General features: G+C 42.6%; 1 protein-coding gene across 1 annotated transcript; it reads right to left on the bottom strand.

Annotated features, from left to right (window-relative positions):
- Positions 1-20,813: 20,813 nt before the first annotated feature.
- On the bottom strand, positions 20,814-124,643 carry LOC122936110 (vomeronasal type-2 receptor 1-like). Its single transcript, XM_044292128.1, has 6 exons — positions 124,441-124,643; positions 43,510-43,801; positions 41,280-42,143; positions 36,967-37,197; positions 34,179-34,302; positions 20,814-21,811 (listed from the first exon to the last, which is right to left on the bottom strand). Exons 2-6 carry the CDS (start codon positions 43,765-43,767, stop codon positions 20,814-20,816), a joined length of 2,475 nt encoding a protein of 824 aa, XP_044148063.1. The 5' UTR covers positions 43,768-43,801; positions 124,441-124,643.
- Between the last annotated feature and the right edge of the window lie 10,560 nt (positions 124,644-135,203).

Raw genomic sequence — 135,203 nt, 5'->3', positions numbered from 1 at the left:
TCTGCTGTTGCAAAAAACCTCCCTCTGAGTCACTTCGAAGAGACTGGCCTGAAAGTGCTAAAAATGACCCCTCTTCCTCATCCTCCTCCTCCTCCTCCTGGGCCACCTCCTGTTCCATCATCGCCCTAAGTGTTTTCTCAAGGAGACATAGAAGTGGTATTGTAACGCTGATAACGGTGTCATCGCCACTGGCCATGTTGGTGGAGTACTCGAAACAGCGCAACAGGGCACACAGGTCTCGCATGGAGGCCCAGTCATTGGTGGTGAAGTGGTGCTGTTCTGTAGTGCGACTGACCCGTGCGTGCTGCAGCTGAAACTCCACTATGGCCTGCTGCTGCTCGCACAGTCTGTCCAGCATGTGCAAGGTGGAGTTCCACCTGGTGGGCACGTCGCATATGAGGCGGTGAGCGGGAAGGCCGAAGTTACGCTGTAGCGCAGACAGGCGAGCAGCGGCAGGATGTGAACGCCGGAAGCGCGAACAGACGGCCCGCACTTTATGCAGCAGCTCTGACATGTCGGGGTAGTTGTGAATGAACTTCTGCACCACCAAATTCAGCACATGCGCCAAGCAAGGGATGTGCGTCAAATTGGCTAGTCCCAGAGCTGCAACGAGATTTCGCCCATTATCACACACCACCAGGCCGGGCTTGAGGCTCACCGGCAGCAACCACTCGTCGGTCTGTTGTTCAATACCCCGCCACAACTCCTGTGCGGTGTGGGGCCTGTCCCCCAAACATATGAGTTTCAGAATGGCCTGCTGACGTTTACCCCGGGCTGTGCTGAAGTTGGTGGTGAAGGTGTGTGGCTGACTGGATGAGCAGGTGGAAGAAGAGGAGGAGGAAGCCGAGAAGGAGGAGGTGGCAACAGGAGGCAAAGAATGTTGCCCTGCGATCCTTGGCGGCGGCAGGACGTGCGCCAAACAGCTCTCCGCCTGGGGCCCAGCTGCCACTACATTTACCCAGTGTGCAGTTAGGGAGATATAGCGTCCCTGGCCGTGCTTACTGGTCCACGTATCTGTGGTTAGGTGGACCTTGCTACAGATGGCGTTGCGCAGTGCACACTTGATTTTATCGGATACTTGGTTGTGCAGGGAAGGCACGGCTCTCTTGGAGAAGTAGTGCCGGCTGGGAACAACATACTGTGGGACAGCAAGCGACATGAGCTGTTTGAAGCTGTCTGTGTCCACCAGCCTAAATGACAGCATTTCATAGGCCAGTAGTTTAGAAATGCTGGCATTCAGGGCCAGGGATCGAGGGTGGCTAGGTGGGAATTTACGCTTTCTATCAAATGTTTGTGAGATGGAGAGCTGAACGCTGGCGTGTGACATGGTTGAGACGCTTGGTGACGGAGGTGGTGGTGGTGGTGTTGGTGGTACATCCCCTGTTTGCTGGGCGGCAGGTGCCAACGTTCCTCCAGAGGCGGAGGAAGAGGCCGAGGCGGCAGCAGCAGAATAGGCCGAGGCGGCAGCAGCAGAAGAGGTAGCAGGGGGAGCCTGAGTGACTTCCTTGGTTTTAAGGTGTTTACTCCACTGCAGTTCATGCTTTGCATGCAGGTGCCTGGTCATGCAGGTTGTGCTCAGGTTCAGAACGTTAATGCCTCGCTTCAGGCTCTGATGGCACAGCGTGCAAACCACTCGGGTCTTGTCGTCAGCACATTGTTTGAAGAAGTGCCATGCCAGGGAACTCCTTGAAGCTGCCTTTGGGGTGCTCGGTCCCAGATGGCGGCGGTCAGTAGCAGGCGGAGTCTCTTGGCGGCGGGTGTTCTGCTTTTGCCCACTGCTCCCTCTTTTGCTACGCTGTTGGCTCGGTCTCACCACTGCCTCTTCCTCCGAACTGTGAAAGTCAGTGGCACGACCTTCATTCCATGTGGGGTCTAGGACCTCATCGTCCCCTGCATCGTCTTCCACCCAGTCTTGATCCCTGACCTCCTGTTCAGTCTGCACACTGCAGAAAGACGCAGCAGTTGGCACCTGTGTTTCGTCATCATCAGAGACATGCTGAGGTGGTATTCCCATGTCCTCATCATCAGGAAACATAAGTGGTTGTGCGTCAGTGCATTCTATGTCTTTCACCGCTGGGGAAGGGCTAGGTGGATGCCCTTGGGAAACCCTGCCAGCGGAGTCTTCAAACAGCATAAGAGACTGCTGCATAACTTGAGGCTGAGACAGTTTCCCTGGTATGCATGGGGGTGATGTGACAGACTGATGGGGTTGGTTTTCAGGCGCCATCTGTGCGCTTTCTGCAGAAGACTGGGTGGGAGATAATGTGAACGTGCTGGATCCACTGTCGGCCACCCAATTGACTAATGCCTGTACCTGCTCAGGCCTTACCATCCTTAGAACGGCATTGGGCCCCACCATATATCGCTGTAAATTCTGGCGGCTACTGGGACCTGAGGTAGTTGGTACACTAGGACGTGTGGATGTGGCAGAACGGCCACGTCCTCTCCCAGCACCAGAGGGTCCACTAACACCACCACGACCATGTCCACGTCCGCGTCCCTTACTAGATGTTTTTCTCATTGTTATGGTTCACCACAACAACAAATATATTATTTGGCCCAATGTATTGTATTCAAATTCAGCGGGATATAAATTTGAGGCCTAGTATTTAGGCGCTGGGTGACCGGTATGGATTTAGTGACAGAATTAGACTTGGAAATGCACAGAAGCGTGTGTGTGAAGTTATTCTGAATGACCCAATGTGCACCTTGAATATTATATACCCTTTTTGGGATAGATTTCAAATAGCTCTGATATAGCAGGAACCACTAAATTATGAAATTGCTAAATTGGGAATTGTACTTCAACCCAGAACAAAAAATGTGCTTTGACGGACACTAAATATCTTGCCCAGCAACAACAGTACAGCGGTAACGAGAGATTTAGCGGGATATAAATTTGAGGCCTAGTATTTAGGCGCTGGGTCACCGGTATGGATTTAGTGACAGAATTAGACTTGGAAATGCACAGAAGCGTGTGTGTGAAGTTATTCTGAATGACCCTATGTGCACCTTCAATATTATATACCCTTTTAGGGATAGATTTCAAATAGCTCTGATATAGCAGAAACCACTAAATTATGAAATTGCTAAATTGGGAATTGTACTTCAACCCAGAACAAAAAATGTGCTTTGACGGACACTAAATATCTTGCCCAGCAACAACAGTACAGCGGTAACGAGAGATTTAGCGGGATATAAATTTGAGGCCTAGTATTTAGGCGCTGGGTCACCGGTATGGATTTAGTGACAGAATTAGACTTGGAAATGCACAGAAGCGTGTGTGTGAAGTTATTCTGAATGACCCTATGTGCACCTTCAATATTATATACCCTTTTAGGGATAGATTTCAAATAGCTCTGATATAGCAGAAACCACTAAATTATGAAATTGCTAAATTGGGAATTGTACTTCAACCCAGAACAAAAAATGTGCTTTGACGGACACTAAATATCTTGCCCAGCAACAACAGTACAGCGGTGGGTAACGAGAGATTTAGAGGGATTTAAATTTGAGGCCTAGTATTTAGGCGCTGGGTCACCGGTATGGATTTAGTGACAGAATTAGACTTGGAAATGCACAGAAGCGTGTGTGTGAAGTTATTCTGAATGACCCAATGTGCACCTTCAATATTATATACCCTTTTAGGGATAGATTTCAAATAGCTCTGATATAGCAGAAACCACTAAATTATGAAATTGCTAAATTGGGAATTGTACTTCAACCCAGAACAAAAAATGTGCTTTGACGGACACTAAATATCTTGCCCAGCAACAACAGTACAGCGGTGGGTAACGAGAGATTTAGAGGGATTTAAATTTGAGGCCTAGTATTTAGGCGCTGGGTCACCGGTATGGATTTAGTGACAGAATTAGACTTGGAAATGCACAGAAGCGTGTGTGTGAAGTTATTCTGAATGACCCAATGTGCACCTTCAATATTATATACCCTTTTAGGGATAGATTTCAAATAGCTCTGATATAGCAGAAACCACTAAATTATGAAATTGCTAAATTGGGAATTGTACTTCAACCCAGAACAAAAAATGTGCTTTGACGGACACTAAATATCTTGCCCAGCAACAACAGTACAGCGGTAACGAGAGATTTAGAGGGATTTAAATTTGAGGCCTAGTATTTAGGCGCTGGGTGACAGGTATGGGTTTAGTGACAGAATTAGACTTGGAAATACACAGTAGCGGGTGTGTGTGAAGTTATTCTGAATGACCCTATGTGCACCTTCAATATTATATACCCTTTTAGGGATAGATTTCAAATAGCTCTGATATAGCAGAAACCACTAAATTATGAAATTGCTAAATTGGGAATTGTACTTCAACCCAGAACAAAAAATGTGCTTTGACGGACACTAAATATCTTGCCCAGCAACAACAGTACAGCGGTGGGTAACGAGAGATTTAGAGGGATTTAAATTTGAGGCCTAGTATTTAGGCGCTGGGTCACCGGTATGGATTTAGTGACAGAATTAGACTTGGAAATGCACAGAAGCGTGTGTGTGAAGTTATTCTGAATGACCCAATGTGCACCTTCAATATTATATACCCTTTTAGGGATAGATTTCAAATAGCTCTGATATAGCAGAAACCACTAAATTATGAAATTGCTAAATTGGGAATTGTACTTCAACCCAGAACAAAAAATGTGCTTTGACGGACACTAAATATCTTGCCCAGCAACAACAGTACAGCGGTAACGAGAGATTTAGAGGGATTTAAATTTGAGGCCTAGTATTTAGGCGCTGGGTGACAGGTATGGGTTTAGTGACAGAATTAGACTTGGAAATACACAGTAGCGGGTGTGTGTGAAGTTATTCTGAATGACCCAATGTGCACCTTCAATATTATATACCCTTTTTGGGATAGATTTCAAATAGCTCTGATATAGCAGGAACCACTAAATTATGAAATTGCTAAATTGGGAATTGTACTTCAACCCAGAACAAAAAATGTGCTTTGACGGACACTAAATATCTTGCCCAGCAACAACAGTACAGCGGTAACGAGAGATTTAGCGGGATATAAATTTGAGGCCTAGTATTTAGGCGCTGGGTCACCGGTATGGATTTAGTGACAGAATTAGACTTGGAAATGCACAGAAGCGTGTGTGTGAAGTTATTCTGAATGACCCTATGTGCACCTTCAATATTATATACCCTTTTAGGGATAGATTTCAAATAGCTCTGATATAGCAGAAACCACTAAATTATGAAATTGCTAAATTGGGAATTGTACTTCAACCCAGAACAAAAAATGTGCTTTGACGGACACTAAATATCTTGCCCAGCAACAACAGTACAGCGGTAACGAGAGATTTAGAGGGATTTAAATTTGAGGCCTAGTATTTAGGCGCTGGGTGACAGGTATGGGTTTAGTGACAGAATTAGACTTGGAAATACACAGTAGCGGGTGTGTGTGAAGTTATTCTGAATGACCCAATGTGCACCTTCAATATTATATACCCTTTTAGGGATAGATTCCAAATAGCTCTGATATAGCAGGAACCACTAAATTATGAAATTGCTAAATTGGGAATTGTACTTCAACCCAGAACAAAAAATGTGCTTTGACGGACACTAAATATCTTGCCCAGCAACAACAGTACAGCGGTAACGAGAGATTTAGAGGGATTTAAATTTGAGGCCTAGTATTTAGGCGCTGGGTGACAGGTATGGGTTTAGTGACAGAATTAGACTTGGAAATACACAGTAGCGGGTGTGTGTGAAGTTATTCTGAATGACCCAATGTGCACCTTCAATATTATATACCCTTTTAGGGATAGATTCCAAATAGCTCTGATATAGCAGGAACCACTAAATTATGAAATTGCTAAATTGGGAATTGTACTTCAACCCAGAACAAAAAATGTGCTTTGACGGACACTAAATATCTTGCCCAGCAACAACAGTACAGCGGTAACGAGAGATTTAGAGGGATTTAAATTTGAGGCCTAGTATTTAGGCGCTGGGTGACAGGTATGGGTTTAGTGACAGAATTAGACTTGGAAATACACAGTAGCGGGTGTGTGTGAAGTTATTCTGAATGACCCAATGTGCACCTTCAATATTATATACCCTTTTTGGTATAGATTTCAAATAGCTCTGATATAGCAGGAACCACTAAATTATGAAATTGCTAAATTGGGAATTGTATTTCAACCCAGAACAAGAAATGTGCTTGAACGGACACTAAATAACTCGCCCAGCTACAGCACTAGGGACAGATTTAGCTGGATATAAATTTGAGGCCTAGTATTTAGGCGCTGGGTGACCGGTATGGATTTAGTGACAGAATTAGACTGGGATATGGCCAAAAAATAAACAGACTATTGCTGGTTAAATGCACTTGGTGTGACAGCTTCACCCTGATGTAGGCTTTAGCCAAAAAACAACCACACCATTGAGGGTTAAATGCACTTGGTGACAGGCGCAGCTTGCCCCTGATTTTGTATATGGCCAAAAAATGAACAGACTATTGCTGGTTAAATGCACTTGGTGTGACAGCTTCACCCTGATGTAGGCTTTAGCCAAAAAACAACCACACCATTGAGGGTTAAATGCACTTGGTGACAGGCGCAGCTTGCCCCTGATTTTGTATATGGCCAAAAAATGAACAGACTATTGCTGGTTAAATGCACTTGGTGTCACAGCTTCACCCTGATGTAGGCTTTAGCCAAAAAACAACCACACCATTGAGGGTTAAATGCACTTGGTGACAGGCGCAGCTTGCCCCTGATTTTGTATATGGCCAAAAAATGAACAGACTATTGCTGGTTAAATGCACTTGGTGTGACAGCTTCACCCTGATGTAGGCTTTAGCCAAAAAACAACCACACCATTGAGGGTTAAATGCACTTGGTCGCAGCTTGTGCTGGCGCACCACAAGACACAAAATGGCCGCCGATCACCCCAGAAAAATGAGACTGACAAACGGTCTGTGCAGCCTAAAAACAGTGAGCAATTGAGGATCAGCAGCTCAATGATCCACAGCTGCAGATCGATCAGTTAATCAAGTCCTTTGGAGGAGTTAATCTGCCTAATCTCGCCCTACTGTCGCAGCCGCAACCTCTCCCTACGCTAATCAGAGCAGAGTGACGGGCGGCGCTATGTGACTCCAGCTTAAATAGAGGCTGGGTCACATGGTGCTCTGGCCAATCACAGCCATGCCAATAGTAGGCATGGCTGTGATGGCCTCTTGGGGCAAGTAGTATGACGCTTGTTGATTTCAAAAAGCGCCAAGAAAAAAAGCGCCAAGAAAGCGTCACAAAAGCGCCAAGAAAGCGACGAACACCGAACCCGAACCCGGACTTTTACGAAAATGTCCGGGTTCGGGTCCGTGTCACGGACACCCCAAAATTCGGTACGAACCCGAACTATACAGTTCGAGTTCGCTCATCCCTAATTAGGAGGTGTCAGCATTAGGAGAGTCATTGGTAGTAAAGGTCCCCTAGGCATTTTTGTGGAGAACTGCAATGCTAGAATCAGGCAATGCAGATTCATTGGGGGAGATTTTTCAATACCAGCATATCATATAAATGGTGCACCAGTCAATCCCTCAATGCGGCATAGGGGGGAAATAATGCTACGCATAAAAGTGTTGGAACATTTTGACAACTACATTTTCACATTCTGAAGTTCCTCTTTTTCCAACTCTTTTGCATGTGGGCGGAAAAATGTTGGAAGGACTTCATTAATATAACATTCAGACTATACACTATCTTTTTCAAATTTCTTCTAATGTAAATAAATTAATACATCTACTATATTACTATAGAAATTTAAATTTTACCATTATTAATTTTAATATTATTGTTCTGATTATTAGCATTAAGGGTGAGTGAATCGAAGTTAACTAAGTGGCATTCGATCCGAATTTCAGGAAAAATTAGATTCGTACTGAAGTCGAATTTCCTAAAATGGCTGCTGCACATGATAGAATGAGGAACTAAGAACTCTGGGAACCAGGGATCCCCCACAATGCCATGCATGCAGCCAATCAGCAGCCAGCCCCTATGTCACAGCCCTATATATAGCCTCAGCCATCTTGGATTCAGCCATTTTCCAGTGTGCTTAGTGCAAGTAGAGATGTCAGCAGGCGCTAGGGGCAGTGGTAGGAAAGACTTTATTGTGCTGAAAGATTATTCAAGGTGTAGGAAAAGGATAGGGAGGAATCTATAAAGGAGAAGAGGGTGCAATAGGAGAGTGTCGCTCCGATTCTATTACACCTTGCTGCACTAACTGGGGATCCAAATTGCTCTTATGCTACTGATTTTAGGTCGTTTGCACTATATGTCAGTAATTCCAGTAATCCTTGCTTGTTATGTGTGAAAGTGATGTGTGATACAACCAGTTTTGGGGTGTATTTAGGTGAAAAATAACTCTTTCCATTCACCCTTGTTTCTGTACGGAAAGTGTGGTTTGATACAGCCAGTTTTGGGGTGTATTAATTGCAAATATAAGTACATCCATTTGCCTGTCATCTCAATGTTATAGGGACTCACAGTATTGTTTCACTACCACAGCAGACTCTCTATGCATGTTACTGCAAGGCACAGTGTTCTACACCACTATACAGGCTCTCTGCAGCCAGGAAATAACAGTTTTTTTAATGCGATTTGTAACAAATAAATTTGATTCGAATTAAATCTTTTTTGGGAAATTCAGCGAACTGTCTGAATCAAATTTTTTAGATAAATTGTTTATCTCTAATTAGTATTATTGTTAAAGTTATTATTATTTTTATTAATCTGCTTCTTTACTATGATTATTAGTCTACTATTATTCTATTATTACTATTATTGTTATTATATTTTTTTATTATTGTGCTTATTATTGGTTTTATTTTTCTTGTTATTATTCTGCTTCTTTGGTGTTCTTATTTGTAGTAGTTGTAATGGTAGTAGTTGCTGTTCTTCTTTAAATTATTATTCTCCTTTTTTTTTCTTTTTATTCATTTCTTCCTTATGCTATTATTGTTATTCTTTTTATTATTATATTTTGTATTACTATTGTTTTTATCACTATTATTGTTCTTATTGTTTTACATTATTATTATTCTGCTTCTTTGTTATTAGTATTCTACATTTTCTTATTATTGTATTTGTTATTTATATTAGTATTATTAGTACTAGTAGTATTCTTCTTCTTGCCATTCTTAATATTATTATCATGTTGCTTTATTCTTATATTCGATATTTTTATTATTATTGTGTATAGAGCACTATTATTATTTTGATTTTGCTTCTATTGTTTATTATTATTATTAATATTATAATTTTTTTTAGAACTCGTTACACCATGACAAACTGAATATGGTGACACATAATGAGCCCAGTTATTGGTTTTGCACAGAGCCTAGGAGCTTCAAACCATGCTTCTGCTCTGCCGTGGTTCCAGGAAGTGTAGTAAACATTTTGATTCCCCTCTGTGACATGTTCAGTGATGCATTTGCAATAACTGTAATAAACAAGACAAGAAGCAAGAGAGGTGATTGAAATGTGCCCAGGTTGTTTGCACTTTCTCTCCTGGGTCCAGAATTATTCAGTATTTTAATTTGACCAAATAGAAGGCAGATCTCCTGGGAAAACACTTGTGCTCTGATCTATTACACAATCTCTACAGGGTCAATTATTCAGGCAAATTGCTGCATGATGTAACATGGATTACATGGCATGCAGAGGAAACTGACTGGCCTCCATTCTGTCTTAGGCTACTTTCACACTAGTGTTAATATTTTCCAGTATTGAGATCCGTCATAGGGTCTCAATACTGGAAAAAAACACTTCCGTTTTGTCCCCATTCATTGTCAATAGGGACAAAACGTAACTGAACAGAATGGAATGCTCCAAAATGCATTCTGTTCCATTCTCATACCAGAGAGCAAACCACAGCATTCCGTCCTGGGATGCGGAGCAATATGGATCCGTCATGACCCACATTGCAAGTCAATTGGGAAGGATCCGTTTTCTCTAACACAATCTGACACAATAGAAAACAGATCCGTCCCCCATTGACTTTCAATGGAGCTCATGACGGATCCGTCTTGGCTATGTTAAATATAATACAACCGGATCCATTCATAACGGATGCAGATGGTTGTAATATCAGTAACAGAAGCGTTTTCGCTGAACCCTGCCGAATCCATAAAAAACGCTAGTGTGAAAGTAGCCTTAACTAGTCTAATAGCGCCTCAGTTTTAGGAAGGAGTCCAGAAAACAATTCCAGCCACATTGCATCCCACTGACTGCCGCATCTGTGAATTTGGCACATTCCCTTTATACAAATACGATGACTTACACTTCCCCTGGAAATAAGGGTAATTAATAAAAGCATGTATTCTTACACCTGGAGAGATCTACGTGGGCTTGGTTGATCCAGTTTATAACAGCCCCATTTCCTATCAGAATTTCTTGGCAGATTTAGCCATATGCTATACACAGTCAAGTCACATTATTATAACCTCTTCCTACTCAGCGCATAGCTCATGAAGGCAGTCATGTTACGTTAGCTAATCTTGGTGGGTATATAAGGTGTGCAATAGGCTGTCTACACACACATCCCTCATCCCTGTCATGGGTAAAAGGACCATATTATCAAACTTGCAAAAATGGATGATCAAGAGTGGACAAATGGCACCATTGAATAAGTGACATGGAAACTGCGGTCACCACGTGTCATTGATGTGAGAGGTGAATGTCAGCTACAAAGGTGAACAAGGGTGGATTAGCATGGAGCAGCTCACTGCCAAAATAAACCAGGGGGGCTACCAGACGTGTGTCTAAAACAGTTTAGCAAACCCTACTGCGTATGGGGCTCTTGCAAATGCATTCTTTCCTGTTTATAGATTTTAGATTGACTTCCTCAAGTATGCTTTTTAGTTATGAGCGAAGTTCTTAAAAATTAGATTTGGCTGCTTTGCCGAATTTTGCAAAAAATTTGCTTTGTGACTAATTACTTTGTCATGAAGTGCATTTCTTTGTAAGTGGTGGGTGCAATGACCGGGAACGGCGATTGCGCCACCCCTGTCATTTAACCCCTCAGATGCCACGTTCATTGTTGATCACGGCATCTGAGAAGAATATTAAGGCCTTTCAGGGGTTGATCATCAAAAAAAAAATTTGAATTACCTTATCCATTTGAGCGTGAAGAGCCCACCATCTTGCTTGAAGATCCAGCATGAAATTATACGTCACCACCACAAGATTTTGCATGGGATCTTCAAGCAAGATGGCCGCAGTGGCCTCTTCACGCTCAAATGGATGAGGGGAGTATGTTTTTATTTATCTTTACCGGCATTTCAGGGAAAATTGGTTCATTACCACAAAGCACGAGGAAATTTGGCTTCGTGGCTAATCGAATTTCCCTTGAAATTGGGATAGAAGTCCACTTCAGATACTTTAATTCGCTCAACACTAATGCTTATGTTAAGCAAATATACTTTTATTTTCATTCTGTGGTGTTACATTGGACACATCACCCAGCATGTTATTTTAGAAGACTGATATTATTCTGTCTCTAGGGGTCAAGTCACTCTGATGGTTGTTCTCACAGGTGCATACTGAGTATGCCTGCACATTGCTTGCGGTATAAACACTGAATCATACCATATTACAGCAGATACGGTAAGTACTATAGGGAGACATTGATGAAATCTATCTGGACACCATACATAAACATATTTTCAAATGCTCACCTTCATTACAAATTTTACCTATTTCTAAAATGTTGTATTGTACAACAAATAATAAGGTAATCTTATTGGTGACTATATTTGTGAGTTATCCACTGAGCTATCCACTGCCTTCTGGTCCTCAGATTTGTCACATGACAGACACTATGGGGAAGATTTATCAAGACCAGGATATGCTGCGCCAGTCTATGATAACCCCTGTGCTAAATTCTTTGCAATTCTGTGCATCCTCTGGCATGCTGTGCATCTAAATTGTAGATTTTATATCAGGATACAAGCCTTCTCATTATGCGTAACTTTCTTTATACTGAACTGCAGCAGCTAAAGACAAAACATTTGTAATCACCAGTGATGGCCAGTTCGCCGTGTTCGCCTGCGAACACATGCGGGCTGCCATCTTAAATCACAAGTCCGGCGATGCACAGATAAGCCCTTACCTGTGCCTCTGCCGCCAGCCGGTCTGAAACAAATGCGGTCACCGGGAGCAGGCAGTTCCTCATATGGCTCCCAATTTACCGTCAGATTTCTTTTTCTCAGCTGACGATTCTGCCGTTACATTAGCAAAAAGGCTTCAAAAAATCTCAAAAGTCTACACTGAAAAGGCAGTTTTCTCATGACGACCGCAATCCTCCCAAACAGAAAAAATCTGTTGAAAAAGGGACAGATCAAGACCTCTTTAACGGCCCACGACAATCGTGTAGCAAATTTACTGGTGCGCATACATCGCACCCCCTACCCTCCGCCCGTGAGGACGATACTAATACTAAACGGGCTCGGACCACCACAAAAGGGTTGAAGACAGATTATTTTGTCAAATATTCAGACACATCCTCTGATGAAAATCCTAATAAATCAGATAATGACTATTCTGATCTAGATAGGGCCTCTGATTTTAATGAGGACCGTCCCCAGGATTCTACCAGTATTGAATCCTTACTTTTCAATGTTTTTTTAGATTACTCCATTTTTCAACCCCTCTCTGATAAAGCATCACGGCTCCGGAGAGTGGGTCCCTAATATCCAGGTCCAAAAATTAATTTCTACATGGTTGAACAAAAGCTTGGATCATTCATCCCGGAACAAGCTATAGGCCGAGTTCCCTCACCCCTCATTACCTGAGTTTTCTACAGCAACCCCTGATATAGAACCGTTATTAATTAAATATCTTTTAAAATCAGGTAAAAATCCCAAGAAGGGAATATACCTCTAATTTAGAGTGGCTCAAGACAAACTTTTAGATGTATTGGGACCAGTTACAAAAATTCTAGACCTCACAGAAGAGGCTTCTATCTCGGGCAATCCGATAGATCTACCCACCCTAAAAGGACGGGCACAATGTACCATGTGTTTACTAGGGAACATTAACGTAGCCCTAAATGCTGAACGTCACAGATTTATTCTGATGCGACTGGATTGCACCTGGCGACCTCCGAACCCACGCTCCCTACTGAGGGTCTTTTGTTCAGAGAACCATTTTTGAAGGAAATCAACAAGTCTGTGGGACTGTTTTCCTCCCTTGATTGGGGACAAAACAATCTGAAAAGTCTTCCAAAGGAAGGTTTCAGTCGGGATGGGAAAGGTAATAGGGTCCGCTTTCCCAGCCAGGCTTATCAAAGATCACAACATCGAGGCTCCTTTCAGTCAGACAGACAGTCCTTTACTGCAACAGTTGTCCAACCTACCCCGTTTTTTTCCCTAGCGGGGAAGACCGTGCCGTGCCAGAGGACAACCAGGATTCTCCAGACCAAGAGCTTCTTCTGGTAAGTCAAATTCCTCCTTATTTTTCCCAAATATCATTAGGAGGCAGATTACTACATTTTTTTTTTCAAAATTGGACTGCAATTTCTTCAAATTGTTGGATTCTAAAGACTGTTTTAGGTTTCCACATAGACTTTGTGTCACCTCCAATCCAGTGGAGCCTTCCCCATCCCACTCATTTTTGCTCAGAAGATCAATCACTAATAGATCTAGAAATCAGGTAACTATGTTCCAAGAAAGCTATAATCCAAGTTCCTCTACACTCATCCAGCTTTCTCAGCAACCTCTTTCTTGTAAAAAAAAACTGCTTTCCATGTCCCTATCCAATCTATCCCTATTGGGAAACACCCTCTAGTTTGTAAGCTACTTAAGGGTATCTGTTTTCAAAGACCTCCCCTTCTCAAATACCAGTCTACTTGGGATGTCAACTCTCTACTAGAATTACTTTCATCTTTGGATGACAACAATCGTCTGTCCTTAAAACATTTATCCTTTAAACTTACCGTTTTATTATGCCTAATATCCATCAAAAGGGTGTCAGATATCAGAGCCTTGGACATATCTCATAGATCATACTCACCTCAAGGTGTCCATTTTACAATCTTCAGACAAACAAAAAGTAATCTACACTTGGTCTTTTACCCTACTTTTCCTCAGAATGAAAAATTATGTGTGGTGCGTTGCCTTCGATCATACGAAACTAAGACTAAATCCCTTCATTCTCCATCTTCTTCCCAACTTCTTATATCTTACTGCAAACCACATTTGCCTGTTTCTTCCCCCCACTCTAGCTAGATGGGTGAGACAAACAATGACCCTAGCTGGCATCGACGTTTCCTCATTTGGAGCCCATTCAACTCGAGGAGCGGTTTCTACCAAACTCATATAATCTGATTATCTGGTGTTTTTTTTAACCGACCTTCTCAAAGCGGACATTCTATTTCAGACCTGACCCTCACATATCCATGTCTCTAGTATAGATGTTAAAAAATGTATAATGAGTTTATTATCTTATGTTTATGATGTTGAGCTTTAAACTCACATAATGAGATGCCTCGTGTCCTGATATAAAATTTGAGATTTTCCTAGCTGCTTGTGCAGAAAAATATCAATGTTTATAAGGACACGAGGCGATCATGTTAACCCATCCCTATATTTTCTGTTCTTATCTTTTAGCCTTCCAGTAACAAATAGATACCCCCACATCGGCTGTTCTTCCCTCAGATACCTCGATGAATGACTCCCCACCTTCTGGATTTATTCTATCTTCAACCCTATCAGCTTTACCTCTATCTACAAGAACTGTTTCCTGTTGTTACCCTACTTGTTCACTACAAGTTTCTGATGTTATCTCTGCTGTTCCTGATTTCAGCGATTATTCATAGAGACTTCTCCATTGGATGTTATATATCTGTTTGCTAATGAAAGTGGGCGGAGTTTGCACCTGTGGACCTGATATTACCTGTACTCTGCCCTCATTGGTTATTGCATATACAGCATTCTAGGTTGTACCTAGTCAAGTTTTTTCGTGATTACTATTGTTTTGTCTTTAGCTGCTGCAGTTCAGTATAAAGAAAGTTACACATAATGCTCGCCTCGTGTCCTTATTAGCATCCATATTTTCCTGCACAAGCAGCCAGGAAAATCTGAAATTTCTGTCTTCATTTACATTGGGAAACTGGCGTAAATTAAGTTAAATGTGGTGGGCACGCTGGTCCAGCCCCCTCCCCACCCTCATTATGTTCCCTTTTGGAAAGTGGCAAGGGAGGCATACAAAACCGCCAACACAAGGTTTGCAATGTTTTAACACCACAAAAATTGTGTAGGGAGATAAGTCTCCACTTTCCAACTGAAGCAGCGTATGTGTGGTCCAGAAGTCAGTTTCTGAATTTAGAGCCTTGTGGGAATAAATAAAGAAAACCCCACTTTCTGTCCATGCCCCCCAAAACTAAAATCTCTGCTGAATCCGTCCTAGTCTACAGAGGAAATCTAAAAACAAAGCTGCAAAGCAGCTGAAAAAGGCCATGTCAGTGTATGTCAATTCCAATAGTTCGTGTGAAAACTGGAATATTTGATTTGGATAGTCACATAAAAAACATCAAACATTTAAAATGTGTGGTTCTCTAGGATGACCAAAAAACAGAAGCTTACACTTTTTCCAAAATTCTGTACTTTATTTGACTTTTGGATCAAAATTAATCACAACCACACTCTGTATTTTACATTTATTTTACGAATCTCACAAAGGCCATATTCTCTCTTAGCCCCTTTCCATGTCATAAAATGTATTTCTAGAAAGATGTGCAGCAAAGGAAATCATCACATACAACTGAATGGTTTTCCAGAAGTAAAGTAAAATTTGTATGCCAATAACCATACTTTCTGGTAGGTAGTAAAATTTAATCTCTCTGAGAGGAAATTAAGAAATCAAACATTCATTTATTATTACATTTATTTGTCAGAAGGAAAATAAATTTTACATGCATGTTTAATGCCACTAATATATTTTATGATATACAGGTGCTGCTTCTCAATAAATTAGAATATCGAAAAGTTTATAGATTTTGGTAATTCAATTCAAAAAGTGAAACTCATATATTATATCGATCCATTACACACACAGAGTGATTTCAGGTGTTTATATCTTAATGTGGATGATTATGGCTTACAGCTAATGAAAACCCAAAAGTCAGTAACTCATAAAATTAGAAATCTATATTGTAGTCTTACGGACGGTATCATATTCAAATAAGCTACTTAACACAAAACACCTGCAAAGGTTTCCTAAGCATTCAAATGGTCCCTCAGTCTGGTTCAGTAGGGTACATAATCATAGGGGAAACTGCTGACTTGACCGTTGCCCAGAAGACAGTCACTGCCACCCTCCACAAGAAGGGTAAGCCTCAAAAGGTTATTGCTAAAGAAGCTGGCTGTTCACAGAGTGCTGTATCCAGGCATATTAATGTAAAGCTCAGTGGAAGGAAAAAGTGTGCTAAAAAAAAGGTATACACGCAATAGTGATTACCACAGCCTTGAAAGTTAAGAAAAAGCTCTCAAGAATTTTGGGGAGATTTTTTAAGGAGTGGACTGCGGTTGGAGTTAGTGCTTCAAGAGCCACCACAGACAGGCATATCCAGGACATTCCCTGTGTCAAGCCACTCATGACCCAGAGACAACATCAGAAGTGTCATATCTGGGTCAAGGGGAAATAGGATCGGACTGTTGCTCAGTGCTCCAAAGTCCTATTTTGAGATGAAAGTAAATTTTGCAGTTCATTTGAAAATCAAGGTCCTAGAGACTGAAGGAAGAGTGGAGAGGCACACAGTCGAAGTTGCTTGAGGTCCAGTGTGAAGTTTCCATAGTCAGTGATGGTTTGGGGAGCCATTTTATCTGCTGATGTTGGTCAACTGTATTATATCAAGTCCAAAGTCAGCGCAGCCGTCAACCAGGAAATTTTAGAGCACTTCCTGCTTCCCTCTGCTGATAAGCTTTATGGAGATGCTGATTTCATTTTTCAACAGGACATGGTACCTGCCCAAACTGCCAAAAGTACCCATACCTGGTTTAATAACCAGGTATCACTGTAGTTGATTGGCCAGCAAACTCACCTGACCTAAACTTGTCAAGAGGAAGATAAGAGATAGTAGTCCCAACAATGCAGACGAGCTGAAGGACACTATCAACTTGGGCTTTGATAAAACCTCAGCAGTGCCACAGGCTGATCGCCTCCATGCAGTAATTCAAAGAAGCCCCTACCAAGTATTAAGTGCATATACTGTACATACTTTTCAGTAGGCCAACATTTCTGTATTAAATCATTTTTTAATTGGTCTTATATAATATTTTAATTTTCTGAGATGCTGAATTTTGAGCTTTCATTAGCTTTAAGCCATAATCATCTACATTGAAAGAAATAAACGGTTGAAATAGATCACTCTGTGTGTAATGAATCTATATAATATATGAGTTTCACTTTTTGAATTACTGAAATAAATTAAATTAAAGGGGTTGTCTGAACCCGGACATATACCCATGTTCACCCCTAGGCCCCTCTGACATGAGCATCAGAGCATTTTATGCTCCGATGCTCTCCCTTTGCACTGCACTGGAATGCGCAGGGCAAGGGCTGGTTGTTTATATTTTTTACACTGCTAGGCAGAATTTTTCTTTTTTCTGGACAACTTATCCAAAATCAAGGACAGACAAAAAAATTTACGGACAAATTGGAAAACCGTAATGCCCTAAAGATGAACCCGGACATTGCCTTCAATTTTTTCGATTATATTTTAATTTATGTATACTATAGGGATTTTATGAAGGTACAAAATCTTTTAGGCAATCCAGTAAAAGAACCATAATGCCCAGATTGGATAATCTGTTTTTGTTAAAAGCATTTCCTGAATATAAGCAGATCACAGGGTGTTCTGCTATTATTACACCCAGCAATCAGTTGTAATCGGTGGAGGAACCTGACAGCAAGTGGTAAACTGTTACGCACCACAACTGGGTAAAATAAGCATTATACAGTTTTCATTGAAAGCAGCGATTTGTCAATAAACAAGTTTGGGCCTCCACAGTGAGAAATATTACTTATAACTAATCTTCCCTTTAGGTAATAGCGTCTGTCATCTATTTTACTCATGTAAAACTGCTCAAATCACACTGTAGGTCGCAAACATAGTTCACAAATGGTACCTTTTATTGCCTTGTCTGCTGCTCTGATGGTCCAAAAATGAACTTTGAGGCCATATTCACATGAGCTTGCAAGTGTAAGCAGTGTACCAGGGATGGCTCCCCAGGATACAGCGAAGTCACAAACGAGGAAAGAAACTCCAACACCAGCTTTTGCCAAAACAGAATTTTACTAACACGTGGTAATAAATAAACACAACCACAAATGCTGGGAACATAAATACATTTACATACACCCAGCCCAAAGGCTGAGACCCCTGTGTTGCACAGCACGGCACCCTCTGATGGATGGCAGCAAAAATTTGGAGGTAATTTACCTACTGGTGGGCACAACTAAAACTGCCTCGCCGTACCTATTATTACCCTAAAGCAAACACAAACAATTGTTTGGGTGCTTAGTACAGGCTAGCCTGCGGTGCAACGCAACAGTTTACAATCTTACCGTGGTCTATAGTATTCCCCCTCCCATGACTAGTTCGGTAGCACGTGCCTGAATATTGCTCCTGAGCAAAACGCTGAACTGGATTGAGTTCGTGGGGGGTGTTTATCAGCTCTCAAATGTGCAATGCCCCTTTAAGTAATGGAGTCCTTGTAGTGCCAGTAGCAACACATTAGGCCTGACACAAAGCCGAGACCCTAACTAACTAACTACAGGCCTGGTCTCAGTCTCTAGGCGGCAACACTGCATTGAGGTGCGTGCACGATGTTACCGACCCGGGTCTGCTTTGCATCCTCTGGTGACTCTGAACAGCACAAATGTCTCTCCAAGAAGCATGTACCGCAGTGTATATAGCTTTGTTCCTCTGCTCTCATCAGTGTTCCTGGCAGCGATCTGCCTTCCTCTGGACAGGATCTGGGTTTTGGACAATGAACAAATTCACTCAGCTGCAGCTGTGGTCACTGAGGGGTCATCTCACTCCTGGATCCATCAAATTCTCTGTTCACACACAGCTCCTCAGTTTCAGCTAGCTTCTAAGATGGATGCTGCTTCTTCTAGCAAGTTCTCAAAACTCCACCTCTTTGGAATATACAAATATCTGCAGTCTATTAGCTGTGTTTAAGAAACAGCGGCATCTTGTGGCCAAAAAGCAGAATATCAGTCCTGATCATTTAACTTAATCCACACACAAACAGTGTTCAAACAATGAAAGCTGTTTCTCAATCTCACACAAGTGCCCAGTGAAGTTGTCTATTGCTGCAAGTGTCTGGGCCCCCAGGCGCTACTCAGAAATACTTGTCTGGCTACAAGCCAGCATAGTATCCTCTTAACTTCACTGTCCTCTGCGCCTGAAATAACTATGCCTGCCTTAAATGCCGTACTGGCCCATGCACAATCCCTTCATTGATGCTGCTGCCCACAGTTGGTATTGTGCAGCACATGTCCGGGCACATCAGTGATGTGCGCAGGAACAGGATTTCAGTAGCAGAGGACAATGATTCCAGAGCAGCAGACAAGGCAATAAAGGGTACCATTTGTGAACTGTGTATGCAACCTACTGTATGATTTTAACACTTTTACATGAGTAAAATAAATGACAGACTCTGTTTAATAATAGTTGTTGAACACCAGACAACCCCATCAAATTATATATTGTTAGTCAAGTCATCCATCACAGCACTGCAATATGGTTGCTACAAGAATTTGTCATGGTTGATTCACTGAAACTGCTTAAGAAGGGACTGGATGCCTTTCATGATTATAAAATATTTAAGGTTACTGGTATAAAGTAACAATGAATAGGTCTGTGTTTAATTTGAAGGAAGGATATATAATGCATCATACTTCATACTGTGTCAACTGTGCTCATTCTGACATTAGAAATAAAAAAAATAAGTGTCTCAAAAACATGGCTGCAACTGAGAAAATTCCTAATTTATGTTATATTCTAGCTACCTTTCTGCACAAGCCAATTTATAGTCTGTGCTCAACTATACAACCACCTTACAGATACTAAAATGATGCAGACAGTTCATATTTTGTTATATGAATGATCTCAGAAATTTGTTAAACAAACTCCACATCAGACATACTGTATGTGCTCGACATTTTTATATTTACTTTGTTTTTGTTCTTTAAAATATATATGCTTACGCTTTATCTTTAAGAAACGAAAAAAAGAAAGTAGGTACATTTCTGAAAACTTAACTTTCCCATAAGAGTTAGGTCAGGTTCACATACAGCATTTGCAGCTGGGTTGCCACTCACTTTTTTCTTCTTTATTAGATCCAAATGAGAGAAAAAAATATAAATATTTTATTTGTCCCGTCTTTTGAATCCAATTATAGTTTTTGCCAAGATTTTTATTTATTTTGGTTTCATTGTTAAAGAGATATTTATGTATCCTCAAAACCAAGACAATGTTTTGTTATCTTTTCCTGCATTTGTAAGGTCCATTCAATGAATAGCTTCGTAATTAATTTTATAAGATACCCATTGAGCATCTCATAGGCATGCATAGAGAAACTGACATCAGGCCCACAGTGAAGAGGCTGCTTGATTTAGAGAGTCAAACTATGCTCACATGGTATAACTGAGGAAACCAAATGGAGGCTGATTATTAAGGAAGGAAGCGATCAGCAACTATTTACCGGATAGACATTACAACCAACAGAAAAGAAAAGATGAACGTTGTTCCTGGGGTGCTTCTTTAAAATACAATTAATCATCGAGCACTACAGTGGATACTGTGGTATTATTTATCTCACTAGTAATAGAGGCTGACGTTGCTGGAGCACTTTTGTCATTAGTGGCAGCTTTGCCACCAACAATTTCTTCAGTGTTTCTCTCTGGTTTTATTAGAATTATATATCCTTTAGGGACATAAATGCAACCAAGTAAACCAAAACTTGATGCTAAAATAGCAAAAATTTCAACAGCTACTTTGAATTTTCCTCTTGTGCTCAAATAAGCTGGAACAAAGGATATCCAAACAATGAAGAAGACCAACATGCCAAATGTGATAAATTTTGCCTCATTAAAATTGTCTGGGAGCTTTCGAGCTACAAAAGCAGTTATAAAGCAAAGAATAGCAAGGAAGACATCAAACCCAAACATGGAGCATAAGAATTCAATGGAACCTTCATTACACTCAAGAATTATCTTGATATTTTGGGACTCCATGTTTTTGTAAACCCATGGAGGTATCAGAATTAGGTAAGCTGTACATATCCCAACTTCGATTGTTAAGCCAGTAATGGCAACAATTATTTGATATAAAGGCTTAAAGTTTATCTGACTAGTCTTTTCAGCCATTTTTGATTTGGCAGCTCTCTTTGCTAACATCAAAACAATAGTTTTGCCAAGTATGCAGGAAAGACACAAAGAAAACCCTAAGGCTACAGTAGTTTGACGGGCCATACATGACCACTCCTCAGGTTTTCCCACAAAAAGTATTGAAGTCATAAAAGTACAAACCAGTGAGACTTGAATAAGAAAGCTCAAGCTGCGGTTATTTGCCTTTACCAAGGCAGTTTCTCTATACATGATGTAGATAATGGTGAAGGCAATAACCAGAGAAGCACCAAACACAGCAAGAAATATCAATGTTATTCCCAAAGCTTCATCGGTAGCAAGGAATTCCACTTCTTTCAGTACACACTCATTCCTGTATGCATTAGACCAGAAATCCGCTGGACATGATATGCATTCTCTTGCATCTGAAAAACAGTAAAAGCAATGAGTTAACCTCTTCAGGATGTAAATTTCTCCTCTTTTAAGACAGATACCTCATAAAATAGTTACTAATTAATAGTGTTGCGTGAGGATGCTCGGCCGAACACCAGTTCATCGAAGTCAGTGTATTTAAATCTAATTTAGCCTCTATTTCTATGCAGAAGATCTCTGTACAGTGAAATCTAATTTAGCCTGTATTACAGAAAAGTTTCTGCTGGGATTCAAACTCACAGCCTTCCGCATTAGAGGCAAGGCACTTAACCACTCAGCTATAATAGCTGCATAGCTAGTTATTTTAATAAAAAAATAATATGAGACTTCTACTGTACTGAGACCTATACAGTAGAAGTCTCCTATTTTTTTTTTTTTTTTTTGCGCCATGCTATGCAGCTATATAAGTGTAGTGGTTAAAGTTCTGGGCTGAGATGCAGAAGCTGTGAGTTAAAATACCATTGCAAACTTTTTAAGAAATAGAGGTTAAATTAGATATATATTTTTTATATTTATTCAGTAATTGTAAAAAATGTATGGCACAAAATAAATGTATATATATATATATATATATATATATATATATATATAATCATACTTCTGATATATATGAATGCATAATATGTTAGAGGCTACTACTAATGTTTTAGCCATAATATATTTATATATATTGTAATATATTATATATTTATATTATGACTAAAAACACTTTGGTGCTCGATCAACACTACTAATTAACATTTACCATATGTCTAATTAATGCTGACATCATTTTGTACATTGTATTTTATAGGAGGTTAGAAGGCTTCAAATTTTAGAAGCAATTTTTCAAATTTTCAAGAAAGTTTCCAAAACCAGCTTTTTAAAGGGCCAATTGAGTTGTGAACTGACATTGAAGGGCTTACATAATAGAAACCACCCATAAATGACCCGATTTTTATAAATTTTGTTAAAATTTTAGGTGTACCCCAAAAAATAAAACAAAATGAAGGTAAAATTAAAAAATATATATTTTTGCAGATTTTCAATTTTTGCAGATTTTTTTTATTATAATCCATTTTTCCTGTGACATAGCAAGGGTTAACACAAAACAAACCTCAATATTTTTTACCCTGATACTGAAGTTTACAGAAACGCCACATATGTGCTCATATACTGCTTTATGGGTTTAGAAGTAAAGAAGCACTATATGGATTTTGCATAGCAGATTTAGCTCGAAAGGTTTTTGGGTGCCACGTTGCTTTGAAAAAAAAACTGAAATACCCCTACATTGTAAACCTCCAAAAAAGCAACCCTATTTTTGAAACAACACCCCTCCCAAGGAATTTTTCAAGGGTTATAGTGAGCACTTCAGGCATTTCATAATATTTAGAAAAAATTGGCAGCAAAATTGATGAAAAAGGCCCAAATCTTTCATTTTTACAAGGGGTAAAAGGAGAAAATGCACCATAAAATTTGTTACTCATTTTTTCCTGAATACGGCAACACCCCATATGTGTTAGTAAGGTGCTGCATGGGCACACAGCAGGGTTCAGAAGGTAAGGGGGGCTATATGTTTTTTTAAGGGCAGGTCTTGCTGGAATGGATTTGGGACTATGTTACATTTGAAGAGATCCTGAGATACCCCTACAGTCTAAACTCCACAAAAAGTAACTCCATTTTGGGGATTAAATTTTTCTAGTGATATAGACAGCACTTTGACCTAACAGGTGTTTCATATAATTTAGAAAAGTTGGCTATAAAAATGAAAAATTATTTTTTTTTACAATAAAATGTCACTTGAGACTCAATTTTTTTATTTTCACAAGGGGTACCAGGAGAAAATCACCACACAACTTGTTACTCATTTTCTCCTGAATACTGTAACACCCCATATGTAGTCATAAACTGCTGTATGGGCACAGAAAGGAAGGAGTTTTGTATGTTTTTAGAAGATTTGGAACGGTTTTTAGGTTCCATGTCACATTTGAGGGGTTCCTGGGGTACCTCTACAGTGGAAACCTCCAATAAGACCCCATTTTGGAAACTGCACTCCTCAAGCAATTTTTTAAGGAGTGTAGTGAGCATTCTAATTGGAGTGGCTGTGATTGCCGGAGCACCATGTGACCATGCATGCATAAATGCTGGATTACATGGGGCGCCGCAATTCTGTTCTGACTAGTGTAGGGACAAGACGCTGCTGCAGGCAGAGAGAGTGTTAGGCCTTTATTATATTTTAAAAGTGTGCAGGTGACCGACGGTGACGTCAGGGGCGTAGCTATAGGGGGTGCAGAGGTAGCAGTCGCTACCAGGCCCAGGAGCCTGAGGGGGCCCAAAGACCCTTGTGCCACATAAGACACCGGTATTATAGAAAGTGCATGCTGGTCATGTAACACCTCTGGCTGGAGGGAGGGGGTTAGGTTAAGAATTTGGCATGTTTACCTCAGGCAGCAGGAAGGCTATGTGCTCCCCTGTCCCTTGCCAACAAGCACTGAGAGACGGGGGGCCCAAGCTGAACTCCTGCACCAGGACCCATGAGCTTTTAGCTACGTCCCTGGGTGACGTGTTGGCATTTTTTTAGTTGCAATCCTACTCATTTGCACCAGGGTCAAGGAAATATAATAGTAAATCAGTCTGTTAATTGTGTGAGTGCGACATACCTATTTTTTTTGGGAAAAAACCTTTACTTGCCACTGTTACAGGGAAATATAATAATAAAACAACCTGTTAAATGGGTCAGTGAGACCTACCTATTTTTTGGGGGGTGAAAAAGCCTTTACTTGCCACTGTCACAGAGATATATAATAGTTATTCAGCCGGTTATTTGGGTCAGTGTGACCTACCTATTTATGGTGTTTAAAACACTGTACTTGTCACCGTCACAGGGATACATAATAGTTATTAACCAGTTAATTGGGTCAGTGAGACCTACCTTTTTTTGGGGGGGTGAAAAAGCCTTTACTTGCCACTGTCACAGAGATATATAATAGTTATTCAGCCGGTTATTTGGGTCAGTGTGACCTACCTATTTATGGTGTTTAAAACACTGTACTTGTCACCGTCACAGGGATACATAATAGTTATTAACCAGTTAATTGGGTCAGTGAGACCTACCTATTTTTTGGATTGAAAAAACACTGTACTTGCCACAGTCACAGGGATATATAATAGTTATTCAGCCGGCTAATTGGTTTGTGAGACCTACCTATTTTATTGTTGGAAAAACACTTTTTCCCCCCAGTGTGCCCCTGCGTCCTATGGGGCAAATACTAATGAAGCGCTTCCATTATGGAAGTGCTTCATTAGTACCGAATGACTGGGAAGGCTCTGTACACACCACTTCCTGGTCCTCGGCTATCGGCTGTGCAGGGCTGCGCACAGCATGAGGGCGCTCTGTGACCTCACACTGTGCACCGCGAAACACAGCCGACAGCAGGATGAAGAGGATCGCAATGGTGAGGAGTGGTGGCGTCCAGGAGCAGGAGAGGTAAGTGAGTTTATTTTATTTTATTTGCGCTGGGGGCTGATGGCTGACATATGGGGGGTGATAGATGGTTGAAGGTTGGGGGGTTGATCTGAGGCATTGGGGGTCTGATCTGAGGTCTGATTGACATTGGGGGTCTGATTGGGGCTGCAAGCTGTGGTCTGATTAACATTGGCGGTCTGATTGCTGGTCTGACCTAAGGTGTAATGGAAAATATTTTTTTCTTATTGTTCTCATCTAAAATCTAGGTGCGTCTTATGGGCCGGTGCGTCTAATAGGGCGAAAAATACGGTATAATAATTATTCAGCTAATTAATTGGGTCTGTGTGGCCTACTATTTTTGGTGCTTAAAGCACTGTACTTCCTGGTTAAGGTGATATCTAATCAGAACCCAAAAAATGAAATAGTCAGCATTCACTCAGCCAAGGTTTTAATTACTGAAAAGCAGGAGAAAATAAAGGGAGCTTTTTTAAAAACACTTTTTGGAAATATATAAAACTAGTAATAATATTTCGGATGAAATGATGGATACCTATTTGGACTCCATCACTTTCCCGGTTCTTACTGAAATACAGATCGAATCCCTTGAAGTAGAATTTTCACTCCAGGAGTTAGAGGCCGCAATAAAGGCATGATCGTGAAACTCCTCCCCTGGATCAGATGGCTTTCCATACGAGTTTTATCACAAGTACCGTGAGGTAATTTTTCTGCGTCTTCTGATGCTAATTGCTGAGTCATTGGAGGATGGTAGCCTACCCGAGTCAATGACAGAAGCGGTAATTATATTAACACTGAAAAAGGGGAAAGATCCCTTAGATATGGGGTCATATAGACTAATATCGCTTCTGAATACAGATGTTAAGCTCCTATCAAGGATATTGGCCACAAGGCTCTCCAGAGTTATTTTATTATACATCCCGATTAGAATTGGTTTATGCCTAATAAAGGTACTCATCATAACCTTCATTGACTCTTTGCGAACATACAGTCCTCCAGGGGGAGTTCCCGCTCCATCCTGTCATTGGATGCCTTTAAGGTGTTCGATAGGGTGGAGTGGAAATTCCTATGGAAGGTGTTGGGAAGGGTGGGATTCGGTACGAGGTTTATAAGTATGGTTAGGCTTTTGTATAAGTCCCCTATTGTGAGACTGAATCTTAATGGCAGTCTGACCTAGAGTTTTATGTTGACTAGAGGTCCACTTTCTCCATTATTGTTTGACATCTATATTGAGCCTTTGGCACTTAGTGTTAGGCAAGATACAAGGATTGAGGGGTTTGGAGTATTGGGACGAGAGGATCGGATTTTTTTATATGCGGATGATATGTTATTTTTTATATACTTTTATATATTTTATATATACATACTAATACAACCCTCCCAAGAATTATTTGTACAGTAAAATTTTTGGGGGAAGTCTCTGGCTTAGATATTAACTGGTCAAAAACTACCCTTATGTTATTGGATAGTCTTGAGTTTCTAAGCAAGGGGTCTTTGATGATGTTAAAAGTTGTTGATTCTTTTGAATATCTGGGCATGATGATATCACCTAGGATCGAGGATTTAACCCAGCTTATCTTGATTCCATTGATAAGTAAATTGAGATAAAAAGTTACGATATGGCTTTGACTACTCCTATCTAGAGCTGACAAAATATTTTTGGTTAAGATGGTAATTTTACCCCAACTTCTCTATATTCTCAGGAATTCCCCAATTTGGATCGAGGATACGTTTTTCAAACTCCTTGAGAGGATGATTAACGATTTACTTTGGGGGGAAAAAGCGAGTGAAGTTAAAATTGGACTATGTCTATAAGCCGTTGGAGCAGGGAGGGTTAAATCTTCCCTACTTCAAGGGCTATTTTATAGCTGGGCACTTATGGTTATACTGTGAATGGGAGCAAAGTGGTCTCTTTAAGACTTTGGTAAAGCAATCTCCATATGATAACATGTTTACTCTGTTGGAATCTGGGCGATTAATCAATGTTGAACAAGAGTACAGAGTTACTGGAAAGCGGGAAAGCTATTTTCTAGATCTTGGACCACTATTAGAAGATGGTTGGGATAAAGGAATCTCTTCTGTGCATTCCTTTTTGGCACAATTTTTTTACAGGATTTCGATAAATTAGCTAGGGATGGGTTTTGGCAAAAAAGTTATATTTTGCATGTTTCACAGGTGGTGAAGAGTGGAGAGATACTCCCTTTCTCCTGTTTAGCACAAATGGGGAATTTAGGTAATTTAAGCTGGATCAGGTATTTTCAGATACGTTCAGCACTTTCTAGTGTAAAAAAAAATTCACTGTTGGAGATAGACACTTCTTCACCTTTGAAGTATGTGATAGGGAGTCTAGGTCAGAAGGGCAAGATTTCCCAATTATATAAATTGTTAGTTAAGGCACTATTTAATAAGGATGTCAAGGCTTAGGGAATTGATCGCCCAATGGTTACGTTAGAGGAATGGGTAAATATATTTGGTTATTTAAAGGGGTTGTCGGGGTTCAGAACCCGGACATACCCATAATTTGACCCAGGCAGAACCCTTGATGTTAGCATCGGAACATCTCATGCTCCCATGCGCTCCTTTGCCCTGCGCTTGATCACGGAGGGCAAGGGCTCTTTTGTTTACAATAACACACTGCCGGATGTGGTCGCTGATGGTGCTGCGCCTTCGACAGGGGATTGGCCAGCACGTAACACAGAGAGAAGAGGCAGTGGTGTGACCCACAGACACAGATTGTGAATCCAGACTTTCGGCCCACCTATTACGGTGCTTTGATGCCATGTGGTGGATCATGCTGGTGGTGGTGAGTTTCCTAGTGTTCACGCCCCTTCTCATTTTTGTATGGCATAGGTTGCAAATTACAATTCTTTTTTCGTCTGCACTTTCCTCAAAAAGCGCCAGACAGGGGAACACCTACCCCTTGGCAAGGGAGATTTCTGCAAGGGTGTGGTCTAGGGAACAGTTGCGGGGCTGTTTGGTGTTGCCTGCCTTCTCCCTTTTGCCACCCCACTGCCTCTTACAGCCTGTTGCAGTGCTGCGGATCCCTCCCCCTCTGTACTGTTGTCTTTGCTCAACTTGCCACCTTCCCAGGTTGGGTCAGTGACTTCATCGTCCACCACCTCCTCTTCCACTTCCTCACTCTGCTCATCCTCCTGACTTGTTGACCTAACAACAACCTAAGTTATTGACAACTGTGTCTCATCCTCATCATCAACCTCTTGAGACACTAATTGCCGTTGACTTATTGGCAACTGTGTCTCATCATCATCATCCACCTCGTGAAACACTAATTGCCGTTCCCCAACGTCATCTTCTTGTGATTATGGATGCTGAAGCGTTTGGGAATCAGGGCACAAGATTTCCTGCGGGCTTCTCGAGAGGCCCAAATGAAGGAATGGCGCTGAAAGGATCTCTTTGGAATATTCGATTGTGGGTTCACTTGTTTGGCAAGACTCTCCATGGTGGGAGGAAGGAGGATCCGGGTGAGGATTGTATTGACCAGACTCTTGGCTACTGAGACTGGACTTGGTGGAAAACAGGGTGGTGCTTAACCGACTGGAAGCATTATCTGCTGCAAGCCAACTGACCACCTGGTATCACTAGTCTGATTTGGAGGGCGTTTTCCTGCACACCGCCCTGCAAACTGGGACATGAAGCTAGGTATCGTGGATGATTATTTTTCTTGTGCTCTGGCAGTAGGCACAGTTTCAAGTTTTTCAACTTAAAAAATATATAAATTTCCCTCTGTACACTATCTTTCCCTTCTTCAGCACAGCTCTCCCTGACTAACACTGAGCCAAACATGTGTGTTCCGGCTAGCCAATCACTGTAATGCAAGTAACCAACATGGCTACGGCATTACAGTGAAGGGCAGGCAGTACCTACCTGCACATTTATTGGCTGCGTAGCAGGCAACAAACATGCGGGGAGGAGACTCGAGCATAGCGTTCGAGCACATGCGGTATTCAGCCAAACACCGCCATGTGCCGAGCTTCGAGATGCTCGAGCCGAACTGGTGTTCGGCCAAGCATGCTCGATCAATACTACTCCCTATCCATTTCCTGCACTTATAAATCATTTTTTCAGTTTCTTTGTTCGCAATGAGGTTTTTCCTATTGCTGTCCCTAGCGCCTTCTCACATCTGTCTCTGCACTCAGAACGCTGGAAAATGGCAGAATCTAAAATGGCTGCCGTATTTATAGGGCTGTGACATCACTTGGCTTCCTGGCTGCTGATTGGCTGCATGCATGCATGTCAATCTGGGTGATACTGCCTTCCCAGAGTTCCTTGCCCCATGTCCTCAGTCCTCACACGTGTAGCTGCCATTTTTAGGAAAAATTGCGATTCGTTACTATGAAGCGTGAGGAAATTCTCATTTGTTGCAAGAACACTGTACTTACTACAAATTGGTGTGGTATTAAAAAGCAGGAAGTGCTCAACCCCATATGCAGTGGTGCATCTATACTGGGGGGGCAGATCCTGCACTTGTGGTCCGTTGCTAATGGCAATCCCCAGCAAAAATGCATACAATGGAGGATGCCTGCAGCAGACCACAAGTACCACAATGGACATCCTACACAGGATAGCAATTGTGTGGATGTGATAAGCAATCAAAATAACATAACAAAAACAAAGACAGGTGCACTATGCGGCTGCTTATGTGCACCATCGCCCATCCTCACAAAGGTCTGACGGGAGGGGTGTACCCTCTGCATTCACGCTCCACTGCCATGACTGCTGGAAGTGATTGGGTTAAGGAGCAGCAGTAGCTCCGTCAGCAGGTCTAGAGTCTCTAATGAGCACATTTCTTCACCCTCCAACTAAAGAAACCAGCCAGCAGCAGGGCATGGAGCAGAATCTGAACAGCAGGTGTTTGCATACTTGGACTGCACCCTGTCACCCCAGGTTCAAGACCCCTTAGACTACTGGTCAGTCAAACTAGAATTGTGGTTGTAACTGGCTGATTTTCCCTGGGAAAGCTTTCCTGCCTGGCCAGTAGTGTGACATCAGAGCGGTTTTTAGTGCAGCGGGAGACATAGTTACCACAAACTTGCCTTTCAACACAAAATGTAGAGGGATTAACCTTTATAAAGATGAATCAGGCATGGATCAGCCAGGATTTCCACACACTGGTGCCTGATGTATCATACTAGATGATTCTGACAGTAATGTTTTGACTGCAGTGTGCTGCCACAGCAGAACATTGTGAAATATGGCCTGTTACTTCTGGCCATGTGCTTCAGCCACTATTCTGATGCTGCCACCCGCCTGATGCTACACACCTGTTGCCTCTGCAGCCATCTTCTACTACTACCACCATTTTGTGCTGCTACTCTGCTACTGCCATTGCTATTGCCATCCCCTTCCCCACTCTGTGACTGAGCCACTATGTTGATTCCTCATTCTGTTGCCACCCTCACCACTTTGTGACTGAGCCACTATGTTGACTCCTCATGTTGTTGCCACTCTGTTCTGGGGCTACTAGTGTCCCTCTTTGGCCTTGTTGACATCACTGTTTATTTTATCCTTCTTATGTGTCAGAAGAACCGAAAAATGGAAAACACTGTGGATCTTGTCTTTGGAGCATCTGTAAAGCTCCGATCACATGGTATTTTAGGTCCAAATCACAGAAGACATGCAAATATTTCCATCACATTTCATCTCTGTTTTGGACCCATTCCTGTTTTTGCCTTACCAATACTGATCAATTACTGACCAAATACTGACCTTGTGAAGATGCTCAATAGACAGGATCCATTTTTTGGGGGGGTTGTTCTTCTGATGGAGCAGAAGAAGGGAAAAACAGTGACGTCAACACAAACTTATTGCTGACAGGTGATGGCCAGTTCGCATTGTTTGCCCGTGAACACATGCGGGCTGCCATCTTTTCTCACAAGTCTGGCGAGGCACAGGTAAGCCCTTATCTGTGCCTGTGCAGAGAGCCGGTCTGAAACAGATGCGGTCACCGGTAGCAGGCAGTTCCGAGAACAGCCCAATGAAGGCCCCTGGCGGCTGTTCTCGTAATTGCCTGCTCTTGGTGACCGCATTTGTTTCAGACCGGCTCGCGGCACAGGCACGGGTAAGGGCTTACCTGTGCCTCGCTGAACTTGTGAGTTACGATAGCAGCCACTCACTCCAGGTGTCTTAGTCAGCTGACCCCAGTGACGCAGATACGCCTTGAGTTACGTGGGACTCCATCTTCTGCACCACGTGGGACGCAACCAGAGACGCCGAGCAAGCTGCAAGACACGTGCACACCAACATTCCCCAGGACCGGACCACCGTCAGCATACAACGCCGATAGTCACCTCTCGGGACACACCACAAATGGGGTAAGACTGTTCCAGCTTCCACACACAGCTGACTTAATTTATCTGGACATAGCAAGGGACTTTATTACTATCTGACATAATCTGATTTTATTATCAATATTTTTATTGGATATCCGGATACGTACGTCAGTGCCAATTGTGTATACAGAACCACACACTGTGCACTTTGACGTATATTCTAGAGACATACTAGACAAACTGATCACCTGTACTAGTATCTATTACTATATACCAGAATATTGCATTTTATTCTATAGGAGATACATTGCGTATTGAGGTATACGTTATCAGAATACCTTGACGCCATCCATCTGGAACCACTCGCATATACCTGTTGTGGTATACATATCTATATTTTTATTTCTAAATAAATAATTTATTATTATATGCAACTTATCCATTCATATGTGTGCCTAGACATTTGAGTGCCCTCCAACTTACTTATCCATTGTATAAAACCTGCCTGTCATACTGACGCACAGTAACTTTTTCACTACCAGAAAGGACTAGCCATGCATGTTGCTGCAATGCACAGTGATGTACACCAAGATACGCTCTCCCTCCAGGCCAGGATATTGTTGATTTAACACTCTTCATGACAAATGAATTTGGAACGAAGCAAATTTCTTGGGGAAATTCAGCAAAGCATCCAAATCAAATTTTAAAAAAAATTGTTCATCTTTAGTCTAAGCAATATTGTGTTTAGACAAAATTATCTGAAGATTTCCACAAAACTGATGTAATAACTGATGCCTAGATTGTGGACTGTGTTCCTGGCGATAACCCTGTTCATATGCAGTTTTAACACATATGGAGGTCTTTGAGTGGGATTGCCCTTTCAGAATCCCATTCTTTAAGGCTACTTTCACACTAGCGTTCGGGGCTCCGCTTGTGAGTTCCGTTTGAAGGCTCTCACAAGCGGCCCCGAACGCATCTGTACTGCCCTAATGCATTCTGAGTGGATGCGGATCCGCTCAGAATGCATCAGTCTGGCAGAGTTTGGCCTCCGCTCCGCTCAGCAGGCGGACACCTGAATGCTGCTTGCAGCGTTCGGGTGTCCGCCTGGCCGTGCGGAGGCAAACGGATCCGTCCAGACTTACAATGTAAGTCAATGGGGAGGGATCCGTTTGAAGTTTACACAATATGGCTCAATTTTCAAACGGATCCGTCCCCCATTGACTTTCAATGAAAAGTCTGGACGGATCCGTCTGAGCTACTTTCACACTTAGATTTTTTTCTAAAATATAATGCAGACGGATCCGTTCTGAACGGATCCCATCGTCTGCATTATATGAGCGGATCCGTCTGTGCAGACCCCAGACGGATCCGCTCTGAACGCAAGTGTGAAAGTAGCCTAAGTCATATCAAAGAACTAATATTTACAGTAAGATTCCACTTTGGTGGACTCAAGCATCTACAGTGTATATATGACCACCATAAGCCTTTTTAAAGGACCCCATCTATGAAAAAAAAAAAATTATAATCAGCTTATCAGTTCCACTATATACTATGCATACTGGTCATGTTCTTTGAGAGGACCACCTCTCTAAAACACGATTTTTATGCAATTATTTTGGGTACTGATCTCAAAGAGGCTTCACTGTACTACAATGTCAAGCTGGCAGCAGTTTTCCCCAGAGTTATGAGTAGTGATGAGCGGCAGGGGCAATATTCGAATTCACGATATTTAGCAAATATTTGGGCGAATATTCATCATAAATTCACGAATTCAAGAATTCGCCATTATTTTCTTGATTGCGAAAATCGGCAAAGTAATATGTGCATATTACGCGTGCAATACAGGCGTGGGTCACTTTTGCTACATTTTTCAAGCTGCTAGAAGTTTCCTGAGACTGGAGGAAATGGTTGGCACGGCAGAACATTACAATAGCTTTATATGCAGATAGAGTGCTCCAATATATTTGTGATTGCAAAATCAACACTAATGATTTGAATATTTTGGCGCAATACATGCAACTTCACATTTTATCAGGTCTGACTACTTATTACTGATTGGTGCACTAAGTATTGTTGTGACATCACAGCACTATGTCTGTAGCATTTATGTATGGACAGCAGAACCTATCGCACTACCTAACACCCTGCACTGGAACCAGCTACACTATATCAGGATATAACCTACACTGACTATCTCCCACTAACTATCTGTAATATATATATATATATATATATATGTGTATAAGCTAACTAACTATCTAATGTAATGACACTGCTCTCTCTCTCTCAGAACTGCAAAAAACTACAGAAAATGGCTGCTGGGGAGGTTCTTATATAGTAAGGGGTAGGCAACTTTCCTATTGGTTGCTAGGGATGTTGCTAAGACATTGCAGCCTTCTCATTGGCCCACAAGCAAGAAGCAGGGAGGGATCATGGGTTAAGATGAAAAAAAATCTAGAATATTTGTGAATATGAATATATAGCACTATATTCTAAATCTTCACAAATTCTCAAAGTGCCGATATTCAAATATTCGCGCCCAACACTAGTTATGAGAAAACCCTTCTATTTTTAACAGTAATACACATAACATTTAAAAAATTATTTTACCAGTTTCATTGGTAATTTCTCCATCTGCACATGAAATACAGTCGAAGCAGCACACTGGTTCTCCTTGCCTAATGCCTTTTCTTGTACCTGGAATACAGCTGTTACTGCAAACCGATACTGGAGACTAGAGTAAAGATGAAAAACATATAATTAAAATAAATAATAAATGTTATTAATATTAGAAATTATGCCATTTTATATTTCAGCTGTATTATGTTTAATTGGTATTAGATTATGTAACAGTTTACTGTTATGTAGATATATCAAAACTTCAGATGTAAATAGATATTACGGTAACCCCTTAAGTCCCAGAGGATTTTTTACATTTCATTCCCTGCCTTTGTAGAGCCGTAATGTTTCTATTTTTCTATTTATGTAGCCATATAAGGGCTTGTTTGTTGTGGGACAAGTTGTAATTTCTAATGTCACCATTTAATATTGCATACGATGTAGTGGGAGCTGGAAAAAATTCCAAATAGAGTGGAATTTGAAAAAAAAATGCAATTTCATAACAATTTTACAGGTTTTGTTTTTATGGCGTTATCTATACAGTAAAACTGACCTGTTATCTTCATTCTCTGGGTCAGTATATTTACCACACTAAAATAGTTTTTCTTATGTTTTAAAGGCTATTTACACCTTCGGGGGAATTTTTTTAGGATTGCATTTTACTTATTTTGGGCTAAAATCATTTTTTTCAATTGGTCTTTATTAAAATGTGAATCCCTTGTCTCTGTACAGGGCTGATATTCTTTAGAAGCCGGATCTTTTCACCTTCTTCCGTCAGGCAGCTCAGCTGATCCCTTATCCATGATCTCTGACCTCCTAAACAATCATTATAGCTCAATTCTTATCTTACTGATAAGAATGTGTCTTAAATAAGTGTTTTTAACCTTTTAGTAATTTTGAGATATGGGTTAGCACAAAGTGAAAGTATGATTCACACAGCTCCTCTGTATAGGTAATCCGTAGCTGATCTGTTGGGGTCCAACACCTGGGACCCCCGCCAATCAGCTGTTTTAGAAGGTAGTGGCGCTCCTGTGAGCGCTGTAGCCAGAGGTGTAGCTAAAGGCTCATGGGCCCTGGTGCAAGATTTCAGCTTGGGCCCCCATTCCCTCAGTGCTTTGTGACAAGGGAGGCAAGCATTGAAAAATTGAAATGGCACCCCCCAACCCCCCTCATGCCAAATTCTTGACCTAACCCTTCCCTGCAGCCAGAGTTGTAACTTGACCAGCATGCACTTTCCATAATACCAGTGTCTTATTATGTGGCACAAGGGTCTTAGGACCCCCTCAGGCTCCTGGGCCCGGTAGCGACTGCTACCTCTGCACCCCCTATAGCTACGCCCCTGGCTGTAGCCTTCTCCCAGCTTTTCTTAGGCCGAGTGATGACACTTTTAGATGTCACGTGGCCTAGGAGCAGCTCAAGTGAGTGGGGCTGAGTGTGACACCAAGCACAGCCACTATACAATGGATGGCACTGTCTTTGTAAGCAGCACACACAGGAGGATAGGTCATCAGTTAAAAAATACTGGAAAACCCTCTTAACCTTAGATCCTCTGTCACCTGGTTCCAGCATACCCTAATAGTCACATAGCCAGGTAGGGTGCGTGCCATCACGTCACTGCATGTCTGCATGCACACTGGGGGTGTGGCAGAAGCAGTGCTCAGAAGGCATAACCCAGCCTCCGAGTGCTCTAGTTGCTCATTTAAATATTTATAAAAGTTGCTTTTACAGCTAAAACGGACCTCAGAGAAGGGAATGAAAGGTATGTTTTTGTATCAGTGTTAAGAGCCCTACCTAACTATATGACTATTAGGGTATGCTGTAACCAGGTGACAGAGCCTCGTTAATGGAAAGGCTGAATATTTTTAATAAAGACCAAATAAAAAAAATATCATATTTAGCCCAAAATGACTAAATGCAATCATAAAAAATAAGTATATGCAATCATAAAAAAATGACCCCCAAGGTGTACATAGCCTTTAAAACTGAAGAAAAGATTCTTTTTTTTTCTTTTCATCATATTCTGAACCTCATAACTTTTTTACAGATATGTCCAGGGAGCTGTTCGAGGGCTCGTTTTTTGTCAGATGATTTGTAGTTTCTATCAATACTATTTTGTGTCTATGACAATTCCTAATATTTATTTTTTATTATTGATTTTTTATTTTTATTTTAAATATGGGGAAAGGGGAGTGATTCGAATTTAAAGTATAACAAGCAATGATTAGATTGCCTTTTTATATTTACTAATGGATTTTGATCTATTAAAGAAAAAACAATTCAGTCTATTCCAATGCAGTGCTGTCACCTGCAGGCCTGTATTGGGATATTTCTGTGATAGGCATCGTAGTCTCCAGCAGGCTTCAGCCTGTTATTACAAGGTTCCCCGATCTCAAAGAGGGGATGCTGTTACTGGCTCCTGCATTTTCACCACTCAGATGCCGTGGTCACAACTGACTGTGGCACCTGAGGGGACAAATGTTTGTGATCAGCGTTATCACTGATCGCAGACATTAGCTCAGATACTTGGCGGTTATGGCATATTTAAATTGACTACTTCTGCCATACATGTATGGCACTGGTAGTAAAGCGGTTATTATCTTTTTCCATAAGTCCTCTGGGAACTTTTAATGCTGCTTCCTAGAAGTCTGTTACTTGTTGTTTATAGCCCATATGTGTTGTATCTGAAATTAGCACTTTATTCCATGAACTATACCATGACTTCCTCCTCATCGGTTTAGTAATAAGTAGTATATTGTATTAGTAGTATAGTAGTACGTACCAGTCTGTTTGGGGTGTTCCAGAATATTGAGCTGTTGTCTATTTTAAGTTCAACACTTGCTCCTGCTCCAGTTACTTTATAATGTCCCATTTGTACAAAAGATAGTGTCTGATTGTCATGCCACTGCCAATTTAAAATGTCATAATATCCGTCTACATCACCTGAATCATCAAACTTGATGTATTCTTTAGTGTCAAGTGTGAATTTCGTATTCTTCAAATAGTACATAAGCTGTCGAAAAATATAAAGAAATCATACTAATATAGCACAAGAACAACCCGTCTCCTAAATGTAAATCTACATATGTTTCTAGGTTTGAAAATGCAAAGACTGATTAAAGAAGCATTTATGACAAATCAACCGAATATGACTCAACTGAGTATTCCTATATCAGACATCTTATCATATCCCCAAAAGCTACAATATGCAGTTGATACATCAACAGTGGAATGCATAAAACCACATGTGTAGGGCCAGGAGACATTGTCAAGTCTAGATTAATAACATGCTTCTTCTTAAAGGATGCCTGTCAGGTTTTCATTAAAAAAAATCAACTTTAGCATATGTTACTTCTGCAGCAGTATTATGCATAAAGCAATCTTTAGTTTCTTCACTTACCACTGTTTTCCTTGAGTTTTTCCCTTAGTTTCGGCTGTTTAAACATTTACAATATAAGGACGTTCTCAAGATGGCTCCTCTGAAAGTTCTCTGAGGGCAGAACCAGGGGCTTAACTACCATAGCGGCAGACCATGCGATTGCTATGGGGCCCAGGGCAAGAGGGGGCCCAGTTTTAGGCCTCATTCAAACATACGTGGATTTGCACGGACCACGGTCTGTGAAAACCCGGCCTGTTGTCCTGCTGAGTGCAGGAGTGCACGGCGTCATTGGTTGCTATGACTCTGTGCGCTTCGTGCCGCCGCTGTACAGTAGCAACCAATAAGCCTGTGCGCTCCTGCACTCAGCAGGACGGGTTTTCACGGACCGTGGTCCGTGAAAATCCACATATGTGTGAATGAGGCCTTAGTTGGTATCATCCCTTCTTCTACTGGAAGTGAAAACTTGGTCAGGACTCTACCCTGTAAAGGAACAACTTTTAGCAAATGAGGCAGTGGAAAAATGGCTCAATGGTCATTGAAACAGGTTTAGGCAGAAACCCTTCTGTCCTGTGTGGGGGCCTGGTTTGATCCTTGCTATAGGGCCCTTACTTCTCTTTGTGCCCCAATGCCAAAACTGCTTTCCCTTACTTCACATACACACTTGCTGTAGCCAGCAGCTCCTTGCCAGCCAATCAGATTGGATTACTGAGAGACACGCCCCCTCACTCTGAAGCCTAATGCAGGCATGCACATGCAATGTGGCGGACCGCCCCTCTGTCTTCCTAGCTGGAGGTAGATGAGCCATAGCAACAGTCTTTCAAGGGAGCAGTGGAAAGGAAGACATTTATGAAGGCTGTTATTATAAGGTAATTACAGATCTTTTGACAATCATTGACAGACTAACTCAGGTATACATGCCTAGCGCTAATAAACTAGCAAATAAAATAAAAATGACAGTTCCCCTTTAAGTTACTGCTTTGTGTTCTGCCCTTTAGGTCCAACACTCCTTACTGCTACAACGCTGATACTCTTGACAACTTGTAGTTTGGCATTTTTACAGTTTTTCTCTGTATTTGGAATGCTCGCTAAAGGGAGTTTATACTGATCAAAATTCAGCTTTATTCGTCTCACATTCACTTCAGTATTTAAACATATAGGAGGTCATTTATTAAGACCGGCGTTTAATAACCCCAATATCTGGTGGTGGATTCGCCGAAGTTACGAAGAGGTCTCTACATTACTTCGGCGTATCCATTGCCAGTCCAAATGTATACCTTGCCTGCTTACATTTAGACAATTTTCTACACCTAAAACAGGCATAGAAAATTATGAATGAGACGAACCTGTCGGCCCGTCCTTTTCCACGCCCACACCTCAAACACTTTTTTAGACCTCCTGTGAGCAGGGCAAAGTCGCTGATTACAGCGTAAATAACCTTTGAGCCACAATCTGCACCAGAAAGGTCTTCATACCCTTTCATTTTTTTCACATTTAGTTATGTTAGAGCCTTGTGCTAAAATAAAAAGAGTTACAAAATTTTCCCATCCTTCTGAGCTCAATACCCGATAAAGTGAAAACTGAATGTTAGAAATCTTTGCTAATTTATTGAAAAGGAAAAAATAAATGATTGCATTGACAGAAGTATTCAGACCCTTTACTCAGGGCTTAGTTAAAGCATCTTTGGTAGCGATTATAGCCTCCAGTCTGCTTGGGTATGATTCCACAAGGTTTGTACATCTGGATTTGGGGATTTTTTGCCATTCTTCTCTGCAGATCCTCTCAGGCTCTGTCAGGTTGGATGGGGACTATCTGTGGACAGCCATTTTCAGATTTCACCAAAGATATTTGATTGGGTTCAAATCAGGATTTGGGCTGGACCACGTGTTGGAAGTGCAGTATCCCAGAGCAGGGGGTACAGTATCTGCAAATGGCTTGTTCTTTAATGTAATGTTATTAAATATTATGTGATGTATTATATTGCTATGTCATGTATTACAACCAATATTGCCATGTAAGGATGGCACAACCATGTTTAATAATTCTGGCTCAGCCTTTGCAGGTTGCTAGGTGATGGCTGGCTCTACCCTTAGCTCTAGTCAGATCTAGGGACAGTTCAGAGATCAAGGAAGCAAAGTCCATTGCTCACTCTTCTCAGGCCCAAGAAAGCAACAGAGACTAGGCAGAAAGAAAAGGAGAGAAAGATAAAGGAGAGAATTTGATCATTTGTAATCTGCATGGCCAAGCATAGGAGTCAGCAAGGTAATCTGCTAATACAGCAAATGAGATTTTGATGCAAGTGAGAGCCACCATTAAGAAACCTTTAACACTTGGACGCATCCTGGCCAGACATGCATTCAAATATTCGGCAGTGGACATTATAGCCATTATTGCCAAAGTAGATTATTGCCAGCCATTATTGCCAGCCAAAGATTCTACTGAGACGGTCTTTAGCAAGATAGAAAGGTAAGAGGGCCATAACTTGCATCTTTGCCTAAATCCATACATCGCTATCTGCGAGAGAATTGCATTGTGAACAGTTGGAACTGTGTTTTGCTATAGTTAGATGTACTGTAACTCCCATTTTTTCAACTACAGTAAAGAGAGATGTATATTATTCTAACTCTGGCCTGGTTTTCTGACTCCTACATCATACGCTTGTCATTGCACTTTACATGCCTTGTCTTGCACCCATCTAAACACCTAAGATCAAGGACACCATATCAACCATCAGGAAAGAGCCCTAGAATCAGGGTGTGCCCCGAGAGAAGAATGGGAGCAACAGTGTGAAGACAGCTTCCGTGATTGCATGTGATCACCAGAGCCACTACCACTCCCATCATTTGCTCCGACTCCTCATGGGATGACTGCAGAAGGTACACCTTCGGCCCAGTATGAGGTCCAGAGCACTCTACATCAGATTTTTATTAACAATATCTCTGTACTCGATTCCATTCAGCTTTCCCTCAACTCTGACCAATCTCTCTGTCCCAGCCATTGAAAACCGCCCCCACAGCATGATGCTGCAACCACCATGCTTCACTGTAGAAATGGTTTTGGGGAGTGCCTGGTTTCCTCCAAACATGACGCTTAGAATTGAGGCCACAAAGTTTAATCCTGGTTTCAACAGACCAGCGAATCTTGTTTCTCACAGTCTGAGAGTCCTTTAGGCACTTTTTTTCAAACTTTCATGGGCCATAAAGACCAGATTGGTGGAATGCTGCAGTGATGGTAACATAGTAACATAGTACATAATGGTGGACCTTCTGGAAGATCCTCCCATCTGCACACAGGATCTATGGCGCTCAGCCAGAGTGACCATTGGGTTCTCGATCACCTCTCTTACCATAGCCCTTTGACCCCTCAGTCAATTAAATTTACCACAGGTGGACTCCAATAGAGGTTTAAAAACATCTCAAAAATTGGAAATAGGAGGCCCCCAGAGCAAACATTTCTAAAATTATGTGTTCACTTTCTTATTATGCAGTATTGAGTGCCAAATGGGAAAATGTTTTTTAAAATTATTATTATTTTAGCACAAGGACTCAACATAAAATGTCTGAAGACTTTCCAAAAGCATTGTATATGTACAAGTATATGGACATGGCTTTAATTAGACTGAAGTGTAACAGTCCCAGTTAAATATACCATACATTATAAATCTATATGTTTATGCTTATTATGCACATTCACAATGCATAGGTAAGACAAATACTTACTTGCCATGGCTCAAAATCAAGCAAATTTGCACAAGCAGCAGATGGAAAAGGCCCACGCCCTGGCACACATATGTCTAAATCATGGAGAGCATGCGCAATTGTGTAAACAGCTTTGTATACACTGTAAGTGATGCGAAGTTCCGACACATCAGTGTATGTATTTAATATATCTTTGAATTGTTCTTTTCCAGTGCAGAGGCGAGGAGATATATTCCTTTTCCGTCCTGCCACAATTGCTTCTATGCTTATATTAGTATAAAATGCTGCTCTTTGTGTGGGCCAGGTACAATTGAAGGCTTCCTCCCAGAACTCATATACCAGATCATCAGTCCCATGCTCCGGATGAATGTCAAGGAGGAATTGCTCAAAGCCTGGTATTTCTGCTCTACGGATAGCAAAACCAATGGTTCCTCCGAGGAATGAGAAGTATTGTGGCTTAGCTATTAGTGCTGATGTTGTCCAGGCTTCACTGGATAAATAGGTTTTACCAGTAATATTAGTCGCTGCCAGAGCTTCCATTAATGGACTAAGGTCAATGTCAGATGAAAAGATGACAATGACATTGGCCGTTGACCCACGTATTGTCTCCACAATGGCATCTATACTTTCTTTGTTATAGATCCTTGGCAGTGTTTCAGAGAAAGCAATGCATACTCCATTTTTTTCAACCTCCTCTTTGAAGACCTTTATGCCATATTTCCCATAGTCATCATCTGCTGCAATTGTCCCAACCCATGTCCAACCAAAATATGTGACTAGGTCAGCAAAGCCTTTGGACTGGGATTGATCGCTAGGTATTGTGCGGAGAAAAGATGGAAACTGAAACTTGTCACTGAGAACTGAGCAAGAAGATGCATATCCCACCTGTAAATTAAAGGGATAAACACATGTTCTTTACAAAATGTCTATGAATGTCTCAAATAAAAGCAACCTAGCTGTTTTACATGCTAACCCTTATACATTCATATAATTGAATGAATCTTAAAAAAAAAATCTTAAAAATAAATATATCTAGGTAGTAAATTGCAGTAATTAACTGGATATTCAACAAATCTCCAAATCTCTAAAACCGTTCATAAGGTTAGTGGTAGAGGAAAAACTTGTTGGGCAATGGTTACAGTAAGTTACCCTTAATTTCTATTATCACAAATGTTAGGCATTTATACAGTATTTTCTGTTTAGACTCTGCACTTTTAATGAATCTAGACTATGGTCCCAATCAGGCCATGGACCCTGGAGGACTCCTCTAATGGTCAGTCCATCCTTCATTATGCCTTTTTCCACCCTACAATGATATAATAATTTACATCAATGGAGTTACATTAATGGAATTTTATTGTGTAATATACATGAAAATGCTTTCACGCATGTAAGATTTCTAAGGAACAGTGCTACATAACCAGAGAAGGGTTATTTTCCCCAAGACTTCACCAAGAGCGCCCTATGGAGGGGCAAGTAAAGGTATGGACTCACCATTTGGTTGGGTTCAAATACTGGGTTATTCATAAGATACTAAGCTAGGGATTATCTTAAAGGTATTATTCCACAAATGTAAACCTCTCTTTTACTCACATATGTGGAAGACTTTCTTCTCTTTCAGAGGGACGGGCAGCAGCAAGTCACATGAGACAACAAAGCACTTGCATTTCCCAGGATGAAATGCAATTAACTCTTGTTAACCCCTTCTCCCCTGCATAGAATATAGTCTCTTACATAGGTAGGGCTCCACAGGAACATCGCTGTAAGAGGACTCGAGGAATTCAGAAAGCCAGAGGTTACCACAGCGACCAAATGGCTCCCTTGATCTCGGTGCAGGGGAGCCATTCAGGCCCTAGGAGCAGAGTGCTCCCAGGGAAAGACCGCTCAGATGCAGTGGATGTAATTGATCACAGCATCTGAAGGGTTAAATGTCCAAGATCGGCATTATTGCCAATCACGGACATTGCTTCTGGGTGTCTGATGTGTTAAACATTAGGTATCTACAGCAAAGGTGCCACCTCAGCTTCTAGACTTCTGCCATACATATACGTCGGAGGTCTAGATGGGGTGAATTTAAGTAACAGTTGAGGAAATAGATCCGATCTACAATACCATACATAGCCCATGGTAAAGACAGGTGCCATTTTTAGATGAATAGCACCACAGCCTTTTTGTAATTTCAGACAACTCCTTAACTGTGATGTCAAATGTACTTTAATATAGAATATCTAAAAATAATAGTAAAATTTACCTGTGGAAAATAATAGAGCCCCAGTATTCTGGCAGTGGCAATGGACAAGGCTGATCCTCCAGCTCCGATAACAGCTGCCAGTGGTGCTCCTGCACTGCAGCGGAAGTTTGGATGGGTTTCATTCTGTCCAGTAAGAAATGTCAAGGTGGCTTCAACAGATTTGGAGATAGTGAAGCATGTATCAAAAATCTGGTAACCCAAGGTAATTCTTGGTAGAATGTCTTTGCGTTTATTTATTTCATCAATAGCAAACATCATCGCCCGGGTCCATCGCAAAGCCCGAAAATTAAACCTGCATATAAAGAGAACATATTATATCTACATTTATCTACACATGCAAAAAGATGAAATGACAACACCAGGATTCCAAATGGGCACGATGTTTCAGCTTAAACATTGAGTCTGTCTCAAGCAGATACAGAGTGTATAGAGTCAAATATAAATAGGAAGCTCTTACATCAGATCTTATGCAATTAATAAATTAATAAAATATACAATAAAAATATGATCTATCATAATCCCAAATTAGCATATAGGGTGTTAAACAAAGTGCTATGTGCCTAATCACATATTTAAAAAATGACATTGAAATAAAACATATCTCATAATAATATACAGTGCCTCAAAAAATTGCTAGTTAACATATCAGAAGTCCAGAATCACTTACAAAAAGTACAATGCATTGTCACGGTGAGGTTCACTGTGACAGTTTTTGCCAGTGTAGGTTGGCTGCATGCCCTCTCACGTACTGGCTGCAGGCTGACACCTGTGTATGCTGGTTGCTTGGGGCTGCCTGCTGGCTGCAGTGGTGTGTGTGTGAACTGTGGCCTGTGTTTGTGGATTCCATGTCAGCATATCTGTGGCTCCTGTCTCTGGTGCCATGCGGGGTGGCTGCATGCGCTTTGTGTACTGGCTGTGTGTGTTCCTATGCATGATGGTTCTGCAATGCGTGCTGACTGTGGCCTTAAGTGTGAACAGGGACTGAGTTTGAATTCACTTGTGATTGTATGTTCTGCTTCTTGTTAATCCTGGTTCTGATGGGGTTAACATTCCCTGGTCTGGGCCTGGGTGTTGCTTATTAGGTGCACTTATTTATCCAGCTATATCTATCTGTGAGCTGTGGGGCTTGAGGTAAGTCTATCTTGTGCCTTACTGGGTGTAACCTCTTGCTGCTAACCCAGTTTTTTTTTCCATCTGCCCTTGTTTGTGGTGTCGCCTGGTTTGCATTGTTGTACCTAGAAGTGCTCTAACTGCGTCTGATAGCCTGGCTGTGCTAAACTGCTTCTGAGCCTTTCCTATGTCCAGCCTGGCAGTGCCTACTGCTTCTGATCTACTCTGTTTCATGTCTGTCCTGCAGTGCCTTACTGCTTCTGTTCCTGTGTTTGTTCTGCTTTCGTGAGAGGGTCCCTGGGTTCTCCGGAGGGAGGATCTCTAGTCTGTGTGCAGCTCTGCCTGTGACCACCATGCTTCCATTCTGCTTGGGGTCCAGGCATCTGCTTCTGTGCTGGTTCCCGTTTGTCTTGTCATCTGATCCTTGTCCTGTGTTTGGTTGGGTTCCAGTTCTGTTGTCTGTTCTGCTGGTGCTTGCCAAGTGTACCTAGACCTTCTTGGAGGTGCGACCAGTTTTCACTGGCTCTCCGCCCTCTGGGTTTTGCCTCTGGTCTGCCGATGCACTTGGTTCTGTGGTAGTGCTAACACTATTACCTAACCTGCTTTACTGTCATGTGCTTTTATTACATGTGTAATAAAGTATTCTGTTGGTCCCTAGTCTGAATCTTGCCTGTGTCCTTTTTGCAAGACTGCCTTGGGCCTCCGGCATGTGACATGCATAGTACTTACATAAAGCATTCCCTACCAAAGCATAGCGTCCTGCATAGTCTAGAGCAGGCATGCTCAACCTACAGCCCTCCAGTGGTTGCAAAACTACAACTTCCAGTATGCCCAATCAGCTTACAGCTATCAGCCAACAGCAGGGCATTTTGGGAGTTGTAGTTTTACAACAGCTGGAGGGCCGGAGGTTGAGCATGCCTGGTCTAGAGCGTGTTTCCTGATTGTACAATTCACTAAACATCAGTAGAACTAGGATGGCATCACTGTGCATGTCAATTGCTTCCATGTGATGTCTATTGTGCATGTCATAAGTCTTTATGAAACATCTCCTGCCCATTAGCTGGTACTGTGCATGTCAGGGCACTTAGAAAGGGGTAGATTTATCAAACTGGTGTAAAGTAGAACTGGCTTAGTTTCCCATAGCAAACAATTAGATTCCACCTTTTATCTTCCAAAGGAGCTATGAAAAATGAAAGGTGGAATTTGAGTGGTTAATATGGGCAAGTAAGGCAGTTTTACTTTACACCAGTTTGATAAATCTCCCCCACAGTGTTCATAAGACACTGAATGTCTGGTAGGTGTCAGTTCCACTTACAGGACTACCCTTCCCAAAGGAAAAATGTGAGTCGCCTTCTCCACTGATTGCACTCCATAAAGTAAGAGATTTTGCATGTATTCATCTCTCAGAATTGTAATTGTTAATGTAACCGACTATCTTGTCTTTAAACAAACTTTTCCAAACTGCTTAAGGACATTTCAAAATAAGGTGTGTGATGGGGGTGGTGGGCTACAAAACTTGTTTTGGTTGCGAAGGGTAGGCAGACCCTGTACACACATTCCACCATAACCTGCTCTATCCTGACATGAGGCTATCATGCCCTGTTATCTATAATCTGGCTCAGTGTCCTATACAATAAACATCTGATTGGCTTTGTGTTTGTGACTTTATGTATAAATAAACACTGAGGAAGGGGAAACCCGGACTCTATTGTACACCAACTCTGTGTGTGCTTGATGCCCCCCGGCCGGGGATTTGCTTGAACCTCCACTATAGTGTTGATCACGAATATTCGAATTTTTATCGCGAATATAGGTACTTCGAAAATTCGCGAATATTTAGAATATAGTTATATATATTCGTAATTTCGAATATTCAATTATTTTTTTCCTTTTTTTTTTTATTAGATTTTTTTTTTTTATCAGTACACATGATCCCTCATTGCTTCTAGCTTGTGGGCCAATAAGAAGGCTGCAATATACTTGACTTTAGGAGTAGTAGTGTTTGCGAATTTTGCTCTATATTCGTTTTTTAGAATATTCGCTATATTGCTATATATTCTTGTTTTAGAATATTACGAATATTCTAAAAAACAAAGTTATAGCAATATAGCGAATATAAAAAAAAATCGAATATAGAGCAATTTAGCTAATATAGTGCTATAATCTTCTTTGTCTAATAGTCGTAAGTTGAAAAATTCGCAATAAAAATTTGAATCCGAAAATGCGAATTACGAAAATTTGCTTATTACACAATCATTACCTTGCCGAATTTTCGACGAATATTCAAAAAAATATTTGCGAAATATCGCGAATTCGAATATGACCCCTGCCGCTCATCACTACTCGACAACTTAATTCTTAGTAGAGGAGCTACTCTAACATAGTTATTATGAGTTGTTGAAACTAGTTTCACTAGTCTCATATATTTCGAAGAAGATAGCTGCATACCTACATAGCCACCTTTTTACCCCATATACTCCTTTCTGGAGTCCCACCCAGAGGTCAGAAGACCACCATTATTCTAACACATGCGGGTTCCCGAGATGGCCCTTCTCCCGCACCATGCAGCATTCCTATATAATGGACAACACATATGAGCAGCCCCCAGATACAGACAAGCATATCTGTCATGAGATGGTTGGGAGCTGCACAGAATGGTATCGCGAGCAACATGTGGCATGAGTCGCAGGTTGTGTATTCCCGCTCTCAAGCTGTGCTTACAAATACACCATATGCTAATTCATATAGCTTCACATGCATATAGATGGATTTACATCCTAATTTCTAGCTAGTGAACATGCACTAGACTGTGACTGTATATTTGCCTACAGTACATAGTTATAATGGTGAAAAACAGGGCCAAGGAGTTGCATTACGTTATTCCCTGCAATTACATTGATAACCTGAACTGAGACATCTTTGAACCATTAAATATCACAGGGTATGAAAGTCAAAGGGAACAATCTTCCTTATTAGCCTTGGCTGTTACCCCTAGACATTTGTGGTCCCTCAAATCATCAGTGACTAACATCTGCTATTTTGGAATTTTGGAGATAGCAGACCTGGGTGTTGTAGCCTGATGAAGAAGGCAGTTCACCTTTGAAACACATTGTTGTTTACCTTAATTTAACTAAACTAGAAGACACCATTCAGAATCGGCCATCATTGATGCCAGTGCCATATTGGGGATCCTGTCTTTATCGATCTCTTCATTTTTTTTGTCTGGCCACAGTTTCAACAGTCCTCGTCTGGATCTCAGTTGGCATATCCATGTTTCCATAGGTATTGTGCCTGTTAGCACAACACCATAAGGTGATGTACCTTAACTGATGTTTTTATTGTCCTACACATTAAATGTTCAGCTCTTTCCTTTTTAGGACTATAACATCCTCTATTTAGTAGTACTATTATTTGTATCACTACTAGATACTATTACTTAGTAATAACTAGAAAAGCTACAATTTCTGGGGAAATTGTGTGAAGTGTTCTTGTCTCCACCCAGGGGCGTAGCAATAGGGGAAGTGGGGGAGGCGGCTGCTTTGGGGCTCTGAGCCGGAAGGGGACTATCCAGGAGGAGGTGGACTAAAAGATTTTGTCAGGGTCCCCTCAACAGTATTACACAATTAAATTATATTTAGTGGCAGTATAGACAGTGTAGAAAACGGATGGCACTGCTGGGCCTGGTCTGACAGAGTGATCTTTTTACTAGCACAGGACTGGAGGCGGCATAAAAGGAAGGGGTTGCAAAAAAATTACTGGGGGAGGGGGGCCCCATTCAAAAATTTGCTGTGGGGCCCAGTCATTTCTAGCTACGCCACTGCCTCCACCTGTAGTCTACAACTGGAGTGGGCGGACTAACTGGGTGGAGTGGCTTGAGTAACTGTTGTGTGGTTGGAGTGGCTGGAGTAACTGTAGAAAGGTTAGACTGGGCAGAGTAACTTTATAGAGTGGGCAGAGTAACTGTGTGGAGTGAGTAAATATAGTAAACATTACACTAACCAATTGATTGATCAAATTAAAAAAGTGCACATGGCAAGCTTGATAGAGTGCGAAATGCATTTCAACTTTTATTTATTCATATAGCACATTTAATTTCAATGTTGTTGCCCAAAGTGCTTCATAGTTACATTAAAACATACATTTATAAAAACATTAGCAGCCGATTTGTGTAGGTGGGCTTGAAAATGAGGGAGTGTGGGTAGTTTAGAAATCATGTCCTGATCTTTCAGATCACACTCTAGCTTTTGTCACTCTGCTGGCTGCTCACACACCTGGGTTCCTATGGCAACTCACTCTACAGCAAGGACAGAGAAGAGCGGTTAAAAACAAACTGCTCCAACTTGCTCACTTCACTGGCGGTTGCCATCTTCGAACGGTTGTAGTTTACAAATTATAAATCCTACAGCAAAGAGCTTTATATTGTGAGAATCACAAGACCCAGACCTACATTTTGTGTGTCTGAAATATCAAAAATGAAGACACAGTCGCAGTTTAAAAATTGCCCTTCAAACTTGAGGTGGCTAGAGTGGAGTTTCAATATATGCCAATGGAAGGCATGAGTTGCATAAAAATGGTCATATTGTGAAAACTATCAGGACTATGGTTTAGCCGTGGATATTTTTAGTGGCAGCAGGGATAGCTGAACGTTTTGATTATAAATTTGTGTAGGTGGGCTTGAAAATGAGGGAGTGGTGGCAGTTTAGAAATCATGTCCTGATTTTTCAGCTCACACTCTAGCTTTTGTCAGCTCACACTCTAGTTTTGAACATTCCGCCATTCATTCCTATGGGACCAATTTCTCCACACAAACGCAGATATTTTGTGAACCATTCGGCGAAACGTTCCACAAAGTAATAGCACGCCAATCAGGAACAATTCGCACGTTTCGGTCTATTACTGTCTAGGTAGTGTAAAAACTGTGGGAGGAGTTAGGGGGTAGATTTGGCTATAATAATAAGAATATATATGTGAGATAACAGTAAGTGGTCTTGCCATGCAAGAACACTTAATTATTATGCCCGATAATAAGAATCGGGCTTGATTTTGCCATTTACACAAGTATGTCCCTTTCTGTATATTTCTGCAGTATTATAGTGACGCAGATTGATAGAGATATAAAGAATAGGCTTTTGATTTGTTATAGTTAAATTTCCACTTTAATGACTTACCGTATATGTAATTCCTTAGAATACTATACATTATCCTAAAAATATGTCCAACAATATGCCTCATCCACCCATATCTCCAATATTCCACCAGTTCTATGAAGTGCTACAAATGGCAGGAGTGCACCTAGCATTCTGCTGCCAGAGGCAAAAACTGAAACGGTCTCCCGCCCATGCCAAATTCTCAATCTAACCCCTTCCCTCCAACCCTACTGTTAAAGAGATACTTGGAAAACATTATACAAAACGCTACAAAACATGCAGGGTAATACAGTGCCACATACTTCCTACATCCAGTGACATGTGGGCAACTGTTTTTTCTGCAGATCCAGTGACGTACCGAGTCTCTGCTAGGCGGAGGCTTCCCCCCTTTGCAGTGTTCCCAGAGACGTCACTGGCACTAATGGGTGGGCTTTAGCACTGCCTTAGCCTGTAAAACAATATTAGTGACGGTGACGTCATTAGCAAAACTGCTAGACTGAAGCCTCCGCCTAGCAGTGTAAAAATGTAAACAAAAGAGACCTTGCCCTGCGCAATACAGTTCAGGCCAAGCGAGAGCATCGGAGCATGAAATGCTCTGTTGCTCATTTCAGAAGGCCTGCCTGGGTGGAAACCCGGACAACCCCTTTAAAGTGTGTGCCAAAAAATGCCCTCTTCTGTGTGCCAGTGCAAAAATGCCCCCTTCTGTGTGCCAGTACAAAAAAATAACCTTTTTCAGTGCCCCCAGTAGAGCTAATGTCTCCATAGTCCACCCCATAATGTCTGCCAGTACAAAAATATGCACCTTTATGTGTGTCAGTACAAAATGCACCTATTTAGTGTTGCCAGTAGAAATAATGCCCCATAGTGCTCTACTCTGCCCCACCGATATTTTCCCAACAGAGTTATGCCAAATACAAAAATAATAACGTCAAAAACTTACCTCCATGGGGCTGGCAACGATGTGGTGCAGGCCTATTCGGGCCTCTTTTCTGAGCTGTAAACTGCGCGACTCAGGCAGTTCATTGATAATTACGTCATCGTGCTGCCTGTGCCGGCCTCTGAGAGGCTACAGGCACTAGACATCACCCCTGTACCCAAGCACAGAATTAAATTATATTGCCATCCTGAGCACGGTGATACAGTTGGATATAGAGAAATGTGCGCCCTGACAAATGGTTAATGGAAAAATATCAATCTACAAAAATCTGGACTCCTCCAATGCTATCTTCTAAATTGTCTACAGTATATTAAAAGATAAAGCCCTATCACAGCATTACTGGTTTATGACCATAATCTCTACCCACATTTATGTCCTGGGTAGGAAGGCATTTGCGCAAAATGGTTTATATTTATGGCACAGTAATGATGTGGGCTCAGGAGCACAAATGACAGCTCTAACCATGGCCTTCGGATACCATTTACAAAAGTCTGTTAGGCACCTTCAATAAAAAGTGATTTAAAAAGTGAGACATACCGATGAAAATTAGAAGGTCATAACAAAAAATACAGGCCCTCACACAGCTACTTTGGATTATATTGCCTATTTCTAGCCCAGTCCCATTCAAGTGAAGAAGCCTGAGCTGAAATACTAAGCACAGCCACTATGCAATATATGGCACTGTGTTTGGTATGCTGTGAGGAGGCCGTACTGTTCAACAAAGTGGCCTCTTCAAACAGCCAATAGGCAGGGGTTCTGGGAGTGGGACACCCACCGATCAGATAACAGTGACCTATCCTGAGGATAAGCCATCAATATTCAATTCCAATAAAACCCCTTTAAATAACTTGTAAAAATATAGAGTATAAGCATTCACATCATGCCTAACTAAAACGCATAGGCATTAGAATTAATTTTGGTCCAATATGCCAATAATAATGGTTGAAAATAAATTTTTATTATTTGCTAAAAATATCATCATATAAAGCCAAATAAAAGGTCATAAAAGAACGACCTAACAAATAAAAATGTGTTAGTTGTCAGTTCTGCATACAGTAAAAAACATTAAACTCCAGTCCTTCAGTTCCAAATTGCCTACTAGTCATGGTCTAGTTTATCCAATTCATCTGCTTTAATAGGGTTTCCAAGACTTTTACATGTATAGTGGATGTCAGGTCTTTAAAGATGGCGTCCGCTCCAGAGCGGAGTAAGCACCATAGCTACCGAATGCCTGCTGTTTCACATAGCAGACACCTGGGGCAAATGTCTGGCAGTAATGATGATCGCAGGCATTTAACCCATCATGTGACGGCATCTAAAAGGCCAAAAACTCAGGAGCGTGTGCTTCCAGGGTAGGAACACCTCCCCCTGGCTGAGATCAGGGAAGGCGTTCTATTGCAGTAATAAGCCAGAGCCTGTACTAGGCTTTTAGGCTTATTACTGATATATTACTGATATATTCCAATTCAAGCCTGCAGGTGGCAGTGCTGTAATGGAATATACCGATCTTTGTTTATTGTAATGGATAAAATTATATTACTTTATACAAATTGCAATCTAAAAAGTTAAATAAAAATGTTACAAATATAATAATTCAAATAAAACTGAAGTATAAATAAACAATCAAAAAATAAAGATCATAGGCATCACTGCATCCAAAAACCTGTACTATTAAAATATTTTTTTAAAAATGTAAATGTATGCTACATGGCAAATGACTGCACCTCCCACAAAAGGTTGAATAAAAAGAGATCAAAAAGTCATACACACCCTAAAATTGTATCAATAAAAACTGCAGACGATCCTACAAAAAATGAACCCTCACGCAGCTCCATAGACATAACTATAAAAAAAAAGTTATAGGGGTCAGAATATGGCGGTGTAAAGCAATTTTTTCCAAAGTTTTTAATTTTTTTCAGTAGTAAAACAAAGAGAAAAACTATACAAATATGGTATCACAGTAATTGTGCTAACCCTGAGAATGAAGGAAATAGGTCAGTTTTAGCACATATTAAATGCCATAAAAACAAACCCATAAACTGTGGTACAATTGCATATTTTTTCTGTTCCACCACATTTAGATTTTTTTTCAAGCTTCCACTACATCATCAGCAATATTAAATGTAGACATTAGAAAGTATAACTTGTCCTGCAAAAAACAGGCTCTCATATGACTATGTGAATGGAAAAATAAAAAAGTTATGGCTCTGGGAAAGGGAGTAAGAAAACGGAGATACAAAACCAGAACATGTCAGGAGGGGTTTAATATTGATGATGGCCTATAGAGTAGGTCATCAATATCAGGGACCCAACTCTCAGCAACACCTCTGATCAGCTGTATGCAGATGCTACTGTGTGTCAGGCCTTTCCTGCTTACTGCAGCTCTCTCCAATTCATCAATATCAGGGTCTACTCAAACGTCCGTAAGTGTTTTGCGGATCCGCAAAACACGGACACGGACACTGGCAATGTGCATTCTGCAATACTGTACAGAGTTCCCGCTCCGTAAAGTATTACAACAAAGTTTTATGCGAATCGACTTTGGATGAAGGATCCGAAGTTGATTCACTCATTCCGAATTACAATGCTGTTATAAACTTCTCATAGACCATAGAGCAACACACAAAATAAACTGAGAAATAACCACTTGGCAAATAATAAGTATTTACTAATGTCTTCCTACTTCTAAACGTATGTATCAAACAGGGGCCTAACTATAATTCATAGGGACTCCCACCACCTAGTGTAAGTGAATGTAAACAGCAGTAATTAAAGATATGCATAATATCACCATATCAAGCATCATATATTAGAAAATACAAAATGCCACCATATTGGTATTCCCCACAGAAAAGTACAATGTTCTTAAACCTAAATAGCAAGTGCTATGGCCACAGTTACACTTCTGGTATACAAACTATGGGGTCACTAGCTAATATAATGTAAAAATGATGTTATATGTCTTTATTGTGTGCACTAGTATCTGCATTGCCATCTAGTGGTCATAAATACTTGGTATCTGGCATGGTTAGATGTTTGCTTTGGTCTATATTGTTTTCTGCTGCAATTTTATTTACCTAAATTTTGTACCCACTTTTTAAATTATTATTATTTTTTGTTTGTTATTAGAGGTAAGTGTCTGATTTCCATGTATGAACTATTTATAACTTTGGATTAAAAGGTTCCATTAATGGGTTCCTTTTTTAGTATCGTCATTTTGATATATACAGTTTCTGGTAAGATTATTTTCATCATTAGGGCCGGTCAGTAGTTTTTCTTGTTTATTTTATACTTTATTTGAATATTTTTGCTATGTTATGTTTACAGTTTTTACATAAGATCATAGACACCATCACAATATACAATTAGATTTATTGTCACGAACTGTGCTGGTAGCACTGTTATTCACCTCTTGCCATTTGACCCAGGTGGTCTAGTCAGTTCCGCTCCTACTCTAGTCTGCAATTATGGCAGGCTCAGACTGGCCCACAGGGGAACAGGTGAATCCACTCTATGCACAAATGGTAAACGGTACAGTAGACGGACTGCACTACATGTAGATAGGCAGCATCTCACCCTGGGTGGATTATTTAACAAACTACCCAGTTTATTATTATATGCATCAGGGGGCTCAGATGTCTTCTAGGTAAAGAGGTTGGCCAGCCTGTATCCTCTTTCAAGTCACTGCACGGACCTCCATAATCAAACCATTTGTGAGCAAATATTATTTGCATATAGCCAGGGCCGTCTTTAACCACTTCAGCCCCGCTAGGTGAAACCCCCTTCATGACCAGGCCACTTTTTACACTTCGGCACTACACTCCTTTCACCGTTTATCGCTCGGTCATGCAACTTACCACCCAAATGAATTTTACCTCCTTTTCTTCTCACTAATGGAGCTTTCATTTGGTGGTATTTTATTGCTGCTGACATTTTTACTTTTTTTGTTATTAATCAAAATGTAACGATTTTTTTGCAAAAAAATGACATTTTTCACTTTCAGCTGTGAAATTTTGCAAAAAAAACGACATCCATATATAAATTTTTCGCTAAATTTATAGTTCTACATGTCTTTGATAAAAAAAAAATGTTTGGGCAAAAAAAAAAATGGTTTGGGTAAAAGTTATAGCATTTACAAACTATGGTACAAAAATGTGAATTTCCGCTTTTTGAAACGGCTCTGATTTTCTGAGCACCTGTCATGTTTCCTGAGGTTCTACAATGCCCAAACAGTAGAAAAACCCCACAAATGACCCCATTTCGGAAAGTAGACACCCTAAGGTATTCGCTGATGGGCATAGTGAGTTCATAGAACTTTTTATTTTTTGTCACAAGTTAGCGGAAAATGATGATGATTTTTATTTTTTATTTTTTTCTTACAAAGTCTCATATTCCACTAACTTGCGACAAAAAATAAAAAATTCTAGGAACTCACCATGCCCCTCACAGAATACCTTGGGGTGTCTTCTTTCCAAAATGGGGTCACTTGTGGGGTAGTTATACTGCCCTGGCAATTTAGGGGCCCAAATGTGTGAGAAGAACTTTGCAATCAAAATGTGTAAGAAATGACCGGTGAAATCCGAAAGGTGCACTTTGGAATATGTGCCCCTTTGCCCACCTTGGCAGCAAAAAAGTGTCACACATGTGGTATCGCCGTACTCAGGAGAAGTTGGGGAATGTGTTTTGGGGTGTCATTTTACATATAACCATGCTGGGTGAGAGAAATATCTTGGCAAAAGACAACTTTTCCCATTTTTTTATACAAAGTTGGCATTTGACCAAGATATTTTTCTCACCCAGCATGGGTATATGTAAAATGACACCCCAAAACACATTCCCCAACTTCTCCTGAGTACGGCGATACCAGATGTGTCACACTTTTTTGCTGCCAAGGTGGGCAAAGGGGCACATATTCCAAAGTGCACCTTTCGGATTTTGCAGGGCATTTTTTACACATTTTGATTGCAAGGTACTTCTCACACATTTGGGCCCCTAAATTGCCAGGGCAGTATAACTACGCCACAAGTGACCCCATTTTGGAAAGAAGACACCCTAAGGTATTCCGTGAGGGGCACTGCGAGTTCCTAGAATTTTTTATTTTTTGTCACAAGTTAGCGGAAAATGATGATTTTTTTTTTTTTCTCTTTTTTCCTTACAAAGTCTCATATTCCACTAACTTGCGACAAAAAAAAAAAATTCTAGGAACTCGCCATGCCCCTCACGGAATACCTTGGGGTGTCTTCTTTCCAAAATGGGGTCACTTGTGGCGTAGTTATACTGCCCTGGCAATTTAGGGGCCCATATGTGTGAGAAGTACTTTGCAATCAAAATCTGTAAAAAATGACCGGTGAAATCCGAAAGGTGCACTTTGGAATATGTGCCCCTTTGCCCACCTTGGCATCAAAAAAGTGTCACACATGTGGTATCGCCGTACTCAGGAGAAGTTGGGGAATGTGTTTTGGGGTGTCATTTTACATATAACCATGCTGGGTGAGAGAAATATCTTGGCAAAAGACAACTTTTCCCATTTTTTTATACAAAGTTGGCATTTGACCAAGATATTTTTCTCACCCAGCATGGGTATATGTAAAATGACACCCCAAAACACATTGCCCAACTTCTCCTGAGTACGGCGATACCAGATGTGTCACACTTTTTTGCTGCCAAGGTGGGCAAAGGGGCACATATTCCAAAGTGCACCTTTCGGATTTTGCAGGGCATTTTTTACACATTTTGATTGCAAAGTTCTTCTCACACATTTGGGCCCCTAAATTGCCAGGGCAGTATAACTACCCCACAAGTGACCCCATTTTGGAAAGAAGACACCCCAAGGTATTCCGTGAGGGGCATGGCGAGTTCCTAGAATTTTTTATTTTTTGTCGCAAGTTAGTGGAATATGAGACTTTGTAAGGAAAAAAGAAAAAAAAAGAAAAATCATCATTTTCCGCTAAATTGTGACAAAAAATAAAAAATTCTAGGAACTCGCCGTGCCCCCCACGGAATACCTTGGGGTGTCTTCTTTCCAAAATGGGGTCACTTGTGGCGTAGTTATACTGCCCTGGCAATTTAGGGGCCCAAATGTGTAAGAAGTACCTTGAAATCAAAATGTGTAAAAAATGGCCTGCGAAATCCGAAAGGTGCCCCTTTGCCCACCTTGGCTGCAAAAAAGTGTGACACATCTGGTATCGCCGTACTCAGGAGAAGTTGGGCAATGTGTTTTGGGGGGTCATTTTACATATACCCATGCTGGGTGAGAGAAATATCTTGGCAAAAGACAACTTTTCCCATTTTTTTATACAAAGTTGGCATTTGACCAAGATATTTTTCTCACCCAGCATGGGTATATGTAAAATGACACCCCAAAACACATTCCCCAACTTCTCCTGAGTACGGCGATACCAGATGTGTGACACTTTTTTGCAGCCTAGATGCGCAAAGGGGCCCAAATTCCTTTTAGGAGGGCATTTTTAGACATTTGGATCCCAGACTTCTTCTCACACTTTCGGGCCCCTAAAAAGCCAGGGCAGTATAAATACCCCACATGTGACCCCACTTTGGAAAGAAGACACCCCAAGGTATTCAATGAGGGGCATGGCGAGTTCCTAGAATTTTTTTTTTTTTTGCATAAGTTAGCGGATATTGATTTTTTTTTGTTTTTTTTCTCACAAAGTCTCACTTTCCGCTAACTTAGGACAAAAATTTCAATCTTTCATGGACTCAATATGCCCCTCACGGAATACCTTGGGGTGTCTTCTTTCCGAAATGGGGTCACATGTGGGGTATTTATACTGCCCTGGCTTTTTAGGGGCCCTAAAGCGTGAGAAGAAGTCTGGAATATAAATGTCTAAAAATGTTTACGCATTTGGATTCCGTGAGGGGTATGGTGCGTCCATGTGAGATTTTATTTTTTGGCACAAGTTAGTGGAATATGAGACTTAGTAAGAAAAAACAAAAACAAACAAAAAATGTCCGCTAACTTGTGCCCAAAAAAATGGCTGAATGGAGCCTTACCAGGGGGGGAGTGATCAATGACAGGGGGGTGATCAATGACAGGGGGGTGATCACCCATATAGACTCCCTGATCACCCCCCTGTCATTGATCACCCCCCCTGTAAGGCTCCATTCAGACATCCGCATGATTTTTTACGGATCCATGGATACATGGATCGGATCCACAGAACGCATGCGGACGTCTGAATGGAGCCTTACAGGGGGGGTGATCAGTGACAGGGGGGTGATCACCCTGATCACCCCCTGTCATTGATAACCCCCCTGTAAGGCTCCATTCAGACGTCCGCATGCGTTCTGTGGATCCGATCCATGTATCCATGGATCCGTAAAAAATCATGCGGATGTCTGAATGGAGCCTTACAGGGGGGAGTGATCAATGACAGGGGGGTGATCAATGACAGGGGGGTGATCACCCATATAGACTCCCTGATCACCCCCCTGTCATTGATCACCCCCCCTGTAAGGCTCCATTCAGACATCCGCATGATTTTTTACGGATCCATGGATACATGGATCGGATCCACAGAACGCATGCGGACGTCTGAATGGAGCCTTACAGGGGGGTTATCAATGACCGGGGGTGATCAGGGTAATCAGGGTGATCACCCCCCTGTCACTGATCACCCCCCCTGTAAGGCTCCATTCAGACATCCGCATGATTTTTTACGGATCCATGGATCCATGGATCGGATCCACAGAACGCATGCGGACGTCTGAATGGAGCCTTACAGGGGGGTTATCAATGACAGGGGGTGATCAGGGTAATCAGGGTGATCACCCCCCTGTCACTGATCACCCCCCCTGTAAGGCTCCATTCAGACATCCGCATGATTTTTTACGGATCCATGGATCGGATCCACAGAACGCATGCGGACGTCTGAATGGAGCCTTACAGGGGGGTTATCAATGACAGGGGGTGATCAGGGTAATCAGGGTGATCACCCCCCTGTCACTGATCACCCCCCCTGTAAGGCTCCATTCAGACATCCGCATGATTTTTTACGGATCCATGGATACATGGATCGGATCCACAGAACGCATGCGGACGTCTGAATGGAGCCTTACAGGGGGGTTATCAATGACAGGGGGTGATCAGGGTAATCAGGGTGATCACCCCCCTGTCACTGATCACCCCCCTGTAAGGCTCCATTCAGACATCCGCATGATTTTTTACGGATCCATGGATACATGGATCGGATCCACAGAACGCATGCGGACGTCTGAATGGAGCCTTACAGGGGGGTTATCAATGACAGGGGGTGATCAGGGTAATCAGGGTGATCACCCCCCTGTCACTGATCACCCCCCCTGTAAGGCTCCATTCAGACATCCGCATGATTTTTTACGGATCCATGGATACATGGATCGGATCCACAGAACGCATGCGGACGTCTGAATGGAGCCTTACAGGGGGGTTATCAATGACAGGGGGTGATCAGGGTAATCAGGGTGATCACCCCCCTGTCACTGATCACCCCCCCTGTAAGGCTCCATTCAGACGTCCGCATGATTTTTACGGATCCATGGATACATGGATCGGATCCGTAAAAATCATGCGGACGTCTGAATGGAGCCTGACAGGGGGGTGATCAATGACAGGGGGTGATCAGGGAGTGTATATGGGTGATCACCCGCCTGTCATTGATCACCCCCCTGTAAGGCTCCATTCAGACGTCCGCATGATTTTTACGGATCCATGGATACATGGATCGGATCCGTAAAAATCATGCGGACGTCTGAACGGAGCCTGACAGGGGGGTGATCAATGACAGGGCGGTGATCAATGACAGGGGGGTGATCAGGGAGTTTATATGGGGTGATCAGGGGTTTATAAGGGGTTAATAAGTGACGGGGGAGGGGGGGGGGGTGTAGTGTAGTGTAGTGTGGTGTTTGGTGGGACTGTACTGACCTACCTGAGTCCTCTGGTGGTCGATCCTAACAAAAGGGACCACCAGAGGACCAGGTAGGAGGTATATTAGACGCTGTTATGAAAACAGCGTCTAATATACCTGTTAGGGGTTAAAAAATTCGGATCTCCAGCCTGCCAGCGAGCGATCGCCGCTGGCAGGCTGGAGATCCACTCGCTTACCTTCCGTTCCTGTGAGCGCGCGCGCCTGTGTGCGCGCGTTCACAGGAAATCTCGCGTCTCGCGAGATGACGCGCCGATGCGTCCAGGAGGAGAAAAGCAACCACCTTCCGGACGCATCGGCGCGTTAGGCGGTCCGGAGGTGGTTAATATTGATTGGACCCTGGGCAAAAATTTACTTGGGCCCCCTGGATCCCGCCTTCCCACACCTTAGCATTCAATCACGCCCTCCACCACAACACACACACAAAAAATCCACACCCCTGGTAGAGTCCAGTGAATTACTGTAAATACTTCCAGTTCTGAAGACTCCAGCGGCTCAGGATCAGTGCTCTGTGCTGGAAGTGGGCACCGCTCTGCAGGAAGGAGACCAGGGCTCGGCTCACCCTAGTGTTACAGTGCACCCCAGCACCCCACAGTATGCAGTATAGCACCCTATAGTATACAGCAACCCACAGTATGCAGTATAGCACCCTATAGTATACAGCACCACACAGTATGCAGTTTAGCACCCCACACTATACAGTACCCCACAGTATATAGTAGAGCAGTATAGCAGCCCACAGTATACAGCACCTCACGGTATACAACACCTCACTGTATAAAGCACCCCAAACTATACATAATACAGCCCCCCACACTATACAGTACAGCAGTATAGCACTCCACACTATACCGCACCCACAGTATACAGCCCCCCACACTATACAGTACAGCAGTATAGCACCCCCCCCCCACACTATACAGGCCCCCCACAGTATACAGCCCACCACACAGTATACAGGCCCCAACACAGTATACAGCCCACCACACAATATACAGCCCATTACACAATATATAGCCCACCACACAGTATACAGCCCACCACACAGTATACAGCCCACCACACAGTATACAGCACCCCACTACACAGTAGTTTACAGTATATTAACATAACAGCCCCGTCACCTTTTTCTGATGTAATCTTTACACAAAAAAGCTCCACAGTTAACTTCTGCAACACTCAGTAGGACCTGTAATGACCTCATAGCCATGTGACCAGTAATTGCTAGGTTACTGGTCACATGGTAATGATGTCATTAAGGTCCTAGAGCAAAACTCATTAAGGTCCTAGAATTAAGATCATTAACACAGTACGATCATGATGCCTGTGTAGCCGACAGCCTGACACCCGGGGCAGTAGCTAGCAGGGCTCAAGAGGCAGCTGCCTTGGGCCCCCAGGAGCAACTGGGCCCAGGGCAGCTGCCCCTTTTGCCCCTTGGTAAAGACGGCCCTGCATATAGCTCTACAGCAGACCACCAGAATGAGTTTTTACTGTGTTCTGTTTACATTTCTAGTCTACTATGTTCTGTCCTCGCTACTGAGCTAAAACCTGCTATACCAACAAAGCCATGGTCATCCCTGGTTGTGATTCTGGTGCAGTTTTGTTTCTAATGTGTTCTGCTATAAGTATCCAGCCAGTCCACTCATTCAGTTTGCTTGGGGTTCTACAGTATGTATATTTCACAAGTGGTTTTGGATAAAAAAAACAAATTGTACCTATCTGTTCCTTTGTAATTGTAGATTTTACCTCAAGGCACCTTGTTCCAAGTTTGTTTCAAGAGTGTCTCTAGTTCAATGTGATTTGTATGCTTTTCACCTTGTCCTGGTAACTCTGCTCCAGTGTCTCTGCTCAAACTCCTGTGTCCTGCTAACCACTACTGTGACCTCCATCCTGTATTGTAACCCAGTCTGCTCTGGACTCTGATCCCACTATACCCTAGTTACTTGTGTCTCCCAGTTCCATCCATGGCCTGTATTGGTACCTCCTAAGGTCTGCAACTGGCTGCAGCTCCTGAATTTTTCTATTCCTCTGCCATTCCACAGCAACAAACTGAATTCAGATATTGCAAGTTACAAACCAGACTCTGCTGCTACAAGTTACTGTAATGACCGGCATCACGTACAGGGAGGGAAAATGGAAAGCCCTGCCCAAGGGAGAGGGAAAGGTGGTGACCCCTGACTTACCTTGCGGCTGGCACCTGACTGCCCTGACGTCCCTAGACGGGTTCCTCACCTGTGCGGCGATCACATGCCTAAACCCTGGCTTTCCCTAAAATGAGCCCTAGATAGTGAACGGGCCGGTGGGATCGCTAGTCCGCACCACTGACACTAAGAGGAAAACACCAGGGAGAGGACAGACAATACAGACAAACACATAAACCCAGGTGGGCGACCACAGCAGACCACAAAGGTCCAACAGGGATCTGGAGGGAAACGTTCTGGACCAACAACCAGAGAACGCAGCAACACAGCTCCAGTGGGTCAGTATAGAAGTCCAGGCAGGAAGCTCTATATCTGGCAACCAGAGAAGTGTGAGAGGGGAATATAAGGAGGTTGGGAGTGCTGGACAAGGAACAGCTGAGGAGAAGGAGCTACGGATCCCTGAGTGAGCCAAAAAGGGTTGCAAAGCAAACCCAGAAAGCTACCATAAGGAAACAGCCCTATCTTACTACATAGAGCGCGCAGCCAACCGCTGCGACTTCCTGACCCCGGGTATAACGGAGTCAGGCGTGGTTCTTGACACCCTCGTGACAGTACCCCCCTCTCTACGAGCGGCCTCCGGACACTCAGGACCAGGTCTCTCAGGATGAGAGGCATGAAAAGCCCGAACTAGCCTGTCGGCGTTTACCTCAGATGCAGGAACCCACATTCTTTCCTCGGGACCGTAACCTCAGATATTGAAGAGAGCGGCAGACCCGACGAGAATTAACAATTTTGGATATCTGAAACTCTAGATTACCATCCACAACAACAGGAGGGGGTGGCAGCGGTGACGGTTCTAGAGGTGGAACATAGTATTTTTTGAGTAACGACTTATGAAAGACGTTATGGATTTTAAAAGTCTGAGGTCGCTCCAGGCGAAAAGCCACGGGGTTGATGATGGCTACAATTTTGTATGGGCCAATGAACCTAGGACCCAGTTTCCAAGAGGGAACCTTTAATTTAATATTCCTAGTAGACAACCACACATAGTCATTCACTCCTAGGTCCGGACCTGGCGACCGTCTCTTATCAGCCATGCATTTGTATTTACCTCCCATATTTTTCAAGTTAGCTTGCACCTTCTGCCATACCGATGAAAGAGATGACGAAAACCGTTCCTCTTCGGGAACCCCAGAAGACCCCCCCTCTTTGAAAGTACAGTTATTGGGGATGAAAACCATATGCAACAAGAAATGGTGACTTGCCAGTGGATTCCCGATGACGATTATTTATGGCAAACTCAGCTAACGGTAAATATGATGACCACAACTCTTGGTTTTCAGACACAAAACATCTTAGATATGTCTCAAAGTTTTGGTTGGTACGCTCAGTCTGTCCATTCGACTGAGGATGGAATGCTGAGGAAAACGACAAGTGTACCCCCATACGGGAACAAAAAGCTTTCCAAAATTTAGAAATAAACTGGGTACCCCGATCCGAAACAACATCGGAAAGGACCCCGTGAAGCTTCACGATTTCACTGATGAATACCTGAGCAAGAGTCTTAGCATTAGATAGTGTGGGTAACGCAATGAAGTGTACCATTTTGCTAAACCTGTCCACTACTACCAAAATAACTGTTTTACCCGCAGACAAAGGTAAGTCAGTGATAAAATCCATTGACAGATGTGTCCATGGTCTATTGGGAATGACGAGTGGTAATAGAGACCCTGCAGGACGTGTATGCGAAACTTTTGCACGCGCACAGGTAGAACAAGAAGACACAAAATCCAATACATCCTGACGCAACCTTGGCCACCAAAAACGATGAGACAATAGCTCCAAGGTTGCTTTACTACCCGGGTGCCCAGCAAGTGCCGAATTATGATGTTCCTTTAATAATTCGAAACGCAGGTTCAACGGTACAAACAATTTCTAACACCTTCCCATCCAGAGCAGAGTGTACCGCAGAAACAACCACTCCTCTTTGAAGAATGGGTACCGGATCACTCACATTACCCCCTCCAGGGAAACAACGAGATAGTGCATCAGCCTTGGTATTTTTTGCCCCAGGACGATAGGTAATAACAAAGTTAAACCTGGTAAAAAATAGCGACCAACTAACTTGTCTAGGAGTGAGACGCTTAGCTGATTCGAGGTACAGAAGATTTTTGTGGTCCGTAATCACAGTGACGGGGTGGACTGCCCCCTCTAAAAAGTGACGCCATTCTTCAAACGCTAGTTTAATAGCTAATAGTTCCCTATTGCCAATATCGTAGTTCTTTTCTGCTGCAGATAGTTTTTTAGAAAAGAAAGCACAAGGACGCCATTTGCCAGAAGACAGAGCCTGAGACAGCACCGCACCCACTCCCACCTCTGACGCATCGACTTCAACAATAAAAGGCTGAGAGACATCAGGTTGGACTAGTACAGGTGCCGAGGTAAACCTCTCTTTTAGAGAGGAAAAAGCAACTTTAGCGGCGTCAGACCATTTAGAAAAATCAGTCCCCTTCCTAGTCATGTCAGTAAAGGGTTTTACAATAACTGAATAATTTTTAATGAATTTCCTATAGAAGTTCGCAAAGCCCAAGAACCGTTGCAGTGCTTTGAGGTTCTCAGGAAGATCCCAATCTAAAATTGCCTGGACCTTCCTAGGATCCATACGGAAACCTGAAGCAGATAAAAATAACCTAGGAATTGTATCTCCTGAACGGCGAAGACACATTTTTCAATTTTAGCATATAATTTATTCGTCCGTAGGACCTGCAGTACTTGTCTGACATGCACCTCATGTGTTCTCAGATCAGACAAATAAATTAAAATATCATCTAGGTATATTACCACAAACCTGCCGATTAGATGACTAAAAATGTCATTAACGAAATGTTGAAAGACGGCAGGAGCATTGGTCAGACCGAAAGGCATAACTAGATTTTCATAATGCCCCTCAGGGGTGTTAAAAGCTGTCTTCCACTCATCCCCCTCCTTGATACGAATCAGATTGTAGGCCCCCCTAAGATCAAGTTTGGAGTACCACCTAGAACCCACAATCTGGTTAAACAGGTCAGGAATGAGAGGAAGAGAGTATGGGTCTCGGATGGTTATCCGATTTAATTTGCGAAAATCTAGGCAAGGACGCAGACCCCCATCTTTCTTTTTAACGAAGAAAAACCCTGCAGCCACAGGTGAAGAAGAGGGTCTGATGTGTCCCTTAGCCAAGCTCTCGGAGATATAATCTTTCATGGCTTGTCTCTCTGGACCCGAAAGATTATATAACCTGGTCTTGGGCAATTTTGCGCCGGGAATAAGGTTAACCGGGCAATCATAAGGACGGTGAGGTGGTAACTTCTGACAACCCTTTTCAGAAAAAACATCCTCAAAATCCGAAATAAATGTAGGTAGGGTAGTTATGGAGGCGACTAAGCAATTGCTATTTAAGCAATTTTCTCTGCAATGCTCACTCCACTCCGATATCTCCCTGGCCTGCCAATCCACCACTGGATTGTGCGCTACCAACCAGGGAAGGCCCAGCACTACCGGAGTGGGAAGCCCCTCCAGAACATAACATGAAAGCATCTCGTTATGGTGGTCCCCTACCCGAAGGTGTAAATTATGAACAATGTGGGTGAGGTTTCTCTGAGACAGAGGAGCAGAATCAATAGCGAATATGGGAATAGGTCTCTGTAGCGTACAGAGAGACAAACCCATAGTGCGGGCAAAATGGGCATCTATCAAATTTACCCCTGCTCCACTGTCTAGAAAGAAAGAAATAGTCTCCGTCTTAACACCAAAAACAATAACCGCTGGCAACACAAATTGCGATGTACGTATGGAGGAAACATATACCCCTCGGCTGACATCCTCCACACAGCCTGGGGTTAGTAGTTTTCCGACGGTCTTTTGTTTCTGAGGAAAGAAGGACAGACATTAATGAAATGACCCCTCTCCCCACAAAAAAAACAAACCCCACGCCTACGGCGAACCTCAGGAGGACGGACCTGACGAGTGGTTCCTCCTAGCTGCATAGGCTCGTCTAAGTCCGTACAGACTAACTGCTGCTTGGGAGGGGTTACCAATTGCTCCGGTTTTTTCAACCTGTCCCTAAGGCGTCTATCTATTTGGATAGAAAGGGACATAACCGCATCAAGGGAAAAGGGGGTCTCATATAATGCAAGCGCATCCTTAACCCTTTCGGATAACCCAGAGCAGAACTGACTCCTGAGAGCCGGGTCGTTCCATTTGGTATCCGTAGCCCACCTACAGAAGTCAGAGCAATACTCCTCTACCGACCGCTCTCCCTGTAGGAGTCTCCGTAATCTTGATTCAGCCAGTGCGACTTGGTCAGGGTCGTCATATATGAGACCCAAGGCCCCGAAAAACTCATCCACTGACCGAAGAGCCTGGGAATCAGTGGGTAAAGAGAACGCCCAGGACTGCGGGTCCCCCTGCAGAAGGGAAATAACAACCCCCACCTGCTGTTCTTCATTACCAGAGGAGTAAGGGCGCAGTTTAAAATATAATTTACAGGCCTCACGGAATTTCAAAAACTTGTCCCTTCCCCAGAAAATCTGTCAGGGAGAGGAACCAATTTCATGGCCTGTCTTTGGAGATGACAACGAAGAGGAAAATCTTTACTCTTCCAGTATACCAGAAGTCTCAGTACCAGAAAATGTGCCAAACTGCGGCTGGAATCCATATGCTTCTAAAAACGGCAACTTATCAGTGGACTCCTGCCTACGGTTATTTATGGCAAACTCAGCCAACGACAAAAATGAAGACCACTCCTCCTAATTCTCTGAGACAAAATATCTCAAATAAGTCTCCAGATCTCCAGATTCTGGTTAGTGAGCTCAGTCTGTCCGTTCGACTGAGGATGAAAAGCCAAAGAGAAGGACAAAAGGACTCCCAGGCGAGTACAGAACACCTTCCAGAATTTGGAAACAAACTGAGTCTATATCAGAGGGGATACCATGTAGTTTCACAATGTTATCGACAAATACTTGTGCCAGAGTTTTAGCATTAGGTAGACCTGATAATGCTATAAATCTTGCTGAAGCGATCAACAACCACTAGAATCACAGTTTTCCCTGAGGAATTAGGCAAATCTGTGACAAAGTCCATGGACAAATGAGTCCATGGTCGGGACGGGATAGAAAAGGGAAGTAGAGAATAGTACCTAACCCCTCAGATGAACACCGAAAAAAAACGCTGTAAAAAAAGTCATTTTTTGTCACCTTACATCACAAACTGTGTAATAGCAAGCGATCAAAAAGTCATACGCACCCCAAAATAGTGCCAATCAAACCGTCATTTCATCCCACAAAAATCATACCCTACCTTAAATAATTGCCCAAAAACTGAAAAAAAAACTATGGCTCTCAGACTATGGAGACACTAAAACATGATTTTTTTTGTTTGAAAAATGAAATCATTGTTTAAAACTTTCATAAATAAAAAAAATATTAGGTATCGCCGCATCCGTAATAACCTGCTCTATAAAAATATCACATGACCTAACCCCTTAGGTGAATACCGTAATTTTTTTAAAATAAAAAAGGTATTACACTCAATCACAAAAAGTGTAATAGCAAAATCATACTCTATTTACAATAATCGCCCAAAAACTGAAAAAAATATGGCTCTCACACTATGGAGACACTAAAACCAATCAAACTGTCATCTCATCCCGAAAAAAATTAGCCCCTACACAAGACAGTCACCCAAAAAATAAATAAAACTACGGCTTTCAGAATGTGGAGACCCTAAAAAATATATATTTTTTTTTTTCAAAAATGCTTTGTTATGTAAAACTGAAACAGACAACCAAAAAAAGTAATATTTGGTATTGTCGTGTCCGTGACAACCTGCTCTATAAAAATACCACATAATCTAACCTGTCAGATGAATGTTATAAATAACAAAAAATAAAAAACAGTGCCAAAACAGCTATTTCTTGTTACCTTGCATCACAAAAAGTGTAATATAGAGCAACCAAAAATCATATGTACCCTAAAATAGAACCAACAAAACTGCCACCTTATCCTGTAGTTTCCAAACTGGGGGCACTGTTTTGGAGTTTCTACTATAGGGGTGCATCAGGGGGGCTTCAAATGGGACATGGTGTCAAAAAAACAGTCCAGCAAAATCTGCCTTCTAAAAACCGTATGGTGTTTCTTTCCTTCTGCGCCCTGCCATGTGCCCGTACAGCAGTTTATGACCACATAATGGTTGTTTCTGTAAACGACAGAATCAGGGCAATAAATATTGAGTTTTGTTTGGCTGTTAACCCTTGCTTTATAACTGGAAAAATTGATTCAAAGGGTTAACAAAGTTTGTAAAATCTGTTTTGAATACCTTGAGGGGTGTAGTTTCTAAATGGGGCAATTTTTGGGTGTTTTCTATTATGTAAGCCTCACAAAGTGACTTCAGACATGAACTGGTCCTGAAAAAGTGGGCTTTAGAAATTTTCTGAAAAATTTCAAGATTTGCTTCTAAACTTCTAAGCCTTGTAACGTCCCCAAAAAATAAAATGGCATTCACAAAATGATCCAAACATGAAGTAGACATATGGGGAATGTAAAGTAATACCTATTTTTGGAGGTATTACTATCTAGTATAAAAGTAGAGAAATAGAAATTTGGAAATTTGCTAATTTTTTTAAAAAAATTTTAGAAAAAAAAAATGTTTGACTCAATTTTACCATGAAGTACAATATGAAGTACAATATGTGACAAGAAAACAATCTTAGCAAGGCCTGGATAAGTAAAAGCGTTTTAAAGTTATCACCACATAAAGTGACACATGTCAGATTTGCAAAAAATGGCCTGGTCCTTTAGGTGAAAAATGGTCCGGTCCTTAAGGGGTTAAAGGCCATCTTCCATTCATCCCCCTCCTTGATCCTTACCAGATTATATTTCCCCTTCTAATCCAACTTAGAGAACAAATCTGGGATCAAAAGAAGGGGATAGGGATCACGGACAGCAATGCGATTAAGCTCACGGAAGTCCAAACATGATCTAAGGGTTCCGTCCTTTTTTTTTTACAAAGAATAACCCTGCAGCCACTGGTGATTTGGATGGTCTAATATGACCTTTAGCCAAGCTCTCGGTGATAAATTCTCGCATGGCTACTCTTTCGGGTTCAGAAAGATTATACAACCGAGAGTTGGGCAATCTAGCTCCAGGAATAAGGTTGATGGAGCAATCATACTCCCGATGTGGAGGTAACTGTTGGTCTCCACTTTCAGAGAATACATAAAAAAAATCTGAAATAAAAGAAGGTATTATTTTAGTGGTTACAACAGAAAGCGATATGCTAAGACAGTTGTCTATGCAAAAATCACTCCAATCAAGAATCTGTCTCGCTTGTCAGTCGATGGTAGGGTTATGTTTGGATATCCCCACGGTAAACCTAGCACAAAGGGAGCAGGCAGATCCTCCAGCACAAAACATGAAATGGATTTTTGATGAGAATCTCTCACCTTTAGGTGAATATCCTGCACCATTTGTGACAAATACTTTTGTGAGAGTGGAGCGGAATCAATCGCAAACATCAAAATATTTTGTCTAATGCGCTTGTTGCCAAACCATGCATACGGATGAATTGGCCATCCAGTAGATTAACCCCTGCCCCACTGTCAATAAATACTTCAGTTCCCACAGTTTTGGAGTCTAGCGCCACCTTAGCAGGCAGGAGAAATCGGTTACTACCGGTAAATGACAAAAGTACATTCTCAGATTTCCCACCCACACCACCAAGAGTGAGAAGAGGACTCAACACATTCGTTTTTTTTTTCCTTTTTCACCTTGACGTTTAACATGAGGACATACCTTAACAAAATGTCTCCCACAGAAAAAGCAGAGTCTTTTCTTAACCCTAACGTTTTTATTACCAGGTCCAGGAGTGACTTCCCCTAACTGCATTGGCTCATCATCAGACATGAGCTCAAGTGCCTCCCTACCCAAAATTTCGGAAGAGGCTGCCTCCCCATATGATAGTGCGTCCCAAGCGAGAGGAACCTTAGATCTCTCCCTCAGGCATCTATCAATACATACAGCCAGAGACATGGCTGCCTCCAATGACTCTGGATATTCATGAAATGCCAATGCGTCCTTCAGGTTCTCGGATAACCCTTGACAGAATTGACTACGGAGGGCTGGGTCATTCCACTCAGTATCAGTTGCCCATCTTCTAAATTCAGAGCATTAGGACTCAGCAGAACGATCTCCCTGCCGTAAACCATGCAACTTAGTCTCGGCCAGGGAGACCCGATCTGGGTCATGGTAGATAATTCCCAGAGCTCTGAAAAATTCATCTACCGACCGAAAGGATTGTGATTTGGTCGGCAAAGAAAAAGCCCAAGACTGAGCGTCACCTTTCAGTAACGAAATAATAATCCCCACTCTTTGACTCTGGTCCCCAGAAGAGTTAGGACGTAATCTAAAATTTAGTTTGCACAACTTCCTGAACTGAACAAAGTTGTCACTTCCCCCATAAAACCTATCTGGAAGAGCGACCTCAGGTTCTGGGCAGGCCTGGTTCCCGCTGCTGGAAGCCGCCATCTGTAATCTGTGAAACTGCGAGACGGCCTTGCGGCTGAAAGACATCTTCGAAGACAGTCCCTGCATATGATCAACCAGTGCAGAAACAGTATCCATCGCTGCACTGACACAAACAAAATTACGGTTTTTAGGCAGTTGATAATGTCACAGGTAACGGGGAGGGGAAAACACCAGATAACACACAGAAGGAAATAGACCAGAGTCTAGGCCTCAAAGCTAAGGGAAAGGGATGGTGACCTAGGAATCCCTAGACCTCTCCCTGACTCCTGCCAATATGAGTAGACCCTGAAGGTGCAAATACTCATACACCAGAACCTTAGCCCTGGAGACCCTGTAAATCCTAGGAATGGTGGCAGGGCATGAGACTACTGGTTACTTCCTAGATGAAGGAACCAGCGTCTTCCTGAGGCCTAGAAAACAACAAACACAAGCGAACAACAAAATGCAAAACAAAATGCACTTAGCTTAAAGAAGAATGGAGGAGCAGGAGATCCAAAGGAACAACACACCAGCTCAACCAACTCCAGCAGGAAATATCAACCGCATGGTAAGCACTGTGAGTCAGAACTAAATAGAGCCTCAGTAATGACCACAAGCTGAACCTGACAAGAAGTGTGGTCATTAAAGGGCTTCTGACACCCCCCAAAAGTCTTTTTTTTTTTAGGCTAATTAAAATCCTTATACTGCGATTTTTCAATACACTACGTGCAGAATTATTAGGCAAATGAGTATTTTGACCACATCATCCTCTTTATGCATGTTGTCTTACTCCAAGCTGTATAGGCTCGAAAGCCTACTACCAATTAAGCATATTAGGTGATGTGCATCTCTGTAATGAGAAGGGGTGTGGTCTAATGACATCAACACCCTATATCAGGTGTGCATAATTATTAGGCAACTTCCTTTCCTTTGGCAAAATGGGTCAAAAGAAGGACTTGACAGGCTCAGAAAAGTCAAAAATAGTGAGATATCTTTCAGAGGGATGCAGCACTCTTTAAATTGCAAAGCTTCTGAAGCGTGATCATCGAACAATCAAGCGTTTCATTCAAAATAGTCAACAGGGTCGCAAGAAGCGTGTGGAAAAACCAAGGAGCAAAATAACTGCCCATGAACTGAGAAAAGTCAAGCGTGCAGCTGCCAAGATGCCACTTGCCACCAGTTTGGCCATATTTCAGAGCTGCAACATCACTGGAGTGCCCAAAAGCACAAGGTGTGCAATACTCAGAGACATGGCCAAGGTAAGAAAGGCTGAAAGACGACCACCACTGAACAAGACACACAAGCTGAAACGTCAAGACTGGGCAAAGAAATATCTCAAGACTGATTTTTCTAAGGTTTTATGGACTGATGAAATGAGAGTGAGTCTTGATGGGCCAGATGGCTGGATTGGTAAAGGGCAGAGAGCTCCAGTCCGACTCAGACGCCAGCAAGGTGGAGGTGGAGTACTGGTTTGGGCTGGTATCATCAAAGATGAGCTTGTGGGCCTTTTTGGGTTGAGGATGGAGTCAAGCTCAACTCCCAGTCCTACTGCCAGTTTCTGGAAGACACCTTCTTCAAGCAGTGGTACAGGAAGAAGTCTGCAAGGTAAGAAAAACATGATTTTCATGCAGGACAATGCTACATCACACGCGTCCAAGTACTCCACAACGTGGCTGACAAGAAAGGGTATAAAAGAAGAAAATCTAATGACATGGCCTCCTTGTTCACCTGATCTGAACCCCATTGAGAACCTGTGGTCCATCATCAAATGTGAGATTTACAAGGAGGGAAAACAGTACACCTCTCTGAACAGTGTCTGGGAGGCTGTGGTTGCTGCTGCACGCAATGTTGATGGTGAACAGATCAAAACACTGACAGAATCCATGGATGGCAGGCTTTTGAGTGTCCTTGCAAAGAAAGGTGGCTATATTGGTCACTGATTTGTTTTTGTTTTGTTTTTGAATGTCAGAAATGTATATTTGTGAATGTTGAGATGTTATATTGGTTTCACTGGTAAAAATAAATAATTGAAATGGGTATATATTTGTTTTTTGTTAAGTTGCCTAATAATTATGCACAGTAATAGTCACCTGCACACACAGATATCTCCCTAAAATAGCTAAAACTAAAAACAAACTAAAAACTACTTCCAAAAATATTCAGCTTTGATATTAATGAGTTTTTTGGGTTCATTGAGAACATGGTTGTTGTTCAATAATAAAATTAATCCTCAAAAATACAACTTGCCTAATAATTCTGCACTCCCTGTATATAGGGCTCTTACCCTTTTCTGTTGGCTAGTTTTTTTAAAAAGTGCACTTTTATAATATGCAAATTACCTCTCTACTAGCAAGTAGGACGTCTACTTGCTGGCAGCCGCCACATCCTCCTCTCAAAAAAACGCCCCCTCCTCCTGCTGATTGACAGGGCCAGCGAGTGCTCTCCTCCTCCGGCTGGCCCTGTCTGCAATTCAAATCCCGCGCCTGCACCTCATTCGGCGCAGGCGCTCTGAGAGAAGGACGCTCGCTTCCTCAGCACTTCCTCAGTGCGCCTGCGCCGATGACGTCACCCGAAGAGAAGAGAAGACGTCATCGGCGCAGGCGAGCGTCCTTCTCTCAGAGCGCCTGCGCCGAATGAGGTGCAGGCGCGGGATTTGAATTGCAGACGGGGCCAGCCGGAGGAGGAGAGCACTCGCTGGCCCTGTCAATCAGCAGGAGGAGGGGGCGTTTTTTTGAAAGGAGGATTAGGTGGCTACCAGCAAGTAGACGCCCTACTTGCTGGTAGAGAGGTAATTTACATATTATAAAAGTACAGTTTTTAAAGAAACTAGCCAACAGAAAAGGGTAAGAGCCCTATATATTGAAAAAGCACAGTATAAGGATTTTAATTAGCCTAGAAAAAAAAAAGACTTTTGGGGGGTGACAGAAGCCCTTTAACAAACAACAACATTGCAAGGGGAAAACAGAAAGACTGTCAGATACCCTCACTCAGATACCCTCACGTGCCGCTTGTCTCTCAGATCTTCTCACCTCTGTGATGGGAGGGACCGTGACAGATGAGCCTTCCCTGTGTGTCCATGGACTGCCTGATTACCTTACTGACAGATTTAAGTTCACTTCATGTTTCCATTTTGTTTTCACTGCTGTGTCCTCTAAGGTCTCTTTCACATGAGCGAGTTTTCCTTGTGGGTGCAATGCGTGAACGCATAGCACCCACTCTGACTCCTGAGCCATTCATTTCAATGAGTCTGTGCACATAGTAGTTTTTCACGCATAATTTTTGTGTTCAGAAAATATCACAGCAAGTTCTATATTCTTCAGTTTTCATGCAGCCTTGGCCCCATAGAAGTGAATGGGGCTTCAGTGAAAAACACATTGCATCCTGACGCAGTCCAAATGCAATGCGTTTTTCACTGATGGTTGCTAGGAGGTGTTTTTTTTTTTTAACATGCCTGAAAAACTTATCAAAATGCATTGTAACTGCGCAGAAAAAACTGACTCAACTTGCTTGCAATATGGTGCAAGTTTCACTAGGGATTATAAGAGGTGACTGAAACCCACAAGTAGCAAGGGGCAGAAATGTAAAGGAGGCTGATAGCAGCACGCAGCAATCAGCCTGCCATAGCCCATTGCCAAAATAGGACCGCTGTGAAGATAACAGTGCCATATGATTAGTCACTGAAGAAAAGGAATGCAGCACAACTGAGTTTTAAAAATATTTATTAGGTCTTTTATTATTAAAAAAAATAAAACATTTGAATATAATGCATTAAAAGTTACGTTTTAGCAAAAACAATTAGAGGCCGATGTAAAAATTAGGCAATTATTAGCCCAAAAGACTATTTGTAAATCATGGTATAAAGTGCCTGCACATATGTCTTGGGTCTATGTGTGTATTAGTCACTGAACGCATCCTGGCACAATCTGTATTGTTTGTGTGAAAGAGGCCTAAAGGATTCACATTTCTTAATCTTTACTGATACCAATCTGAAAACTTGCCTGCTGACCATATGATCTGCCTGCAATAAAGTAACATAAAACCATAGCAACAATACTATACATCGTGGGGCTAATAAAAGGCATCTGCTGTCTCAAACCCCATACCGGGTTTACAACTAGACTGCTTATTACTACTTGAGTGTGGTGGAGATGTAAGGTGTGGCTGGAATCCATTTTAATGAAATATTGTCCCTTTATTATGTACATAGTAGAAAGATAGCCCCATGATGAAGAGAGCTGTGACGTGGCTATTACAAATTCCTTCCTGGGGGTGTGTAGTGGTAGAAGGCAGTAATAGGATCTTCTGAAAACAAAGGCCTCTTTCAGACGAGTGAATTGTACGCTCTGGACTTGGAGCATGAGTATAAGACAGCTCCCATCCTGAACTCCTAGCACTGCCGGGGTTGTATAGCATTATATTGATTTATGATGTGTAGGAAGGCGCAAGGGAAGGTATGATATGTAGGAAGGTATGTGTCACAGAGTTTCCTGGCCTCGTTGGAGTAAGAGCCAATTTTCATTTGTCAGCAGCAGTTGCTGTTTGACACCTTGCTATTTAGTATAGCTGTAATAGCTGATCTGGGATGGCACTTACTGGGAGTAGTCAAAGTGCTGGGTGGGTGACTACTCCCCACGTTCCAGGCCGGGTCTTAACTGGCCTATATAAAGTTATTGAGTTACAAACTGGTCTTTGCCGCTATACTGCGCCTGCTTGTCCTGTCTACCAGAGTGAATCTCCACAGATGCTATGTAACCCTTACAGTTCTGGAATGTACTGGATAACACTGGCAGCATTATGGCACTGTTATCAAATACATTCCAGACCTCTAAGGGGCACATAGTATCATAAATCAATATAATGCTATGAGACTCCGGCAGTGCTAGGAGTTCAGGACGGGAGCTGTCTTATGCTCACGCTCTGAGTCTGGAGTGTACAACTCACTCGTATGAAAGCTGCCAAAGACTGCAGAATTTACTGCAACTGAAAATCTGTTCCATTCACTTGAATGGGGCTTGCAGAAATCCATGTGTTAGCTGCCTCATTCAAGTGAATGGAACAGATTTTCAGTTGCAGAAAATTCTGAAACTAAATCTGCAGTGTATGAAGGCACCCTAATACACTCAGCCTGACAGTCTGTACAGAGGCTGCAGCAAGACAGCCAGAAAGCAGGAGAGGCAGTCACCACTGGAAAGCAGACTAGGATGCAAAGCAGACCTATACTGACATTCCTGGCTGTGGACAAGGAGTGGCAGTCACCACTGCTAGAGTGATCAGGCAATGGTTGCATATGCCAAAGACAACACATAAAGCAGTGATGGCTAACATCCGGCACTCCAGCTGTAGTGAAACTACGACTCCCAGCATGCTCCATTCATTTCTGTGGAGTTTCGAGAACAGCCAAGCAAGTGTACATCTTGGGAGTCGCAGTTTTACTACAGCTGGAGTGCCGGAGGTTATCCACCACAGTCATAGAGAGTGAAAGAGGAGAGTAAGTCTCCCTTTGTGGTGTTGACACAGTGCATCTCAGCTCTATGACTGTGTAGCGGCCCACAAGAAAGCAACTGTAAAGGCAACAAACCAGTGCAAAGGGACAGCTGAGACCAGAGTGTATGGGAGCAGACCAGTCATACAAGCATACTGGAGAAGACCAACCAGTGAAGTGAAAGAGACCTAGGAGAAGTAATGGAGGCCTGAATAAACAGCAACATTCAGTAACTACAGTCCATTGAGAGACTTCTGACTGGAGTGAGACTGGTCCACAAGCTGAGAGAGTTTGGTTGCGTGAGTAAGTGAAGATGAGAGGGGACTTGCGAGATTTGGGTGCAGCCAGCTGTGATGCAAACATTGACAGGAGCCCTCTGCAACATGGAGCAGTGAAAGCAGGTGTTAAAAGTCAGAGAATATTTCCCCTGTATCAAGGTCCTCCTACGGACTAGGAAAATGTTAAGGAGACTGTATATAGTTATAGGTCTGTGCATTTTAAAGTCTGTAACCACCATGAGTAATATGCCCCCACATGAAAGATTCCAACCGCCAAGCATGTGACGAAATGGCAAATTCACCAGAACTGCATATGTCAAGTCTTGTGTTGCTGCTCCTCCAGATTTACATAATATCCTCCGTGCTGCTCTCTGGTGCTGTGTATAGGAGACATCATAGCAGCTAGTATTCTGCTCCAACCTCCTTCTCCTTCTAAACTCCATAGACTTCTATGGACAACTGCTGTAAACTGATCCCTTAGTGAAGCTGATAATCTATGTGTACAGTGAAATGAGTGAGCAGTACTTTCCATAGAAGAAACCTGGTCATTACTATGGGCCTGTGGTTGGAAGGGAGGCCCGGCACTGAGCTCCATTGACTGCTTCCTGACACTGCCAATAGGGTTTTCCTGCAGCCACCAATATAGGTAACATGCTGCACAGAGAATTATACAGCGTCTATTGAGGCTGTATAAATTTATAAGTATTTATCCCACCTAGTGTTGGTGCAGGCATCCAAAATTTGGGAGGAAAGCAGCAAATTTGGAGGTGTTTGAGCAAGATTAATCAGTTCATTTAGACATAAATATATTGACAAACATAATGTTTGGGCTGAACACAATAATTTTTCTAAATGTCAAGAATCTCCAACACTATAGGAGTTTTTTTTCATTTTTTTTAAAACAGCTGTGGTTAGTGTGGCAGGCGCAGCACTATGAAGTGCCTTTTGCCCTGTGGCATTAGAAGAATTTTGGTATCTCTGACTTCTTAGTCCAACCAGACTCTATGATCTTAACTTCTTTTTACCAGACTTTTCAATTCAGCTTCCATTTGATGGCGCTGTGCCTCCATTTCAGCTTCCATTTGATGGTGCTGTGCTTCCATTTGACAGCACTGTGCCTTGATGGCACCTTCCATTTCAATTTCGGCTCTCCCGAAAGCAAGTTGTTCAGCTAATTCCTTTCTTTTGGCTGAAGTATTTGAGGACTCGGATATATGGGTGGCACTTATGCTAGCGAAGGAAATCACACTTAAGATTGTGGTTCCCCCTAAGGACCTAGCATAGTCTCTCATAAAAAGCTCATTCATTCTATTTCTTGTTTTAACTTCATCATAATTAGCTGCAGATGAAAGTTCTCTCATAAGCTTTACAAAATTTTTAGTGACTGCAGTACGTGTCCATGTTCCTTAGAATATCCTGGGAAGGTGTCGTAAACGACCACAGGTTGACATATGCTGCTATAAGCTCTGATTCAGATTCTTCTAGCGTCTCTACCATATCACTCAATTTCCCTTTTATACTTTCTTGATTTAGCTTTTTACAAATGTCTTTAATGTATAATTTCCACTTGTCATACATTCTGGCAAACTGTTTTCCTTTCAGTGCTGCTTCTTGCTCCAAATTTTCCAGCATCTTTAGGGTCGGTTTTCTGGCACGTGATGAACGTCTTAGTTCAACTGCTTGGGCTATATTAGTTTGAGGCAAGACTAATGCTGCATCAGACTCTTCTACCTCAGACAGATTCCCTTTCTGTTCAACTTCTACTCTATCTTTGCATCCTCTAACAGTGGCATGGTAATACTAGGCTCAGACATTTTACTTTCAATGCTATCACAATCAATACAAATCATAAGATGCCTTTCACTTTAAATGCAATACTGACAAATGCAGGCAATACGTGACTTTCACTTCCATATACTACAAAACTGTACTTTGTTTTTACTTTAAAGTCTCTTATTTCTGAACACAAAAAATGTCTCTTTATGCCAAAGCCTATATGCAATGATAAGTAATAAAAGGAAAGCTCTGACCTTATTCTGAAGAGCAACAACAAATGTCAGTCTTAAAGGAGATGTGTCTTTTCTTGATATGACGTGATGCTCTGCGCTGACTTGCGATGCTCTTTGCAGACTTGTGATGCTCTGTGCAGACTTGCGATGCTTGTGATGCGCTAGCTTGCATACGCTGCTTGGGATGTGCTGGCTTGGATACGATGCTGCAGGCTTTGGGCCTAGTGGTGGGAAACTAGCTGGCTGCAGTATGTGGCCTGTTCGTGGATAGCGGTGCGGGAACTCAAGCTCTGGACTTTGGCCTCCCACCATGCGTCTCTTTCTCTCTCTAGGGATCGCAGGAGGGTTGGCGCTCCTTCTCTGACTATTTTGCCTTTGCCGTTCTGCCACTATATGAGTCGGCTGCAGTTTTACTAATGCACATATTCTATGGCCTCTATGGTAGCTCTGCTGAGGTGTCTTTGCTTGCTCACTCAGGGAACAGTTGCTGCACGGCGGTATATGCTGGCGCTCCGCTGCTCTAATGCACTCTTTACTGTGCAAGTTGAGAAGCGCCATCGCTTTGCCCTCTGAGGGTAATAGTTCCACTGTGGCAGGCGCAGTACTATGAAGTGCCTTTTGCACTGTAGCATTAGAAGAATTTTGGTATCTCTGACTTTTTAGTCCAACCAGACTGTCTATTACTCTGTAATTCTTCAAGCGCCGTTCTATGGAAACAGTAGGTTTAAATAGCACACCAAATGCTTGAAATAACTTCTTTATTAACTTCAACTTTTCTTCATATATAACAATGCCACCTCTGCAGCAGATAGTCCATGTACATAACACGTGTTGAAAGGATATCACAAAATGGCAGTATGCATAAGATGGTGGTTCAACTGTTCAATCTTGTCATTCAACTTAAATGGTGGATATATTTCACTCTTAAGTATCTGTACTCTCACTTTAAGTTATTTAAGCACTTTATGATCTCTCTGAGAGGTATATCTGAGGTCTAACTAATAGTTCACTTGGTGAATTTGGTCGCAATTTGCAGATTTGTTAAATATGATCTGGTATGGTTGTATGCAATTTGGATTGCAATATGGAATTTTAATTTGGATTGTGAACTTTGTAGTTTGCAATTAGTGGAACTGTAAGTAAACACACATATAACTGGTTCAGTATACAGTTCTAATCACTATATTAACAGTAGCAACATTATATAACTGTTTTAAATACCTATTTTGTCCTCTCTGCTTCCATAAAACACAGCTCTTAGTGGAGTGAATGTCTGTTTAGCTTCTCTCTCTGGTAAATAATAATTCCAGCAGCTCCTGCGAGGGGAATTTCCGACACAAGCTGTGTGTGAGGCTGGCTGTGATTGGTAAAAACTCCTACTGTGTGTGAGGCTGGCTGTGATTGGTCTAGACTCCTGCCCAGCAACAACAGTTTTGCTCTATGCTTTCTGTTGTTTCTGCTGTGTCATTGAGCTTACCTCACATCCATATAATGAATCTTAAAGGCATATTATATTTTTTGCTTCTGCGAACACAATATATATAAGTTATATGACATGCAAACATGAAGTCAATGTAAATAACTCTGCTTTTGTCTTTAACATAGGAACTGTATTAAGGTTATTGGCAGGTCTAGCGAGTCTATGAGGAAAAACACTATATAAGGTGCGGAATCGCACAAAAAAAATGGCATGCAGCTTATTGCAAAATCTGCACAGCAGGACAATTTATGCATGTCCGTATTATGCAAAGTGTACATGAGATCTGGCATATCTCATTCATTTTACTGAAATAACGGACGTATTCCACATCATGTGCAGTTATCCTATGGGTGCCTTCACACGTGACAGATTTTGTTGCAGAAATGCAAAACTGAATACAGAACCCGATTGTGTGCCATACCCTTAAAATCGGCTCCATTCATGTGAATGGGGTTGTTTTGGAAGCAAGCACATGGATCACTGTAAGCCCTATTCTCATGAATAGAACTAATTTTTAGTTACAGAAACATCTATAATAAAATCTCCCCACACACGAAGGTCTCTTTAGGGTGGGCTCACAAAAAACGTAAATGCTGCAGATTTGCTACTGCAGATTTCTGTACTCAGCATTGTACAGTACCAGCAAAGTGGTTAAGATTTTTATTTACATTGAAGTGAGTGGGTGGGTGAAATCCATAGCCACAAAAAATCTGCATTTACTTCATGTGCTTTTTTTGTCCCGATTTTGGCTATGGATCTATGGTAAAATCCACAGTAGACTGTTTTGCATGGGAGTGTGTCACCAGAACATGACCTATTGTTTAAATCATGCTTTGATGATAAAGATATTTTTAAATAATTTTTGGTGGTTATTTTAAATTTTCCATGTCAATATCTATATTTAAAAAAACATAACATAAAATCCTGCAACTTTCACACTGACCACTAAGTCTAATAATAGGCAACACTTCTTGGTCTGTTCAGATAACTTTACTGCAGTCATCTCATCTAATAATTCACGCAATTCACGGACTGTAATGTAATAAGGTACCACCCCTCTATATATAACTAAATTCACGGAAAATGAGGGAAAGTGAGGTGTGTGCAGTGTATAAAACTGTAATTTATTGGTATACACTAAAAACAGGGGAACAGGAGTGAAAACCTAATAATTTCCCATATGGAGCGATGCGACACTAGAACGCTCAGAGGACTGAAATATATAGGTCATGAGCAGCAGGGGTGAGTGAACAGTGGGTGTAAACCAAAAATCCTCCACCACCCGCTATCGCCCACAGGGGAATAAAGATATGCCCAACTGGTCAACAAAAGCCGCCACCTCGCTCAGATGGGTGTGATATTGTAAACACACCACTTATAATGCACTGAGCTCAGGGGGTATTGCCACTGGCAATGCACAAATATGTACCACTGAAATCAACTTCACTCCCCCTCTGTGTCAGGGGAGGAAAATGGATATAAATAAGGCAGTGAAATTGCGAGACCCCTAATACAATCCACATATGAGTCCCAACTGTGTTGTACGTATAGGGAACTATAAATGCAGACCCTCACTGGGGATAATCCCTACACACCTGCCTGGTATCTGGTATTGAATGCAGGTGAAGGGAGGACCCCCCAGAAAATGGTCTGCTTTTTGAAGAGAAGGTCCCTCCTCATGGCGTGGGAATCCAGTGCGGGCGAATCACAAGCCAGGGGGCAGCAACCACCGCCTGTCAATCTCCTGGCAAAGACACGGCCTCACAGGAATAGAGGATTACCACATCAATGACAAGAACAGGAAAACATGCCAAGGACACAAAAGTGGGGGGGGGGGAAGCTCGATCCCCTAAAAGGATATTGCCCGTATATCTTCTGAGTGACAGGTGTTAACATGACGGGCCCTCTTCACAGAGCATGCCTAGAAAACTCTCCCATAGAAGTCAATGAGGTCCCCTCCTGAGCCATTTTTCCTAATGCTTTCTAAAAGCTATTAAGAACAGCCCGGGCAAGATGGCAGCCCCCATAATTATGTTCAGGAATAGAAGAAATAAATCTCCAATCAAAAAATAAAAACAGATTGCAATAAAAGGGCATGTGTCATCTGGTTTTAACTGGCAGAAAATGTTATTGGTGACACATTCCTTTTTTTTTTCCATATCCACATTCCAACAACATACTTTCCAACAGCCAACTTTCATTCTAAGTTGCTATATAAAGGCTTGTTTTTTCAGGCTCAGTTTTATTTTTTAAAAGCACCATTTTGGGGTACACATAAGGTACTGAATAACTTTTATTCGTTTTGAAGGTAGAATGGAAAAAATCAGTTTTTTGCCTCTATTTTTTGGCATTTATTTTTACAGCTTTTGTCTTGTGGTATACAGTTAATAACTACCAAATGTATATACTTAATGTTAATTTCACTACTTTTGCACAATGATAATACAGTCCTGATCAAAAGTTTGAAAAATGGCACAAAATCATATTTAGCGTGGCTGGATCTTAACAAGGTTCCAAGTAGGGCTTCAACATGCAAGAAGAAGAAATGGGAGTGAGACAAAACATTTTTTGAGCATTCAATTTAATGAAAACAACGAATAAACTGAAACAGGCTGTTTTTCAGCTAATCAAAGTTTTAGGACCACATGCCTTTAAAATGCCAAATTTGTGCAAAGATGTGGATTCATTGTCATTTTCTGTCAGATAGTCACACGTTGTGATAGCAAAGGCAAAAAAAAACTCCCTTTTTGAACGTGGTCGGGTTGTTGAACTGCATAAGCAGGGTCTCTCACAGCGCGCCATTGCTGCTGAGGTGGGACGCAGTAAGACAGTCATTTGGAATTCTTAATCTTAAATGATCCTGAGGGTTATGGAACAAAAAAGTCAAGTGGAAGACCCAAAAAAGATTTCATCAGCACTGAGCCGGAGGATCCAATTGGCTGTCCATCAAGACACTGGACGATCCTCGACCCAAATTAAGGCCCTTACTGGTGCGGACTGCAGCCCCATAACCATCAGACGGCATCTGAGACTGAAGGGCTTCAAAAGCAAAAAACTTCTTCAAAGACCTCGTCTCCTTGAACGCCACAGAACTGCTCTTTTGGACTTTGCAAGAGAGCACCAAACATCGGACATTCAAAGGTGGAAGAAAGTTTTATTCTCTGATGAAAAAAAAATTAACCTTGATGGTCCTGAGTTTCTGAGTTTCCAACGTTACTAGCATGACAAGCAGATCCCACCTGAGATGTTTTCTACGCACCACAGTGGAGGGGGCACCATAATGGTCTGGGGTGCTTTTTCCTTCAGTGGAACAATAGAGCTTCAGGAAGTGCAGGGGCGTCAAACGGTCGGTGGCTATGTCCAGATGTTGCAGAGAGCATTCCTCATGACTTAGGGCCCTCGTCTGTATGGTAACGACTGGGTTTTTCAACAGGACAGCGCTACAGTACACAATGCCCGCAGGACAAGGGACTTCTTCCAGGAGAATAACATCACTCTTTTGGCCCATCCTGCGTGTTCCCCTGATCTAAATCCAATTGAGAACCTTTGGGGATGGATGACAAGGTAAGTTTACAAAAATGGACAACAGTTCCAGACAGTAGATGGCCTTCGTGCGGCTGTCTTCACCACTTGGAGAAATGTTCCCACTCACCTCATGGAAACGCTTGCATCAAGCATGCCGAAACAAATTTTTGAAGTGATAAACAATAACGGCGGAGCTACTCATTACTGAGTTCATGTTTGGAAGTTGGATTTCAGTTTTGGGGGGGTTTATTTTTTTGGGGAGGTGTGGCCCTAAACTTTTGATCAGCTGAAAAACAGCCTGTTTCAGTTTATTCATTGTTTTCATTAAATTGAATGCTCAAAACAATATTTTGTCTCACTCCCATTTCTTCTTGTTGCATGTTGAAGCTCTACTTGGAACCTTGTTAAGATCCAGCCATGCTAAATATGATTTTTTGCCATTTTTCAAGTGGTCTTAAACTTTTGATCAGGACTGTACTTTGTCTAAAAAATTTTTCTTTTTTTTTTTTTTTGAGGAATTCCAAAGCGTTTTTATTTTTCTGTCAACAGAGTTGTAAAAGGCCTTATTTTTAGCCTGACAATTTAGTCTACTTTCACACTAGCGTTTTGATTTTCTGTTTCTGATATCCGTTCAGGGCTCTCAAAAGCGGTCCAAAATGGATCAGTTTTGCCCTAATGCATTCTGAATGAAAAGTATCTGCTCAGAATGCATCAGTTTCCCTTCTTTCAATCACCATTCTGCTTGGAGGCGGACACCAAAATGTTTTTCTGTCCGCGATGTGCTGCAGAGAAAAACGCTTTCTTTGACACACTAGAAAACTGTCCATCCCCCATTGACTTTCAATAGTGTTCATGACAGATCCGTCATGGCTATAAAAGACATAATACAACCGGATCTGTTCATGACGGATGCATGCAGTGGTATTATTGTAACAAGGCGTTTTTGAAGATCCATGACGGATCCTCAAAAAACACTAATGTGAAAGTAGCCTTACCATTTACATTTGTGGCTTTTGGAGGGAAATATAACTTTTTGAATACTTTTTTCAATAAAAAAAATGTGTGTAAGGGAAAAGTAGTTTTTTTTTATTAGATCTTTTTAGTTCTAAACATTTATTTTATTACTTTACATTTTTCTTTAGTCCCTCTAGGGGGCTTAATCCTGTAATCACGATATTGCAGTATATTATGCCTGTCAGTGTGACTTTGGTACATCACAGACCTGTGGACCATTTTTAGAATCCCTGTGGCAGCACCAAAAAGATTTCCACTCTATCTGTAAAACCTCTTAATGGCTGGTCAGTACTGACCACTGTATTCAAGGGGTGAGAAATGACCAGGATTGGTGTTAACTTCAATCCCAGCCATTGCAGCAGGATGTTAACTGTATGATACAGCTAACGTTCTCTGTGGATAGTGTGGACACAGCTACTGAGCCACATTCATTATTGTTTCATAATAGTAATGCATGGTACAGGAACACGTACAGGAACAGGTGTAGTACAGAAAGAAGTTAAAGCCTTGCGAGTCAAACATTTTCCCTCCAGTAGTTTCTGAAAGTGGTACTTTTGAAGAAAGCCATACTTACCTGCTCCCCTACACTCAATTCTGGCTATGTTGCACGGGGGCGCTCCTCCCTAGACTTCTGGTCACATGCTTGGCTGCAAACAATAACTGGTTTTGCCGATAATGTGTCCCAAGCGGCATGTCACTGCTGGGTCACATACCCCTTGGGGAAATGTAACTGCTGAGGTTAGTGTTGAGGAAGGGTTGAGACGTATGCATATATATCCATGCATTCCTGAAAACACATGCGGGCATGTATGGTATATATACATGCGTTAACCACCGGATCATGGGATGATGTGCGCAGATGTGCCCAGCATCTGCGCACGTCTGCCCATGGTGATCCCCAGGGGCTCATGGTGGCCCCTGTGGGAAATATGTGCCCCCTTAGTGTATATGTATATATTCATATGTGATTGTGGCCCCTTGTTCTATATATAGATAGATTTATATCTATCTATCTATAATCCCCCTTAGAATAATATGACTAGTATATACATGTGTATGGATGTGCCCCAAGCATCAATACACATGTATATTATATTTATATATATATATATTCCCCCCTCCTACACAAGCATTCACACCGATGCAATCTGGCTAATTGCATCAGAATGACCGGACAAGGGTCCGGTCATCCTGATGGATACAAAGAGCTCAGATTCAACAGAATCTGAGCCCTTTGTTGTAATTATCTCCAGCGCCGCTGGAGATAATTACGCATGATAGAAGAAGGGGAGAAGCCCCCCCTCCTTCTAATATGCGCATTCCGGCAGCGAAATTAACATCTCGCTGGCCGGAATGCAGAGTGCCACAGGCGGGAGATCAAAGGCTACTCCCGCCTGCAGCGGGTCCCCGATGTGCGGGCCGGCGGCCCCGGCACTCGGTAGTCAGGGTCAGGGCCCCCAAGTTGAGGAGAGCGCGTCCTGCGCTCCGGAGGAGTTAGGGTCTGGGCCCCCACCTGGAGGACAGCGCGGCCCCCCCCCCCCCACGGCTGAAGAGCCCGACCGGACCCCCCAAAGCTGCCCCCCAGAAGGAGAGAGGGTCGGGACCCTCACTGACCTGGAGAAGAGAGCGCATCCTGCACTCAGGCTGTGACCGGTCCCCCCCCCTCCTGAAGGACCCTGTCCGGCCCCTCTGAAGGAGAGCGCAATCGGCGCTCAGGAGGAGCGGAGCAACCCCCTAGACGACGAGCAACAAACCAAAAGTATCATCCCCCGAACGTTTATACCCTGTTCCCCCTCTGGTTAACCCCTGCCATACCCCTATGGAATACCCTGTTCCCCCTCTGGTTAACCCCTGCCATACCCCTATTCCCCGGGTTAACCCCTGACCCTCCACCACACAACCCTTCTACACCCCTGATCCCCTGATTAACCCTCTGATAAACCCTATAATACCCTGGTTAACCCTTGCCCCTGATTACATTGTGGTCTGGTCCCTGATTAACCCCTGGTATTATGAATATATAAATTTTATTAGTGTCTCCATATGAGACAAATCACAATTAAAAATACATAGAAAAGAATGGATGATGGAGAATGAGCACACAGAATGACATGGAGCACGACCAATATCTGAGATGGCAGATAAATACACACAATAAATATATAAATATAGCAATAAATGTGCATGTAAACCAAATAGATTATCAGAAATGCATATAAATAGGCAGAGCTGTACAGGCTAGGTAAGGATATCTTGTAAAGTATAACCAAAGAGAACATATACAATGACAAGTGCAGATATGTTAGAATGGATAAATAGCCAAAGCTGAGTAATTCATTATAAAGCCATAAATCAACTACCTGTGTAGTGCTCCAGCAAACCCCGACGCACGTTTCACGCAAGGCTTCTTCAGGGGGAGGTGTGTGTGGAGAGGGGGGGCTAATGGGGTGGTTTATATAGCCAAAATAAAGGACAAATAGGTAGAGAGCAGCTGCAAACACTTATGTGTGGCCACACAGGAAGGGAGACGAGTGCGCTCCAAGCTGGAACGCATCGCGTCACTTCCGGTTCCTGTAGGTGAACCGCTATGGTGGAACGCAAAGCGCCACTTCCGGGATTCGGCAAGAATGATGAGATGGGAGAAACTATGACCTGATATACTCCAATGGATCCAAAAGCCCAGCTAGAAAGTGGGGGAACAGATGTAGCTCGCATTTTACAGCATATCAGAGTGTATCGGACCAGACCATGGAATGACAATATAATGGGAATGACAATATACGATGCATCATAAGGCACAGTGGAAAGCGGACCCTAAAGGAACCACATAAGCACTACAATATAAAACATGTTGATAAATAAAGTGTATTAGATAAATAATATATTACATATACAATGTGCAAAAAAAGTGTATGTATATATATTAAATATAAAAGCCTACAACGTACAAATAAGACGTATATTTATGTGTACATACATATATGTACACAAATATATACATGTAAAAACCTGTGCACACATATATACATATAAGGCAACCCTCAGGGATTACCGTAACAATATGAAGGTGTTGAGTGACAAGAGTGAAGCGAGCATAGACACTGCTGTGCATCTAGGGAAAATAACTCATGAGGTGTATGAGTGCGCGTGGACGCACGCGCGCCAGGGGCCCACATAGGCGCACGCGAGTGCACGCGCAACCAAACACACACAAGTGCATGAATAAGTATAGGAGAAGTATATAACCTATATGTGTGTAGATGAAATGTGAAGACAGTAGGTCCAAAGAGGAACAAATAACAGGTGTAAAGTGCATACTGATGAATCCATAAAATTAAAGTACAGACACATGATCAAATAATCCAAGACATGGATACATCTGTGGACCAGAATGGAGAAGAAGAGAAGAACACGCCGAATCTCGGGTAACGGTGGCGACCACACCTAAATAACTGACACGGGAAAAACATAAAGAAGACATCATTAAAAATCAAACAATGTGAAGGACAGATAAAATAAATCATGAGATAAAAACGAGTCAGCCAAAGAAAGGCAGCCCTAAAGGATATTATATTAACCCTAAAAGCACCCCAGGTGGAGACATGCCTGCGGACAGACAGAAAACCACCCGTGGGCAGACACACACACATGAAATATAAATCTATCTAAAGGAACACGAATAGTATGTAACCAAATTTAGAGCTCCAGATAAACGAAGAGGACCAGCTGTAACATGTGGGGGTAGCCCCAAAAGCATTATGGCAAAAAAGGGGCAAAACTTAGACCCTCATTTAGACCATGTGGGGTGACAGTGTGCAATTGGAAAATCCACCTAGCCTCGCGTTGGGCCAGGAGGCGTTTCCAATTGCCACCCCTGCTGCCCACAAAAACCCTATCGATCCCCCTTACCTGGAGCAAAGAGCTGTCACAGGCATGATGTGTCTTGAAATGGCGGGGGATGGTCTTTAGGGCGATGTCATCTTCCTCAGTGGCAGCTGACTGTATCCCCAGCACGTGTTCTCTCGTACGACGCCTCAATTCACGTGATGTAAGACCAACATATAGAAGCCCACAAGGGCAGCTGGCAACGTAGATCACGCCGATGGTGCTGCAGGTGATGGTATGTGTAATTTGATAAATCTTCTGTCCGGCGGAATCGGTAAACGAGGTGGTGGTGAGGATGTTTGCACATGCCACACAGTGACCGCAGGGGCGGCAACCCCATTTTGGACCTTTAGACCCAAAGATGTGTGAGGGGGTGGCAGCCTGGTGGTGACTATGAACTAAGCCATCTCGTATGTTTCTGTCACGTCGAAAGGTTAAAGATGGCCTCGAAGGCAGGTGTTGTTTCAAAATGGGGTCCATACACAAGATGTTCCAATGTGTCTTTAGTGATTGCAGTACGGCATTATGGCCTGAGTTGTAGGTGGTGATAAAGCGTGCCATGTTGTTCTGAGATTTCTTTGTCTTCGGACGTTGTTGTAAGAGGTCCTCCCTCACAGATCGTTTAGCTCTGAAGTATCCTTTCTTCAGAGAGGATTCAGTATAGCCTCTTTCTCTGAATCTATTGGTCAACTCCTGGGCGCGCTTCTCAAACAGGTCGTCGTTAGAACATATGCGTCTTAGTCGTAAAAATTGACCCGTGGGGATCCCGTCAATCAGTCTCCGTGGATGTGCAGAGCCAGCGTGTAACAGGCTGTTGACTGAGGTAGGTTTACGGTACAGATCAGTGTAAATAAAACCGTGATGATCTACCTGTAGAAGAACATCCAGGAAGTCCATGTCTTTTCGACCGAATTTATAGGTGAGGTGGATATTAAGTTGGTTTTGATTTAGGTTGGTCATGAAGGAGTCCAGTTCTCCAGTCGTACCCTGCCAGATCATAATAACATCATCGATGTAGCGATTCCACATATATACCCTGTCAATGAAAGGAACTGGGTCAGTCAAGAAGAGGCCCCTCTCCCACAGCCCCAGGAAAAGGTTAGCATAGGACGGCGCACAGGCCGCCCCCATCGCCGTTCCCTGGAGCTGTAGGTAGAAGGATCCCTTAAATACAAAAAAGTTATGCCGAAGGGCAAAATCCAAAATTTGGAGAATAAACGTCGCGTAATCACCTTCGACATCAGACATGGCCAGGAACTGCGATACTGCTGCCATCCCATCCTGATGGCTGATGGAGGTGTACAATGATTCAACATCGCAGGTAACAATGAGCATATCGTCCTCCAGTTGTATCCCATTTAGTTTTCGCAGGATGTCACCAGTGTCTTTAAGGTAAGAAGGGAGATTCTCAACCAGAGGTCGTAACACATGATCTACCAGTTTACATATTGGTTCACATAGGTTATTGTTACCTGCGACGATCGGGCGACCTGGCGGAGTGGAAAGCTGCTTATGCACTTTGGGTAACAAGTAAAAAGTGGGTATCGTGGGGCAGGGTACAAGTAGACAACTGAGCTCCTTCTGACTGATAGTACCTTGATCATAAGCCGACTGTAGAATCTTATTCAAGGAATCCTGGAAGGAATTGAGAGGATTGAATGTGAGTTTTTTATAACAGACTGGGTTCTTCAGCTGACGGAAAGCTTCCTTTTCATACAATGTGACTGGCCAGACAACTATGTTGCCTCCTTTGTCGGATGGCTTGATTACCAGATTTTTCATATTGCCCAATTGCTTAACCGCTAAGCGTAGGTTGCCATCCATATTACCATGTTGAAACTTGGTGGATGCCTTGGTCAGGTCATTCGTAACCAGTTTCACAAAGATATCAATATTGGGATACATATAGATAGGGGGAAATTTTTTAGATCTGGGCATCAACACATTAGGCAGCCTACTTACTGGAGGATCTTGTTCATCCAGTAGATCACATAGGTCCTGTATTGCTCTTTGTTCATCAGTCAGGGGGGACAGTGCAGGGTTACCATCTTTATGAAAAATCCTTTTAAAAACTAGATTCCTTGCAAATAGATTCAGGTCCTTTATCGCTGTAAAAACATCAAATTTAGTAGTCGGCACAAAATTGAGACCCAGACTCAACACCTCAAGTTGGGCCTCAGTAAGAACAATATCGGAAAGATTGATTACCTGAGTTCTAGATGGGCCGGAGTCACCTGTACGGTATCTTTTGTAAATTTTTTGATGGTTCGGTATATCCTTTCGTTTGCCCCCGTACCTCGTGGAACGGGGGGTGGCCACGTCATCACCTCGTGCCCCTTCAGCATCAGTTGAAGTATAGGAGGAAGCAGAGGCACTACGGCTCCTGGGCATGGTTTTAAATTGCTGCCATCGATACACCCGCTTCTGTTCATAGTCTTGACGATCCCTCTGAAATTTACTCGCCTTTCGATCCTTAATGAGTTTTTCCCATGCATCATGGCTAGTCTCCATTTCGTTTTTACGATCCATCAGTAGCACTCTACACCTGTCATTGTTCCTTTTGGACCATACTGTATTCATTACACACATATAGTTTATATATTTATCCTACACTTATTAATGCATTGTATGTGTTGGTTTGCGCGTGCACCGCTGGTGCGCCTATGTGGAGGCCCTGGCGCCGTGGTTCCACGCGCACTCATACAGTCATTAATTAACTTATTTTCCCTATATTCACAGCATTGTCTGTGGTTCGTTTCATGTTGTCAACTTGTACACTTTTATATTCATTGCATAATGTTCCAGTAATCCTTGAGGGTTGCCTTATATGTATATATGTGTGCACAGGTTTTTACATGTATATATTTGTGTACATATATGTATGTACACATGAATATACGTCTTATTTGTACGTTGTAGGCTTTTATATTTAATATATATATATACATACACTTTTTTTGCACATTGTATATGTAATATATTATTTACTAATACACTTTATTTATCAACATGTTTTATATTGTAGTGCTATATGTGGTTCTTTTAGGGTCCGCTTTCCATTGTGCCATACGATGCATCGTATATTGTCACTCTCATGGTCTGGTCTGATACACTCTGATATGCTGTAAAATGCGAGCTACATCTGTTTCCCCACTTTTTAGTTGGGCTCCTTGGATCTACTGGAGTATATCAGGTCATAGTTTCTCCCATCTCATCACTCTTGCCGAATCCCGGAAGTGGCGCTTTGCGTTCCACCATGCGGTTCACTTACAGGAACCGGAAGTGACGCGATGCGTTCCAGCTTGGAGCGCACTCGTCTCCCTTCCATGTGTGGCCACACATAAGTGTTTGCAGCTGCTTTCTACCTATTTGTCCTCTATTTTGGCTATATAAACCACCCCATTAGCCCCCCCTCTCCACACACATCTCCCCCTGAAGAAGCCTTGCGTGAAACGTGCGTCGGAGTTTGCTGGAGCACTATACAGGTAGTTGATTTATGGCTTTACAATGAATTATTCAGCTTTGGCTACGTATTCATTCTAACATATCTGCATTTGTCATTGTATATACTCACCTTGGTTATACTTTACATGATATCTCTACCCAGCCTGTATAGCTCTACCTATCTATTTACATTTCTGACAATCTATTTTGGTTTACATGCACACTTATTGTTATATTTATATATTTATTGTGTGTAATTATTTGCCATCTCAGATTTTGGTCGTGCTCCATGTCATTCTGTGTGCTTATTCTCCATCATCCATTCTTTTCTATGTATTTTTTAATCGTGATTTGTCTCATATGGAGACACTAATAAAATTATATATTCATAATATTATTTAGTGCGAGCCCTATTTTCTCTCTCTTGGTGTTCTACCTTACGTGCTGGCTCTGCACGGGTACTCACTTTTTGTGAGTCATTTTGGTGTATACTTATCTGCAGACATTCATTTGTTCTTTTGCAGACATTTCTAATATGGATTTCCTAGCCCGTGAGGCCTCCTCTAGGTCCCAGGCAAATGCCATTTTTAACTGTGATGGTGAAAGCACACAGGATGTTAACCATCTAAGGAACACACGTGACTTGAAGAGCTCCTTTAGAAATTTGTCACATAAACGCCTCCATATGTGGTGGAATAAGACGTCCATGGAACAGTATGTATCAAAAGATTTAATCCCACGGGGTCTCCGGGTCCAGGTTTTTCCCTCCTATGGTCTTGAAGTGGAACTTTTAAATGCTAGATGGGAGGAAGCCTGTAATGTATGTTCTAACACCTTCCTCAAATTACTAATATCAGCTAATGAGACCATGTTGAGTACCTTGGATAAGGAGTTGACCACGATTGATGTCCAACTCAAGCAATCATTATCCTAGTCCTGAATTGGAGTCCTTTAAAACGAAATGGAGACTAGCCATGATGCATGGGAAAAACTCATTAAGGATCGAAAGGCGAGTAAATTTCAGAGGGATCGTCAAGACTATGAACAGAAGCGGGTGTATCGATGGCAGCAATTTAAAACCATGCCCAGGAGCCGTAGTGCCTCTGCTTCCTCCTATACTTCAACTGATGCTGAAGGGGCACGAGGTGATGACGTGGCCACCCTCCTGTTCCACGAGGTACGGGGGCAAACGAAAGGATATACCGAACCATCAAAAAATTTACAAAAGATATCGTACAGGTGACTCCGGCCCATCTAGAACTCAGGTAATCAATCTTTCCGATATTGTTCTTACTGAGGCCCAACTTGAGGTGTTGAGTCTGGGTCTCAATTTTGTGCCGACTACTAAATTTGATGTTTTTACAGCGATAAAGGACCTGAATCTATTTGCAAGGAATCTAGTTTTTAAAAGGATTTTTCATAAAGATGGTAACCCTGCACTGTCCCCCCTGACTGATGAACAAAGAGCAATACAGGACCTATGTGATCTACTGGATGAACAAGATCCTCCAGTAAGTAGGCTGCCTAATGTGTTGATGCCCAGATCCAAAAAATTTCCCCCTATCTATATGTATCCCAACATTGATATTTTTGTGAAACTGGTTACGAATGACTTGACCAGGGCATCCACCAAGTTTCAACATGGTAATATGGATGGTAACCTACGCTTAGCGGTTAAGCAATTGGGCAATATGAAAAATCTGGTAATCAAGCCATCCGACAAAGGAGGCAATATAGTTGTTTGGCCAGTCACATTATATGAAAAGGAAGCTTTCCGTCAGCTAAAGAATCCAGTCTGCTATATAAAAAACTCACAAAAAAAAAACTCACATTCAATCCTCTCAATTCCTTTCAGGATTCCTTGAATAAGATTCTACAGTCGGCCTATGATCAAGGTACCATTAGTCAGAAGGAGCTCAGTTGTCTACTTGTACCCTGCCCCACGATACCCACTTTTTACTTGTTACCCAAAGTGCATAAGCAGCTTTCCACTCCGCCAGGTCGCCCGATCGTCGCAGGTAACAATAACCTATGTGAACCAATATGTAAACTGGTAGATCATGTGTTACGACCTCTGGTTGAGAATCTCCCTTCTTACCTTAAAGACACTGGTGACATCCTGCGAAAACTAAATGGGATACAACTGGAGGACGACATGCTCATTGTTACCTGCGATGTTGAATCACTGTACACCTCCATCAGCCATCAGGATGGGATGGCAGCAGTATCGCAGTTCCTGGCAATGTCTGATGTCGAAGGTGACTACGCGACGTTTATTCTTCAAATTTTGGATTTTGCCCTTCGGCATAACTTTTTTGTATTTAAGGGATCCTTCTACCTACAGCTCCAGGGAACGGCGATGGGGGCGGCCTGTGCGCCGTCCTATGCTAACCTTTTCCTGGGGCTGTGGGAGAGGGGCCTCTTCTTGACTGACCCCGTTCCTTTTATTGACAGGGTATATATGTGGAATCGCTACATCGACGATGTTCTTATGATCTGGCAGGGTACGACTGGAGAACTGGACTCCTTCATGACCAACCTAAATCAAAACCAACTTAATATCCACCTCACCTATAAATTCGGTCGAAAAGACATGGACTTCCTGGATGTTCTTCTACAGGTAGATCATCACGGCTTTATTTACACCGATCTGTACCGTAAACCTACCTCAGTCAATAGCCTGTTACACGCTGGCTCTGCACATCCACGGAGACTGATTGAAGGGATCCCCACGGGTCAATTTTTACGACTAAGACGCATATGTTCTAACGACGACCTGTTTGAGAAGCGCGCCCAGGAGTTGACCAATAGATTCAGAGAAAGAGGCTATACTGAATCCTCTCTGAAGAAAGGATACTTCAGAGCTAAACGATCTGTGAGGGAGGACCTCTTACAACAACGTCCGAAGACAAAGAAATCTCAGAATAACATGGCACGCTTTATCACCACCTACAACTCAGGCCATAATGCCGTACTGCAATCACTAAACACACATTGGAACATCTTGTGTATGGACCCCATTTTGAAACAATACCTGCCTTCGAGGCCATCTTTAACCTTTCGACGTGACAGAAACATACGAGATGGTTTAGTTCATAGTCACCACCAGGCTGCCACCCCCTCACACATCTTTGGGTCTAAAGGTCCAAAATGGGGTTGCCGCCCCTGCGGTCACTGTGTGGCATGTGCAAACATCCTCACTACCACCTCGTTTACTGATTCTGCCGGACAGAAGATTTATCAAATTACACATACCATCACCTGCAGCACCATCGGCGTGATCTACGTTGCCAGCTGCCCTTGTGGGCTTCTATATGTTGGTCTTACATCACGTGAATTGAGGCGTCGTACGAGAGAACACGTGCTGGGGATACAGTCAGCTGCCACTGAGGAAGATGACATCGCCCTAAAGACCATCCCCCGCCATTTCAAGATACATCATGCCTGTGACAGCTCTTTGCTCCAGGTAAGGGGGATCGATAGGGTTTTTGTGGGCAGCAGGGGTGGCAATTGGAAACGCCTCCTGGCCCAATGTGAGGCTACGTGGATTTTCCAATTGCACACTGTCACCCCACATGGTTTAAATGAGGGTCTAAGTTTTGCCCCTTTTTTGCCATAATGCTTCTGGGGCTACCGCCACACGTGATAGCTGGTCCTCTCCGTTTATCTTGAGCTCTAAATTTGGTTACATAACTATTCGTGTTCCTTTAGATAGATTTATACTTCATGTTTCTGTGTCTGCCCACGGGTGGTTTTTTTTTTTTTTTTTTTGTCTGTCCGCAGGCATGTCTCCACCTGGGGTGCTTTTAGGGTTAATATAATATCCTTTAGGGCTGCCTTTCTTTGGCTGACTCGTTTTTTATCTCATGATTTATTTTATCTGTCCTCCACATTGTTTGATTTTTAATGATGTCTTCTTTATGTTTTTCCCTTGTTAGGTATTTAGGTGTGGTCGCCACCGTTACCCGAGATTCGGCTTGTTCTTCTCTTCTTCTCCATTCTGGTCCACAGATGTACCCATGTCTTGGATTATTTGATCATGTGTTTGTACTTTAATTTTACGGATCCATCAGTATGCACTCTACACCTGTCATTTGTTCCTTTTTGGACCTACTGTCTTCACATTTCATCTACACACATATAGGTTATATACTTCTCCTATACTTATTCATGCACTTGTGTGTGTTTGGTTGCGCGTGCACTCGCGTGCGCCTATGTGGGCCCCTGGCGCGCGTGCGTCCACGCGCACTCATACACCTCATGAGTTATTTTCCCTAGATGCACAGCAGTGTCTATGCTCGCTTCACTCTTGTCACTCAACACCTTCATATTGTTACGGTAATCCCTGAGGGTTGCCTTATATGTATATATGTGTGCACAGGTTTTTACATGTATATATTTGTGTACATATATGTATGTACACATAATATACGTCTTATTTGTACGTTGTAGGCTTTTATATTTAATATATATATACATACACTTTTTTTGCACATTGTATATGTAATATATTATTTACTAATACACTTTATTTATCAACATGTTTTATATTGTAGTGCTATATGTGGTTCTTTTAGGGTCCGCTTTCCAATGTGCCATATGATGCATCGTATATTGTCACTCTCATGGTCTGGTCTGATACACTCTGATATGCTGTAAAATGCGAGCTACATCTGTTTCCCCACTTTTTAGTTGGGCTCCTTGGATCTACTGGAGTATATCAGGTCATAGTTTCTCCCATCTCATCACTCTTGCCGAATCCCGGAAGTGGCGCTTTGCGTTCCACCATGCGGTTCACTTACAGGAACCGGAAGTGACGCGATGCGTTCCAGCTTGGAGCGCACTCGTCTCCCTTCCATGTGTGGCCACACATACTCTGCCCCATAAGTGTTTGCAGCTGCCCTCCATTTATCTGTTTTTTCTTTTGGCTATATAAACCACCCCATTAGCCCCCCCTCTCCACACACACCTCCCCCTGAAGAAGCCTTGCGTGAAACGTGCGTCGGGGTTGCTGGAGCACTACACAGGTAGTTGATTTATGGCTTTATAATGAATTACTCAGCTTTGGCTATTTATCCATTCTAACATATCTGCACTTGTCATTGTATATGTTCTCTTTGGTTATACTTTACAAGATATCCTTACCTAGCCTGTACAGCTCTGCCTATTTATATGCATTTCTGATAATCTATTTGGTTTACATGCACATTTATTGCTATATTTATATATTTATTGTGTGTATTTATCTGCCATCTCAGATATTGGTCGTGCTCCATGTCATTCTGTGTGCTCATTCTCCATCATCCATTCTTTTCTATGTATTTTTAATTGTGATTTGTCTCATATGGAGACACTAATAAAATTTATATATTCATAATATTATTGAGTGCGAGCCCTATTTTCTCTTTTTTGGTGTTCTACCATACGTGCTGGCTCTGCACGGGTACTCACTTTTGTGAGTCATTTTGGTGTATACTGATTAACCCCTGGTGGCAACCCCTGTAATCCCTGCCACACAACCCCCCCCTCACTGTACATTTGCAGGGTATTAACCCCTGCATTACTGTACAGCCCTGATCCATTGTAAACCATTCCCTGATACTCTTCTTACACCCCTGCATCCCCTGGTTAACCCTTGCAGTTAGCCCGCCCGCCCCCCCCCCCCCCCCCCCGGTTTACCTACCCTTGATTAACCTCAGCACTCACTTGCAAGTAACCCTTGCAATGCTGAATCTATAGTGTCTGTGGCCTGCACTCGTCCCTGCAGCGCCACTGTTAACCCCTTGTACCCCGTAGGGACAGTGCAGACGGGTGGGTTACTGTGAATATACTTGTATGTGTGAATTGTATAGATAGTTTATGGGTGGAATTTGGGAACGTGTAGTGTAGTTTAGGCTGTGTATTTACTGTATATCGTGTGCGTCAGGTGTTAATAAATACTGTTATATTTGTACCCTTTGTGTAGCGTGTACTTGTTAGCGGTAGTGAGTTAGTTAGGCGCATGCAGCTAGCGTAGTGATTAGTGTAAGGCATAGCGAAAGTATTGTGTAATTATTATATAAAGGCATAAATAGGCGGAGTCATCAATAGACGGCTCCTCCTATTTATGAATATTAATTATCGATATTCGCAAAATATTGGTGATTAATATTCCCCCTTTACATTGGTGAGCCAGGCCCACTGCGTGGATTTTGCGTTTATTTTTGGTCTTAAGGCTGAGGGTCGCTGGTACTGTGAATTAGCGGGCAGGAGAGACGCGGTCAGCGGAGTGTCTGAGCGTCTAGGACCCGATAATTCGGACAGGAGAAGCGATACTTCCCTTAGAGTACCAGAAATAAAACAAAATCTTTTGCAGAGAATCTATAATCTATCTGTGTATTAATATTTTTGTATTTGCTTTACACGGACCAGTACATACAAGTCCGGCTGGTCGGGAAGAAGCGATCCGGAAGAAAAGGACTTCTTTCAAGCAGCTGCAAGGGACGGAAAAGTACAGCACCAACAAGAAGATGGAGGCTCAGAAAAATGTCACTGCATCGCTCAAGTGATTGGAAGGGAGAAGAAGACACGTCACAGAAGGAGATCCATCTTCGTGGGAGCAGCGTACAAGTCCGGCTGGTCAGGAATAAGCGATCCGGGAAAATAGACTTCTTCCAAGCAGCTCCTAGGACGAAGAGGTACGGCCCCAAGGAGAAGATGGACGCTCATCAAATGGTGAGTATGGACTTCCCCACACTGCAACACTTGAGCAGACACAGCACATTTAACCCCATTCTCCCCACCACATACAAGTCAGCAGAAATGCTGTGGTCCGATTTGTTGGCACAGGCTTGTAGTTATGACAAGCTTTGTGTGAACAAACGGATGGTGTTGAACAAGGCCACAAAAGGGCTTCAGATGCTAGCCAAACTAGTTCATACGTTTGAGGCTAGCATCTGTAAGCCAAAGGAAGTGGCGCTGGTGTCTCAGTCAACGGAGACAATTCCTCCGGCCGTTCACTGCAAGTGCTGTGCTAGTAATTCGGACCAGGTTTCGCCATTACGGACGCAGCTGGCGGAGAATGTGCAGTCTACTGTTGACCGAGATGCGCAAGTGGCTAGGTTAGAGTCACGGTTAGTAGAGCTGCAGAGGCAGAAGGAGGAAATTGTGGCTAAGTTGACTCAGTCTTATACTGAGGTCAAGGCCTTCAAGGAGCGGACTGCCTCTACTGATGTGACGGTAGCCAAATTGAAGGCTCAGGTTGCTGTAAGCTCCCAGATAATGACTGGCATGCAACAGGTCATCACCAAGTTGGTGCCAGCCCTTTCTTTTCCTGTAAAGTCAGGGTCGGAATCTCCCAAAACTTTGCCCTATGCAGGGCAAAAATGGGGGAGAGTAGTCTGTGACAGGCCAAATCACCAACCAAGCCTGTCCAGACTAACAGAGATTTATCCCTGACTTTGGGGAAAAGGAAGATCGTGAAAAGTGCCTCCCTGAGGATGGAACAATTCAGGGAGCGCGGTTGCAGTGTGGACGGACCTAAGCCACGCCGGGCAAACATCAAATGCTTTGCGTGTGGTGGCTTGGGTCATATAGCAAAGCACTGCAAAACACACAAGACAGAAAGCTCAATCAGGTGCTTCAGGTGTGGGAACAAAGGACACATTGCAAGGAATTGCCCTTGTGCAAGTAATTGCAATGTGTCCAGTGATGGGATTCAGGTAACAAATCGTGCAGCGGGGTCTAGTCAGCTTGGCCATAAAGGGGTTACCTCTTGGCAGCATCACCAGCTGCTGAGGGGTCAGAGTGGCCAAGCTAGGCTAGGCAACATTTGACACCCCTGTACTATTTGTTACAGTTTGTTCCCTGTGTATGTCCATGTTGTGTGTTTTTTTTATCTGTATGTACGTTCTTCTTGATGTTGATGGTGGTCCTTGTCTATGAGTGTGTTCCGCCATGCTGATTTATGTAGTGTTGTAAGTCCCGTCTGCTGTCTTTGTTTCATTCTGTGTCCCCTTGGAGTGGAACAGTGTTATACTGTGGATCGAGAACGTATAGGTTCGCGAGCAGATAATTTCACACGGGAAATCCTGCTGGTCGGGAGAAGGAATAGGGACCTTCTCCATACAGCACACAAAGGATGATGTGATATTATTCTGGGCAACCAGGGTCTCAGATCGATACAGATAACACTGTTGTGCTCAAGGTTTTCGGTAGGGCTGTGTTGTGCTGGGGACTGGGGCGGACAGACAACATTGGTGTAATGTTGTGCTGCGCACTTAATTCTAGTCCGAGCAGGTAGCACAGCTCTGACAGGGATTGGACGCAGAGTGTTTGGCAGCAGAGTGTGGACTGTGTTCTTGTGTTGTGGGGTCCTGGGGAGCCAGGGCATGCCTATGCCATTGGTTCTGCGGGCCTCCACAAGACGGGATCACAGGGGGAAATCAGCCTGGGTACACATGAGTGGACAGGGATACGGTGCCATCAATAACAAGATGGTGCTTTGTCCACAGCACTCCAGTTATCCTAACCTAGTAGGGTGGCCATCCTTATCTGTTGGTGCAGAGGGATGTGTAGCAGAGGACGCGATCCTCTGAAGGTAGGGTGTTCAGACACCAGTGTTGGGATAACGAGGGGTCCTGTGAGATAAAGGGCAGCCCAATACCTTTCTCTACCCATGGGTCAAAGGTATTGGTGCTGGGAATTTTGTACATTTAATTGCACAGTTAGGGGAGAAATTCCCCCGGGAGCGCCTGGTATTTTCTTCTGCCATAGGTGTGATTTTATATGGAGCGGAAGAAAAACCCAGGACATGCCACAGAAGAGGCCAGCTATTCCCCCTGACACTCTTGTGAGGCTCCAGAGGATCCCACTGGATTTTGGCAACCAAGCGACCTCTGTCTAGAGGTGTTCTAGAGATGGAGGACTGTGCCACAATCCAGCGGGAGCATTATCTCAGACTCTGGAGGAAGACTTGGAGACGTTCGGGTGGAAGAGCATATTATCACTTGTTTCACCCAGTGAAACTTCTTCTGGTTCTGGTCATCGTCACCTACATTCGGAGGGTCAAGGGACTTATTGACCAAATACACCAGAACCAGACAGAACTTTACAGAACTATCCGGAAGAGGGGGCTCAGGACATAACGCAAACATTGTTCCTGTAGCCAAATATTATTGTATGGACACACTTTGTTTTCTATGAGGGTTCGGGACGTATAACTTGTACTACCCTGAAACCCCATAGCACATTGTATTTATTGATTTTGTTTGTCGGTTGATTGTGTACCCATAGACACTCTAGGTGCAAATGTGTGACAGCCTATATTTGACTGTACACATTTGCATCCTATAGATGTTTCCCATTGACACGGGGGTTTACGACCTACCTGTGTCTTTGGAGGTAGAGAGGAATGCCAGGTTGCGTGAATCTCAATGGGTACATACATATAATGGAATTTGGTGGTGTTGGGAGGGATGTGACATGTATTTTGTGTGAATGGGGATAAGGTTAGGTCACGATAGGGACAGGCATCATTCATTTGCCACCTTGAACCCTGGAACGGTGAAGTTCTTAAGGGAAGGGCTGGATGTGTAGTGTGGCGGAGGTGTTCTCCGCAGTTAGAATTTAGGTACTATGACATCACCGCTTAAAAGTCTGATCTGCCTTGTAAAGACCTATTAATCTGTCCACGGGAGAACCGCACCCATCAAGATGGAAACAGATGTTGGATTGAAGAAAGTTGGGACTGAGGTTGTGAGGGTGAACCCGCTCCAGATTCCTTGGAGGCGGGCCATACCTGAAGATAAGCAGAACTACCGAGAGACTGTGGGAGGTGTGGCCACTCCAAAGTGGGGGTGGCCGACACTAAAAGACTGCGAAAGAAAGGCCAGTTAAAGACTGCGAGGGTGAACCCGCTCCAGATTCCTTGGAGGCGGGCCATACCTGATGATCGGCAGAATTACCGAGAGACTGTGGGGGTGTGGTCACTCCAAAGTGGGGGTGGCCGACACTAAAAGACTGTTAAAGAAAGGCCAGTTAACCGAGAGACTGTGGGTGTGTGGTATCCTAAAGATGAAGACGGTGTATCCTGTGGACGGAGGAGTAGGTTACGGTGAAGGGCAGGTCGGAGGAAGCTGGATTAGGGATGTCTAAGTACCTAAAGATCAGTGTGCACTACAGTTCTTCCTGAACTTCCACCTAGGATGGGGTTGAGGGGGGGGGGCAAATATATCTCAACCCGTTCCCCCAATATATTGTCGTATTATATAGTGCGACAACAGGGGGATTGTTGAGGAAGGGTTGAGACGTATCCATGCATGCCTGCAAACACATGCGGGCATGTATGGTATATATGCATGCGTTAACCACCGCATCATGGGATGATGTGCGCAGATGTGCCCAGCATCTGCGCACGTCTGCCCATGGTGATCCCCAGGGGCTCATGGTGGCCCCTGTGGGAAATATGTGCCCCCTTAGTGTATATGTATATATTCATATGTGATTGTGGCCCCTTGTTCTATATATAGATAGATTTATATCTATCTATCTATCTATAATCCCCCTTAGAATAATATGATTAGTGTATACATGTATGGATGTGCCCCAAGCATCAATACACATGTATATTATATTTATATATATATATATATATATATATATTCCCCCTCCTACACCTGAAACCAGGTGCATCGGTGTGAATGTGCCCCAAGCATTCGCACCGATGCAATCTGGCTAATTGCATAAGAATGACCGGACAAGGGTCCGGTCATCCTGATGGATACAAAGAGCTCAGATTCAACAGAATCTGAGCCCTTTGTTGTAATTATCTCCAGCGCCGCTGGAGATAATTACGCATGATAGAATAAGGGGAGAAGCCTCCCCTCCTTCTATTATGTGCATTCCGGCAGCGAAATTAACATCTCGCTGGCCGGAATGCAGAGTGCCACAGGCGGGAGATCAAAGGCTTCTCCCGCCTGCAGCGCGTCCCCGATGTGCGGGCCGGCGCAGTGACGTCACATCACTGCTGCCGGCCCACGTGGATGGTGGGCGGCGCGGGAGTGCTGGCCGCCGGGGATAAATATCCGGCGGCCCCGGCACTCGGTAGTCAGGGTCAGGGCCCCCAAGTTGAGGAGAGCGCGTCCTGCGCTCCGGAGGAGTTAGGGTCTGGGCCCCCACCTGGAGGATAGCGCGGCCCCCCCCCCTACGGCTGAAGAGCCCGACCGGACCCCCCAAAGCTGCCCCCCAGAAGGAGAGAGGGTCGGGACCCTCACTGACCTGGAGAAGAGAGCGCATCCTGCGCTCAGGCTGTGACCGGTCCCCCCCCCTCCTGAAGGACCCTGTCCGGCCCCTCTGAAGGAGAGCGCAATCGGCGCTCAGGAGGAGCGGAGCAACCCCCTAGACGACGAGCAACAAACCATAAGTATCATCCCCCGAACGTTTATACCCTGTTCCCCCTCTGGTTAACCCCTGCCATACCCCTATTCCCCGGGTTAACCCCTGACCCTCCACCACACAACCCTTCTACACCCCTGATCCCCTGATTAAACCTCTGATAAACCCTATAATACCCTGGTTAACCCTTGCCCCTGATTACATTGTGGTCTGGTCCCTGATTAACCCCTGGTGGCAACCCCTGTAACCCCTGCCACACAACCCCCCCCCCCCCCCCTCACTGTACACTTGCAGGGTATTAACCCCTGCATTACTGTACAGCCCTGATCCATTGTAAACCATTCCCTAATACTCTGCTTACACCCCTGCATCCCCTGGTTAACCCTTGCAGTTAGCCCCCCCTGGTTTACCTACCCTTGATTAACCTCAGCACTCACTTGCAAGTAACCCTTGCAATGCTGAATCTATAGTGTCTGTGGCCTGCACCTCAGTTTCCTAAGATCTACGGTAATATATAAAGCTGAGTGTATAAGTGTGGGTGTATGTCCGCTAAAGGAATCAGAAACCGTCGCATTTACAATAACGAAATTTGGAACACAGGTACATCAGGTGTCTGGAAAGGTTTTAGACCAGGTCTCAGAGATATTCCCAAAAATTGCATTAGCCTATAGAAGCTTGGTCACATGACCCTTATCAGCCAATAGAAGCTTGCAGGTCCTCCAGTCTCCACATACAGTTTTACTCCAGGTTTCCATAACAACCCAGCCACATGCAGAGAAGTCTGTAGCCATGGTCTTTGACAGAATGCTTTGCGCTCCCACTTGTGGAACTATTAAACTCTCTGTAGAATCCAGTAACTCATTCCCTGGAGGGCTGGCGCATATGCTCTCACTTTGTACAGCTTTGCTCCTTATCAGTTTACAAATCAACAGTTGAGTTTACACTGACTCACTTCCTCCTGGGAAAAAATACCAAAAAGTTGCCCCATGTTGTAGGTGGGTCCAAACTGAGGGCGAGACCACAGAAGTAGTTGGGGCCAGAAATATTGTAGTGCAGAACAAAATACTGCCCCAGCAGAACCAAATACCACAGTGCAGTACAAAATACTGCCACCGGTGCCACAGTATTAAACTGTATCATCGTATTGAGGACACCAATACAGTGGAATTCAGGAGGGGACCTGCAGCTTCTGGCCAGGGGCATAAGTGCCTGATGCTTTTACATTAATTAATGCTGAGAGCATCAGATCTTTATGTACATGTCAGCCAAGAGTAGGGCTTGGGCGGCCAAGAGGAAGGCTTAGTATCAGCCCAACATGAAATTTCCCTGAGGTGTCTATGGCCAGCCCACTCATGGTCTATGAGACATACAGTACATAAAATTCAATCACATTGACACTTGCAGCGGGGACACTGCACTAACCAGGGGCGGACTGACCATTCGGGCACTTGGGCATTGATCGATGGCCACTAGGGGGCCCGCTCACTCCTGCAGTCAGAGGATCGCAATAACTTTTACTAACTAATACATTTTACTCCCTGGAAAAAGTCCCCCACATTCATCAGCGCAATGAGCGCTGTGAAGGGCACGGGCAGCGCAGCAATGCTGCCTCTGCCTGATAACCAATACCTTACAGCAAAGAGCTTTGTTATTGGTTGGGTATTAGCGCTAAAGGTCGGGTCAGGCAGAGGAAGCCAGCGAGATCTGGAAGGATGAGGGGCCGGCTCCCGGAAGCAGCTGTATTAAGGAGAGCGGGGCGTGCTGCCCAAGGACCCTGGGGAGCCGCGAACTCATGTGACTGGACTGGTCTAAGAGAAAAGCTGACCCTGGGCCTGTGACCTCCCGACTGTGACATGGCAGTGAAAAGCTCGGCCTGTCAGTCTTTAAGTAAGTGATTCCCCCTTCCCCAATCATGGTTCCATCCAGTTTCACAGTTCTCTGCTCCCCCCCTCCTCCTGTCCCCCCACTAGTGACCCTGCTCCCCCTCCTCCTGTCACCTCACTAATAACCCTGCTCCCCCCACTAGTGACCCTGCTCCCCCTCCTCCTGTCACCTCACTAATAACCCTGCTCCCCCCACTAGTGACCCTGCTCCCCCTCCTCCTGTCACTCCACTAATAACCCTGCTCCCCCCTCCTCCTGTCACCCCACTAGTAACCCTACTCCCCCTCCTCCTGTCACCCCACTAGTGACCCCGTGCCCCCTCCTCCTGTCACCCCACTAGTAACCCTGCTCCCCCCACTAGTGACCCTGCTCCCCCATCTCCTGTCCCACCACTTGTGACCCTGCTCCCCCTCCACCTGTCACCCCACTAGTAACCCTGCTCCCCCCTCCTCCTGTCCCCCCACTAGTGATCCTGCTGCTCCTCCTGTTGCCCCACTAGTGACCCTGCTCCCCCCTCCTCCTGTCCCCCCTAGTGACCCTGCTCCCCCACCTCCTGTCACCCCACTAGTAACCCTGCTCCCCCCACTAGTGACCCTGCTCTCCCCTGCTCCCCCTCCTCCTGTCACCCCGCTAATGACCCTGCTCTCCCTTCCTCCTGTCACCCCACTAATAACCCTGCTCCCCCTCCTCCTGTCACCCCACTAGTAACCCTGCTCCCCTCCACTAGTGACCCTCCTCCCCCCTCCTCCTGTCACCCCACTAGTAACCCTGCTCCCCTCCACTAATAACCCTGCTCCCCCCTCCTCCTGTTACCCTACTAGTGACCCTGCTCCCCTCCACTAGTGACCCTGTGTGTTCCTGTACAAAGAGGAGCCTGGCTGAAGTGTGGTGAGGCCTAGCTGTATGTCTGTTCCTGTGTGTGTGTGTGTGTGTGTGTGTGTGTGTGTCCTGTGTGTGTGTCCTGTGTGTGTGTGTGTGTGTGTCTGTCCCTGTGTGTTTGTCTGTCCCTGTGTGTGTCTCTCCCTTTGTGTGTCTCTCCCTGTGTGTGTGTGTGTGTGTGTGTGACTGTCCCTGTGTCTGTCTGTCTGTCCCTGTGTGTGTGTGTATCTGTCCCTGTGTGTCTCTCCGTGTCTCTCCGTGTGTGTGTGTGTGTGTGTCTGTCCCTGTGTGTGTGTGTCCCTGTGTGTCACCATCACTATGCCCACAGTCCTCCTATGTCTTGACGCAGCTTCATCAGGGCGTTCTGTGCGGGGCAGGAAGAAGAAGATGGAAGAGGAGGCAGCGCCGCCAGCAAGGAGTCCGTGGGAGAGACACAGGGAGGCACACTAAGGACGTAGGTAACACTACCATATAATCTACACTAGTGTTATCTGTGGTTTTACATAAGACTGCAAGTAACACTACCACATTATCAGCACTAGTGTTATCTGTGGTTTTACATAGGACTGCAGGTAACAATACTACATTTTCTGTACTCAGATATCCATCACTGTGTTGTCTGTGTTGTAACATAGGACTGCAGGGAACATCTAGTATATTATCTGTTATCACTGTATAGGGGGGCCCACTGAGACTTTATCGCCCAAGGGCCCACATGAGCCTGGAGCCGGCACGGAGCAATATGTGGGTGGCGCTGTGTGTGTGGCTTGAGGGTGGGCGAAGACACAGGGGCCCCAAAATCTCCTATTGACCAGGTGCCCCATGAGTTGTCAGTCTGCCCCTGGCACTAACATATCACAGCATGTGGCTCATCCAACATCTACTCCCCTAAATTACTGTCCTTCCTTCAGCTCAGACGGATGTGATAGGCTTTTTATAAGAAGGATAGTGGAAGTGCTTAATCTCACCTTTCTAATTGAGGGTTACACTTCCTAATTATAGAGCTGCAGTTATTAGGATGAAATCTCAACTGAATAGCACAGCTGTCGCTGCTGTTACCCTACCTGTCAATGACGCTTATAGCTTTTCATCAAACCTCTGCTGACTCACTTTTATATTTCATCGGCCAGACCAATGTTCTTCCCTTTCATGTAAATAAGGCAATAACTATAAATTCCAGTCTGTAGCATTGATGGCACATTTCTACACCTGCTCATTGCAACTGATAATATCAATTTTCTAATGCTATGCAAATAATCCCAGGCTCACATTATACTATTATACTACTGTGGATAGGTCTGCGATGATCAGAGATGTTGCTAAAATGTGTGTGTAAAATACAGCATGGTAGTTGTATATCTAGGGGTGCAGAGGTTGCAAGTTGCAGACATCCTCTGTGGGGGGGGGGGGGGTATTATAAAGATGCAGTGCAGTGGTTTCATAATAATTCCATAATAATGTGATATGTAGCAGCTGACTGAGGCTGGGATCACATAAATCAGTTGTGTCCAGCCAGTTGCTTTATGACACAATGATGATGTCCATTGCCTGAAACCACAATTTTTCTGTCCAATGATGGTAGATATGCACTTTGTTGTTCTTTTCCATAAGTGTAAACAGTTATATCTACTTATTCTAATTATAATGGGTATTCATTGACTTTAAGAGCAATGTTGATTTATAGTCACTATTTTGTATGGATTTCATGTAGGTCAAAGTAAGTCCATGGGAAGATTACTGTGCCGTTCAAAGAGCTAGAGTTATTGTAACAATCTATTATACATTTAGACAGTAAGAAGATACAGGGCACCTGCAAAAGTAGAGGCTTCATTGTATTTCTTATCTGAACATGAATTCCATAGTGTAAGAATTGTCTAGATGTTCCTCAAAGTATACATTCATGTTTCAAAGTTTGTCCCTGAGCTTTGAGACAAGGACTCCAGATGTCAGAGGTGTGTAGTATTGCAAATATCAGGCATGTATGAGTTAACCCTTAATGGTATGATGCTTATAGCTTATATAACAGTGCCACCTAGGTATGAGCAGTTAATACTACACCAGTAGCAAAAGTGAATTCTGGGTAGTGTTATAACGTCACATTCCTTATCAATGCACACACCTATTCAACAATGATTGCAAAGTTCCAAACTAGGAAGGTGTGCTCATCTAATAAGTTTTGGGTTAAGAAACCAGATACCAAAAAGAGAGGGGACACAAAAAGTAGAGAAAAACAAAGAAAGAAAGGGAGATCTCTGGAGAAAGATTTGGATTATCAGAAAAACTTTGGAGAGCTGACTTCCCCTAGACTCTGCCTATCACCTACATCCTTGGGTAATGTATACTTTTATCTATATGTAGTATTGATATAAATTAATGGGCTTGATACTTAACCAAACCTCGCTTATTGCGGACGTATAGTGTTAGTACTTCATCAGTATCAATGGCATTCAGTGAAAATGCATATCACTGAATACAAGATCTGATATTGATAACAAGAGAGCTTCTCTGTTGGGAATCTTTATATTCCCTAGTTTGATATCAAGCTGATAATTTATAAGTTTTATTGCAATACCGTTATCTGAGATTTGGTCATAATTGGCAGGGCAAGGCTTCGTATCTGTCATTTTCTTGATAGAATTTCTGTTAATAATCAATTGATTGATATATCTGTCCTAATTGAAAGCAGTATTGCATAATATTCTTGTGTTGGTTGAGTAGTGTTCTATTGGCACCATATAGTGGCGAATACTGCATATCATTGTATAATATTGAAATTTACGTTTGATTACAGGGTGGGCCATTTATATGGATATACCTTAATAAAATGGGAATGGTTGGTGATACTAACTTCCTGTTTGTGGCACATTAGTATATGTGAGGGGGGAAACTTTTCAAGATGGGTGGTGACCATGGCGGCCATTTTGAAGTCAGACATTTTGAATCCAACTTTTGTTATTTCAATAAGAAGAGGGTCATGTGACACATCAATTTCACAAGAAAAACAATGGTGTGCTTGGTTTTAACGTAACTTTATTCTTTCATGAGTTATTTACAAGTTTCTGACCACTTATAAAATGTGTTCAATGTGCTGCCAATTGTGTTGGATTGTCAATGCAACCCTCTTCTCCCACTCTTCACACACTGATAGCAACACCGCAGGAGAAATGCTAGCACAGGCTTCCAGTGTCCGTAGTTTCAGGTGCTGCACATCTCGTATCTTCACAGCATATGCTGTGAAGATACGAGATGTGCAGCACCTGAAACTACGGATACTGGAAGCCTGTGCACATGTCCAACTGTTCAATGTTATCTAACAAGGAGCTTAACATCAAATTTCACAACATGGTCTTACAGTGTGGGCAGGTGTGTCTAGTCAATACAGAACTGCCCTACACTTTGTGAATGGTGCAGTGACAATCGCATATTGCCTAAATAACATCATTAATCCAGTCATTGTGCCTCTGCATGAACAACACAGGCCTAATTTCATCTTAATTGACGGCAATGTGCCAGCTCATTGACTTCTCATCATTAGGGAACGGCTGCTGGACACTGGGGTACCTCAAATGGAGTGGCCTGCACCAGGGGCGTAGCTATAGGGGGTGCAGAGGTAGCAGTCGCTACCGGGCCCAGGAGCCTGAGGGGGCCCAAAGCCCCTTGTGCCACATAAGAAGATACCAGTATTATAGAAAGTACATGCTGGTCAAGTTACACATCTGGCTGAAGGGAATGAGTTAGGTCAAGAATTTGGATTGAGGGGGGCTGCCGTTTCAATTTTTGCCTCAGGCAGCACGAAGGCTATGTGTTTCCCTGTCCCTTGCCACAAAGCACTGAGGGAAGGGGGGCCCAAGCTTAACTCTTGCACCAGGGCCCATGAGCCTTAAGCTACGCCCCTGGCCTGCACTTTCTCCAGACCTTAATCCAATTGAAAGCCTATGGGATCAGCTGAGTCGCCGTGCACAGGCTCGTAACTCTGTACCCCAGAACCTCAATGACCTGAGGGTCGCCCTTCAAGAAGAGAGGGATGCCTTGCCTCAGCAGACAATAAGTCGAATTGTGAACAGCATGAGATGCTCAAGGCCACATGACAAGTTATTTATGCATTGGGATTTATTGTGGAGGTATACCCACCACTGTCGTTGGCTTTTGTTTCAATAAATTGTCTGAGATGAGGAAATCACCATTGCATGCTTCTACTTAAATGCCCTAACTTAATGATATAATATCACTGGAGCAGGAACTTTTTATGTCTTCCATAAATTTCACCCAAAAGCCAAATTTCCTTACTTTGTGAGTAGTGGTATATATATATATATATATATATATATACTGTATATATATACATATATATATATATATACATACAGTATGTATACATATATATATATATATATATATATATATATGATAACAGAAGTCCAGGGCAGCACTCCTAGTAATGAATAATCGGGTGCCAGCGATGGAAACACCTGACTAAGGTGTACAATACAAAAATTGAAGACACCGCAGCACATCCGTTTGGTGAAAATAGTGGATCTTTATTCACCCAAGCGACGTTTCAGTCTGCTTACTGGGACCTTTCTCAAGCTTGAGAAAGGTCCCATTAAGCGGACTGAAACGTCGCTTGGGTGAATAAAGATCCACTATTTTCACCAACGGATGTGCGGCGTCTTCAATTTTTATATATATATATATATATATATGGTCTGTGATCTCAAAAATGGTGGCTCACCTCAGGCGGGGTTCTGGATGGTGCTGCTAGCCCAATATAGAGGATCACCCCTCCTCTAGTGATAAATGTAACAGAAATTGAAAGTAAGGGCGAGCACTCAACACCTGGAACCAGTTAGTAATGCATAAAATTATTTATTAAATCACCATATAACAATATGACATATAACATATAAATGGACCATATAAACTAAAATACAATAAAGATGCCACTTAGGGAATGGTTAAGTAGTAACAGTCTCTTCTATTCAAGGCTAATAATGTAGCAAATGAGTTGCACCGATGTGCTACAATGTCCCATGCGCATATAGCAATAGTCAATAAATTTAGCTGGCTCTTATGTACTGCTCCAATAACAGCCCAACAATAGTGCAGATGGATTCAGCAATATCCGCTACCACATATAAACAGGACTTGATATCAGCTGTTCCCATGGCCATGCAAACAATTTAACTATCGGAAGAAGCAAGATTCCTGAGACGCTAAGTACAAAACTTCTAACTATTGCTGTGCAGTCCAGGTACATACTACTTCCGAAATCCCGCGAGACCTGGGAACAGCTGATCACAGATACCACGAGCTAGACGCCGGAACAGTCGCTCGCAGCCCATCCACCGCACACGTCCGGCTGGACGTCCTCGAAACCAGAGGAAGGTAGGAACATTACCAGTTCAAACCTCATGCGGTGAGGCTTATCAACGGAAGGTGCACGTCTATATGATTATTGGCATCTAAGGATATCAAGTCCTGTTTATATGTGGTAGCGGATATTGCTGAATCCATCTGCACTATTGTTGGGCTGTTATTGGAGCAGTACATAAGAGCCAGCTAAATTTATTGACTATTGCTATATGCGCATGGGACATTGTAGCACATCGGTGCAACTCATTTGCTACATTATTAGCCTTGAATAGAAGAGACTGTTACTACTTAACCATTCCCTAAGTGGCATCTTTATTGTATTTTAGTTTATATGGTCCATTTATATGTTATATGTCATATTGTTATATGGTGATTTAATAAATAATTTTATGCATTACTAACTGGTTCCAGGTGTTGAGTGCTCGCCCTTACTTTCAATTTCTGTTACATTTATCACTAGAGGAGGGGTGATCCTCTATATTGGGCTAGCAGCACCATCCAGAACCCCGCCTGAGGTGAGCCACCATTTTTGAGATCACAGACCATTTATATTTAATCACCCTTTGTGTGAGCTCCTTCAGACGGGATTATGGACATCTGGCACCATTTAGAAGCCAAAAGGCTGAGAGCTGAGACTTTTAAATTGAATGAAGTGAAAAATGCACAGTCAGAAGACAGGGACATGTCAGATATTTTTCGTGAATTAGAGGGACTCCTACAAAAACAACTAAAACAACACTGGGAGATTAGGTCCCTCCAACAATATTTGGAGAATGAGGATATACCAAAGGGTCTCCTATGCAATAAAGCTCCCGCACAAGATTTACTCAGCGACAAATTTGAAGAGGAATGGAATACCTTATTGGTTTCACATTCAGTGTCGCTGATTAAATTAATTATTAAAAGGAGAACTGAAATATTGGGTGATCTCAATATTAAAATTACAAATTTGAAAGAATTGATTGAAAAATTACCTAAAAATGAAGAATTTGAGAACTGGCAGGAAAGAATATGTAAGGGCCTAGATAGGATAGAAAGTGAAATAATAAATAGAAAAGGGAGGAAACATCAACATTCCCAGAGGAACTATCAGGCAGATAATATTAGGGACCACCTGAACGTATCTGAGGATAATCCCTTAAATAATAAAGATATAGAGGAAGAGACCATTCAAGATAGATATGCGGCAACGGTTAATAATAGATATGACCAGCTATCTAACCAACATTTTTTAGATCATACCCCAGCACATCACAAGACACGAATAAGACACAGAGAGCACACTCCCCCAATTCACAATCAAGAATCACCAACACACAGATACAACCTGAGACACAAAAACCATTATCCAACACAGATTTTAGAGAACCACCAACATCACAATCCCCAAGGGAGAGAACACAACATATACCTCCCAAGGAATCAAAGGGATTTCAGGAAAAACTATCACTAAGATTACACAGAGGCACGAAAAAAACCAGAAGAAGTTGTAGAAAGAACAAGGCATCACAGGAGACCCCGTTAAATACAAACACTACAATAATTAATTTAAGTTCAATTAATCTCACTAATCCGCAAATTAAGTTATTAGAAAAAGGTCTTAAATTAGCGCCAACCGAAAAATTAGATAAATTTTCCGCATACATAGGGATCCAAAAATACGTAAGAAATATATGTTTAAAAAAACACTTCTTGAAAAATCCAATTACGAGGAATACTCTAACAGATCCGAGAAAACCCATACTTAAAAATAAATCCACATTCTTCCCTAGGAATGAGATTAGTGCTGAAATGGCTACCTTCCAAAGGAATGTGGAAGAGGATATACGGAAATTGAAAGTAGGTTCGACACACCAGGATAATCTGACAAGACAAGAACATCAAGCTATTAGACAGTTACAAAAATGAAGCTATTACGATACGACCCGCCGATAAAGGTGGTGCAGTGGTCGTTCTCAATACAGTAGACTATAATGATGAATGTCTACGTCAATTGTCAGATATTGAGACATATATACAGTTAAAAAACGATCCACTAGATGATTTTGAACAAGACCTGAAGTTATTGTGCACTAGAGGCCTTGAACTCACAATAATTACGAGACAAGAACATAATTTCATTTTGGGGACACAGAGGAGACTACCTGTCTTCTATTGTCTCCCCAAAGTGCATAAAAGCCTGGACAAACCACCAGGCCGACCAATAGTTTCTTGAATTGGTTCAATATCATCTAATCTGTCTAAATACATAGATGTACAGATACAACCGATAGTGAAGAAAACAACCTCGTATATAAAAGATACAACTCATATCATTAAAATATTGGAAGAAATGAGAATTGAAACCGGGTGGATTATGGGTACCCTTGATGTCCAGTCACTGTACACAGTGATTGACCATCAACAAGGTGTATCAGCAGTAGGGGAACAATTAAGAAGAGATAGAACAATGGATGAAACATGTATTGAATTTATTCTAGAGGGTATAAACTATATTTTGACCCACAACTATTTTTATTTCGAGGGCAACTTCTACCTGCAGAAATGCGGGACCGCCATGGGAACCAGACTCGCCCCCAGCTATGCTAATTTGTTTCTGGCAGAGTGGGAATTTAATACCATCAAACCACGGCTGGGGGTGGATCTGGTCCTATGGCGGAGATTCATTGATGATGTCATCTTTATTTGGAATAAAAGTAGGGAAGAACTGGATTCTTTCCTGGATGAAATTAATCATAACCAGCTCAATCTGAAATTTATTGCAAGTATTGCTGAGGAGACTGAATTTCTGGATTTAAAAATAAAATCGGTAGAACAAAGGTACATATGTAACACATTCTCGAAACCCACCTCAAAGAATAGCTTCATACAATTTACTAGTTGTCATCTACCGACTTGGCTGTTAAATGTGCCATACGGACAATTTCGCAGATTAAAAAGAAACTGCACACAAGATGAAGATTTTGAGGTGGAAGTAGTCAAGATGAAGGACCAATTTATGGAGAGACAGTATCCCGAAAGAGTAATCAATTTAGCTCTAGAAAAAACGAGAAATCTAGACAGAAATAGCTTCTTTATGGATAAGATGGTTAGGACAGAGGCAACACAAGATGTTGAGACTATTAACAACAAAATCATTTTTCCATTTACGAAAAGTTATAAGCGATTACAGAAAATTGTTAAAACCCACTGGCACCATATCTTATGTGACAAAAAGATAGGCCATCTGTTACCAACCACCCCGGCTTTAATATTCACCAAGGCACCTAATTTAGGTTTAAAAATAGCCCCATCAATTAAAAGATCTAAAGCAACAAAAAAGGAGAATACAATCTTGGGCTCTTGGATGAATTTAAAAGGTTTCTTTAAGTGTGGGAAATGCATGGCCTGCAAGGTCAATCCCACACTCAGAAAAACCACTACTATCTCCTCAATGCAAAACAACTTTACATGGGAGATTAAAGATTGCATTACTTGCAATACGTCGGGAGTTGTCTACTTAGTCCAGTGCCCCTGTAGGAGACAGTATATAGGGAGAACAAAACGTCCCTTGAAGACCAGGCTGGCTGAGCATATAGCCAATATAAGGAAGGGCTACGACAAGCATTGCCTGTCCAAACACTACAAAGATATACATAATAAAGATCCTTCCGGCCTGGTCTTCACGGCACTGGAGAAGGTAGACAGACATTGGAGGGGCGGAAACTATATCAAACAGATGTCCAGGATAGAATCCAAACACATTTACCAGTTTGGATCTCTGTTGCCAGTGGGCTTGAACGCCGAATTGGAGATTTTTGTTTTTTTGTAGATTGGGTGCCCCCATTTCGACTCCTACGACTTAGTTTGGTCGTTTATCGACACTAAGTCGTGGACTCGATTGTGGGCACCCAATCTCATTCACCACATCTAGCTTATGCAGCCAGTCTGAACCCTATTATTTAACTGACATGCACCCAACCTGAATGTGCGTTTTTTAATTTTTATATCTTTTAATTTTTATATTCTGGATATTTTTATATTATGAATTTTTAATCTCTCTCTCAGTCTAACACATAATTTTTTATATATTTTTAATTCAAGTGTATGTATTATATTGCACCATAAATACCAATAGAATAGATATATATAAATATTATATATATATTTTTATACAAACGAGTTATGTTCTACTGGTAGTCTATATTCTATACAGTTTTATTGCATTTATATATATATTTTTTTTTTTTTTTTTTTTTATATATAAGAACAGACACTTTGGTGCTATATGTCATTAATTATGGTTTAATCTATTCACATAGGATTAACCTATGGTGCAGGTTGCTAGAAAAATGTTATTATTTAATATGTATATTTATCTGGATGTTAACATTTTCATTTCAGTAGTACAAATGAAAATTACATATATGACCTATGCAGGATATATAGATTGTCATAAGGAATCTATTTGATGTCAAAACGCATGTCTTCAAAAAAACCGCATCAATACCACTAGAAAAAACGCATGTATATTCTATGCATTTGATAGCCAATCCGGTGATCCAGGTTTTTGGGAGCTAATTGAGGATATAAAAGGCGGAGTAAAACAGGTGTAGCTGGACCACTGACGAAGGGAAGGAGTTCCCGAAACGCGTCTGGGCCGCACACCTGTATCAGAAGCATCTCCGCAATAGACGCATGGCCATGCAAACAATTTAACTATCGGAAGAAGCAAGATTCCTGAGACGCTAAGTACAGAACTTCTAACTATTGCTGTGCAGTCCAGGTACATACTACTTCCGAAATCCCGCGAGACCTGGGAACAGCTGATCACAGATACCACGAGCTAGACGCCGGAACAGTCGCTCGCAGCCCATCCACCGCACACGTCCGGCTGGACGTCCTCGAAACCAGAGGAAGGTAGGAACATTACCAGTTCAAACCTCATGCGGTGAGGCTTATCAACGGAAGGTGCACGTCTATATGATTATTGGCATCTAAGGATATCAAGTCCTGTTTATATGTGGTAGCGGATATTGCTGAATCCATCTGCACTATTGTTGGGCTGTTATTGGAGCAGTACATAAGAGCCAGCTAAATTTATTGACTATTGCTATATGCGCATGGGACATTGTAGCACATCGGTGCAACTCATTTGCTACATTATTAGCCTTGAATAGAAGAGACTGTTACTACTTAACCATTCCCTAAGTGGCATCTTTATTGTATTTTAGTTTATATTGTCCATTTATATGTTATATGTCATATTGTTATATGGTGATTTAATAAATAATTTTATGCATTACTAACTGGTTCCAGGTGTTGAGTGCTCGCCCTTACTTTCAATTTCTGTTATAAATATATATATATATATATATATATATATATACACAGGTGAAACTCCAAAAATTTGAATATCAAAGTTAATTTATTTCAGTAATGCAACTTAAAAGGTGAAACTAATATATGAGATAGACTCATTAACATGCAAAGCCAGATATTTAAATAAAGGCATTTGTTATAATTTGGATGATTATAGCTTACAGTTTATGAAAGCCCCAAAGTCACAATCTCAGGTACCCTTTGCTCAGGGGGTATGGATTAATTAGCTGACTAGAATGTGACACTTTGAGTCTATAATATTGAACCTTTTTTGCAATATTCTAATTTTAAGTTGCATTACTGAAATAAATGGACTTTGCACGATATTCTCATTTTTCGACTTTCACATATATATATATGTATATATATATATATATATATATATACACACAGTACAGACCAAAAGTTTGGACACACCTTCTCATTCAAAGATTTTTCTTTATTTTCATGACTACGAAAATTGTAGATTCACACTGAAGGCATCAAAACTATGAATTAACACATGTGAAATTATATACATAACAAACAAGTGTGAAACAACTGAAAATATGTCATATTCTAGGTTCTTCAAAGTAGCCACCTTTTGCTTTGATTACTGCTTTGCACACTCTTGGCATTCTCTTGATGAGCTTCAAGAGGTAGTCACCTGAAATGGTCTTCCAACAGTCTTGAAGGAGTTCCCAGAGATGCATAGCACTTGTTGGCCCTTTTGCCTTCACTCTGCGGTCCAGCTCACCCCAAACCATCTCGATTGGGTTCAGGTCTGGTGATTGTGTAGGCCAGGTCATCTGGCGCAGCACCCCATCACTCTCCTTCATGGTCAAATAGCCCTTACACAGCCTGGAAGTGTGTTTGGGGTCATTGTCCTGTTGAAAAATAAATGATGGTCCAACTAAACGCAAACCGGATGGAATAGCATGCCGCTGCAAGATGCTGTGGTAGCCATGCTGGTTCGGTATGCCTTCAATTTTGAATAAATCCCCAAAAGTGTCACCAGCAAAGCACCCCCACAACATCACACCTCCTCCTCCATGCTTCACGGTGGGAACCAGGCATGTAGAGTCCATCCATTCACCTTTTCTGCATCGCACAAAGACACGGTGGTTGGAACCAAAGATCTCAAATTTGGACTCATCAGACCAAAGCACAGATTTCCACTGGTATAATGTCCATTCCTTGTGTTCTTTAGCCCAAACAAGTCTCTTCTGCTTGTTGCCTGTCCCTAGCAGTGGTTTCCTAGCAGATATTCTACCATGAAGGCCTGATTCACACAGTCCCCTCTTAACAGTTGTTCTAGAGATGTGTCTGCTGCTAGAACTCTGTGTGGCATTGACCTGGTCTCTAATCTGAGCTTCTGTTAACCTGCGATTTCTGAGGCTGGTGACTCGGATGAACTTATCCTCCGCAGCAGAGGTGGTCTTTCTTTTCTTGGGGCGGTCCTTATGTGAGCCAGTTTCTTTGTAGCGCTTGATGGTTTTTGTGACTGCACTTGGGGACACTTTCAAAGTTTTCCCAATTTTTCGGACTGACTGACCTTCATTTCTTAAAGTAATGATGGCCACTCGTTTTTCTTTACTTAGCTTCTTTTTTCTTGCCATAATACAAATTCTAACAGTCTATTCAGTAGGACTATCAGCTGTGTATCCACCTGACTTCTCCACAAGGCAACTTATGGTCCCAACCCTATTAATAAGGCAAGAAATCCCACTTATTTAACCTGACAGGGCACACCTGTGAAGTGAAAAACATTTCAGGTGACTACCTCTTGAAGTTCATCAAGAGAATGCCAAGAGTGTGCAAAGCAGTAATCAAAGCAAAAGGTGGTTACTTTGAAGAACCTAGAATATGACATATTTTCAGTTGTTTCACACTTTTTTGTTATGTATATAATTCCACATGTGTTAATTTATAGTTTTGATGCCTTCAGTGTGAATCTACAATTTTCATAGTCATGAAAATAAAGAAAACTCTTTAAATGAGAAGGTGTGTCCAAACTTTTGGTCTGTACTGTATATATATCTATATAGTATATATAAATAGACACGTGTGTGTATATTGAGAATCCTAATCCTCTGTTTTGCAGATCAGCAACCGAGTTCCCGACACACACCGGAATAGTAAGGAGCATTGATTGGACGGGCACAAGAGCTGTCCTTGCCCAATCAGTGGTGGGGGCTTGCAACAGGTTTATCCGCTGGCTTCCGTGAAAATTCTGATGCCTTTGAATAACCCCTTAGATGCTACAGTCACTGCTGGCCGCCACATCTAAGGGGTTTACACATGTGATCACAGGGTGTCGATGGCTGCTAAGGCTGTTCCAGGTCTTACAAAGGCCTTGGGACCTGCCACCCATAGAGGCCTATGAGACCCAGCCTTATTTGTCAGTGTAATGCATTGTGGATGGGATAAGACCCTCAAAGGTTGAAGTCCCCTAGTGGGACAAAAATAAAAAGGTAAAAATAAAGTGTTCTATAAAAACAATTTTTTTAATGCAAAATACAAAAAAATGTAATTAAACATATTAGGTATTGATCACATGATTTACCTCATCAGGTGAATGCTGTAAAAAATACGAATAATGCCAGAAAAGTTAATTTTTTTTGTCACCTCACCTCACAAAAACCATAATATCGAGCAATCACAAAGTAATATGCACCCAAAAATAGTACCAATGAAAACATCAACTCAACCAGCAAAAAAGAGCCCTCAAACAAGACCATCACCAGAAAATATAAAAGTATGGCTGAAAATGGCGACACAAAAACATGATGTTTTGTTGAAAATGCTTTTATAGTGTAAAACTGAAAAAATAAAAAAAAATAGACATATCAGGTATTGTAGCATCCTTAATGACCTGCTGTATAAAAATATCACATGATCTATCCAGTCAGTTGAACACCAACCGTCAAATCTACCCCATAATGGTAACAAAGAAAACATCACCTACAAAAAAACAAGCCCTCCCATGAGATTATTGCCAGAAAAGTAAAAAACATAAAAATAAATATGGCTCTCAGGAAATGGTTTCAAGAATGCTTTGATTTTGTAAGACCTCGTTCACATTTCCGTTTTTCAATGACCTGTGCTGTCCGCATTTTCTGTGAACAGCACACTTACCTATTCATATACCCATTGACTGTGGGTCAGTGAAAAAATCATAGAGGCATGCACTACTTTGGTCCATGATGCTGACCAAATACGCTCATTTAAGTCTATGGGTCCATGAAAAATCACTGACACAAACCGGATGGCATCTGTGTTTGGTCCGTTTTTTACTGACCACTGATAGGAGATGCTCTGGAAATGAATTTTCCAGTGAGCAGTGTCAATGGAATACGGAGGGCAAAAAACAGATACATAGATCAAACACAGATTTTTCACGGACATCCTCACAGATAAAATAAATAAGGATTTTTTCACGGATGTCAAACGGACATGGGAATGTGAAAGAGACCTAAAACTGAACAGAAAACCCCACCACAATACCATATAAAAAATATGGCTTTCAGAAAATGTCAATGCAAAAACATATTTAAAAAAAATAATACTTTGTGTAAAAGCGTAAAAAAAATATAAATATAAATATTGTTATATATGTAATCGTACTGATTAGCAGAATACAGATAACACGTCATTTTTCCTGCACAGCATGCGCGCAAAAACAAAGCCCATTGAATTGCTGCCTTTTCTGTAACCTGCTTCCCAAAAAGCGAAATAAGAAAAGATCAAAATAGAACTAATGATAATGACAACTCATCCTGCAAAAAACCAAGCCCTCACACAGCTCTGTCAAGAGAAAAAAAAAGACTTATGGTTATCAGAAAAGGGCTCTACTACTTAGGCTTGTTTCACAGTGCCTTTTTGAGATGCAGCAGGCAGTTTTGGCAGGGAACAGCCTGCTGGATCTCTCTGCCTTCTGGCATTGCCAAAAGCTACCGCATCTCTGTCTGGCCACATTCACCATAAAGGGGACCATCGGAGATCCAGCTGCAATCTGGCAAAGGTACCAAAAATTGGCCAGACAAAACCCGCTGTGTGCAGGTGTTAAGAAGTGCTGGATTCAGAGATCTCCGGCAGGCTGTTCCACTGTAGGGGTACCTCAGGGCAAAGGAGAGCATCGGAGCATGAACTGCTTTGATGCTCCTGTCAAGGGGGCTGCTGGGGTGAAAATGGAGGTATGTCCGGGTTCAGTTCTGAACCCGGACAACCCCTTTAACAGATTTCTCCTTGCTGGCTGTACACTGCCAGGATCATGGGCAGATTGGGCATAGACCTTACAGGGAAATTTCCTGGCTAGCCGATGTCCAGGGGGCCGGCCAGTGGCTGTTTTTGGGGAACTATTTTTGGCTGCTGGCAGTATTTTGTAATAGACTGTGGTATTTGGCTCTGTTGGGGTGGTATAATGTGCCACAATATGGTATTGCTGACCCAACTACAAAACGGGGCCACTTTTCGTATTTTTTCCAGAGCCACTTTAAGTTCCCAGTCTGCCCCTAGCCAGGATTGAGATGTAACTTCTACAAAACCACTGCACATTGACAAAAGAGTTGTAGGCTGCTGAAACCATTAGGGAAATTTACTAACCAAAATGCATCAGAGCTGTGCACGATCTGTGCCAAAAAAAACACTGGTACACGCTTTGTAACACATTTATTGTTTTAGACACTTTCAGATACTTTTTGCATCTGGCTTAGTGAAAAAGGGTTTGGCTTAATGAGAAATATGAATTAAATGTGGCACTGTACTTTTTTTTGTGTAAATTTAGACTAAACAGTCTATAGGTGCGCCAGATTCATCATTCAGCATCAGCCACTCTTGCACAATTTAAGACAAAGTTTATAATGTCTTACATTTATACATTATTAGTAAATGTGCCTGTCACTACTTTATAATGCCCATCATCACAGAGGGCAGCATAAGGGAACCAGCCCTGTACCTCACATGGAACCAGAGATCTCCCCATTCATTGCTCTGCTAGATTATCATCAAGCTGGCAGCTCAAGGGGAGGGTCTTTTCTTCTACATGTCCTTTCTGATGCAGCTCTCTCTATCACAGCTTGGTAGGCATTTAAAAGATGAAACTGGGCATGTATGGCCATCTCAATATGTAGTATGACAAAAAAAATAGCAAAAAAATGCAAACAGCAGGTGACTCTATATACTGTAGATACATGTTATTAAATAGCCAAGTGGTTATACAAAATTTTTAATTACATGCAATTACAAAAGTATTCAGATCCAGGTGCTTGTTTGAAAACTGTTGACTATTTTTCGTGGGACAACCCCTTTAATGTGCGCTGTATTATCGCTTAGCCCTCAAAAACTGATCTGGGCAACTGCCTCTTTAAAAATGTGCCCTGTAATCAATAAAACACATAAAAAATTGTTTTATTGTGAATGAATAATGCTGTAAGCATTAAAACCACTCATTGGTGTTAGTTCATGGGCCACGGCAGTTCTGCTTGCCATAGGACCTGTGTAATCATGCCGATCGATTTGGTGTGACCAATGGCTATCTGTTTTCAGATGGGTATAGCTGGCTCCATAGGCAAGTAACCAGAAGGGTAATGTTGGCTGCCAAGAGAGCCAGATACGGTTGTGCCTCAGTTCAGTGGTTGTGTGATCCTTGTTACAAGGTCTGTTTAATGACTCTGTAATGAAGCGGTATTTCAGGGTCCATATTACAGTTGTAAGTCCAGGACCCCCTTTTGTTCTACTGAACTAAACTAAGATCATCATTGAGCTGGATGGCGATCTAAGTTTATTTGAGGTCACCTATGTGGACTGCAGTGGCTGTTAGATAAATTGCTTAAAACATTTTTATTTATTTTTATATAATGGGCATCTGAAATCAGGTTAAAAGAAGAAGAAAGTGAAAAATACTAGTTTGGCACATATGGTTTTAGACGCACTTTCTTTTGCATCTAAATGGAGTACAAAATGGGCATAAGATCAGTTTTTTTATATATTTGAAACAAAAAAAGGACAAAAAACACATTAGGCTGCATTCACACAGACTGGATTCCTGCTTAGTGCAGGAGCACACAGTGTGATTGATTGCTATGACGCCGTGCGCTACATGCTGTCGCCGCAGTATGGTAATGCACTCTTATGATCTATACCAGTGTACCACTGTACTGCGGCGGCAGCAGAAAGCGCACAGCGTCATAGAAACCAATTACACCGTGCGCTCCTGCACTAAGCGGAAATCCAGTCCGGTATCACACGGACCGCTTTCCACGGACGTGTGAATGCAGCTTTAGGCTGTACAAGCACACGCTGGGTATCCCCGAATCTTCACAACTGCACAGATTACGCCAGATGATGTCCTGTAATTTTTTGGGGGAAAATCCCATTTTCACATTGCGGTTAAAAGCTGCATGGTTTTCTGGGCATGTCACGTTTTATTAAGCCGCTGTTCTAATGGTTGCGGTTTTGTGCCTTTTTTTTAATCATACTTTTGTTTTTGTTTCTCCCATGGACTAAAATGGACAAGATCACAGCATTGAACACAGTTTTCCACAAGTACAGTCCTAGTCTCAGTCCCAAGTGTCGTACACAGCGTAAAAACTCCAAAATATTGTAGCTGGGATGTTAAAAAAAAGTCGCAAAACTGATCTTGTGACTATTTTTTCAACAAAATCTGGCATAAAAATTATAGTAATTGACCCCCATTGGTTTTTTTTGGTTGTTTTTTTTTTTTTTTTTTTACTGCAGCAATGGTGCAGCTCTATCAGGTGTGAATCTTAAAGGGAACCTGTCACCAGGATTTTGCGCATAGAGCTGGGGACATGGGCTGCTAGATGGCCACTAGCACATCTGCAATACCCAGTCCCCATGGAGCTCTGTGTGGTTCAAAACGTTTTTTTTTTTTACACAATAAAAGCACACAGAGCTATGGGGACTGGGTATTGCAGATGTGCTAGCGGCGATCTAGCAGCCCATGTCCCCAGCTCTATGCGCAAAATCCTGGTGACAGGTTCCCTTTAAAGCTATGTCCACACGGGACTGAAAATGCTGCAGGTTTGCCCTCACAGATTTTCATGTGACAAATCCTCAGTCTTGTACAGTACCAGCAAAGTGGATGAGATTCTAAGAAATCATCCATACGCTGTGTAAGAAAACTGCAGGGAAGTTGATAAAAATCTGCAGCGGATTTCACTCTTTGCAATGGAGAAGGTGAAATCCACAGCCATTTTTGTGGCAAATACCTCATGTAATACATGTGGTTTTGGTTGTGGAGCCACTTTTCAGCACAGATGGGAGGACCCTTATGCCTCATTCACACATCAGTGTTCGGTCAGTGATTTCCATCAGTAATTTTGAGCCCAAACCAGGTGCGGCTCTAAACACAGAACAGGAGCAGATCTTTCCATTATACCTTATGTCTCTGGAGGCTCCAAGTCTGGTTTTGGCTTACAATCACTGATGGAAATCACTGACCAAACACTGACTGTGTGAATGAGGCTTTAGAGTTAATTTTTTTTATTTTTTTTTCTTGTCAAGACAGCAAAACTGCTATTGTGCTTTTTTGTAGACATCTTTCACCTGAATGGGGGTGGAGGAGAAACTAAATTTCAATCTTTATTGCTACAAGTTTAAGGGTTAAAAACAAAAACTTAAAAAATGTATGGATGTGTTACACAGCAGATGTGAAAGCCAGCTATTAACTCCTCTACTCCCAGAAGACGGCTGTTTACAGCAGAATCCCTAAGCTAACCACACACCGGGCAACAAAGAGGTTAACTATGAGATTCTTATTTGAAATGAGTATCAAATCTATAATATGTATAGTATCAGTATTATATGTAGCAGAATGCAAGCTCTTCAGCACAGTACATACATACAGATGCTTCACCAACACTACAATGTTGTAGAAATGAAGATTTTTATTATGAGATCATATCTTCTGACTTGTCCCAATAAGAAGTCTAACATCTCTTATGAAAGAATCTTAACAGCTTCCAGTCTTTCTATCCATACCATTTATTTTTACCATCCATAGCGATGACCACAGCCAGTACTAATTGGAAAATATACTCAATTGATATACGAATATAAAACAGGGATACCACTGGGTCTCCTCAGTGATAACTATGACTTATTCTATGCCACCTCCAACTATACAATGTCAAAAATTCTGACTTACCCTTCACATTTTGGGGATTTGGGTTCTTCCAAGTCGGTGTCATTATTCAAGATGGTCCTGCAGTGGAAGGGAAACAATCCTCCAATGATAAGTTCATGGTTTCTAGACTCTACAAATCCATGGAGGTCAAATTTTCCTATCAGCCTGCATTCTTGACCGCTCACCAAAATGTGGTTCTTTAGACATATGATCAAAGCCACCAGTATATGTAACATGTGATGGTCCATATAATAACACAGCTTGTTCTTCATGTTTAAGATGATGATGATGATAAATTCTGCTGTGACCAATATCAGAGATTCTCAGTTTATATCAGAGCTTTGCAATAAATTCACCTTTACCGCTGTTGACCGGTAAAGGTATAAGGTGACCCTAGGGAGAAGAAGGCCTGATGATCTCTCACACAGAACATGGTACATTTGTCAGTCAGGAGAGGAACAGCTGTCAGCAGGTAGTGATACTGATGCTTGGCTGTTGATTATATTAAATACACCTACGGGAATTCCTATGGGAACTCACTGCTTTCTTGATTGGCGAGTAACCGAATCTATGAATGAAAGGTTTAAAGTATCATATGCTATCTGTGCATATGTTCTAACAATGCATGCAAGAATTGCTTTATATTTTAGCAATTATCTAATCCTGCCATTGAAGTCACTCAGGCTTGTATAATAAGACATTTTAATAAGAACAGTAAATCAGTGCTTGGCTCTAAATGTGAGCTTCACATTTACTACTTGTGTGGTGGTTGTCACAAGTAACCGATATTCAGGAGGGCTCAGCCACTGACTCACAAATGGTTTCTAGGCCACCTTATTATTGAGAAGGGGTTGTCCGGGGTAAAGGAAATATTCTGAGCTTGGATGATCATAAGTCATTTTAATTCACTTTGAAATCCTTGTACTTCTTTTGTGACATTTGTCTGCAACTTAGTCCAAATTTACTAATGTGTCTACATTTAGAATCTCTAAAAAGTGGTGCAAATTGGCGCAATTTTAATGCAATTTGACACAACTGGGGTTTCTATCCTTTTTTCCAACTTGCTACAAAATGGGATGGGCTTAGTGGGAACCATTAGAACTTCACTGGAAAAGTGATAAGGCCTAAGATGCCCCTCTTTGCACCATAATTGCTCCACAATTCGGCCATAAAATTTTGTCCCAAAGGAAGCCAATCAATAGTGGGTATAGAGGCAGAAAAAAGTGTTTATCCCTGTACTAGATTTATCTTCCCACCATGAGTCACTGTGATTTAGTAAATCTGAGACACTGCGTTTTGTAACTTATTGATCTAAGAGGACCAAATCACATGTGTTGCACCCCCATAATAGTGTAACACAATATGTTCCCTAGAATTTAACTTGTTTACTATTTTTAAGACCTAAGGTATCAAAAGTGGCCTTAGTATTGGAATATCTGCTAATTCTAACAGAACTGCAGGTAACCATTTGCGCTGTTACGGCTTTGGTAGGGTAATAGCGGTGGCAGTCACAGTATGTATCACACGACTGCTGCGTTCTTAGCTACCCTTGATTGTGCATGTGCACTGTATGTAAGAGCATGCGCAAACAAGGGTAGGTATGGTCACAGGAGATGTGATACCACCTATACTATTGCATTAGGAGAAAGTATTAGACTTCTTTCACACACACTTTTTGTGCTGAATGGGGCTTGTAGAAATCCATATGCTTGCTGCCAAAACAACCCCATTCAGATGAATGTAACCGATTTTCATTTGCAGAGTTTCTGTCACGTGTGAAGGCATACTTTGGGAGTAGATGTAGTCATCCAACTGCACCAAGTCTGACTGATTTACTAAACACTCTCTGCCACGTTTCCTCTTTAGAAATAGGTACAGAAAAACACTAGGGGTTCGGTAAGGTGGCCTCAGGGGGCGCAGCTATAGGGGGTGCAGAGGTAGCAGTCGCTACTGGGCTCAGGAGCCTGAGATGGCCCAAAGACCCTTGTGTCATATAAGAAGACACCTGTATTATAGAAAGTGCACGTTGGGAGGGCTCTGTCATAGATTTTGCACTGGGGCCCAGAATCTTCAAGTTACACTTCTGGCTGGAAGGTAGGGGTTAGGTCAAGAATTCGGCAAGAGGGGGTGCCGTTTCAATTTTGACCTCAGGTAGCAGGAAGGCTATGTGCTCCCATGACCCTTGCCACAAAACACTGAGGGAAGGGGGCCCAAGCTGAACTATTGCACCAGGACCCATAAGCCTTTAGCTACACCCCTGGGTGGGCTGTATTCCCTGACAAGCACATGCTATATGTCTTCAATTTTCTCAACTATAACACTGATTATCTGTCATATACGACAGTGAGAGATACAAATTCAATTCCCAAAAACTTGGGACATCATGTAAAATGTAAATAAAATGTAAATAAAAATAGAATGCAATGATTTGCAAATTTATAGAAAGCAGTTCAGATGTTTAAAATGAGACAATTGACATTTTTTGGGGGGAAAAATACAGTATTTTTCAGCCATAAGACGCCCCTAGGTTTTAGAGGTGGAAAAAAAAATATTTTTCATCAGACCTCAGATCATTCCCCAATGTTAATTAGATCTCATTTCAGACCCCCAATGTTAATCAGACCTCAGCTCAGAGCCCTAATCTCACCCCCAATGTTAATAAGACCTCAACCAGACCACCAATATTAATTAGACCTTAGCTCAGACCCCCAAAGTTAATTAGACCTCAGCTCAGATCCCCAAAAAGACCTCAGATCAGACCTTCAAACAGACCTCAGATCAGACCCCCAATGTTTATTAGACCCCAGTTCAGACCCCCAATCAAACCTCCAATCAGACCCCCAATGTTAATGACCCCCAACCAGACCTCAGATTGGACCCCTAATGTTAATAATACCACCAATCAGATCAAGCAAAAAAAAAAACTCACCTCAACTCACCTCTCCTGTTCCGGACGCCGCCACTGCCACAGAGTGTGCCTATGTCCTCATGCTGTGCGCAGGTCACAGCACAGCGTGTGGCACCGGCAGATGAAGACCAGGGAGTGGTGAGTACAGAGCCCACACAGGGAGCACTGTATTCACCGCTGCCCAGTCCTACTGTACTAATGAGCGCTTCCATAATGGAAGCACTTATTAGTATTTGTCCTATAAGAGGCACTGACATTTTTCCCCACTTTTGGGGCAAAAAAGTGTGTCTTATAGGGTGAAAAATAAGGTTTGTAACTCGTTTTGAAATTGATGGCAGCAACACATCTCAAAAAGTTGGGACAGGGGAAACAAAGTAAGGAAAAGAAAGTGGTGAAAAAAAGAGTGGGAGGAGCAAATTGCTACTAAGTCACATGACTGGGTATAAAAAGAGGATGTTACAAAAGCAGAGTCTCTCAGAATTGTGGAACGTTTTCAGAAAAATGTGCCTCAATGTAAAATTGTGAAGACTGTGAATATCCCACCATCTACAGTACATAATGTCATAAAAAGATTCAGAGAATCTGGAGAAGTCCATGTGCACAAGGCACAAGGAACAAGGCTGACAGTCAATATTGGATGCTCATGATCTACAGGCCCTTAGGCGGTACTGTCTTAAAAACAGGATCATTCTATATTGGAAATCACTGCATGGCCTAAGAAGCACTTTGAGAAATCGTTGTCCGTGGACACAGTAAGCCGTTCAATCCACAAATGCAAGTTAATGAATTATGCAAAGAAGAAGCCATTTGTCAACACGATCAAGAAATGCCGCCGTCTTCTCCGGGCCAAAGATCGTTTAAAATGAACTGAGGGAAAAATAGAAAACTGTTCTGTGGTCAGATGAATGAAAATTTTAAATTATTTTGGAAAACCACAGATGCTAAGTCTGCGGACTCCAGAGGAAAGGGACCATCCAGCTTTTTCTCAACGCACAGTTCAAAAGCCTGCATCTTTGATGGTATTGGGTTGGATTAGTGCCTATGGAATGGGCAGCTTACGTATCTGGAAAGGCAATATCAATGCTGAACAGTATATAGAGGTTTTAGAACATATGCTTCTATCTAGACAACATCTCTTTCAGGGAAGTCCTTGCATTTTTCAGCAAGACAATGCTAAAGCTACTTTCACACTTGCGTTTTGGTTTCCGTTTGTGAGATCCGGTCAGGGCTCTCACAAGCGGTCCAAAACGGATCAGTTTTGCCCTAATGCATTCTGAATAGATAAGGATCCGCTCAGAATGCATCAGTTTGCCTCCGTTCCGCCTCCATTCCACTCTGGCAGCGGACACCAAAACACTGCTTGCAGCGTTTTGGTGTCCGCCTGACGATGTGGAGGCAAACGGATCCGTCCTGACATACAATGTGAGTTAATGGGGACGGATCCGTTTTCACTGACACAATATGGCACAATAGAAAACGGATCCGTCCTCCACTGACTTTCAATGGTGTTCAAGACGGATCCGCTTTGGCTATGTTAAAGATAATACAAACGGATCAGTTCTGAACGGATGCATGCGGTTGTATTATCGGTGTGGATTTGTCTGTGGAGATCCATGACGGATCCGCACCAAACGCGAGTGTGAAAGTAGCCTAAACCACATACTGCATCCATCACAACAGCATGACTTTGCAGAAGAAGAGTCCAGGATCGGAACTGCCTGGAGTCCAGACCTTTTACCAATATAATACCTCAAAGAAGACCCAGGAATGTTGAGCAGCTAGAATACAGTAAGTTACCGCTCATTTGTGGCACAATACTGCTGTGGAAAGATTTAAAAGGTTTCACTGGGAATTGATTAAAATGGCTGCCCGCAACTTGTCCTAGAATGTGAGCAGGATTGGTTGCCACCACTTGCAGAGCTGCCTATGGGGGTGAGCAAGGCCTCAATACACATTACACTGCTCTACAACAGATGGTAATGAAGCGATCCTGCCTATGATATGCTATCATGGCTGAGCAGATTGACAGGAAAACTCACCATATGTAGCATATGCAAGTACCAGAGTGCAGTGTGTAGTGAGGCCGCACTCCCTAGGCAACACTGCAAGTGGAGGCATCCAGTCCTGATCTCTTTCTAGGACAGGTTGATGGCAGCCATTTTAAATCATTCCCATAGAACTCCTTTAACCCCTTAAGGACTCAGCCCTATTTCACCTTAAGGACTTGGCCATTTTTTGCAAATCTGACCAGTGTCAATTTAAGTGCTCATAACTTTAAAACGCTTTGACTTACCCAGGCCGTTCTGAGATTGTTTTTTCGTCACATATTGTACTTCATAACACTGCTAAAATTGGGTCAAAAAAGTGAATTTTTTTGCATAAAAAAATACAATTTTTACCAAAAATTTCGAAAAATTAGCAAATTTCAAAGTTTCAGTTTCTATACTTCTGTAATACATAGTAATACCCCCAAAAATTGCGATGATTTTACATTCCCCATATGACTACTTCATGTTTGTAGCATTTTGGGAATGATATTTTATTTTTTGGGGATGTTACAAGGCTTAGAAGTTTAGAAGCAAATTTTGAAATTTTTCAGAAATCTTCAAAATCCCACTTTTTATAGACCAGTTCAGGTTTGAAGTCATATTGTGGGGCTTAGATAATAGCAACCTCCCAAAAATGACCCCATTAACTTTATTAACCCTTTAGGTGTTCCACAAGAGTTAATGGCAGATGGAGAAACAATTTCGAAATTTCTATTTTTTGGAAAATTTTCCAATATAATCAATTTTTTCCAGGAGTAAAACAAGGGTTAACTGCCAAACAAAACTCAAAATGGGTTGCCCTGATTCTGTAGTTTGCAGAAACACCCCATATGTGGTCGTAAACTACTGTTTGGCCGAACGGGAGCACATAGAAGGAGGGGAACACCATATGGGTTTTGGAAGGCAGATTTTGCAGGACTGGTTTTGTTTATACCATGTCCCATTTCAAGCCCCCTGTTGCACCCCTAGAATAGAAATTTCAAAAAAGTGACTCCATCTAAGAAAGTACACCCCTCAAGGTATTCAAAACTGGGTTTAGAAACTTTGTTAACCCTTTAGGTGTTCCACAAGAGTTAATGGCAGATGGAGAAACAATTTTGAAATGTCTATTTTTTGGAAAATTTTCCAATATAATCAATTTTTTCCAGGAGTAAAACAAGGGTTAACTGCCAAACAAAACTCAAAATGGGTTCCCCTGATTCTGTTGTTTGCAGAAACACCCCAAATGTGGTTGTAAACTACTGTTTGGCCGAACAGGAGCACATAGAAGGAGGGGAACACCATATGGGTTTTGGAAGGCAGATTTTGCAGGACTGGTTTTGTTTATACCATGTCCCATTTCAAGCCCCCTGTTGCACCCCTAGAATAGAAATTTCAAAAAAGTGACTCCATCTAAGAAAGTACACCCCTCAAGGTATTCAAAACTGGGTTTACAAACTTTGTTAACCCTTTAGGTGTTTCACAAGAGTTAATGGCAGATGGAGAAACAATTTTGAAATGTCTATTTTTTGGAAAATTTTCCAATATAATCATTTTTTTCCAGGAGTAAAACAAGGGTTAACTGCCAAACAAAACTCAAAATGGGTTGCCCTGATTCTGTAGTTTGCAGAAACACCCCATATGTGGTTGTAAACTACTGTTTGGCCGAACAGGAGCACATAGAAGGAGGGGAACACCATATGGGTTTTGGAAGGCAGATTTTGCAGGACTGGTTTTGTTTATACCATGTCCCATTTGAAGCCCCCTGTTGCACCCCTAGAATAGAAATTTCAAAAAAGTGACTCCATCTAAGAAAGTACACCCCTCAAGGTATTCAAAACTGGGTTTACAAACTTTGTTAACCCTTTAGGTGTTTCACAAGAGTTAATGGCAGATGGAGAAACAATTTTGAAATGTGTATTTTTTGGAAAATTTTCCAATATAATCAATTTTTTCCAGGAGTAAAACAAGGGTTAACTGCCAAACAAAACTCAAAATGGGTTGCCCTGATTCTGTAGTTTGCAGAAACACCCCATATGTGGTTGTAAACTACTGTTTGGCCGAACAGGAGCACATAGAAGGAGGGGAACACCATATGGGTTTTGGAAGGCAGATTTTGCAGGACTGGTTTTGTTTATACCATGTCCCATTTGAAGCCCCCTGTTGCACCCCATAAATAGAAATTTCAAAAAAGTGACTCCATCTAAGAAAGTACACCCCTCAAGGTATTCAAAACTGGGTTTACAAACTTTGTTAACCCTTTAGGTGTTCCACAAGAGTTAATGGCAGATGGAGAAACAATTTTGAAATTTCTATTTTTTGGAAAATTTTCCAATTTAACCCTTACTTTATTACTGGAAAAAATGGGTTAACAGCCAAACAAAACTCAAAATGAGTTGCCCTGATTCTGTAGTTTGCAGAAACACCCCATATGTGGTCGTAAACTACGGTTTGGCCGAACGGCAGGACATAGAAGAAGGGGAACGGTTTTTGGAAGGCAGATTTTGCTGGACTGGTTTACTTACACCATGTACCCTTTCAAGCCCCCTGATGCACCCCTAGAGTAGAAACTCCATAAAAGTGACCCCATCTAGGAAACTACGGGATAAGGGGGTTGTTGTTTTGGGACTATTTTAGGGGTAAATATGATTTTTGGTTGCTCTATATTACTCTTTTTTGAGGCAATGTAACAAAAAAATTCTAAAATTGTTTCTACATTCGCTATTTAGTTTGTGGAACACCTAAAGGGTTAACATAGTTTGTAAAGTAACTTTTGAATACCTTGAGGGGTGTAGTTTCTTAGATGGGGTCACTTTTTTGGAGTTTCTAGTCTAGGCTACATCAGGGGGGGCTTCTAATGGGACATGGTGTCAAAAAAAAAACTGTCCATCAAAATCTGCCTTCCAGAAACCGTATGGAGTTCCCTTCGTTCTATGCCCTGCCGTGCGGCTATATAGCCATTTACGACCACATATGGGGTGTTTCTGCAAACTACAGAATCGGGGCAATAAATATTGAGTTTTGTTTGGCTGTTAACCCTTGCTTTATTACCGGCAAAAAGGATTCAAATGGAAATTTTGCCCAAAAATTGTTGTTTTGGCACCGTTTTTTTTTTATATTTTTAACACCGTTCATCCGAGGCGTTTGGTCAAAAGTTATTTTTATAGCGACGACTTTTACGCACGCGACGATGCCCAATATGTATGGCTCTCAGACTTTGGAGACACTAAGCAGGCATCCTAAAACTGCGGCCCACCAGATGTTGTAAAACTGCAATTCCCACCATGCCCTGCTGATGGCTGTAGGTTTTTCTGGGCATGCTGGGAGTTATAGTTTTACAACATCTGGAGGGCCGCAGTTTGAGGATGCCTGCACTAAAACTAATATTTTTGGGGGAAAAAATAAATGTTTTCGTGTCTCCAAAGGCTGAGAGCCATAGTTTTTTATGTTCTCTAGTGGACTGTTGGGGATTATAAAAATTTAGTACTCCATGGAAGTGTGATACTCCCTGAAGCAATCGATAACGCAGAGGCCCGGATGATCGGGGCACGTGTCGCACTGAGTGGTGGTGTCCTTCCGTATCCCCCTCCTGCGACACACTCTGCACTTTTTTTGGGTTCGTCCCTTCTTTCCAGTATGGGGGACCACACCTGGAAAGTGTTGGCCAGGGACGATCCGGGCGCCTCCAGTTCCCGAGGTACTCCGGCCTGCTCTTTCCCGGTCCGAAAAGATCAGGTCCTTGAGGACTGCCTCATAGAACTGGAGGAATGTCCCTGTGCTGCCAGCGCTTCGGGATAGTACAAAAGAGTTGTACATGGCAACCTGCACCAAGTAGACCGCAACTTTTTTGTACCATGCCCGGGTTTTGCGCATGGCGTTATATGGCGTGAGGACTTGATCAGAGAGATCAACTCCTCCCATATACCGATTGTAGTCGACGATACAATCGGGCTTGAGGACCGTTGCCGTGGTACCTCGCACAGAGACTGGGGTGGTGCCGTTACCGTGGATTGTGGACAGCATAAGGACATCCCTCTTGTCCTTATACCTGACCAGCAACAGGTTTCCACTGGTAAGTGCACGGGTCTCACCCCTGGGGATAGGTACCTGGAGGGGGTAGGCAGGGAGGCCGCGTTGATTTTTCCGCACGGTCCCACAAGCGAACGTGGATCTGGCGGCAAGGGACCTGAACAAGGGAATGCTGGTATAAAAGTTATCCACGTACAAGTGGTAACCCTTATCCAGCAGTGGGTACATAAGGTCCCACACGAGTTTCCCACTAACACCCAGAGTGGGGGGACATTCTGGGGGTTGAATACGGGAATCTCGCCCCTCGTACACACGAAATTTGTAAGTGTACCCTGAGGTACTCTCACAAATTTTGTATAGCTTCACGCCATACCTCGCCCGCTTTGTGGGAATATATTGGCGGAAACTGAGTCTCCCCTTGAACGCAACGAGAGACTCATCAACCGCGACCTCCCTTCCAGGTACGTAGGCCTGCTGAAATGTGGCCCCAAAGTGATCGATGACCGGCCGTATCTTATACAGCCGGTCATAGGCAGGATCACCTCGGGGTGGACATGCTGCATTATCGGAATAATGCAGACATTTCCGGATGGCCTCAAACCGGGGACGTGTCATGACCATACTGTACAGTGGGGTCTGGTATAGGACGTCCCCACTCCAGTATTGCCTGACACTGGGTTTTTGGACTAGACCCATATGCAGCACGAGGCCCCAAAATGTCCTCATTTCGGCTGCACTGACCGGCGTCCAGCCACCGGGTCTAGACAAAAATGAGCCTGGGTTTTGAGCGACAAACTGTTGGGCGTACAGATTCGTCTGCTCCACCATCAGATTCACCAGTGGGTTACTGAAAAAAAAGTAGGGGGGGGCAAGTGGCAGGGGGGAGGCTGGGGTCTGATAGATGGATCAAAAAAGTTAGGAATAAAAGTTTGGTTTTTTTTTCTAACTTTTCCCTTCTTTCCCTGCCTAACGGTGCCTCTCCCTCACTGACCCTAACCTACCTGGGTGGCGATGGGTGCAGGAGGGTGATGGATGGCGATTAGGGGGACACAGGAGCTGGTGCTGGACGATGCTGCCGGGTGCTCGTGCAGAACAGGAAGAGGAGGGGAGAGAGGAGCGCAGGAAGTTTGAATCTCGCGCCTCTCTCCCCTGCACCAATCAGCACCCTGGACAGCAGTGTTCAGCACCAGGGCCAGCACCGCCTCCTCAAATCCTCGGACTGCGATTGGTGGTGTATAATTACGCCACCGATCGCAGTCTTTTTCCGGTTCATCGGGTCACAGGACACCCGAATGGACCGGAAACGCAGAAAACCGCAGGTCTGAATTGACCTGCGGTTTTCTGCGATCGCCGATACGGGGGGGTCAAATGACCCCCCCCTGCGTTGTTACGGGATGCCGGCTGAATGATTTCAGCCGGCATCCCGTTCCGATTAACCCCCGCGGCGCCGGAATACCGATTTAAAGTTAGGACGTACCGGTACGCCCTGAGTCCTTAAGGACTCGGGAAATAGGGCGTACCGATACGCCCTGCGTCCTTAAGGGGTTAATTGTAATCAGCACCTGCCATACTTTGAGACAGACTGGCCATCCAAATCTAAATTCTGCACCTCTTAGCCGAGGAATTGCAGAAGGGAAACATTCTTCCATCCAGGTAGTTCAGGGAGCCTTGTTAGGCGGATGCCTGAGAAAATACCATGAGGGAGTTCAGCTGGTTTCACCAGTGGTCTATGTTGCAACGTCCTGCCACACAGTAATTGGAATAGGAACTGACCTACAAGCAGGTCTTAGGGAGACTCTGCAATGCAAAGCCACCATCAG

The sequence above is a fragment of the Bufo gargarizans genome, chromosome 4 (genome assembly GCF_014858855.1).
Source record: "Bufo gargarizans isolate SCDJY-AF-19 chromosome 4, ASM1485885v1, whole genome shotgun sequence".
NCBI lineage: Eukaryota > Metazoa > Chordata > Amphibia > Anura > Bufonidae > Bufo > Bufo gargarizans.
The sequence above is the reverse complement of the archived record's forward strand: the minus strand, read 5'-3'. Positions and strand labels throughout refer to the sequence as shown.

Coding starts and splice junctions, on each gene's coding strand:
- LOC122936110 (XM_044292128.1), bottom strand. CDS start 43,767: ATGATGTTTGCTATTGATGAAATAAATAAACGCAAAGACATTCTACCA. Junction 37,198..41,279: donor TTGATTTTGAGCCATGGCAA/GTAAGTATTTGT, acceptor ATTTTTCGACAG/CTTATGTACTATTTGAAGAA. Junction 21,812..34,178: donor AGAAATTACCAATGAAACTG/GTAAAATAATTT, acceptor ACTGTTTTTCAG/ATGCAAGAGAATGCATATCA.